The sequence below is a fragment of the Lygodium microphyllum genome, chromosome 3 (genome assembly GCF_053477565.2).
Source record: "Lygodium microphyllum isolate KBCC chromosome 3, Lygodium_microphyllum_v1.1.10, whole genome shotgun sequence".
In the NCBI taxonomy this organism is placed as follows: domain Eukaryota; kingdom Viridiplantae; phylum Streptophyta; class Polypodiopsida; order Schizaeales; family Lygodiaceae; genus Lygodium; species Lygodium microphyllum.
The window spans coordinates 127,686,535-127,830,713 of NC_141137.1; the positions used below are offsets into that span (position 1 = coordinate 127,686,535).

The window sequence follows — 144,179 nt, forward strand, 5'->3', positions numbered from 1 at the left end:
AAGCATGCTTCAATCATGGAATTGAAGTCTTGAGCTTGGCATTGACATTTAGGTCTGATATACTTCAATCTAGGGTTGTCATAATAGTCCACAAGCAGCCCCAAATAGTGCTACATTAACGTTTGATGTTTATGCTTGCTTGGTACTAGCTATTGATGCCACATTTGGTACCTGAATCATGCCCTGATGTTATGGGAAGCTATGCATATGATATGCCATTGATTTCATGCGGATTTTGGCCTTGTTTATGCTCAGTTTGATAGTGAATTTATTGCTATAATAGTGCAAGGCTGAAGCTATTTAACTTAGTTTATGTTATGCCTATTGGTCTCAGGTGCTTCCGGGATGCTTGTTATGACTATTTGGAAGCAAATGGAGGTTGGCAAATGTCTTGGATGGTTTTAGAATGTATTTTGAGCCTCATTTGAGCTCCGTATTGGTTGGCACTTACTTAACATTGGTCTACACTGGCATGCTTTGTGACAGAGTCTATACCTATGGTCTATGTATGCCCCGTTGGTACATGCTTTCAAGCATATATCTGTGATGCATGCTACCTACATTGTTTGAGCTTCTTTGCCACTTGGAGCTTCAGTTGCACTTGGACTTGGATACTTTGGAACCTCTTGGATATTTCTTGGCTTGTTAGAGATTGACTTGGGTTCGTACATGATGTACTTGGATACTATCAAATGCTTGACCACTTACATGCTCTTGGTGCTCTCATGATGTATGGTCTTGGCTATGAGATGTCTTATGCATTTACATGCTATCTCTAAGATTGGTTGCTCGTTTGACATCAACTTTTGTGCCAATGGGAGCTTTATGCTTATGGTCTTGGATTTACCCAAAGCTTGCGGGTTATGCATTTGAGCTATTACTTGAGATTTGAGACTAGGATCTCTTACACATCCTTGACTATGATACTTGCTTGGTAGATGCTTCCGTGTCTGCTCTTGGATGATTATGATTTGATTTGATCCGTCTTCATTGAGCATACACCGACCTTTGTTAGGTCTTGCCAGTGGCGTGTACATCTTGCTTATTACTCAAGGGATGTATCGGTTGTACTGATGGACTCTCTTGACACATTTGGGTGTTTGGCTCATTCATTGGCTGTCATAGTGCCTTTGTTATGCCTGCTTGATGTAGGATTGGACTTGGCAGTCACTACTATCATTGGATCTATATTAGCTCACTGTTTGCTCTCATTTATTCACAACTGTCATTTATTACAACAAGCTGTTTTATATAGACTATTATGTATTTATTGGGCTAAATCATGTCATTTTGATGTATTATTGATAGTACTTGGTGGGCAACATCATTGATCACTTGTACTTTGCCATTTTGTCTTGGTTTGCTCGTGGTTTTGGGCTATTTACAATAGTATACAACAGGCTGTTTAATTGTTTGCACTATTTCCAACTTGCATTATGGCTAGTTCTTCCACTGATAATGCTATATTTAACATTAGTAAGTTGGATGGTATGAACTATGGCTATTGGAAAGCCAAATATGGCAAGTGTTGGTGTAGAAATCGCAAGTTAAACCACTGAGATTGAGTGGGTAGTAGCCCGCAATGATACCTAATGATCAATGACTTGAGCTTGATGAATTGTGCAAGTCCACTATCATATTGTCCCTCACAGAATAGGTACACTACCATGTAGTTGAGGAATCACAGAGTGCATGGGATCTTTGGGAGAAAAGTAAGAACTTGTATGACAAGAAAAGTCATGCTTCCTAGATGTACTGGTTAAAATAGCTTATGGATTTCCGCATGAAGGAGAATGTGACTATGTTTGCTCATTTGAGCCAGTTCTATGCTATCTTGAGACATTTGGTTTCGTAGGGCATTAATGTTAAGGAGGATGTGACTCCCTTGTTCTTGCTGCTTAGCACTCTTAATGACCCTTGGGATATCTTTCGTACTACTTTGTGTGCCTCGGCTACTACACTTAAGCTATCTGATGTTGAGAGTGCTATTCTTTAGAAAGAGATAAACATAAAGAATTTGGATGCCTCATGTGTCTCTCATGCATTGATAGTTAGAGGCAGGAATGATGTAAATGGAAAGAATGGCAGTGATAGTGGCTGTGGATGGGATTCTCAAAGATCCTACTCCAAGTCTCATAAAATCACGTAGCAAATCCCATGGCTAAAATGCAAATGTTACATGCCATCATTCTGGGAAAAAGGGCAACATTAGGCCACAATGTCATGAATTGCACTATGAAAGGCATAAGGAAAAGGGGAAAGAGAAAGTGCAGGAGAAGTCCTTTGATCGCATAATTGTACCATCAAAGTCTAGTGTTAAGATTGAGGAAATTAATGTTATGCAGCCCGAGGACTTTGATGGAGATTATATTCTTGCAGCTTCTTCATGTGATGCCTCACAAATGACTGACACTCACTCTATGTATGCCCAGTGTTGGCTTTTGGATTTGGGTGCATCCTTTCATGTGACACCTTGTAGAGACTGGTTTCATATATACTACACTATTTTTGGTTCTATGCATCTTGGTGATGACAGGTCTCTTGATATTGTGGGCATAGGTGATGTTATGCTACTCCTCTAGCAACACTTTTCTTATGCATGATGTACGCCATGTACATGCATTGATCCACAGTCTTATGTCAGCTAGATAGCTTGATGATGCAGGATATCATGTGTCTTTTGGGGACTCTGCATGGAAAATTACTTATGGCAGGCTTGTACTTGTAAGAGGTATCAAGTCTAGCGACCTCTATCCCTGGGTTGTATTTGGTTCTACTCTTTATCATGTTTTGGCAGTGGGTTCTATCCCACATGTATCTCTTTGGCATGATCGTTTGGGGCATATGCCTCTTAAAGGAATGAAAATACTTTGTGCTTTGCAGTATATCCCATCTTTTGACTCTTTTGACTTTGCATCATGTGATCATTATTTATATAGTAGGCAGACTAGGAACTCACATAAGAAGTTTGGTATGTCATGCATGGATGAGCCATTGGCTCTTGTGCATTTTTTGATGTTTATGGACCCATGCCCTATAAGTCACTAGGGGATGCGAAGTACTTCGTTACATTTATTGATGACCTTTCATATAAGGTTTGGGCTTATCTCTTAAAGCAGAAGTGTGATGTCTTGGTGGCAGTATTTCAGCATTGGCTTGCTTTAGCCAAGAACTAGTTTGGGCATAGGAAAATGACTAAGGATAGATAATGGGGGTGAGTATGTCTCACGTTCTTTTGAGCAATTTTGTGATGAGTGGGGTATTTAGTGTTAGTTGACTGCCCCTTATACCCCTCCCTAGAATGGTATGACTGAGTGTATGAATAGGAATATCCAAGAGAGGGTACACAATATGCTTAACCATGCATGCTTACCATAGCATTTCTAGGCTAAGGCAATTACGACTGTAATGTATATCATTAATAGATTGCCTTGCAGTGGCATTGACTTCTAGGTTGTAGAGGAGGTATGGACAGGAAAGGCTCCCTCTTATACTCATTTGTATGTATTTGGATGTGAGGTATTTTTGTCACGTGCCCAAGGACAAGCACAGTAAGTTGGATCCTAAAAGTGTGAAATGCATAATCCTTGGCTATGGAGATGCAGGTGAGATGGGATATCATCTCTGGGATCCGCAGGCGTAGAAAGTCATTCATAGCCACATGATGTTGTATTCCATGAGGACAAAATGCATAGACAACTTGAAAAGGTAGTAGAGATACACATGGTTATCTTTAAGGAGGAGGAGCTGCTTGCTCCCGTACAACTAGTTGGATAGCTTGCAGCAGTAGTAGGTACTCATGGCCAGGATGTTAGACATGATGTTTTCATGATGTTGGATAGGCAGCACAGCCTGTAGTGAGTCTTTCTACTAGAGATAGATGCTCTCATGACTGTTTTGAGTCCTCTATGCAATATGTATTGGTTGCAAATGCAGGAGAGCCTCTCACATATGATGAGGCTACGTGCAAGGGTGAAAACCACTCCTGGGAGAGGACTATTCAGTTTGAGATAGACTCATTACATAAGAATCATACTTGGGATTTGGTTTCCTTGCCTAGCGGCAAGAAGGCTCTACCATGCAAGTGGGTGTACAAGTTGAAAAGTACCCCTGGACACCCGAACCGAGCATACAAGGCCAGATTGGTAGCAAAGGGTTTTAAGAAAAAACACGATGTTGACTTTGATGAGGTCTTCTCTCTTGTGGTTAAGATGACCACCCTGTGCTTCGTTTTGGCTTTGGTCGCGTAGCTTGACTTGGACTTATATTAGATAGATGTCAAGATGACATTCTTACATGGGGACTTGTATGGTGAGATTTACATGGAGCAGCCTAAGGGCTTTGTAGAGCCTGGCAAGGAACACCTAGTGTGTAGATTGAGGAAAAGTCTTTATGGCTTGAAGTAGCCACCTAGGGAATGATATCATAAGTTCGATGCATTTATGGAATTACAGGGAACACCTAGTGTGTAGATTGAGGAAAAGTCTTTATGGCTTGAAGTAGCCACCTAGGGAATGATATCATAAGTTTAATGCATTTATGCAATTACAGGGCTATAGCTGTAGTGTTATGGATCCATGCTTGTACATGAAGAAAGCTCATGATGGATCTTTATTGATTTTGGTACTCTATGTGGATGACATGCTTTTGGTAGAGAAAGCTCGTGGTGAGCTAGATACTCTTAAAGCTCAGCTGAAGAAGAGCTTTGAGATGAAATATATGGGACCTACCTCTCATATTCATGGTATGCGCATTATGTGTGATAAGCATCAAGGACTACTCTATCTATCACAGAGAGAGTACATTCATATAAAGTCCCTGAGTGCTTCCATATGTAGGGATGTGAAGCCTATTGGATGTCCATTGCCTTCTCATGTGAAGGTATCATAGGCCGATTGTCCACAGATAGATGAGCAAAGGGTCAAGATGGCCAAGGTTCCCTATGCATCCACAATGGGTAGTCTTATGTATGCCATAATAGCCACGTGTCCAGATATTGCTTTTGCAATTAGTGTTGTGGCACGTTATATGGCTACATCTAGCTAAGGTATTGGGATGCCATGAAGGGTATCATGAGGTACCTAAAGTGCACTATTGATATGTGTATATGTTATGGTAGCCAGGATATAGGAGTCATGGGATACACTGATTATGACTATGTAGGACATGCAGATAATAAGAAGTCCACCTCTGTCTATGTGTTCATTTTTGATGGAGGTGTTGTTTCAAGGATATCCAGGGTGCAAAAATACACAACCCTTTATAATACAAAGGCCGAGTATGTTGCAGCCATAGTGAGGCTTGCAAAGGAGGCCGGTTATTTGGTTGTTGACCTTGGTATTGCATATATTATCCCGACACTGCATTCAGATTCTATGAGTGCTATCTAGTTAGCCAAGAAACATGTCTTCCATGCAAACACATAACTCATTGAGGTGAGGTATCACTTCATTCGTGGGGTCGTTGAGGACAAGTCTGTTGACCTTGTCAAGATCTCAACTAACCAGAATCCTACAGACTTGCTCATGAAAAGCTTGTATACAGAATGCTCTACCTTCCTTATGAAGTTGATGGGTGTTGGATGAGATGACGTTTTTCCTCATCCCCTTGTACTGCCTTTTTCCTTTTTCTTTTGTTCTTCTCACTCCTCTCACTAAGGTAGATTCACCTTCAAGTGGGAGGTTGTTCGGGGTAAAGGTGTCTCCGCCTAGCCTCTCGTATATTACTATAGTGATAGTACCCGCATCTACACATTGCACACTGTAGGTGGTGGCTTACTAACAAGGTTTTTTACACCCAAATTGTGATTTTGTGGAGTTAGTGCACAAGTCCTACTAGTGCATGTGCATGCATTCATTTATGGATGCTAAAATCTACACGAGAAGAATTAGAACATGATCTATTGCTTGTAAATTAACCTAGGTACAATGATCGTGAGCCTATATGTGGATGTAGGGGTGATGTGTGAGGGCTAGTATACTAGGGTCATGTGCATGGGAACATATTCTAGGTTACGTGTGTGAGGATTGTAGTACACTGGGATAGTCCATTATGTTGGGGGTAAAGGCGACTCTGCCTAGCCACCCGTGTATTACTACACTAACAGTCACTGCCACTGCACACTGCAGGTGGCGGGCACCCGTCACCATCATTTTATTCTTTATTCTTTTAGTGACAGTTTGAATAAAGGAAGGCCCGGTCACACATTGTGACTGTTGGAGTTCCCATTTCTTGTCTCTCTCTTTCTTGCTCTTGCTCTCCGGCCATAGCTCTCGAGTCCAAGCTTCGATCCGTCTCTCCCTTTCAACTGGTATTAGAGCTCGGCTTCCCGACTCTTGAGCTTGATTCGTGGCATTCTCAACTTCCCATCGACTTCCCACTCACATTGGGTCTCCTTCTTGGCAGCCATATCTGACTCCTTTGAGCTCCCATCACTCCCTAGCTTCCCGAGCACCTTCCCAACATTGTTGGGCACCTTCAAGGCATTACATAAGAGGTATTTGATTATTTTGTTCAGGGTTTACTTCAATTCTCAGGTCACACAGGCTGTGAATAGTTTGGGGCAGCCACCATTGAAGCTCCATTGCCTCATATCTTCATTGCCCCTGCTCAAGAACCCTTGAGGCTTTGGTGTGTGCCCCCTTAGGCACCTACTTGAGCCCCTACTCCACCCCAACTATGACACATGGGTTGCCGGCCCCCCAGGACAGCAACACATTATTTGCGCCTGTTTCAAGCTGATCCACATCTGCTCCACATCGGTCCTCCACAAGCTCCAAGCCATTGGGTACTTTCACAGGCTTCATTTGAGGCATTTGCACATGCTTTGATGCTTGGTATTGAAGGCTGAGCATTGACATTGCTTCTGGGCTGATTTAGCACTATTTTGGAATTGTCATAACAATCCATAGATAGTTTATAACAGTGCTACAGTAACATTTGATGCTTATGCTTGCTCGGCATTGTCATTTGATGCCCGATTGGTCCTGTATGATGTCTACATGTTGAGGGAATGTATGCCTATTGTTTGGAAACCATTTGGTGCTGATTTGGGACTGAAATTTCTCAATTTTTGATAGTCATTTCATGCTGTAATAAAAGTGGGTTGAAGCTACTTTACATGCTTTGGGCTATGCTTATTGGTTCCGTCCTATGTCTTGAATATATGCCATGAAGTATTGATCTTTAAGGTACGACTTCGAGCTTGGATTTCATTCCGGATGCTTTTGGAAGAGCTTTGACATTACTCACTCATTGACATGGTTTGTGCTTGAGTGTGGTATATGCTTTGACAGTGATGCTCCTTGGGTTTATGCATACCTGTTGCCTATGGCTTGATGCTCATGTCACGGTTGATTACCCTATGCATACGTTGAGCTTGAGTGCTCATTGAAGCTCCACCTTGGATGCATTTTGGATTATGTAGTCTTGGATGTTACTTGGCTTGTCATAATTTGGATTGGGATGTATTTGATGTGTTACATGCTTATGGATGCTACATACGGATGCTCTACCGCCTACATGTTCGGGACATACTATTGATGTATTGTCTTGGACTTATGTCATTGGCACTGTGTCTTGCCTTGGCTTGAGCTCTTGAGCTCGTACATACGACTTTCGTGCCAGTGGGAGCATTCTTGAATGCTTATTAGACATTGAGCAGGTGGTACTTTTATGCATTGAGCCGTTACATGCTATTGAGCAGTTACAGACACTTGAGACTTTGGGATTTCTTACCCTTTGGGATGATACATTATATGTCTTGGTTCACTGTATGCTTATGAGCCGAGTCTCAGTTTTGGATCCGTATCTTTGTGAACTGACACCTACTTGTGTCAAGTTTTGGATCCGTATCTTTGTGAACTGACACCTACTTGTGTCAAGTTTTGGTAGTGGTAGGAACACTTTGCCCTGTTGACTAGGGGGTGTGCCTACTCACTGGCAGATGGTATGACATACTTGGGTGTTGGATTCATGCTTATCGACCATCATATGCTTATGCTATGCCCGCATGATGCTGGCTTTGGTCTTGGTAGTATCTGATTGCCTTGGGATCCGATTTTGGCACTGTTAGCTCTCTTTTACTGAAATCTAAAATTTATTACAACAAGCATATATGTATGGACTGACATGGATTTTTCATGCTAAAACACTCTGAAATGATATACTTTCAATAGTACTTGGTGGGCAGTAGCTCTGGTTCCACCTTCCTCGCCATTTTCCCTTGATTTTGGTGATTTTATTGTCATTTTTTGCAGTAAACAGCAAGCAGTTTTGAACTGTCTACAGCCTTCCAGCCTGCATTATGGCGAGTTCGTTTGATCATGCTATTTTCAACATCACTAAGCTTGATGGTACAAATTACTCTTATTGGAAGAGCCAGATTTGGCAGGTGTTGGTGCAGAAATCGCAGATCAAACTTTTGAGGTTGAGCGGGCATCCGCCTGCAACTATGCCATATGAGGAATGGCTTGAGCTTGATGAGTTATGCAAGTCCACTATTGTATTGTCTCTCACAGAACATGTTCATTATAATGTCTTTGATGAAGAACAAAGTGCATGGCAGTTGTGGGATAACATCAAGAATCTCTATGACAAGAAAAGTCCGGCGAGTCAGATGTATTGGCTGAAGCAGCTTATGGATCTGCGCATGAAGGAGAATGTGACTATGTCTACTCACTTGAGCCAATTCCATGCTATACTCAAGAACTTGACTTCGCAAGACATCACTTTTGTAGAGGATGCCACTCCTCTTTTCTTGCTTGGTACTCTTAATGAGTCATGGGATGTATTCCGCACTGCATTATGTGCCTCTACTGCTACCTTGAAATTATCTGATGTTGAGAGTGCTCTTCTGCAGGAAGAGGTTAACCGTAAGAATTTGGATGCCTCTCGTGTGTCGCATGCTATGACAGTTAGAGGCAGGAATGATGGATATGGAAAGCATGGCAGTGGTAGTGGCCGTGGACGGGATTCTCAGAAATCTCGGTCCAAGTCTTGTGGGAAGTCACGTAGCAAATCCTGTGGCAGGAATGCAGATGTTACTTGTCAGCATTGTGGGAAAAAGGGCCATATTAGGCCACAATGCCATGAACTGTGCAATGAAAGGCATAAAGATAAGGGGAAAGACAAAGTGCAGGATAAGTTTTCTGATCACAGCATAGTGCCTGCAAAGTCCAGTGCTAAAATTGAAGAGATCAATGTTATGCAGCCTGAGGATGTTGATGATGATGATTATATCCTTGCAGCTTCCTCTAGTGCTTCGTAGATGACAGAGATACACTCTATGTATGCACAGTGTTGGCTCTTGGACTCAGGTGCGTCCTTTCATGTGACACCTTGCCGAGAGTGGTTTCATTCATACCGTACTGTTTCAGGTTCTGTACACTTGGGTGATGATAACTCTCTTGATATTGTGGGCATTGGTGATGTTAGACTGTAGTTTCCTTCTAGCAGTAGTTTTGTTATGCAAGATGTATGTGATGTACCTGATTTGACATGCAGTCTCATGTCAGCTGGACAGCTTGATGACGTTGGATATCATGTATGTTTTGGAGACTCTGCATGGAAGATCACTCATGGCAGACTTGTGATTGCGAGAGGTGCCAAGGCTGGTAGCCTCTATCCCTTGATTGTATCAGCTTCTTTCCTTGATCATGTTTTGTCTGTGGGTTCTATCCCACATGTATCTCTTTGGCATGCCCATTTGGGCCATATGTCTTTGAAGGGAATGGAAATGCTTTCTAGATTGTAGTACTTACCGCCCCTTGATTATGCATGTTTTGATTCATGTGAGCATTGTCTTTATGGTAGGCAGACTAGGTCTATGTATAAGAAGTCTGGTAGGCCACGCATGAGTGAGCCCTTGGCATTACTACATTCGGATGTCTGTGGGCCCATGCCTTGTTAGTCTATGGGTGGTGCAAAGTATTTTGTTACGTTCATAGATGATTTTTCTCGGGCTTATCCCATTAAGCTGAAATTTGATGTCTTGGCTGTGTTTCAGAGATGGCTTGCATTGGTTGAGAACTAGTTTGGGTATAGGCTAAAATGCCTAAGGACAGATAATGGGGTGAGTATGTCTCACGTTCTTTTGAGTAGTTATGTGATGAGAGGGGTATTAAGCATCAGTTGACCGCACCCTACCCCCCCCAGAATGGTTTGGCTGAGTGGATGAATCGCACCATCTAGGAGCGTGTACGCAGTATGCTTAGCCATGCAGCCCTACCACAGAGCTTTTGGGCTGAGGCAGTTAGTACAGCTGTGCATGTCATAAATAGATCACCTTCTAGTGGTTTGGATTTTCAGGTTGCAGAGGAGGTACGGACTGGAAAACCTCCCTCTTATGCCCATCTTCGTGTCTTTGGATGTGAGGCATTTTGCCATGTGCCCAGGGACAAGAGGAGTAAGCTAGATCCTAAGAGTGTCAAATGCATTTTCCTTGGTTATGGGGATGCAGACGAGATGGGTTACCGTCTCTGGGATCTGCAGGCGCGGAAAGTCATCCGCAGTCATGATGTAGTCTTCCATGAAGACAAAATGCATAGGCAGCCTGAGAGAGTTGTTGAGATCCACAGGGTCATATTTCAGGAGGAGCCGAGAGCTCCCACACAGCCAGTTGGACAGCCTACAACTGCAATAGATGCTCATGGTTAGGGTATTGGACATGCAGCTAGGCAGGCAGCAGAGCCTGTCGTGAGACGGTCTACTAGAGACAGACATTCACTTGATAGATTTCAACCCTCGATGCATTATGTCTTGGTTACAGATGTAGGAGAGCCTTTCACTTATGATGAGGTTATGCGTAGGGGTGACAGTCACTCCTGGGAGAGGGCTATGCAGTCTGAGACAGACTCCTTGCATAAGAATGAGACTTGGGATTTGGTTCCCTGGCCTACGGGCAAGAAAGATTTGCCATGCAAGTGGGTGTACAAGCTGAAAAGTACCCGTGGATACCCCAAGCCGGCATACAAGGCTAGATTGGTAGCAAAGGGTTTTAAGCAGGAGCATGGTGTGGACTTTGATGAGGTCTTTTCTCCTGTGGTTAAGATGACCACCCTGTGCTTAGTCTTGGCTTTGGTTGCTCATCTTGACTTGGATTTATACCAGATGGATATCAAGATGGCTTTCTTACATGGAGACTTGCATGATGAGATTTATATGGAGCAGCCTTAGGGCTTTGCAGAACCTAGCAGGGAGCACCTAGTGTGCAAATTGAAGAAAAGCCTTTATGGCTTGAAACATGCACCTAGGGAGTGGTATCATAAGTTTGATGCCTTTATGCAGTCACATGTCTATAGCAGGAGTGCTATGGATCCACGTCTTTACACCAAGAAAGCCCGTGATGGTTCTTTATTTATTTTGGTACTCTATGTGGATGATATGCTGATAGTAGGAAAAGCTCATGATGAGCTAGATGCTCTTAAGGATCAGCTCCAGAAGAGCTTTGAGATGAAAAATCTCGGACAGGCCACTCACATACTTGGTATGCGCATTAGACACGGCAGGCATCACGGACTCCTCTACTTGTCACAGAGGGAGTACATTCATAAAGTCCTTGAGTGCTTCCGCATGCAGGATGTAAAGCCTATTGGCTGTCCATTGCCTTCTTATGTGAAGGTATCACAGGCTGATTGTCCGCAGACAGATGAGCAGAGGGCCGAAATGGCCAAGATTCCCTATGCATCTGCAGTGGGCAGTCTTATGTATGCCATGATAGCCACTCGTCCAGATATTGCCTTTGCAGTTGGTGTTGTGGCACGCTATATGGCTACACCTGGCAAGAGACATTGGGATGCCGTGAAGGGTATCATGAGGTACCTGAAGGGCACTGCAGATATATGCATATGCTATGGCAGCCAGGATACAGGAGTCGACTCTGATTATGCAAGACATGTAGATAATAGGAAGTCCACTTCCGGCTACGTATTCACATATGTTGGAGGTGCTGTTTCTTGGATGTCCAAGGTGCCGAAATGCACAGCCCTTTCTACTATAGAGGCCGAGTATGTTGCAGCCCATTGAGGCTTGCAAGGAGGCCATTTGGTTGGGTCATTTGGTTGCTGGCCTCGGTATTGATGCTATCCCTACACTGCATTCATATTCTATGAGTGCTATTCAGTTAGCCAAGAATCCGGTCTTCCATGCGAAGATGAAACACATTGAGGTGAGGTATCATTTCATACGTGGGGTCGTTGAGGACAAGTCTGTTGATCTTGTCAAGATCTAGACTAATATCATAAAACTTTTAAGAGAATTCACTGACGTGTTTGCATGGTCCTTAAGCGAGCTAAAAGAAATAGATCCAAGTGACTCATAATATTCCCATGACCCCTGACGTAGTACCAATAAAGCAATGATCATACAAAATGAATCCTAAGCGTGCACATGCATTGAAGAAAGAGATTGATAAGCTACTAAATGCATGATCAATTTATGAGACCAAGCATATGGACTAGATATCATCTATAGTGGTAGTCATGAAAAATAATGGAAAGATTTGAGTGTGCGTGAACAATAAAAAGATCAACACAGTTACAAAGAGAGATAACTATCATTACCATACACTGAGCACATGCTAGAGAGAGCGGCATGAAAGGAAGCCTACAATTTTCTCGATGGCTTCTCAAGCTATAACCAAGTGCAAGTCCATCCGAAGGACAGGCACAAGATGGCATTCACCACTTAATGGGGGTGTTTGCCTACATAGTCATACCATTTGGACTAACTAGTGCCTCTACTACCTTCCAACGCCTCATGTGTGCCATCTTTAAGGACTTTTATATCCACACCAGCCAGGAAGAGCATTTAGAAAAGCTACAAATAGTCTTTGAATGGTGCAAGCAATATAATCTCTCATTGAATCTCTTAAAGTGCTAATTTTGGGTGAAGCATGATTGTATTTTAGGGCATGTTATATCGAGGAATAGGATAGCCACAAAATCCTCGAAAGTTAGGGTAATTGTAGAGCATCCTTCTTTGACCAACTTCAAGGGAGTTTAATGCTTCTTAGGCCACACTAGGTACTACTGATGGTTTGTGCTAAAATATGCATTGATTGCTAGACCTTTGTACAAGCTATTGATAGTATTCGAGTGGACCAAAGAATGTCAGTAAGCCTATGAAAGGCTTAAACAAGCTCTAACTTTGGCTCCTCTCTTAAGAGCCCTAGAATGGTCCATTACCTTCCATGTGCACATTGTCGCATCAAAGTTTGTTGTGGGACAGTGTTGTGCCAACCTAGTGAGCATAATCTTGATTATCCAGTGAGTGAGCTTTGCTAGCAGACAACTCACTGATATGGAAATGAACTATTCCACAACAAAGAGGGAAGGGTTAGCCATGGTGTTTGTTGTTGTAAAGAAGTTTATCTTGTGAATAAACCTTTCACAACAGGATCTATTGCTTGATGGTTACTTGTGCTTTTGAAATTTGACTTCTTTGTGGTACTATGCAAAGGCAAAGAACATTATATGGCAGATCATATCTCCCGCATACCCACAAGTGAAGTGGCTAGAGAGGGCATCATTGATGACCTACTAGATATACATCTTTTTAGAATGTCCAACAAACGAGACTTAATTAGAGTAGATCTCACATTATATTTTGACAGATGATATAGTCCACATCCTACAGAATGGATTACCTAAATGACCCATAGAAAAAGCTAGGTTAAAGAGACTAATTTGAAAGATCCAATCCTATCACAATTGATTATCATTCAATTATATTAGTTTAGGATAGGATGGATTTTTAAAGAGATGTGTCCACAAATACAAAATGCACAATGTGCTTACGGAAGCACATGGTAGGATTGCTGGAGGACATCTCAGTGGAGACACCATAGCACGCAAGGTGCTCCAGTCTCAACTATGGTGGCCTATGCTATTCTACGATGCAGCTAAGTTTGTAAACCACTATGATGAGAACCAATGGACCAAAGTCCCTATTTGTAAGGACAAAATAGAGTTGGCCCTAGTGATCGCATGCCAATAATTTGAGAAATGGAAAGTTGACTTCATTGGTCCAATCAGCCCTGTGGCATAGTACTCACAAGCCAAGTACATCATTATTGCCATAGACTATCTTACCAAGTGGGTGGAAGCTTGAGAAACTCGCAAAAATGATGCTAGGACCATGACTGCTTCCTTTGGGAGTAAGTAATCTCATAGTTCAGTTTTCCTATAGAGTTGGTTAGCGACCAAGGCACAAACTTCATCAGTGAAGTGATTGCTCACTTGTTCTTCCATAGAAAATCCTCATCATATTGTTCTCAAGCTAACAATCAAGTTGAATCCATGAACAAGATCTTAGTTAATGTCCTAACAAAGGTAGTCCCCTGCTTCATGCAATGACTAGAATAACAAGGTCATGGCAGCTTTATTGGCATATAAGACGGCCTACAAAACCGCCATAGGACAAATCCCATTCAAATTGACCTATGGAATTGAAGTGATTTTACCAATGGAATTCTTTGTTCTAAGCTTGAGAATAGCAGTCCAGGAGAGATGGGAGGATAAAGAAGCATGGACAAATTATTTGATAGATTTAAAATGCCTATCCAAGTCTCTTCTCATTGCCAGCCATGCCCTAATCTATGAGAATGTGTGATGCAAGAGTTGGTTTGACAAGCACATCAAACAACAAGACTTTGAGCAAGGAGACATAGTCTTTTTGTACTCTGTTTAAGGGACACAAGCAGAAGATGAAATTTAGGGGATTGGGACCTTTCAAGGTTTGCAATATCTGTAGAAAAAGAAATGTAGAACTCAAAACCTTAGAGGGGGAGGGCATAGGCTTTTTCAATGGAATTAGAATAAAAAAGTATTATCCTCCATCATATGCACTCCATAAACCTCCAATGATAGAACCACCAATAAATGTGAGAATTGCAACTATCACTAAAATAAAAGATGAGGATGAAGAAGTAGTAGCACCAGTCTATCTACATATAACAGTGACTACTCAAAAGGCATACACCTTTTGATGTGCTAATTGATGAGGGAGCTAACTATAATATCTTAACATATGATCACTAGACCACTATTGGTCAACCCCAATCATAACCTACTAAATCCAAAACTCAACCCATTTGGGGGATAGTCCTATTCACTATTGGGAAAGTGAAAACTAATGGTTTCTATGAGACTAAGAGCCTATCCATCATCTTTTATGTGTGATCTAACAACCAAAATGGAGATGAGCATCTTCAACTAGTTGAAATGCCACAATATCCATCTTGGAACAATTGGTGATATTGAAAGAGGCAGTCAGACAGATAATAGAACAGTGTAATCTTGCTAAGTACCTAGAGAAGGTGGGCCAGGATATAGATAATAGCAAATGTAATAAAATTTTGAAAATTTTTTATGTCCAGAAGAACAATAGTACGGTGACAATCAGACAAGGAGATGTCACTAGGAGAGTGGAAGTCAAACTTAACCCGAAGATCGTGGAGAAGGCCTTAGGGTTAATACATAAGTCAGAGAAGAGGTCAAATAGAGATGTCTATGGGATTTTAGGCATAGATAAGAATAAAATTTACATGAAGGTTGGAATCAACTTGGTTGATATTCTTGAGCCCACCATTAGGGTGCAAGTGAAGATGATCCATACTCTCTTCTTGAGTCAAAGATATAATGCCCCTATGAATAGAATAGGAGTGCCCCTACTTGAAAGCCTTGCAACAAATGCACTAGATAAGGTGAGCTAGAATACTCATGTCCAAAAATAATACAAGCATTGGCAAAGGTGCTAGCAACAGCTCCATGGGCAAGAGGAGGAGAGTCTTTAGCTACAACAACAAAATCACTAAGGGAAAAACATGTATCCAAGGCGTCAACTATAGGATTAGGAGGGGTGCTGACAACCATAATACAAGAAGCTGTGGGGGAGGTGGAAAGAGAAGAACTAGTAGAGGAGATCCTTGAACGATCAACACTGACCCAAGAAGATCATCCCTCTCCCACTCTAGTGAATCCTCCCGCTTCATTCTCAATAGGAAATTTGGGGGAGGAAGAATTCAATAGAGTTCATTGGTAGTAGGAGGAGGTAAAACAAGCCGCTAAGAAGAGAGAAGCCGACCATCCAACTCAGCAGCCAAGACACCTCAAGCAAGAGGACACTCAGTGAATAGGGGGGCTCAATTCCATCAAGCCAAGGAGAAAGAAGAAGAATCATATTGAAGATTCCTATCAGGAGAATCAAATCCACCATCGAAGAAAGTAGAGAATGCATGGGTTGAAGAAGAATCCAAGAAGTTCAAAGAGAAGTGTAAAAAGAGACAAGAGGAAGAGGAAATAAGGCTAAGATGAGAGGAGGAGGAGGAGTTGGCCATTGCTATTAGAAAATCAATGAAACCCCTCTCAATCTCAAGAGTTAGCAATGTAGAGCTTGAAGCATGAAGATGTGCCTAGCACAAGTGCTATTGTAGAAGAGGTCGGACAAAGACCAGTGGTGGAAGGCAAGGGAAAGGCTCCCTTGCACCCACCCCCACAAGTCATGGTCCCCACAACCACTTCAATGCAAGGAACCATAAAAGGGGCAATCAATGAGAGTAGAGTCATGACTTGAGTGCAGTATCTCGTAAGCAAAGTGCAAGAGCTTGCACTTGCACTAAGCAAAGGTGCTTCACTCATAGGACTAAGAGGCCAACAACACAGCTGATGTGGAATCACATCAAGGGCCAAAGGTACCGTGCCTTGAAGTATCTACTACTTGGGTACCCTCAACAATGCACAACACAAAAGAGTACAATGAGCTGGTGAAAGAACTTCAAAGCCAACATGACGAGATGAATGAAGAAAGAAAGGCTGCACTTGCTGAGCTAGACGAAGAAAGGAATGTCTTTGCAACCTATCAGCTAGAAAAAATGAGGCAGATGACCATAATAACCAGGGAAGTGATGGCATTAAAAGAGGCCTTAAAGATAAGGTAGGGTGAAGAAAGTTTTAAAGACCTATATGATGAAGAAAGGATCCACATTGCTCTAGAGGCACAATGCACTCTTGCATCTCAAGACATGCAATGCCTTGAAGAAGAGGTTTGTAGCTTGAAGCAACAAAGAGAACATCTATCCAAAGAACTACATGAGGCAAAGACACAAGGTGAGAAAGAAGCAGGGAGAAAGCTGACGGAGTTGCATAACCAACTTCATGCAGCTCTCCATGAGCATGCCATCCTAAGGTAATAGGCAGAGCACTAGAACAATAGAGAGAAGGAACAAATAAGTTCATTGTGGCGAGAGCAAGAGCAAGTAATCATTATTTTTGCGTAATTCTAAAATCCAAGGATTGGAGCAAATGAAAGGGAAGATAGAAGAATGGGTAGTTAAAAATGATGTCATGATTAAATAATTAGCTTACTGCCTGGCACATTCAGAGAGTGAATGCATTATGGCAAAAGGAAAAGCTAAAGCTATGGAGATAGGGATGCTTAAGTAGCAAAAAGCCTTCTTGAACACGGTACTAAATGTCACCCAGACAAGAGAGGAAGAGACGCTTGATGAACTCAAAAGGAAATTAGAGCTGACAAGAAGAGCACTTAAACATGGACTCCCTGCTAAGGCATCCAAATCTAGCACCAACTTAGGTGTGGAGGTACAAAGAGCCCATTTGATGTCGACTGGATTATCCATGCAGGAACTTGAATTGCTAGGGTTTGGGGAGAAAGAGCAGCAAAGCACAACCTCCCCTTGACGAGTTGAGAAAGCCAATACATAAAGAGGGGTTGGATGTTGAGCATGATGCTATTGAGGAAGAGCAGTAGCTTGAAGCAAGCTCCCCATGACAAACAATACAAATAGAAGAGCAAGTTGTGGGAGCTTCTCACTCGACCACCAAGACCCACAAATTGCTTATCATTTCAAGCATTTCAAGCCAAGTGCAATGGCTACCTCTCACATAGCCATACGTACTCCCACTCCTACAAGTGTAGTGAGCTTACCTCCATGCTCAATCGAGTTGCTTCCTTCCTTGAGCACTCCGATAGCTCCACGATCCAAGGTGTAAGCTCAAGCAAGCTCGATCCTCAAGCTCCAAGCTCCATGCTCCATTGCCATGTGTGAGACAAAAGAAGAGAAGAGAAGAGAAGAAGAAGAGAGGAGAAGATGGAGAGCTTCTCCACCACGATTCCTCACCCTCACACACTCACTCCCCCACACTCCCTCTCTCAAGCACAAGCTCAAGCAAGCAAGAACAATAACAATAACAAGAACAAGAGAGCTACTGCACATCAATCACTACATGTTGACACCCTAATTCATCTAACTGCACCATACTCACTTTGATGCATAGTGCACATGCACTAGCACACAGATGCACATGCACAATGCACTAGTGCCTCACACAATCATACATTATCTCTTCGTATCCCTCTTGCACACAACCCCTAGTGCAAACTTATTGTTCACTAGTGTACCAAGCCACCACACCTCACCCATATCATCACACCATAGTGCACATGCATTGATACATTAGCACAGTAGTACACGACCCTAATCTAATGCGAAAGGGAGAGATGAATCAAAGCTTGGACTCGAAAGCTATGGCGGGAGAGCAAGAGCAAGAAAGAGAGAGACAAGAAAAGGGAGAGCAAGAGCAAGAGTAAGAAAGAGAGAGACAAGAAATGGGAACTCCAACAGTCAGAATGTGTGACTGTGCCTTCCTTTATTCAAACTATCACTAAAAGAATAAAGAATAAAGTGATGGTGACGGGCGCCCGCCACCTGCAGTGTGTAGTGGCAGTGACTGTCAGTGTAGTAATACACTGCCGAGTAGGCAGAGGCGCCTTTACCTCTTGCACCTTAGGTGGACTGGGAGGTCCCCCTTGGCACGTTTGGTCCTAGGTGGTCGAGGCATTTTTGGATCACTATTAGAGCTTACCTCTGAATTAGAGTTGTAATCACAATTTTGATTAGAAGAGCATGTCTCCCCTAGTGGTCATAGGTCTTTGAGGCTGACTCCACTCCAAATAACAATGTGATACCATGCTAGACTAATCTTGCTTGCTCACAATCCACTACCTCTAGGTATTCTAGCCAAGTTTGATCACAATCTACCTTGACAACTCCCTTGTTCACTCTAAAAGAATTGATCTCTCGAGGTTTAGAGTCTGCTCTGATTTGCTTAATCACTCTTCCATCCATGTCATATTCTATGGTCTCCACTTCCTCTTTGGTTTTCTAACTCACGAAACAATAGTCTTCATACTCATCATTGAAATCCTCATACTCAAATTGTGCATTGTTTTTAGGGTTCCTGTTCTCAAAAATTTTCTCACTTGTAATGGGCGTCCAATTGTATAGTAGGTTTAAGTCATGCACCTTAGTCCACCACTCCTTACTCTCCATGAGATCCTTGAGGGGCTTTAGGTTTGTAGCTAGGTTTTTAGCTACAAGTACTCAGAGGATTCTATGGAGTTCCAATTTGTTAGTTGGGACATGATAAGTGATTGGTGTTGGTGGTCGAATGATGGAGCTCCTGGCCATTATGCATAGGGGCACCATAGGTAGGTTAGAAGTTGTGGCTTTGTTATGCTTGCTAGATGAGTCTATTGGTTGCCTATATTCATGCTCATCATCCAAGAATGGCATATTAATGGTTGCCAACACATGCATCCAGCCGCCTCATCCTCAGAACAAGGAATGTACTTAGTTAGAGGTCCATAATCACCTTTGACCTTTGAGTCACCTTCACCATTGCAGAGATGGCATCTAGGTCCACTCATGAGGTTTTCCAAGTGTCCAATTCTACTCAGACTACTTCTAATCTATTGCCTAAGCATTTTAGGCCATTACCCCAATCCTTTATCACTCAGGCATTCCTCATCCAATAGTAGGATATCATAATCCACTCCCTTCATGACTATGAAGTTTACATAGAATTGAATTTCTACTATCTTAAAAGGCCAATCCTTCAATACTTTGAAGGGTCTAACCTTCATTCCATTAGTTAGAGTGACATTTAACTGTGAAGTTTCTACCGGTGGGTTTCTCCAGACTTACACGACTGCTTGGCTAAGTACATTAACTCTTGCTCCTGTGTCTCATATCCCCTTTCGCACTGTATCTCCTAGGGCAACAACAAGTAAGACTGCATACATCATAGTGCATTTCCAAAAGGCATTCACTTGTGGGGACTTAAACATTGGGTTCAACATTAGGCTTGGTATGTGCATCACAGTGCCATGGTTGAGAAAGTCTTGCGGTTCATGTCTATCGATTCATTCTACCCATTGCTTTAACACTTGCCATAGTGCAAGATTTTGCCTAAGCAATTCTCACAGTGGCAATGTTACAGGAGTTGATATAAGTATGGTAAGAAAATTGCCAACTAGATTTCCCTCCTCTACTTCATGAACTTCCTACCAATGTTCTTGGGAAATTCATCTATTGATGGCATCCATGTTTTGCCTATGCAGCTGTGCATGTGGTGATGTTGCCTCTCTTGCTCTCAAGTACATGGGAGAGACTGGTGGGCTCATGGTTGAGAGTTTGTTGATCGTGTCCTCAATGATAGGCTCAACATCTTACAAGTGATCTCATGCTTCTTTTATCTATTCTTTGACCTTATCCAGAGCCTTTAGTTGCTGGTTGGGGTTAGGGTACTCTCCAACCTTAGCAGTTCCCTTCTCCCTTGTCTTAGGAGTGGATGTTTTTGCTTCTACATCAGTAACCTCCTTTTCCTTCATTAAATGGATGCGCTCTCTATTTTGAGTGTTATTTTTGTATTAGTCCTATTTCTTCTTCTTCGTCGGCTCTTCTTCAGCATCTAGGTTGCTAGGTCTAGGTAATGAAATACCAACCTGCTTCATTTGGGCTCATGTCATGACATTTATAGAGATGGGCGTGGCATTCTTATCAGATCACTCAACACAAAAGAGTCTGAGTAGTATAGATGGCATGATTGCTGAACTAGTGGAGGATTTTTGCCTAGGACAATCGATAAATAGGTGTGTGACTCTACATTTGGGACACCTCAAGTTGGCCTTCTCTCTATTTGCTTGCTCCTTTTTAGGGTAATAGGATGAGATATGCCCTAGATGGCCACACTTGACCTCCTCTTAGGCCTCTACCTCTTCCTTTGCAATGAATCTTGTAGTGTTGTCAACTTTGACTTTAGATCAGCTATCGCTTGGGTTTGGTTGACATTCTTTCCTTTACCTTGCTCGCTAGGGGTTGATCATTTTCTAAGAGTTGCGGTTCTCTTGGCATTTCTAAACATGTTGTTCCCTTACTGCATAGCCCTAAAGCTTCTCTTTTTGAGCAAGTTATCCACTCATATAGCCTCCTTGAAGACTCTTGCCGACACTTTCCTTTGCAGGTTTGAGTTGCTTACTAAGGCCTTATAGGGTTCTTCATCGTGCATCTCATTGGTGAATATGGTGGAGATTGCTCTCCCATTGGGTCGCTTAGTTATGCTAGCAGATATCCTCTTGTAGACTCCTCACGTAAGTGACATAGTCTTGTATGTCCTCTTTGTCTTTTTGGCTTACATTCATAAGCTTAACAATGAGGTTGTTAGAGTATCCTACCTCCAAGAATCTCTTGATGAAGAGATCCTTTATATCATTGAAATCATTGCATTTGACATTATCTAGATTGGTAAACCAATTCTGTCCCTTCTTTAATAAGCAAAGATTGAATGCTTGTGCCCATTGAGCGAGTCCATTATGTTGTTAGCCTCACACACCTACTCAAACTGCTTGATGAAGCTGTAGGGGTCATTGGCTACTTGACATTTGTTGAGTTGCTTAGCAACTATGGGTATTTTTATTTGGCTCCTAGTATTTGGGGTGACTTATAGCCCAACTACTAGCAATGATGCTACCAAGACTGCCCCACTTTGCTCAGTGCTAGTATTGTCTAGCAATCGCTTCCTAAGTAGCTCATTGATTGTAAGATCTGCTTCTACAGCTCTCTCCTTGTTGACTTTTTTCTCCCACTCTGTTTCTACCTGAGATGGTTAGGATCTTGTGAACCTCATTGAGCTCTCTTTTGAAAGTAGATGATAGATTCAATATAGATGCACAACGAAAGGTGATTGAGACATGGATATGGAGGCTCAAGCTTTCTTCATTATCTTCTTCTTCATTCTTCTCATTCTCTCTTCCCTGCCGTCCACTTTTCCAAGTACATTACAAAGTGATAGACACTTTGACCTTTAGGGCACTTTACACAACCTCTCACACACTTACTTAATACAACCATAGGATAAGGCTTAGGCTATGCCTTATTTCTCAACACTCCCCCTCAAGCTTAGAACAAGCTTGCAAAGGTAATACTCCAAGGGCATGCCTAAAATACTCAAACTTATCTTTACCTAATGCTTTGGTAAAGATATCAACAACTTGGTCATTTGTTAAGTCAACCTCTCCACCAATCACCTTCTCTCTAATGAAGTGATAGTGCACTTCTATGTGTTTTGTCTTGGCATGGTAGACCGGGTTCTTTGCTAACATAATACTACTAATGTTGTCACAATACATAATGAATTCACCATCAATTTCAGTCCCCATGCCACATAAAATCAATCTCAGCCATGTCTACTCACATGATGCCAAAGCAATACCTCGATACTTAACTTTTGTACTTGTTAAAGCAACTGTAGGTTGCTTTTTGCTACTCCAACTTACCATGGCTGATCCAAATGAAAATGCATAGCCACTGGTGGATCTCCTATCCATAAGATTACGTGCCTAGTTTGCACATCAGTATACCCAAACAAGGTAGGCTTTATTCCCTTCTCATAGAATAAGCCATATCCAGCTATTTTCTTCACATATCTTAGAGCTCTCCTCACTACATCCAAATGTGATTTACATGGTATTTGCATAAATTGGCTTATCATTCCAACAACATAACTCAAATCTGACCTTGTAATGCTTAAGTAGATGAGACTACCAAAACATCTTTCTAAACATAGTCACGTCTTCCACACATTGCCCATCGCCAATCATTTTGATATTCTCATCCAAGGAAGTATCCACTGGCTTACATCTTGTCATGCCATACTTTTCCAACATCTCCAAAGAATATTGTCTTTGTACCAAAGTAGATACCATAAGGTGTATCAATGACTTCAATGCCCAAAAACTATCTCAACAAATCAAGATCCTTTATGTCAAACTCTTTATGTAGACTATGCTTAACTTCAGCAATCTCTTTCTCAAGTGTACGTGTAATAATGAGGTCATCAACATAGATGACAACCACAACCATACCATCCTTTATATGTTTCACATAGAGTGAGTAATCAACCATACTTTGTTGAAATCCCATGCTGCACAAGAATCTGCTAATCCTCTCACACCAAGCTCTTGGTGCTTGCTTCAGTCCATACAATGCCTTGTTCAACTTGCATACATAATGCACATATTTAGGATTCACATACCCTTCAAGCTAATCCATGTACACTTCCTCTTCTAAATTCCCATTCAAGAATGCATTTTTCACATCCATTTGATACAATTTCTAGCCATATATAGAAGCCAAAGCAATCATTGATCTCACTATATTCATATTCGCCATTAGACTAAATGTCTCCTCATAATCCAACCCATATGTTTGTGCATAACCCTTTGCAAACAACCTTGCTTTATACATTTCTAGAGAACCATCTGATTTTCACTTGAATTTGTACACCCATTTGCAACCAATCAATTTCTTTCCATGAGGTAACTACACTAAATCCCAAGTGTTGTTTTTCTTCAATGCATCCATCTCCTCGTCCATAGCTTGTCTCCATTCTTTGCTTTCCACTGCTTCCTCAAAGAAAGTAGGTTCCACATGTTGTACATAAGAAACCATATAAGCATAATGCATTTTCATGAACCCATTATATGCCAATCTATCAACCAAATATCTAGCCCTTTCTGATCTCCTCAACTTCTAGCACATATTTTCCTACACTTCTAGTATCTAGTGTTTTTACATGAGGAATGCCATACTCATCATCGATAGATTCATGCTCTGAACTTTCAACCATAGGCCTCTTGCCTTTTGCAATTTCCGTACTCTTTTGTGAACTCCTCAACCTGACACTCCATGGACTATAGCTGCCACTGCTTTCTACATTCTCCTGAGGTCTAGACATATCTTCTAAGTGCTAATTTCCAAGCTTACCATTTGTTGAACTTCTCTTCCCATGAGTATCATCATCACTACTCTCATAGGAATCCAAGTCCACTGGAATCTTGGGCTTATACCATGATTCATACTCACTGAATCTAACATCCATGCTAATGTAAACTTCCTTAGTCATTGGATCATAGCATTTGTAGCCCTTCTTCTCATCAAGATATCTAAGAAAGATGCATTTTATAGCCTTTGGCTCCATCTTCTTCCTCAAATCATTAGGAACATGAACATAATAAACACATCGAAAAACCATGAAGTAAGCAACAGTGGGTGTCCTGCCATACATCTTTTCATATGGTGATACATGATGAGTCAATGATGGAGGTGTCGTATTCATGATATGTACTGCAATATGCACAGCCTCTGCCCAATATGTCAATGAAATATTCATTTGGTTCATCATTGCCCTAGTAATCTCTACGATGATATGGTTCTTCCTTTTTGCCACACCATTCTACTGAGGTGTGTACCTGCATGTCACTTGTATTTTGATTCCATGATCTCTCAAAAAATTTGAAAATTCATGTGACATGTACTCTCCTCCATTATCAAACCTCAAACATTTCATGTGACAACCAAACTATTTTTCAGCCATAGCTTTAAACCCCAAAAATCTTTCAACGGGTTCACTTTTATGCTGCATGAGATACACCCAAGTCATTCTGCTAAAATCATCAAGAAAAGTGATATAAAACATGTATCTTCCACTTAATGAGACATTTTGACATGGACCCCAAATATTAGAACGCACTATTTCCAAAGGATAACTGTTGATTCTCCCGCTCTTTGGAAATTGCAATCTAGTTTGCTTGCCAAATTGACAAGCCTCACATACATGATCATAATTAACATAACCAAAATGGGGCAAACCATGAGCCACCTGTCTATTTTGCATTTGTTTCAATCTTTGCAGGTTTATATGTCTAATTCTCCTATGCCATAATTCAACATCCTTATCTTGACCATGCCCACTTTCAACTTACATAGAATTCTGAATGACGAGAGTACTTGCATCCAAGGCAAATAACTTGCCTTACTTTTTCCCTTTGGCAATCAATCTGCCAGGCCTTCCATTTCAAATTTCCTAAATGAAACATCCATGTATATTGAATCTTACCTACAATCCTTGGTTTGCCATTTTTCCATTGCTATTTGTCCAACTGATGCTAAGTTCTTAGTGAGTGTAGGTACATAAAGTGCATCCCTAAGCTTATTTTCCACTCCATCTCTAGTGACAAGTGGCACACTACCAATATGAGTAATTTTATGCAAAGTGTCATCCCCAGTAGCCACATATTCTTTACTTTGCATTTGTTGCTTTGTGTCAAACCACTCATCATGATGAGTCATGTGGTTTGTAGCCCTGAGCCGAGAAACTGATTATGTTCAATGGGAGGGTGTGTCATGCTCCCTAGTACATGTTCCATGGCAAATAAATGGCCTCTAGCAGAGCCACCTCTAGGTCCATAACTTGCACCTCCATAGCCACCTACATATTGGTTATATTGGGTCGTTCCTCGACCCCTAGGCATAACATTTTGTTTGTGATAACATTCCCTTTCAAAATGTCCATATTAGCCACAATAATTACATGCACTAGCTCTATGTGGAGGAGTAGACCATCCTCTACCTCTAAAATAAGGTCTCCGCTGCCTCTAGGCATGAAATCACCACGACAAAAGATACCTCAACCACATGCAAAGTTATCACCACCATGGCCATAAGATGAGTCTCTAGCTCTAGATGGGCTGCCATGCCCTCTCTGATGATAGAAGACACTATCTCCACTTGCATTCTTGCTACTGCTAGATGCATTCAAATCCAACTTTATTTCTTCTATGTGAGTAGCAAAGTAATCAATTCTTCAAAGTTTGGCATAGAGCCTCCTCTAACTGAAATAGAGGTATCCAAAGATTTATATGATGGGCCAAGTCCATTAAGGGTGATTGAAACCAAGTCATCATCATCCACTGGTGTATATATCGATGCAAGATCTTTTGAAACTTGTTTGATCTCTATAACATAGTCACTAATAGTGTGGTTTCCTCTCCATGCTCCATGCAATCTTTGCTTAAGTTGTATATTCCTTGCCTTCGTACATGTCCCATACATCTTCTAAATAATATCCCATGTTTCCTTACAAGTACTTGCCTTCTTGATATGAGGAATCAAAGTCTCTTTTATGCATATAGAAATCCAATGCAAAACCTTCCTATTCTTTCTAGTCCAATCCTTGTATGTCTTCTTTTTCTCTTCAGTGGGATCATCAAATAGCTCTAGACATGCATCATCACTTGTAATGAGGTCCCAAAGACCTCTCCCCATCAAAAAGTTCTCCATCCTGTATAACCAAACACTATAGTTGTCCTTGGTCAGTTTATCTCCAACAATCTGAGTAATTTGAGCTGTGTCTGACATTTTGATAGTTGCAATTTCAAAAAAACCAGTAGTATGTGTGCTTCCCCAATCAAGCATTCAGCAACATGAACCTACCCTGCCTCAAATGGTCAACCCGAGATAAAAAATGCACCAAAAATAGGTTTAAAAACATGTAAATTCCCTTTTGAGAGAATGGCTGATGCACATGAGCTCAAGTGTTGTCACATACATTCATACATGATGCGCATACATCATACATTGGATGTCCAACAAGAAACATCCAAAACAGAGCTCAAACGATGCTTATATAACCCAAAAAGCATCAAAATGTGGGCTTAAAATTGACCAATTTCGTTGCCATATTTCTACAGTTTTTTGTGCTAGGAATGAGGTCCCAATCAAGTTGAAGCTACACAAAATTTTCCAGATTTTTTTTGCAATTTTTTGGCCTCCAAAATGGCACCTATAAGTCACATAGAAACTTGCCTTTTTCGACCTTCAAATAACCAGTTCAACTCTGCAAGCAGTAGTGTGAAATCTCTAACTGTGAACTAGTTCAAAGAATAACCAGTTCATGAAAGCAACTCCTCAAGATAACTAGTTTTTCAAATGCTAATGTGAACATAGCTTAGTTGAAAGGGTTTTAAGCCTTAGTGATAAGTCTTAATAAGCCTTTCTTCTTAAAAAGGGAAATCACATGAGCTACCGATAGCCAATCATGGCACCAATTTCCTACATCACCCCATGGTAATCACTAATCTTGTTGCGGTCCCTGTTGCGGTATCAGTCTTTGTCTCTCCATGGCTCCTCATCATCATCTCGATCTAGGTCACACTCATGGTGATTTCCTTGTCTTTTCTATGGTCTTCCTTCCATTGCAAGGCATCAATTTGGCATATTAGAAAAGCATTTTTCCATTCCTTGGTAGACCTTTACAGAGATTGCCTCCTTCATCACAGCAAGGTCTTCGGTCAGCATGACTCAAATTGTAGAAGATTGGTACAAACAGATGCCTGTCATCACCATATCTTATCTGGCTTTGTCAGTAATCAACTCAATTGGATGTGCACTTGATGTGATCTCCCCTTACCAAATTTATCTCAGCTCTGATAACAACTGAAAGTAGATGATAGATTCAATATAGATGCACAATGGAAGGTGATTGAGACATGGATATGGAGGCTCAAGCTTTCTTCATTCTCTTCTTCTTCATTCTTCTCATTGTCTCTTCCCTACCATCCACTTTTCCAAGTATCTTACAAAGTGATAGACACTTTGACCTTTAAGACACTTTACACAACCTCTCACACACTTACTTAATACAACCATAGGATAAGGCTTAGGCTATGCCTTATTTCTCAACATCTTTGCTGGCATGACCTTTGACCCCATTTCTCTTGAATATAGCTTGCTATGCACTACATTGTGATCCTTCCTAACCTCCTCTCCTCCTCAAGATTGGCTATGATATCGGCTACAAGTCTTCCATGATGTGTTATCCTTGTCTGTTGGTCATACTGTGTGATAAGTCATCAGATGTCATCTGGATACCCTACTAGGTTAAGGTCAAGGTCATGATCAAGGTCATTCTCGTTTGAACTGGTGCATGCCATGGTGGTTGTCTCTTGACACACTAATATTTCAATGAGGTTGACTAGACTGGCTAAAGATGTGTCTCTAATATCGATTAGTCCTTCCTTCCCTCAACAATCTGATGAGTCTGTCTTCCCTTGAACTTTGTCTTTGGTGCCTAGTATCTTGTCCAATTTCCAAGGTTGCATTCCCATTGGTGGGTTCGTTTCTTAGCTTAATCCCCTTTAGTGTGTTCCTTGTTAATCCAATCAATCTATAAGTGTACACACACTTACACACTTGAGTTGTGTGACTTGATGTGAGCTATGAGAAATGAAGCTTTCTAGTTTTCACATACACTTAAGTGTCTACGATACAAGGTGCAATCTTCGATTGATCACATCCATACTTTCACTCATCAGTTTCATACTGTTGCAGCTCTTTCACATGAGTCATAATCACTCCTAATAGTCCATTTTGGTTCCCTCTTGGGTTTTGATAGGTGGTTTGATTGGGTGATTAGCCCAAGAAATCAAATAAAGTATCTATTAAGGTTAATAAGTGATCGATGGTCAGTAATTTCAGTCACTCTAATTGTTAGGTTCAAGTTCTAGTGACAACCAACTCTAAGGTCTCATCTGTAGGTTGGAGTTCCAATTGGGATTGCTGGGAAGCTAGATGTTGGTCTTAGCAAGTCCTGGAGTGCTGAAAATGGTAAAAAATTGTGTTCTAGACAACCTGATCAAGTCCCAGACTTGGCCATTCAAGTGGGCTTTGTGACCATCCAAGTGGTCAACTCGGACTCAAACGAGGGATGCCTATCCAAGTGTCCAAGTCTACCGTCTCAGGCCGAGTATTCGAGTGATGTTTGAGGTCAAGTGTTCGAGTGGACTGTTCGAGTCCAAGTGCTTGACTAGACTTGTTCAAGTCCGAGTGTCCAAGTGGACTTAAGTTACTCAGACGTCTGAGTGCCATGGATGATTCAACCATCCAAGTCTTGGGGACACCATTCAAGTGGCGGACAAAACATGGAATGACACAAAATTGATTGAAAGAATTACATGTACCACTTATTACTGCACCTAGGGTTTCGACTTCATTCAATAAACATAAGGGAAGACTAAGAGTATACATGGAATACACGAATGCAATGACACCATGAATTGTTGTTGCTACTATCCTCTTGACCTATGGCTCTCTCTCTTCTCTCAATAGCCCTCTCTCTCAATCTCTCAGTGTCCAAATGAACTCTCTCTTTCTCTTTTCTCACCTTTTTTTTCTCTCTTTCTTCCCTTACTATCTATTTTCCTTCCCATGTATTCAAAATCTTTTTTCCTTTCTTTCTATGTTCCCTTGTTTTCTAGTTAGTATAGAGCCTTATATTTTCCTTCTTTTTTTCTTATTCTCTGACCTTAATGTCTTAAACTTGATCAAAATATACTTCTCCTACTCTAACCAATGCACACAAGGCTTCCTAAAGCTAGAGTAATCCACAAGACAGATCGAATGGCCTCCTACTTCGTTAATTCATACTTACATAGAGCATTGTTTTGGAGATGAAGTCCTACTCCATTGCCCGATTTAGAGTGCAAAAACACTCAAGATTGAATCTATTGGTCCTCACAATGGAATGAAAATGTCAGTGCTCTCGCGAGCACATTGCTAAGACACTTGGACCTCTTATTGCTTCAAGGGTTTCAAGCTAAGAGCCATGGCTACCTCTCACATAGTTGTGCACACTCTCACACACATACGTGTAGTGAGCTTACCTTTGAATCTGACTGAGTTGCCTCCTCCCATGAACTTTTGACGTTGGTAGTTCCACGATCTAAGATGTGCTTTCAAGCAAGCTCCATCTCCAAGCTCTAATCTTCGAGAGAAAAGAGAAGAGAACAAGGAGAAGACAAAGAGAGGAGAAGAAGAGCTTCTCCACCGTCCCTCATTCTCTCACAGACATACTCTCCCTCTCTCACATTCACTCTCTCATACACAAGAATGAAGCAAGAAGCAAGAAATAAGAAGAGAGCAAGTTTGGCCACACACCAAGAACGAGCTTATTCATTCACTTTTTGACTTTTATACATACCCTATCTCCTCCTTGGGCGGCCATCCCCTTTTTGGTCTAGCCTTTATACATTCCTCCGCTCTTTATCCTCCTCCTTTCCTATTAGCATGGCCTTAAACTATGCCTCTCATTCTTTACAACTCGCATGGGAGAAAGCCTGATGCTCTTTTTGTAAAAATATTAAGGTGTGCTTATTCTTGTGCGCCTCTTGCTTACATTTAAGTTTTTTTCTTGTTCTTTGGGACTTTAAATTTTCCTTCGTGTGCCTTCGTCATCCATCTTCCTCTTGCCTTGGAACTCTCTTCCGCTTCCAATTTTCCAGATTTTTCGTCTTGGTCTCTTGAGGGTTAACATCCATCAATTTTGAGCTCATAATATTAACAAAGGATTATTTATCCACAATGGCACAATCCACCAATATACCATCAAGATAAGCTGCAACCCTTGGGCAATGTTTTTCGATATGCTCAAACTAGTCATTGCCAACACGGGCTATACCCAAGGGTTTGATAATATATCTAATACGAAGACTCTTCTTATACTCCTTGCACACTCTAAGGATAGTTTAATTAGCTACATGAGGTTAATGTCATGCTTGACCTCACAAAGAAAACTTACAAGATCAAATTTCTGATAGTTAGTGATAGCTCTCTTCTCTTGCCAAACCATAGGCTCTCTTGGTTGCTTCATAGGCTTAGGTGCCTCTTTCTTAGCCTTCACTTTCTCTTTGTCAGCTTCTTATTTAGGTTTGCTTTACCATCAGCAACCTTCAAAGAATCGCCTTGTACGTTCGAGCTAAGAATTTTCCTGTGCTTATCATCTTGCTTAGGGGTTGCCTCAACAAGTTTTGCATTATCTTTCTCCCCATCTTTGGTCTTTCGACGTCTCATAATGGCTCATAAATTAGAAGCATCACTGACCCTAGCATGCATCGCTTCAATCAAACTTATGCCACTATCACTAGGAAATCTAATTTGTTTCCTCATCTTGGTGAATATTATTTCCTTGTTCTCGGTGATTAATTAAAGCTACATGTCTACTTTCTTACTAAAGGGAACTAATCTTGCTCCAACAAGTGTTGGCCAAGTGGTTGGACTTCTCGTATATGTCACATTTAACATTATGATAGTTTAAAGGGAAAGTATTGACCACCACACCGCTTACAACTAAATCTTGATGGACTTGCATCATCAAGATTCCTCATACCCATCAAATTTAGTTGACGCTTAAGGAAATTGGCATCCATAGCAATCTGCCAATATTATTCAATAATCACGTTGATGTAGTATTTTATTATATCCTTAACTTCATCAACAATATTTGATGCAAAAGATTCATAAACAGTGGAATTTGGAGCCCCCTCCACATTAGGTTTTATTATCTATAAAGGGGTTGGTGGCTACACGGACCCTTGGTTTATGGTGAGACCTTGGCTGTTGCTCATAGACATCATGGGTCTTTACTGGCATTATTTGACCCTCTAGGTGTGGGTAATTGAAGTAACCCTTGATTTAAAGTTGCTTGACTTTGACCCATGATATTATTGGGTGGTATAGATATTGAGCTATATCTTATTAGTACCACATTCGACACCATCCCAGTCATTGAGAGGGCTTGTTATCTTACCACTTAGGAATCATAAATTCTTGACTCAATTCCCTCTACTTGGTATAGCCGCATCTGAATCATTTAGTATCGTGTTGCTCAAATGTGGTTGGATCTTGAAATCCAACCCTCTTTTTAAGAAGAATTGCAACTGAGAAGCAAGTGGTAATTAAATAGTATTGTCCAAACACCAAAAGGCTTCATGTAGCTTTAAGCATGCACTTTTACACTCTCATTGAATTCTTACAGAGTCTCATTTAGGACACCTAGCCAGTATTGGCTCCCCTTTTCACAAGAGCTCTCTATAAAACACAATGTATAATGCTTGCATAGTGGCAATGAAATGTGCTGCAAGTAGGTAGTACCACTAGGTTGTATTTCTCTTCAAAGTCATGCTAAAAAACATCAAGTGATATGCTTCCTCATTGACTTAACAATTAAATATAAACTTTTGGAAGTCTTTGATATGTACTTTTCATCTTCATTTGGACTACCACAAAAAATAGGCAACAGATATCCTAAAGCGGTTAGAGCTAGCATGGCTGCTAAGATTCGTAGTACTTGAGGGGGTATTAAGGGTGGTTGTGCCATCCCTATGGATATAGAAATAGGCTTAAGAGACAACTATAGTGTTGCTACTAGTGCAACTAGATGGTGGTGTTGATCCACCACTCCGATTGTTCTAAGAAGGAGTTGACCACCCAGCTTTAGGTGTTAAGGATAAGCTACCACTTTTGCATGTACTAGGATTGCTCTTACTATGAGGGGATGTAAGACCCCTAACTTTAAGGAATACTAGACTAGTATAGTCCAAGGAGTATTTGCAAAAATTTCTATGTGTTTCTTGACATTTCTCTTGTTAAATTCAAGATATCTCTAGCTTGTGCTCACATTCTTGCCTTGATAGCTCTTTTTTCGCTTCTGAGGAGTGAAGAGTCATACACTCGAGAACCAAGGCCCTTATGAGAATCTTAAAGTCTCTTGGTAGATGCACCACCTATTGGGATCTAAAATAGTCTGACACTTACTCTAAGGGCTCTAGCTGAGCTTCTAAATATGCCAAACAATCTCACGCAACCTTACAATCACGAGCGTTCGCGCAGTATAAATAATTCTTTTAATTGATGTGTTTGTAGATGAAATTTTGGGTTGTAGTTCAACTAATTGCCCTTCTCGACTCTAAGCAAAGGAGTTTCCACCATGTAGGTGACTATCTCACCTCAAATAACATACACAAAGGGCATCCCTAAGCTAATTGCTATAGCCCCTATGGCTCTCCTACAGTAAAAGGATTAGCCCCAAGATAATGTCCTCTAAAATGTACAAAACATCATAACATACTCCTCTCTTGATATTTATCCTTCCAAGAGACTTTTCATAACCTCACATAATCTTTTCCCGAAAGAATAAATGTGCTAACCTACAACTAGGAATCCTCTTCCACTCCATGTGGGTCAACAAGTTTTTTCAATCAATTGCTATGCATCGAGGAGGTTTTTTCTGATCAAAATACACTTCTCCTACTCTAACCAACGCACACAAGGCTTCCTAAAGCTAAACTAATCCACAAGACAGATCGAATGGCCTCCTACTTCGTTAATTCATACTTACATAGAGCATTGTTTTGGAGATGAACTCCTACTCCATTGCCCAATTTAGAGTGCAAAAGCACTCAAGATTGAATTTGTTGGTCCTCACAATGGAACGAAAATGTTAGTGCTCTTGCGAGCACATTGCTAAGACACTTGGACCTCTTATTGCTTCAAGGGTTTCAAGCTAAGAGCCATGGCTACCTCTCACATAGTTGTGCACACTCTCACACACATAAGTGTAGTGAGCTTACCTTTGAATCTGACTGAGTTGCCTCCTCCCATGAACTTTTGATGTTGGTAGCTCCACGATCTAAGATGTGCTTTCAAGCAAGCTCTATCTCCAAGCTCTATGCTTCAAGCTCCATACGCAGGCACGGGAGGAAAGAGAAGAGAACAAGGAGAAGACAAAGAGAGGAGAAGAAGAGCTTCTCTACAGTCCCTCATTCTCTCACAGACATACTCTCCCTCTCTCACATTCCCTCTCTCATACACAAGAATGAAGCAAGAAGCAAGAAATAAGAAGAGAGAAAGTTTGGCCACACACCAAGAATGAGCTTCTTCATTCACTTTTTGACTTTTATACATACCCTATCTCCTCCTTGGGCGGCCATCCCCTTTTTGGTCTAGCCTTTATACATTCCTCCGCTCTTTATCCTCCTCCTTTCCTATTAGCATGGCCTTAAACTATGCCTCTCATTCTTTACAATACACATGGGAGAAAGCCCGATGCCCTTTTTGTAAAAATATTAAGGTGCCCTTATTCTTGTGTGCCTCTCGCTTACATTTAAGTTTTTTTCTTGTTCTTTGGGTCTTTAAATTTTTCTTTGTGTGCCTTCATCATCCATCTTCCTCTTGCCTTGGAACTCTCTTCCGCTTCCAATTTTCCAGATTTTTCGTCTTGGTCTCTTGAGGGTTAACATCCATCAATTTTGAGCTCATAATATTAACAAAGGATCATGTATCCACAATGGCACAATCCACCAATATACCATCAAGATAAGCTACAACCCTTGGGCAATGTTTTTCGATATGCTCAAACTAGTCATTGCCAACACGGGCTATACCCAAGGGTTTGATGATATATCCAATGCAAAGAATCTTCTTATACTCCTTGCACACTCTAAGGATAGTTTAATTAGCTACATGAGGTTAATGTCATGCTTGACCTCACAAAGAGAACTTACAAGATCAAATTTCTGATAATTAGTGATAGCTCTCTTCTCTTGCCAAACCATCAGCTCTCTTGGTTGCTTCATAGGCTTAGGTGCCTCTTTCTTAGCCTTCACTTTCTCTTTGTCAGCTTCTTATTTAGGTTTTCTTTACCATCAGCAACCTTCAAAGAATCACCTTGTACGTTAGAGCTAAGAATTTTCATGTGCTTATCATCTTGCTTAGGGGTTGCCTCAACAAGTTTTGCATTATCTTTCTCCCCCTCTTTGGTCTTCTGACCTCTCATAATGGCTCATAAATTAGAAGCATCACTGATGCTAACATGCACTGCTTCAATCAAACTTATGCCACTATCACTAGGAAATCTAATTTGTTTCCTCAACTTGGTGAATATTATTTCCTTGTTCTTGGTGATTAATTAAAGCTACGTGTCTACTTTCTTATTAAAGGGAACTAATCTTGCTCCAACAAGTGTTGGCTAAGTGGCTGGACTTCTCACATATGTCACATTTAACATTATGATAGTTTAAAGGGAAAGTATTGACCACCACACCGCTTACAACTAAATCTTGATGGACTTGCATCATCAAGATTCCTCATGCCCATCAAATTTAGTTGATGCTTAAGGAAATTGGCATCCATAGCAATCTGCCAGTATTATTCAATAATCACGTTGATGTAATGTTTTATCATATCCTTAACTTCATCAACAATATTTGATGCAAAGGATTCATAAACAGTGGAATTTGGAGCCCCCTCCACATTAGGTTTTATTATCTATAAAGGGGTTGGTGGCTACACGGACCCTTGGTTTATGGTGAGACCTTGGCTGTTGCTCATAGACATCATGGGTCTTTGTTGGCATTATTTGACCCTATAGGTGTGGGTAATTGAAGTAACCCTTGATTTAAAGTTGCTTGACTTTGACCCATGATATTACTGGGTGGTATAGATATTGAGTTATATCTTATTAGTACCACATTCGACACCATCCCAGTCATTGAGATGGCTTGTTCTCTTACCACCTAGGAATCATAAATTCTTGACTCAATTCCCTCTACTTGGTATAGCCGCATCTAAATCATTTAGTATCGTGTTGCTCAAATGTAGTTGGATCCTGAAATCCAACCCTCTTTTTAAGAAGAATTGCAACTGAGAAGCAAGGGGTAATTAAATAGTATTGTCCAAACACCAAAAGGCTTCATGTAGCTTTAAGCATGCACTTTCCATGAGGGGCTATAAGACCCCAATGTTTAAGGAATACTAGACTATTATAGTCCAAGGAGTATTTGCAAAAATTTTTATGTGTTTCTTGACATTTCTCTTGTTGAATTCAAGATATCTCTAGCTTGTGCTCACATTCTTGCCTTGATAGCTCTTTTTTCGCTTCTGAGGAGTGAAGAGTCATACACTCGAGAACCAAGTCTTAGGCCCTTACGAGAATCTTAAAGACTCATGGTAGATGCACCACGTATTGGGATCTAAAACAGCCTGACACTTACTCTGAGGGCTCTAGCTGAGCTTCTAAATATGCCAAATAATCCCACACAACCTTACAGTCATGAGAGTTTAGGCAGTATAAATAATTCTTTTAATTGATGTGTTTGTAGATGAAATTTTGGGTTGTAGTCCAACTAATTGCCCTTCTCGACTCTAAGCAAAGGAGTTTCCACCATGTAGGTGACTATCTCACCTCAAATAACATACACAAAGGGCATCCCTCAGCAAATTGCTATAGCCCCTATGGCTCTCCTACAGTAAAAGGATTAGCCCCAAATCTTTTCCTACAAGAATAAATGCGCTAACCTACAACTAGGGATCCTCTTCCAATCCATGTGGGTCAACAAGTTTTTTCAATCAATTGCTATGCATTGAGGAGGTTTATTCCGATACTATGATTTTATGCTCTTTCCATGCAAGGTGGAATTCTCTAAAGTGCACAAAAAAAGAAAAATAGCATCATGTTTTCATGTGCACAATCATATATTCTCATGTTTTTCACCATATGTATTGTAGCAATGTAGAAGGTAGCATTGAGAAAACCCATGCTACTATCTTACTTACACTAAAATTTTGACCTATATGCATATGACAAATATTTAAAATTTAGCATATTTAATTTCATTTTTTCCTTGTCATCACCCGCTACTGAACAAATATTGCAAGCGCGGTCATATTCTTAGGTATATAGTGAAATCACAAAACCCACATAGGAATACACTTTTACACACAATATGAGGCTATGCTATAGTAATCTCCATGCTGTGGAACCCATACAAACATTAGACAAACATATATTTATCATTTCACAACATCGGGATCCATGTAATCATTCAATTCCCCTCAAAATTCCCATTTCTCACAATTTTACTTATATGAAAGCATTTTATAAACCAATTATTATTATTATAGAAAGAATGTTGATCAAGTATTTAGACAATATATTTTTTATTTTGACTCAAAAAGAACACTTTATAAGCATATATACCATTCTTTTTTTTCATTTTCAAATAAAATGAAACTTATTATAAGATATTCTATAAAATTGATTTATTTTTTATCGTTTCGGAATTGCTTAGTCAGCCCATTGATGCTCCACATATGCATTGACAGCCACCTTTATGTTCTCTTGCTCCATTTCTTGCATCATATGACATTCCAACATCCATTTTCCCTCTCCCTCCCAACCCACATGAACAGCCATTAGAGAGAGAGAGAGAGAGAGAGAGAGAGAGAGAGAGAGAGAGAGAGAGAGAGAGAGAGAGAGAGAGAGAGAGAGAGAGAGAGAGAGAGAGAGAGAATGTGTGTGTGTGTGTAAAAATTGATCTTTTGATAGGACACAACATTTTGTGCAATATTTGCTGCGATGAAGAGTGAAGCAATTCAAAAACTCACGGTGGGCAACATTTCTACTAAATCAAACAATTGGAAAATGAAAAATTCATGGGGATTCTATAGGTGCCAAAACAAATGCACCCCCTCTCTCCCCGGCTCGTTCATTGAGTTTTTGCTTATTTCAAGCTTCTTAAGCTTAATTACTAATTATCTGATTCATCCACTTTGCATCTGCACTATCAATGAGTGGTTCCACTAAAGTCGGAGGGTAGATTAGCTCAGATTCGAGATCTAAAAGCACAATCACATTCGTTGCATTGTTTTCTACCTAGTTGGCTCTAGACACTGTTTTCTACCTTCGAATTAGCTAGTTGCTTTGTAATGCCAAAGTTACACCTCTTTAAATGGGCCATCTAACGAAGTCTGATTTGCAAACAAACACTTTCAACGCATTCTTGGGCACCCTCTTTGCTTAACAAAATTTGGAACCTCTTCATTTTTAATGTAAATGCTTCATTTTTTGCTTGAATTTTGGCACCTACTCGCACCTCTCATGCACATATGCACAGTGCACTATGATACAATGATGTATGTATTAGGAGTACACTAGAATGCTATGTAGACTATGCACATAGATGTGCACTAGGATATGTGGCCTAGGATAGGGCAAGGTGAGCACCCTAGTATATATGTGCACTCGTGGTGGATACATAAGTGCTCTAGGAGTGGGCTAGTGTGCATTAGGATATAATAGTGTGCACTATATGCGAGGTGGTATGTGTAATGATCTTGTTAGTGTGCACTATATGCGAGGTGTTATGTGTAACGATCTTGTTAGTGTGCACTATATAAGAGTATACAAGGATGAGTATACTAAGATGGTTTAAGGTGGGTGCACAATGCACTAGTGCATTACTACATAGGTGTGCAATGTGCAAGCAAGGTGCACACAAGATGTGCATAAGAGCTCATGCATGCAGGATGGCATTCGTGCAAGAGGGAGAGTTCTAGCATGTGAATACACTAGGATGGCCTAAGGGTACACTAGTACACATGCACGCGTGCACGGTATACTAGTATATAGGCACTGAGGTCATTAGGACCAATTTTAAGGGAAAATGGGTCTTTTTATTAGTATTCACCAATGACCAGATTAGTCAATAGGCTAATGGAACATTGCATTGTGTGGTCCAATGTAACATTTGAGTCTCTACTAATTTAGCAAAACTTCTTCTAACACTAGTAAAAAGGTGAAACGAAACTCCAAACTTATCCTTGTGAGGCAACTCCAACCAAAGGACCTATCCTTCATAATAACATTTTGTCAAACACTAGGGCTAGCACTCTTTGGATCTCTCGTATTTCTAAGCTCTGGAGTAAGTTTCTAGTTTGTTGATCCTGGTTGTATGCAGCTAAGCCTTGCAAAGCCCTACAGGCCAGCTTCCTTTCCTCTTCAAGGTCTACTGTAATATCCTCTATTGGTCTATTGCGGTGTACTAGCCGGGTTTGAGCATCGTATTTGTTCACTAACTGCTAGACACCCTTAGGAAAATCTCCTAGGTTAAGCTCCTCGTTGCTTATATGGCTTGAGCTACCCTCTTTCATGTCTAGGACTTCCTGTTCTGCCAAGTTGTTGATCAGTTTGATAAGGCCAGGTAGATCCACTTCCCCAATAGTGCACGTCTAGTTTTTCAATTGTGTTCCTCACTTGGTCCTACTTTTGGGGATTCGATCACCCATCTATGTCTTTGGATCTTCTCTTTTACTGGTGGGTTCCTTCAAGTTCTTAAGTCTGGGGGAGTTCCTTGTTAATTACAACTAGTCCTCAACTTACCCTCACTGTGTGGGTGTGCGCGCGTGTGCTCGTTTTCATGCACTATGTTAAATTAGGCTTTTAGCTCTTTTCAAGTGTGCTTTGAGTGTTGAAAATTTGAGTGAGTGAGAAAACAAAGTGTGTGTAGCTCCGATGCTCTTGTCTATGGGTTGGCTTGATAGGGGAGTGTTTGGTTCCTAGCTATTCTCGCCGGCTTCTTGGGTTAGTTTGTTGCGCTATCCCATTTGGCTCATTCAAGGTCGAGTTGGGGTCTTGCAACCAGCTCAAAACACCAGACACACTTTCAGACTGTTTGGCCACAATCTCTAGGTTTGTAATAACTACTTGGGAGACGTTCAGTGGGTTCTTCCAGCGCAAGTCATGTTTCTCGTTAGCCGGGATTCATCGAATTTCTAGATTTTCCTTCTCAAGCTATGTCTGATTTACCAGTGTCCGATTATCACAATCAAACAGGCGTGTCCAATTAGACAACTCGAGTTGGTTAGATTGGGATGTGCCCGATTCTCGGAATCGAAAGGGGTGATTGGTCTGATTCGAAGGTATGTCTGATTGGACATGTTTGTTGGTCTGATTCTGTGGTCAGATTGTTGCAATTGGATGAGTTGAGCGTCCAATTGGACGAAGTGGTGTCCGGTTTCTTCTCGTCCGATTCTTGGAATCGGACGAAAGTGGTATGTCCAATTGTTGCAATCGGATAGGTTGAGCATCCGATCGGACGGGTTGTGTGTCTGATTTGGAATTGGTCTGATTTTCAAAATCAGTCAAGGGTGTCCGATCAGATCAAGTGGGTTTGTTTGAGTCCAATTTTGGGAATCGGACGGTTCTATTGGTCCAATTCTGGGAATTGGACAGGTTGCTCGGTTTGATTTTGGGAATCAGATGCTGTGAAGAGCATCTAATTCTGCCGATTGAAACGTGTGTCGATCACGTTTTTGCCAAGAATCTAAGCTTTGATGTTGCCTCTACCCACAACAATAGCCAGGAATCAAGAAGAAGTGTGGGCCAAGGGCATTCTATACCTGAATCTCGCAAAAAGTCCCGATATGCTTTGATCAATCTGACCTAGACCTGGACCTGTAATCTCTCTCTCTCTCTCTCTATATATATATATATATATATATCTCTATCTATCTATCTCTCTCTCTCTCTCTCTCTCTCAAAACCAAGAGTGCAAATGAGGTTTTCCCTAGTCACCTAGGACCGTAAACCCTAGTTGGTTAGCACCTCGGTCCTTCCAATCACTCACCTACGACTCCGAGACAGCTAAGCCCTCTTATTTTCCCATTTTTTCCTATTATTACCCTATTCAAGACTGTTTTACAGCAATGGACTTCAAGCTTCCCACTCTGACTTCTCCTTCCTATCCTACTCTAAATGTGACAAAAATCAAAAGCAAAGTACTAAATCGATTTCTCTTGCTCAACTAATCATCAAAAACTAGAAATACTTGTAGCATGGATTAAAACCCAAAACCTCCTATCTATCTCAAGCTCCAGTTCAGGGATGAAACCCTTACTTTGATGCTCAATTTGAAGCACACAAGCACTCAAACTTGAATCCATTTGTCCCGGCAACGACACCAAAATGTAGAGGCAAGCACAAGCTCAACCGGCAAGACCCACGGACTACTTATTGTTCAAGCGTTTCAAGCGATCACTAATGGCTACCTCTCACATAGCTGACGTGCCATACCTCTCTATGATTGTAGTGAGCTTACCTTGATGCCCGATTGAGTTGCTTCCTTTCTCAAGCACTCTTATAGCTCCACGATTATTGATGCAAGCTCAAGCATCCTCAAACCTCCACCTCCAAGCTCCATCCTCCATAGCCATGTGTGAGACGAGGGAAGAGAAGAAAAGAAGAAGAGAGGAGATGAAGGAGTGCTTCACCTCCAAAATCCCTCACCCTCACTCACTCACACTCCCTCCCCCAAGCACTCACAAGCAAGCAAGAGAAGAGAAGAGAAGAAGAATAGTCCACTTTGCCACACACCAAAGAATGAGCTCTCATTCACTTTTGAAATTTATATACAAAACCCTCTTTCCTTTGGGTGGTCATCCCCTTTTTACATGGCTAACCATAGCCTAGGCCCTTTTTCCATTGTTCTCATGTCTTCCTAGCTTTCTTCCTATCGCCCATCTACCTTCACAATTTTCACAGGTCAGAGCAGCCTGACGCTCTTAAAATAAATCATGGTGCGCCTTGCACTCTTTTACAAAATTTTTGACGTGCTTTTTCTTGCGCGCCTCTCCTTGATTTAAGACTTTTTCACACTTATTGTGTTTCCTAATTTTTCTTGGATGCCTTCGTCCTCCATTTCACTTTTGCCTTGGCCTTGTCTTCTACTTTAGATTTTTCAAAATTTTCACCTTGTTCGTTTGAGGGTTAACAATACTCGTTCTCCCATTGCTCTCACTGGTTTAATTCCACTTCCCAATTAATAGGCAATTGTTCCTCGGTTTTTGCAACATCTAGACATTGGGCATGTCTTATGGTCTGGCATTAAACTTTCTCCTCATGAAGTTAGCCAACTCTCTATGTTTCCTTTTGGCCTCAAGGATTCTTTCTATGGTGGCAAGATCTTTTTTTTCTTGGCCTTTTTCTTTCGTTGTTGGAGGTGGGGAAGGGCTTTGTTCACTAGGCTGTGTGTCTGTGTCGGCAAGTTGGTCAAAATCGAGCTCTTTGTCCCTTGGTGGTTCTACCTAGATTGTTGTAGTTAGCTGCTCTTAGTGCTCCTGTTCTCCAATTCTGAGATGCTCTATCTCCTCTATCGAGAGCCTTGCTTTGGAGCAAAAGTTGCCTTTGTTGCCCTAGTCTTGGGCTAGTGCTCGTCCTTGGGGTGTGCTCTTGGAGCCCATATTTTATGGCTCTCCTTGAGACCTCCAGCTTCCTCTTTAGCCCTTCCATTGGGTCATCATCCCCAGCCTAAGTTACATGAAGTACTATATTAAGAAAGGCATGTTGCTGGACCTCTAGCCCTTCCTTCACTGCTTCGATCCTTGCTTTTGTCATGATTCTCTTGCTTCCTGCTAGGGCAAGACATTTGAGTAGGTCCCTAACTTTTCCAAGGTTCCTCTCTTTCCAGGCCTCGGCCTTCTCCTCCATCTTGCCTTGACTCAGTTGTGCCGTAGCTTGTGACAGTGTTGTCACCACCTCTTCTTATTCTTTCCATATTGATAGCATCTTTTTCTTGTTGCGTTTATGGTGACTCAACTCTTTTTAGCCGTTCCTGCTCTTGCATGGTCCAAAGGAGTTGGTTCTTTGTCTCCAATAGCTTTTTAGTTGAATCCATGTCCCTCTGGGCCTTAACCTCTTGAAGTTCCTTCAGTAGTTGTTCCTTTTGCCTCCTCTCTTCTAGACCTCTACAAGGGGCTTGCGTCTTTACCCTCTTTAGCTCCTCGGTAAGCTCCTCTCCTTCCCAAGTTCTTTAGTTGTTCAAATTGCTCCTCCATATCCTTTTTCCCTTGTATAAGGCTTGAGAAATCTATTTCTAGCCCCATTTCTCCCTCTATCTTTTCCACTTGTAGCTCTTTTACACTTTCTTCTTCCTTCTCTACCCCCATTTTCTTCCTTGCTTCTAATACTTCTAATTCCTTCTTTAGTTCATTCACCTGCCTCTAATAGATGATTATCTGCTTTGTCTTCTCCAATTGGTAGGCAATGAACGCATCCTTTTCCACGTCCAATTCTACCATGGCAGCCTTCTTGTCTTCCTTCATCTTTTCAAGTTGGCCTAAGAGCCCCTACACGTAATCATCATAGTTGGTCGTTGCTGGCATGGCCAAAGACATAGATGTTGCAGATATATCAACATTGGACTTATTTGGGTCCTTTCTAGATTATAGGCCCACAAGAGTAGGTCTCTTTGTCCCTATTATTTGGGCTCCACCATTGGTTGCTCAATCAGGTTGCTTCACCAAGTTTAGCAGGTATTGCAACCACACCACCACGTTACTTTGGTCTAGTCCCCCTTCTAAGGTCTCTTGGGTGGTGACTGGCATGGCAATTAGGGCCAATGGTGATGGGCTCATTGGGGCCTTTCCCTTGCCTGAAACAATGGAATCTTAAGCTCTTTCTTATGTTTTGCAGTGTTGGAGATTGGCTCATCACTTGGGCTTCTGCTTGTGAGCTCTTCAATTTGGGAGGCTTGCTCTACCGACAACCGCAATGCTAGGAACATTTGTTTGTCTTCTTCTCTTTTCAGCCTATCCTTGTTTTCTATTTGATTCCTTCTTTGTTCCTCTGCCTCCCTTCTTGACTCCTCTTTTCCCTTTCTTACTTGTTCCTCTTCCACTTCTTGCTTCTTTCTTCATTCATCTTCTAATTCTCTAGATTCCTTTTGTGTGGCTTCTACTTCCTTGTCTTCTTGTGCCGCGGTTTTCTTCCTCTTCCCTAGGATTCTCAGCTTGATTTGTCTTTTTGCACCTTGACTTGATGGGACTGAGCCCTCCTTCCCTTCCTCACTAATGGTTCTCTTGCTTGAGGCCTCTTGTTGCTACTGGACTTGGGTGGAGCTTCCCTCTTTCCAGGTGATTGCATGGGCGATCTATGGGCAAGTGACCACTCAAGGGTTTCTTCTACCACTTCTTGTCTTTTGAGGTTCCCCATGGCCTCCTGGAGATGATGGCGATGAGCACATCTCCAAAACCTATGTTAGAGGCCCTAGCTATTGGCTTTTTCCTTGCCATCTCTGTTGTGGAAGCTGAAGACTCCATGTCTACTGCTTTGGCTCCTGTGACTAGCACTTTGACTAAGATTTCCATAAGCTTGTGCATGTAGCCATTCCAATTGATTTCATCTAGAGACTTGGCCGCAAGGCTCTCGACCAATGGCACTCCAATATTACTCATCGAGGCATTGTACCTTTGACTAGAGAATAGAGCATGGATTGACTTTTCTTGTAGTCTCATGTTGGGGTCGGGGATGTTGGCTAGGATAATTCCATCATTTGTGTACACTTGGGCCTTGTCCATCCCTAGCATACCGTAGACATCTTTTTGGGGCCACCTCTTGGGCTAGTAGACTGGCCTTAGAGCTCTTTCCACCATTTCAAGACTCAAATCCACTTCTACTCTGTGAGTCTCTCCTCCTTGTCTCACTGTCATGGTGCCACAGTTCATGATTACATCGAAAGTTTGCAGGAATTCTGCACACTTGCTATAGTCAATGGCTTGGCTGACCTTCTCCATATATTTACGAAGGTTACCCTAGTCAACCATCTATTTTACCACTTGCTCTTTCATCACCACACTTTCTAAGTTCTCAATGCTTCTAAATTTAAGCTGATTGAAGGCTCTTGTTTCTGTTGTTAGACCACATTTGTCTTGCTCTTCTTTCGTAAATGGGAGCTTGCAACCTTTCTCGTGCCCGTAGTCATCTCAAGTTCCTGTCATGATGCAACAGCCCACTATTAGTTTACTTGAAATGACTTTTTACGATAGCTCACTATTAGTTTACTTGAAACTAATTTTTTGCAAAAAGATGAGGGGGTTATGAATATGTGCTATGGAAAGATAAACTGCACAAGTACATAATGGAAATTTTTGCTTCAATCAATCCACATAGTTCCACCCAAAATTTCACTAAAATTTTCCTTAAGTACGAATTGACTTTTATGAGTCATTCTTACATTTTTAAAGTTCGGTTTGAGATTGAAGTCATGTCTTCTTTTTCGCCTTACTCACTCCCCCCAAGAGTGATAAAAATCCTTTCGAGGATTGGGGGAGGAAGGGTTAAGACTATGAAGTGCATGTGTGCTATGGTTTACTTCATCATCAGCCAACCATAGAATGTTGGGCTATACCCCAAGTGGGTGTGGCAGTCCATGTCATGAGGTCTAATGCCTATGTGTGTAATGTAGGTCAAGACATCAGTGAGGAAGTCGTGAGAGTTCATCCCGCTAGCAATATGCAATACCTTCTCGATTAGGATTCAATCAAAATAGGGATGGTCAATTGCGATCAATCGATGGCCAGTACTCTGAAAGAGGTAGGGGCTACATAGGTTGGTTCATACTTGGAGGTTTTGATTGCCCATCTCTGCTCTGCATTGGTCATAATTTGGCAACCCTCTTATTTCCATTGGAGATGAAGAGCATACCATTTACACAAAAAAGAAGAGTTAGAGCTGGCTAATTTTTTCATCCGTTGTAGCTCCTAACTTGTTGTAGAGACTTTTGATTCTGCTATAGGATGTGATCAGTCATTGTGTACAAGCTTGGTCTCAAGGGATTTCAGTAGTGATAAATTCCTTGGCTACCATGGGAATTTTGACAAACATGAATTTGGACTCTTCTCATGTGCATGGCAAGGAACATACATCTGCTGCTAAAATGGCTCGCAAGCCCTAAGTCTAGCCGTTCACAGCTCCTGACTAGCATGGTGAAGGTAGCATCCAAGTCATCCCCCATATTAGTGGCTAGATCCGAGGCCAATGTAAGGATAGATTTGTGCTCATAGGAGGGTATAAGTCCTACAAGAGATTGGGGTTTGGTTGAGTTGGATAACTCCACTACTGATGCGTGCCTCTTGGGCTATTTAGTGGGGTGTTTGTCAGCCACTCTTGTGAAATGGATTGGTCAGTGGCTCAGATGATGCACTGCCTTCAGCTCGTGGAGCAATTGGGATACTGGGAGTGTTAGGTTGAGTTGGTCTAGGGGTAGCTAGTTTTGGTTTTGGTAGATAAATACATTGAGATTCTATGGATTTGGTGCAAGTCAATTGATTTTTCATTTCTTGCTGGCTTACGTTTTGTGGAGATGGGTTGGAGGGCCTGGATTGAGGGACATGCATGCTGCTCATAGTCTTGGGCAACTAAATCTAGTTGTTTCCTTCGTAGTAACCTTGAACGCACAATAGATCTTTGGGCACCCATCACAGGTTGACCGTTCGTCTACTTCAATAGTGCCAACTTTGCATCCTAGGCCTAGAGCTTGAGGTTCTGTGGCTATGGGTTCGTGTGATTTGGCTTGTAGGCAAGTGTAGTGGCCATTTGGGCACCCATTTGATATGTTGCTTAGTGGTCTTGGGTGCGACTCCCTTGGGTTACGGCCTTTTTGTTTTGGCAAGGTGGGACAAGTCTTGACTCCCTCCTTAGGCTTTGCACTTGGTTCCTCTGCAAGTGGCATTGCAGACTACGATGGAGCCATGCTGCCCTTGCTGAATGAAGGGATGGAATGGCAGTGGAGAAGGAGAAGAGGAAGATGCGGGAGAGAAGAGCACACACAATGTAGATGTTGTCAAGAATGATATATATGACAGCCTTATTGCACTATCTCATATATATATATGAATAAAGAATATTGGTGGTCATTATACACAGGCAGGCCCAAGGGCCTTTTACCCCAAGAACCTCCCACTAAAAGGCCAATGGACCAAGGAGTGTAAAAAAAAAAGAAAAAGGAAAAGAGGAAAGGTGAGAAATCATGACATCTCACCCAATGCCCAATCAAAAAGTGAGCTATGCAATAAGCATTGGGAACCTCTGTAGAAGAGTGAAGCATCCCCAAGTCCACGACTTCTAGGAGACAAGCAATCCCATAGCTCCATACAATGGAGCAGTGCAAGAATGCTTCTCATGAAGCAAGCACAACTCATGAGTGCAAGGCTATAATGCATAAGCATTAGAGTAGTACATAGCATCACCATGGCGCATAGGAGACAGTTGAGAGCACATAGACTCTCCAAAGTCAATCATAGAATATGGGGTCTCAAGTTAATATATGGCCTCAACGAAGCAGAAGACTGACATACAGCTATAGCATCAACCATAAAGCGCATTGAACGTGCATCAATAGGCTTAAGAGATGTCTATGTCTCATAAAACAGAGCATGATGGCTACGTATAACCTGTTGGGCATCCAAATCATATAACTTGTAAGCCTAAAAGTCCCACCTCCATAATTGAGGATACATTTGCGTGATATAGGTATCTCTGGCATACATACAAATGCCTGGTAGCCAAACATCCTCAAGTAATCATAGGAGGGTCTCATGCCACTCCATGCCTCGTGTGGTGTAATACCATCCTAAGTCAGACATGGCATCCTATTAAGCAAGTAGATTGCCATCATAAGGGCCTCATCCCAAAAGCCATAAGATAACCTAGCTGTGGTAAGCATAGAAGCAACCTTTGCCTGTAGCGTCAGGCACATGCCATGAGCAATCCCGTAATACCATGGGCATGGGAAATCAATTCCAAACTGCTGACAATAGGACTAAAATCTAGGAGAGGTAGCATGACTCTCATAATCCATCTGCAAGCACCTAGGCCTGCAACCAGCAGAATCCATAAACTTGTCAAGCATAATTGAGGTATCCTCAATCCATACCAAGGGAAAAGCCCAAAAAACACAATGGGTAGCATGATCCATGAAGGTCACAAAATGCGAAGCTCCACTAAGTGACTAGGTAAGCATAGGTCCATAAACTGCACAATGGACAAGATCTAGAGAATCATGCCTCTCACGATCACCATGAGCCAAAGGGGCTCTACAAGTACCATAAGAATAATCAGGGCAAGCATCAAGATCTGCATGTGACATAGGAGGTAACAATGAGTTTGAACGAGACAAGATCTCCATCTCTCTGTGGTGCATATGGCCTAGGCAATAATGCCATAACAATGCATGTGGTATTCAAATAACTGCAACCATAGAATCTCCCACATGAGAGACATGCACTAGGTAATGAAAGCCAACTCTAGAACCTCTGGCAAAAACCAAGCAACCACAACAGATCTTCCATGACCTATCCTGAAGAGAAACAAAGTAGCCTGAATCATGGAACTGACGGATAGGCATCAATCTCTTACTAATCATAGGAACATATAATACATCATGGAGCACAAGAGAAGTCCCATTAGGCAAAACTAGGTGTATGTCCCCTCTACCAACAATAGAATAAGTTTGCTCAATGCCCAAATCAATACATCTGTCAGCCTCCCTGTAAGAAGAGAAACATGCTCTATGAGGGGTAACATGACAAGAGGCTGAAGAATCCTATAGCCAATCAAAGGCATAGGCCTGATCACTGAGCAAGTAAGTTTTAGAGAAACAAGATGACAAGAGTACATGCTCTACTACATCATCATGGGTAACCACATGTAGCTCACACTAGTAAGAGTGGTAACACATGTTGCATCTGTTGTATCTCTAACTCTCTACTCATGTCAAGTCTATCTCTGTTTGTGCTACTCTCTAATCCATCTAAAGCATTTTCTTTTAACATGCCCAAGCTTTCCACAATGGAAGCATATAACATCTATAACTAAAGAACCTGAAGAAGATGACAAGGAATCCAAGTCATCATGAATAGGGTTGTCCATAGCATCCACGGAGCTCAAGGAGTCAAGGGCTGTCCCAACAAAGGGAACTTGCTCATAAAGACAATCATCTGCAAGTACATTAGTGGTAAAAGCATGCTGCAAAGGCTCATAAAACCTCAATAGAGGGGAAGCCATAAAGGCTCATAAAACCTCAATGGAGGGGAAGCCATAAAGGCATCAACCAAGGATGCAAGAGCTCCCACATGAAGAAGAGTCGTAGCCAAGTGCATGACATAACCAACCACAGTATGGTAAAGCATAAGACATCTATCATAAGAGCATACTCTATTCAGCCATGAAATCAACCCATAACCATAATGGCAAACATGACTCTACAGTACATCAAACCACATAGTAGCATCCAAGTCAAAGCAAGACCGGTAAGTGGCATAAGATCTTGCAATGGTCAAGCTCCAGGAGAAGCCCAAATACCTGTACAAAATCATCCATACAAGTGGCTATGTAAGGTATACAACAGTAGACCATGTGCATAGACGGGTGAGCATACATAGCATCTGCTCTCTAACATGGATGGGCAACAGTAGCCTAACTAGCATAGAAGCTAGACAATAGAGGAGCAAGAAAGCTATAACTACAACCTAAGCACTGTAAAGTCCACTAATCAACCAAGTATCCCGCAACAAATCCAAACAGCAACAAGCAATCAAAGCTCAATATCCAACTGCCAAAGAAGAATGGAGCAATCACTGCTCAACATGTATCTGCATCCACCAAACATCCAAGATCCAAGAAACTCATCGAAGCATCAAAAGGCCAAGTAGCATCCAAGATCGTAACGGAAAAATCCAAATCAATGTCCAACTGCTCCACAAAAGTCCTCAAATGCAAGTCTTGTCAAGCCCAAACATCTGCCATACTACAACCGAACCCAAAATCATCCACCAAGACATAAACCCACATGGGTAGCCTAGGAACAAGTAGTCATAAGTGGAATGCCAGCTGCAAATAAAAAATGAAAGTGAAGCATAAAATTGAGCTCTACTTCTTGGTGCAAAAAAAAAGAACCATGTGGCATCGTCCAAATACATAACCATATCATCCCGAATAGTCCGGAGCACCCCATAGACCATAGGCATGGCCAAGCAAAGCATTAAATACCTTCAGCCCTTGTAATTCCCAACATGTAAAAGACTATCCAATCTGAGCAAATCAGTCATATAGCATCAATAGGCACCCAGTAGGCATCAGATACCCATGAGTCTTAAGCATTACACACTCAAGAACTCTGTGTTGCCCCGTTTCTAGCATGTAAAAAACCTATTAAACTGAGAAAAATGGTCCTCAATCCAATATCAAATTGATTTCTAACCAAGAAGCATATATCCCCATATGTATAGGCAACCACTGAGCACAAAATGAGCATCATCTGACCACCTCTACTAATCCAGACAGGAGGAGCAGGGGGCTGCCCTATATGGCAGCATGTGTGCTGTAGGTATAGTCAATAATTTGAAGTGGGGAGTGCTTAAGTTGGTGGTAATTCCAAGAGTCAATGCTTAGGACACAATAGAGACATCCAAGTCCATTGCTAATGGAATAAGAGAGCTACCTAAGGAGTATAAAGGGGGCTGGAAAACTTGTGACCTATTATTGTAAAAATAGGTGCAGATTTTGCACAAACCTACCTAGGGTTATTTAGCACATGGTTGATCATCAAGGAGCCCAAGGGGGGCACCAATAGGGGCCAAAGATGGCCTACACAAGCCTCAACCAAGCCATGGTAGGCACCAAGTGAAATAAGAGGGGAGGAGCTGCTAATGGAGTCTGAGATCAAGCTGAAATATACCTACAAGCCATCGTGTGATGAGGCCTAATATAGATCCTTGTCTTGGGGTTGCTGTAGGTGTTTTCCAAGGTTGAGGGTGTTGCCAAGGAGCCAAAGAAGGCTCCAAATCAAGCTAGGTAAGCAACCGAGCTCTCCAATGGCTGCCACAAGCTCAAACCCTGCTATGAACTTGTGAGCTAAAAAATAAGTGAGAGAAGAATTCCCATACCTCGTGTCGATGCATAGAAGAGGCCGAGAAGTGCTCGCGAAGGACCCGCTTTGATACCAGTTGAAGGGGATGCAATGGCAGTGAAGAAGGAGAAGATGAAGATGTGGGAGAGAAGAGCACACACAATGTATATATGCTGTCAAGAATCATATAAATGAAAGCCTTATTGCACAATCTCACATATATATGAATAAAGAATATGGGTGGTCACTATACCTAGGCAAGCCCAAGGGCTTTTTACCCCAACACTGAAAGCTTCCACTATCCAAACATTCCCATGGCGAGGTGAATGCCCTACAAGTCATACTTGACATTGCATTGTGCTTATTTTTTGAATATGTGTCCTAGCAGTGATTCCTTACCAGTGGCCTTAGTGTTAGGCATCACATAGAAGATCATAGATAGCCTTTCAGTCTTGATAAAGAAGGCTATTTTGCACTTTCCTAGAGCATGAGTAGGATTGTCCCCCAAATGGGTTGGGTTTAGTGTTAGTAGGCTATAGTTGGGGCTGACCAATGAGGATCCAATGATTGTGTGTAAGGATATTAAGATCAGCTCCCTCATCAATAAGTGTGTCAAAGGCATGTATCTTTTGGGTAGTCACTGATGTGCGTTGGTAGGCAGGTTCTACCATTTCCTCATCCTCATCCTCTATCTCATTGATGGTGGCTCTTACATTTATAGGGTGTTTTAGAATTTGACGCTTGTGTAGTGGGTGCGTTTTGGAGGATAGTACTTCTTGAGCGACTACCATTGAAGAAGCCTACGCCCTCCACTTGTAGGGTCTTGAGATCTACGTTGCTAGTTCGACTAATGTTGTGGACCCTAAAATGCCTCAATCATCTAAACTTCATCTTATACATATGGTCCTTTATTGAGTAAAATAGCATTAGGTCGCCTTGCAAAGTCACGTTGTTTGACATGTTTGTCAAAAAACCTCTTGCGTCTTGCCTTTTGTAGATTATGCATGGGTAGTCTCATAAAGGCACTCTAGCTCTACCAAGCATTCCATCCATGCCTCCTTTCCATCCCATCTTTCTTGCATTGCCACTCTCAATCTTGGAATAAAAAACTCCATGGGCAGGATCGCTTTGATCTCGTAGGTAAGGTTGAATGATGTTTGCCCTATGGCTATCTTGTAGACTATTCTATAAGCCCATAGCACTGCCACCATGAGTTTATTGGCCAAATCACTGCATGAGGGAAAGACTACCTTAGTCAGTACATTCACTAGGATTTTGTTCATGGATTCTGCCCGACCATTAGCTTGAGGGTAGTATGGTGATGATTTTCTATCGATGATAAAAAAAATGAAGATAGTAAACGGGCAATCACTTCATTAATGAAGTGCGTGTCTTGATCACTAACTAGCTCAACTGGGCAGCCAAATCGAGAGATCACCTACTCCCAAAGAAACTTAGTTGTGGTCCTAGTGTCATTCTTCCTAATGGCCCGAGCTTTGACCCATTTCGTGAGATAATCCATCTCACTACAATGATGTACTTTGCTTGTGAGTACTACACTGTAGGGATGTTTGGCCCAATAAAGTCGATCCCCACTTTTAAAGGGTTGTCATGCTATTATTGGGATCAAACCCATCTTGTTCTTATGGATGGTTACTTTGGTGATTTGGCATTCGTCGTAGTGCTTCACGAACTTAGCAGCATCACAGAATAAGGTGGGCCACCACAACTAAGATTGCAGCACCTTGCATACTATAGTGTCTCCGTTGAAGTGTCTCCAACAATTTCACCATGTGCTTTAAAAAGCACCTCATGCATTTCGTGCTCACACACATGCATCTTCATAATAACCCATCCTATCATAGCCTATAAAGTTGGTCAGCAATTAACTGATAGGGTTGAATCTTATGGATAAGAAGCTTTAGCTTGGCCTTCTCTATAGGTCTCTAGGAAATCCATGCTCTAGGACTTGGACTATGTCACCTAGCCAATATGACATTAGATTGACCTTGAAAACATCTCTCCCACTAAACACGCTAAACATGTGCATATAAGGTAAGTCATGTACAATGCCCTATTCACGGCTTTTATTGTGGTTATACTAGACATATGGTCGGACATGTAATGCTACTTAGCCTTGCATACACGCACGAAAGTCAAATTCTAGAAGCAAGAGTAACCACCTAGCTATGCGCCCTGTAGTGCACGGTTTATTCATTATTTAAAGCAAGGCTTGATGGTCAATGAAGAAGAAAAAAGGTGTAGCCAAAAGGTAATGATGAAACTTTTTTATAACAAATAGTATGGCTAGGCCTTCCCTCTCCGTTGTGGAGTATTTCATCTCTGTATCTATGAGTTGTCTGCTAGCAAATCTCATAGGATAATCGAGATTATGTTCACCATAGTAAGGCTAATTGTATGGCTGTAAGTATAGTAATCACCTTAGTAATCAGCAATGCATTGCATCATGGCCAAACCTACCATAATTGGCACAAGATTTGGATCTAGGATCCGGGCACTCAGTCGGAAGGTGGTTTGTTCCACAATGCATGCATTGCACGTGAGGTCATGTGGGCCTTCTCATTATCTCTTGTAGCCTGGCCAACTCTAGCTTCACATCTACCAACTCTTTCCCTTATCTTCGGTGCTCTGGCTAGATCTTTCACTAATGGTTCTAGCTCTTGCTGAAATTCTAGAGGTAATGCTATCTTAGGTTGTGGGTCTTAAGCTCCTCTCCTTAAGTAGGTCATCCACTCATATGGCTTCTTCGAAGACCCTAGCTAGCACATCCCTTTGTAGGGTTGAGTTACTCACCAAGGCCTTATAAAGCTCTTTGCTTTAGATTCCCCTTATGAACATAGTGGAGACTGCTTGTTTGCTAGGTCCTTCTGCCGGTTGGGATTCTCTTAAAGAGACTTCACATGTGGTTGATATAGTCTCGAATATCCTCCTTGTCCTTTTAATTGGCGTTCATCAACCTAACGATGAGGTTGTCAAAGTATATGACCTCAGAGAATCTCTTGATGATTGAAGAGACTCTTGAGGTTATTGAAATCATTGCATTCAACATTATCTAGACTAGTCTGACCTCAGAGAATCTCTTGATGATTGAAGAGACTCTTGAGGTTATTGAAATCATTGCATTCAACATTATCTAGACTAGTGTACCACATCCATCCTTTGTCTCCTATGCAAAGTTTGAAAGCTTGTGTACATTGAGCAAGGTCCGAGAGGCTATTAGCCTCACATACTTGCTCGAACTACTCCACAAATCTATATGGATCATTGTTGAGCTATTACTTGCCCAGTTGCTTAGCAACCACAAGCATCTTGGTTTGGCTCCTAGAATTTGGGGTGATTCCTAGTCTTGCTACCTAGTAACGAAGTTATGAGGGCAACTACTATGCTTTGCTATGTAGCCGTGTTGTCTAAGAGTCACTTTGTAAGAAGCTCGCTTAGTGTAAGATCGGCCTCTAGTGCTATCTTTCTCTATGCATTTGGTCCGTGTCCTATTTCGGTTAAGATGCATTAGACCTCACACATTTCTATGTCTTGCCTCATCTTTTGAGCCCGTTGCTCTTGATTGTAGGCAGCCATGCCTTGTAGCGCTCTCCTTGCCAACTTCTGCTCTTCCTCAAGATTGATTATTATGACTTAGGTTGGTCTACTATGATGCTTCATTTTAGTTTGCAAGTCATACTACTAAGTTATCATTTACTGGATATTGACTAGGAATTCTCCCAAGTCAAGCTCTTTATTTTCTGGGTTAGCATTGGTTCCTGACATATTGCTGATTTCTTTGGCAACTAGGGTATGAATCAGATTGATCAAGTCCAGGTGGTAGACATGTGTCCCTAATTGTGCCTATCATTGTTGTTGCTCCCTAGCGGCCTAATGATTCGAGTTTCTCAATGTTTAGTGATTGTGCCCCTTGCCCATTTTTCGATATCTGGGGTCTCCTCCTACTAGTGGGTTCATTTAGCATATATTATTTTACATGGATTCCTTGTTATTTAAAACAATTTCTCAATGTTATAGGTACTCAAATGCTAGTGGTGTGCTCCTCAAAATGCGCTGTGTGAAATCAACTTTTAGCTTTTCTAGTGCACGTCAAATGCTCAATTGATGCAGTGTGCAAATTCAATGAAAACAACACGATGCAGAATATACTTTTCTTAATCCTTTCATGCGTTTAACGGCCACTCTAGCTGGTTTGTTCTGGTCTCTACAACATTTTAGTCATGCGATTTGAGGGGTAGCAGGTTTGGTTATTAGTCTAGGTCTCTACTAGGAGACATGACTAAGGGTTAGTGTCACAATGGTTTCTTGGGCTATTAGATCGCGATTTGTGAGTTTGTAGCCCTATGAGACATTCTACACGTTTGGAGGCCTACAAGGGTGTCTTCTAGCTTGGGTGCCTTGGGGCGGGTCCAATTTTCCAGAATCTAGATTTTGCATAGCTCATCCGTGTGATAGTGTTCAAGTTGCAACATCCGATTTGCAAACTTGAATGTCCAAGTCAGGCAAGTATGACTTGTCCGAGTCTGAGTGGTCTAGCACTCGATTGTTCGAGTCCATGTGGATGGCCATTAGAGATTGAATTAGGTCCAAGGTCCGAGTCCAAGTCTTGGACTCAAACAATTTTTTGATTGTCCAAGTGGACTTAATTCGAACTATCTGAGTCGGTCAAGGTCATCCAAGGTTGTAGACGACATCCAAGTGCGGCGGCTGAGTTACAGACCTCGGGTTACAAACCAACAAAAAATCCCTCAAATACTCCCAACACCTATCCTAATAATGCAACTAGGATCCTAACATCAACAAGCATGAGTTGACACTCATAGCATATTTGTAGGGCTCGGGGATACAAGAATGCGAATCGATGAATGAATTTGTGCTCCTATTGCCCTGTAGCTCTCTCTCTCTCTCTCTCTCTTAACTGAATGCATACAAATGAGCTCTCTCTCTCTCTCTCTCTCTCTCTCTTTCTCTCTCTCTCTCTCTCTCTCTCTCTCTCTCTCTCTCTCTCTCTCTCTCTCTCTCTCTCTCTCTCTCTCTCTCTCTCTCTCTCTCTCTCTCTCTCTCTCTCTCTCTCTCTCTCTCTCTCCCTCTCCCTCTCCCTCTCCCTCTCCCTCTCCCTCTCCCTCTCCCTCTCCCTCTCCCTCTCCCTCTCCCTCTCCCTCTCGCTCTCTCTCTCGCTCTCCCTCTCCCTCTCTCGCTCTCCCTCTCCCTCTCCCTCTCCCTCTCTCTCTCTCTCTCTCTCTCTCTCTCTCTCTCTCTCTCTCTCTCTCTCTCTCTCTCCCTCTCCCTCTCCCTCTCCCTCTCCCTCTCCCTCTCCCTCTCCCTCTCCCTCTCCCTCTCCCTCTCGCTCTCCCTCTCGCTCTCCCTCTCTCCCTCTCTCCCTCTCTCCCTCTCCCTCTCCCTCTCCCTCTCCCTCTCCCTCTCCCTCTCCCTCTCCCTCTCCCTCTCCCTCTCCCTCTCTCTCTCTCTCTCTCTCTCTCTCTCTCTCTCTCTCTCTCTCTCTCTCTCTCTCTCTCTCTCTCTCTCTCTCTCTCTCTCTCTCTCTCTCTGCCCTCTTGGCTTCTTAAACCCTTTCTCTCTTGCCTTATTACTTCCCCCTTCTCTCTCTTTGCTGTCCTAATGCCTTAAAGTTCTCTTTTCCATATTTTTTTCCTATTTTGGGCCTGCTATTATAACAGAAACCCTATTGTATGTTTCACTATTTTCCTTGTTTTTCTCTCATCTAAATGCATTCAAATCACAAGCAACTACTTATTACCTAAATCCAAAAAACAGAAAAACTTACTTGCAAAGGAGACTGAATACCTCTTCCTTCAACTCCCTCACTTTCTACCTATCTCAAGCACTAGTTCAAGGTAAACCCTACCTTAATGCTCAATTCAGAGCATGCAAGCACTCAAAGCTTGAATCCTGGTCTCAGCAATGAAACCAAAATGTGGAAGCTTCTCGCTCACGACCGCCCCAAGATCCAAGACCGCTTATTATTTCAAGCCTTTCAAGCCAAGTGCAATGGCTACCTCTCACATTGGCATACACGCTCTCATGCCTATGAGTATTGTGAGATTGCCTCCATGCTTGATCGAGTTACCTCCTCCCTCAAGCACTCACATAGCTCCATAATCCAAGGTGCAAGCTCAAGCAAGCTTGATCCTCAAGCTCCAAGCTCCATGCTCCATTTTTGCGCATGAGATAAGATAAGAGAAGAAGAAAAGAGGAGAAGATGGAGAGCTTCTCCACCACAGTCTCTCACCCTCACACACTCACTCCCTCACACTCCCTCTCTCAAGCACAAGCTTAAGCAAGCAAGCAAGAAGAAGAAGAGAGCTAGTTTTGGCCACACACAAGAATGAGCTTCTTCATTCACTTTTTGTCTTTTATAGAAGCCCTAATCTCTTTTGGGCATCCATTCCCTTTTTACATGATCGACCATGTTAGCCTAGGTCATGTTTCTCCATTTCCTTCCTATTTACATTATTTCTTCATCTATGGTTGTCTACATTTACAAATTGCACAGGAGGGAGCCTAGTGCTCTTCTACAAAGGTTTAGAGTGTGCTTTTATATTTAAAATGTGTCTTTCATCTTTTGTGCTTGCCCTGAACTTTTAAGGTTGCCCTTGTGCTTGGCCCTTTTTTCCTCCCATTTCTTTGGTCATGCTATCTTTTTCTACTTTGCCTTGTATGTTTTATTTTTATTTTTGCTTTCTTTATCTAGGGGTTAACATTAGCATGCATTCATGTAGGAGCTTGTCATAGTGCTCGTCAATATATTCTTGCTCTTCCCAGGATACAGGAAATGGCAAGTATTCCTCAAGTTGCTCCTTAGGGAATGCACCCATGTCTGCAAGGACGTAGATACATGTGAATACTTTGAGTTTAGCATCCAACTCAGTTAAGCATTCTGCGACACTTTTATGTTCAATGAGGGCTTGCTCAGTTGCTATCTCCTACAAGGTTCTGGGAGTTTTTCTAGGCTTAAGCATAGCTGGGGGGTCAAGCCTAGATGAATAAGATTGGTCAACACTAGGATTGCTCATGTCCTCAAGGTTTCTGTGTTTCTCCTAAGGCCATGTTGCTATTGTGCCATGGTTTTCCTTGGATGTGACCGGTACAATCTTGTCACCCTGTTGTGATAGTGTTGTATCCACTCTTGATTGGTCAATGCGAGTTCTGTTGTTGGTGGATTGAGTGTTGCAAGCAATCATTGATGGTAATGGTTGCTCTGACTTATTAGAACACATGGATGTGTCTGAGGTTTCACCACTGTTAGGAGAGATGGAAATGGGCTCATTGGTAGATGGATGTGTCTGACTTATTAGAACACATGGATGTGTCTGAGGTTTCACTACTGTTAGGAGAGATGGAAATGGGCTCATTGGTAGATGGACTCCACGCTTTATTCCTTAGCTCATTTGCGCTCTTGGTCTCAATCTTCTTGTTGTCTACAGCCACTAGCAACTGCCATTGTTTTCTCCTCTTTTTCTTGGGCAATTGCGATGCATCCTTTAAGGACATAGGACCCTGAACCAAGTCAACCGTTGATGTGTTTGGTTCGGCCTCAGCATTCTCTTTCTCCAGTGTGTTCTCATGGGGCATGGCTGCGGCCTACTAAATAGCCTTGCTAGGTTGATTGGTCAGATGCACCCTCTCCTTGGCCACCTCTTTGAGAGATCTCTCCTCAAACCTAGGCTTCACGTGCTTTGGCAGTGCCAGGGGTGTCAAAGATGTTGGTTGCAACACCTCTTTCACAGGTGAATAGCCAAGGATGCCTTCCACTAGAGGTATCATCACGGTTCGAGACTGTGACTGCCATGACTCCTGATTGGAAGTAGTAGCGGTTCGTTCAATGGCCATGCTACTATTAATCAACTGAGATGTCGAGTCTTTAGGCGGATTGGAAGTGGCCGTGTCTTTTGTTGCCCTTTGTGCATTCACTTGCGTGGATCGAACATCAATTGAGCTAGTCACAATAGATTGCACATGCATATTGTTGAGTCGAGAGCTACGGGGGGTGTCATGTCCCACCTCTTGGACATTTGGAAGCTTAGATGGAGATAGAGATTGGGATTGAGCAGCTGCACTTGGTGACGACTGTTATTGTGCTTCCTGTGTCCGTTTAGGAAAAGAGGGTGTAGGAGATATGGGACTCGTAGGTGGACTTGGCATTGGCTGAAAGATTTACTCGTGGCTATTAGACGATTGTACCATTCACTTTGTTGAGCAATCAACCTTCTTATGAGAAACATTGTGCCTGTGGTGCTCATTATCCTCTTGGGAAGTCAAAATCTCGTTGAGCACTAGTGGTCTTTGTGCACGCTCAACGGTTACATCTGACATCTTCTTATTAAGCATGCTAAGCTAAGGCTCTTCCTTTTGAATACTCATGTTTGGTTTCTTGCCACAAGACCTAGAGTTTCTCTTAGATTTCCTCCTGTGCTTCTTTGCTTTTGATGTAAACTAGCCTTCAGCTGATAGAGGTGGTTTAGCAGGGGGTTTTGGTACCCAAATCCATCGGTTACCTGCATAATAACCTTGAGCACATAGCAAAACACTTTGGATATCCATCGCGGTGTTGTGCTGGCTCTCCATTGATACCTTCATCTACAAGGCTTGGGCTTCTTTTGTAGTCTTCTACGATATTTGTAAGTCCAAAGCCTGTCCTTGGCATTGCCTCTTGACCTCCTTGTTTCAAGCATGGCCTTGCTCACTAGTTCTCTTTGTTCAACATACGCTTCTATAAACTCTTTCACCAAGTCCTTACTCTCATTACTAGGCCTACCTGGTAAGTTAAAATATTCATTATCTTTTCCTCGAGGTTTAATGAGGTCACCCTTACTAAAGGTTGTGATTATCCTCACACCCGATACTGTCAAGTGTATCCTTTGTGCTACGTAATCGGCCTTGCACTTCATTGCCCTTTTGAAGGATCATCCTAGGAGGGTTTCCTTTCCGCAATTAGCACTATTTGGAGGGACATGGAATAGGATAGGCAAGTTTTCAATTTCAATGGTTACAAGGATTTTGCACTTCCCCATACGTGCTTGTGGGTGTCCCCCATAAGGATTAAGAGTTGCATCAGTTGGTGCGAGCTATGGTTGGCCTAGTAGGGTCCATGCTTCATAGGTCAAGATATTAAAATCAGCTCCTTCCTCCATGAGAGCGTCAACACAATGCTCCCTTTTTGCGATGAGTTTGACCCTAAGATAAGTAGGTGATACTATGTCTTCATCTTCCGAGTCTTGGCTTATAAATTTAAGCCTTCTAATACATGCCCTTGAGTCCCTAACTGCACAACCAAATGTGGATTATCCACTGATGTCTTGGATCATATGTGCAGTGCTATTCAAGGAGCATCTATCATCATGACTGTCATGTCTAGTCATCCTTGCAGTTGTAGCTTGATGTTGTTGCCTTGCTCTTTGACTAGATGCAGTCCGAATGCATCCGATACATGTTTTTGTGGTATGGCATTTGTGCCCTTGTTGTCTAGATTGGCCCCGGGTCTCTGTTTGTCTTTCTTCGGGTATGGGCTTTTGGTTGTAGTTTTGCAAGTGAGAATCTATGCTTGTGTAGAGCCATTACTATACTAGGTTCTAATTTAGAGGACTATCACGGCGCGCGTTTTCTCTCCAACCTACCTGGGGGAGGTGTCGACATTATGCTGAACACCATGTGCAATTGGAAGGACCGTTCGTAGCTAAGTTTTGAACTATTTGCTCTAGATTTCAATCTAGTAATAGATCTATGATGTGCTTTTGGCAATATGTAGTCTCCAGTCGGTTTCAGAATCTACAAGTTAGAATCTTGAAAAAATCCAAATTCGGCCCAACAGGTCCAAATTGCAGGAGCCGAATTCCCAATTCGGCCTGTCTGAATAGTCGACGACCGAATGAGAAAGGGCCAAATGTCAAATTTGGCCAGTCCGAGTGTGGGTGTCCGAGGGCCAAGTGGCCAAGTGGACCGAGGGTTGAGTCAGATTGGGCCGAGGGCCGAATGGTGAATTCGGCCGAGCCAAATGGCAACTTTTCTGAGTTGGGGTTGGGCCGAGTTGGTAGGGCCGAGGGCCAAATGGTTGATTCGACCATCGAGGGCCGAGTGGTCTGAGGGCCGAGTGTGTTGAGGGCCGAGTGGTCCAAGGGCCAAGGGCCAAGTGCCAAGTTGGGCTGAATATTAAGTTCGTCCAAGTGGTCGATTTGGACGGGCCCAGAGGTGGGTGTCTAATTCGAGTGGTCTGAGTCCCGTGGGCCGAGGGCTGATTCTGGGACACGGCCTAGAATTGCCGTCACTCAAATGGGCTGAACGCGGCGCGATTTTGGTCGACACAATAATAAATCACTCAAATCACACGATTCAGGTCACGGCCTATTGCACACACCTCCAAATCAAAGCTATGGATGTAGGGGAAGAGTTGTATATACCTAGAATAGCCAATAAATTCCAAAATGCAAATCGACAAATAAATCAAACCCTCATGCCCTTTTATGATAACACAAACCTTGATGCTTCATTTTCTTCATTTTCTTTGTTTTTTCCTACCCTAATGCATCCGAATCACAAAGCAAATATCTACACCACTCGAATATGCTTTTCCAAATCCAAAAAACCAAAAACCTACTTGCTAAGGAGATCGAATACCTCTTCAAACTCCCTCATTCCTACCTATCTACCTCAAGCACTGGTTTGAGGAAAGCCCTACTTCAATGCTCAATTCGAAGCATGCAAGCGCTCACGGCTTGAATCCGTTGGTCCCGGCACGGAACCAAAATGTGGGAGCTCTCGCTCAACCTCTAAGACCCACAGACCGCTTATTGCTTCAAGCACTCCAAGCCGCTTATTGCTTCAAGTACTCCAATCCGAGCACTAATGGCTACCTTGCACATAACCGACGCGCTGCCTATCCATGAGTATAGTGAACTTACCTCCATGTCAATCGAGTTACCTCCTCTCCTATGCACTTCGGTAGCTCCACGATCCAAGTGCAAGCTTCATCCTCAAGCTCCAAGCTTCATCCAAGTGCAAGCTTCATCCTCAAGCTCCACGCTCCAAGCTCCATTGCCACGAGCAAGACAAGACAAGAGAAGAGAAAAGAAGAAAAGAGGAGAAGATGGAGAGCTTCTCCTCCCTGGTCCCTCACCCTCACACACTCACTCCCTCACTCAAGCACAAGCTCAAGCTAGTAAGAACAAGAAGAAGTAGAAGAAGAAGAGAGCTACTTTTTGCCACAGACAAGAATGAGGTTCTCATTCACTTTTCAACTTTATATATAAAACCCTAAATCCCTTTTTGGGTGGTCATCCCCTTATCCCCTTTTTTACATGGCCATCCTTGGCCTAGGCCGTTTTTCCCATTGCCCTCCTATCTTCCTAGCTTCCTTCCTACCGCTCATCTACCTTTACAATTTGCACGGGTGAGAGCCTGGCGCTCTTTAAAATAAATTGTGGTGTGCCTTGAGCTCTTTTACATGAGTATTAACTTGCACTTTTTCTCATGCGCCTTTTTCCTTGATTTAGGACTTTTCTGCACTTCTTCTGTTTCCAAATTCTTCTTGGTGCCCCTTCGTCTTCCGTTTCACTTTTGCCTTGGCCTTGTCTTCTACTTTAGATTTTCTAGCTTTTCCACCTTGTTTGTTTGAGGGTTAACACTTAGCCATAAAGTGAGGTTCACTAAGACATGTGAAGAAATTCTTGACAAGTGATGGCAAACTTGTTGGCAAAGAAGAAAGAATGAATAACATGTAAGAGCTAAGTTCTTTTATAGCCACTGCTAGTGTGGGCACAAGTAAACTTTGGCATAAAAGATTTGGTCACATTGGATTTGCAATGTTAAAGGAGTTGCATAAGCAAGGTATAGTTGTCCACATACTTACAATACCTAATTGAAATGAAGAAAATATGAAAGCTTATATGTGGGCACACAATAGAGAAATGTATTTCCATAAGAAAGTGAGAATAGAGCAAAGGATCCTCTAGAGTTGGTGCATGTTGACTTGTATAGTAAAATACCTACACAAACCTTGGGAGGATCTTCTTATTTTATGTTGACCATGGACAACTACAGTAGAAAGACATGGGTGTAATTCCTTCATGATAAGGCTCAACCTCTGGTAATCCAAAGGAGTTTGAATAAAGTGGCATTGTTGAATCCCAAAATCTCGAGATACCCAATCTGAAGCAAATCCATACTGCACTTGGTTCAAAGAGAATGGATAACGAGAGGGATGTGCCACTCAACCTCTCTACCCGTAGGGCATAGTCCCATTTTGGTCCCCTAAAATGGAATGAATCGGGTTCTAACTTAACAATACCTAAAGTCAAATGGCGATAAATTCTTGTGAGAAGCCTCCCAGTTCTCTGGGACCACCCTGCCGTAGGACGGACCAGTTGGAAATTCCGTCCATCCGCTTTCCTTGATAGCTTTAGTTTTCTAATTAGGTCCTACCACATTTATGTGCGACATTTAAAATCAGCTTCATTAATTAAGCCTTTTAGGGCACAAGTTTTGTTCGCGTAATTTACAGCACAGACACGAAAACAAAACAAGCAGTCCTTTTGACAAACAAGTTCCTTAACTTATCTTCAAGTTAATCTTTATCTCTTATCCATACAGGAGAATTGTGTATCCCTTCTGTCCAACAGAAGTACCCGGTCCAAATCACATGGCACCATAATTTCCATCCTTTATCTAGAATACGATCTTCCAATGCCCTAGATGTTGGGCTCTTGGCAGTCTACAACTCCGTTCCGAACTCGGCAAGGGTTGTCCATAGCTCCACTGACCCCAAGTGACCTAGGAGTGAGACACACTTTCCATTGCTGGCCCTTTTACCACTCGACCTTCGGCCAATGAATCGAGTAATGCCCTCTCGGGTTGAAATGTGGCGTGACCTTGGAGATGATCCATTCGTGCAAAATATCCCTCCTTAATTATTCCAATTAAGAATCAAGCATAATCAAGGCAATCACCCTAATATCAACTTCCATTAAGAACGTTCATTTATTTCCATGGCCTTGTCATTACAAACCCCTACCATGCGTTTACCATCAAACATAAGCACTTGGAATATTTATCCAAATTGCAATGTAACAATCAATTGATTAAAAGAAAAAATTTAGGGTGTTGCTCAATCAACCAACAAAACTAATTGTTATTTTCCCAAACAATACAAGAATAGACACGATAATATTTCCATCGCATATTTACTCTCCCCCTTAGGATCAAAGAGCAATTTCTATGCAAAATTTTCTTAATACTTATATGCACAATTCTTAATGTCATTCTTTTTACGATTATGCTATTCATAACCCCTGACCAATTGCTCTATCAAAAAATAAGCTATACACAACTAAGTAAGCTTTCAAATCACTCCTTCTTTCTCTCCCTATTCGAAGTGCTATCTACTGCCTATAGACTGTGATCGCGGCGCGCACGATTTTGCCCATCACTCTATTTATCTTTTTTCTTTTTATAAAATCTTCAAAACTAACTAAAACATCACTTGTCTTTTCTTTTAAATGACATCCAGTTATATCTTCTTAGGATAATATCTAAAATATGCTAGTTTTTTTTTGCCCAAAAATCTAATACTTTTTTGACCATCCATACTATACATATTAACACTAGTGATTAATGTGGCTCATAACTTTCGTTCACGTTGTAACTTCCATGAAGGGTAGTTATGGTCCTTGTTAATCCGAGAAAAATATCAGATTACGACTCTCAATTTTTTTTAATATATATTTTTAATTAAATAATTTTAAGCTATTAACATTAGTTGGTTTTTACCTTACTTAGTTTTTAGTTAGTAATTTAACTAACTTATAATTGACTAACTAACTTTCGAACTAACCAACTAACTTTTATTGCATGGAAATATTGCATCCTCCTCCCCTTAGAGAAATCGAGATATCCTCATCTTGAGAGAAACTAGGGAAGACAAGCATTAATGGGGGTAGGGCCTGTGGGCTAGGACCCACTATGCATTCGCTACGCTACTCTTAATGTTTCAAGTAGTGCACTCATATTATTCAAACTAACCATAGGTACAAGAGTAGGATTTATTCTCAATTGTGTTACATGTCGATTAAGCTCCTAGGATTTTTTTAGTCATCTTGATAAGGCATAGTGGGTTCTAGGTCTTCTTCTTCATCTGATTTGCCTATATATCCAAAGACTGCACCTATGTAGCTCTATGTAGCTTCATTTTCTTGGAGGCTCAATGTCTTCTGGATTCAGATCAGGGCAGTCTACTTGGATGTGTCCTAGCTCATTACAATGGAACCATTGACCGTAGGGACATCTCCTACGGATGTGCCCTATCTCTCCGCACATATGGCATCTTTTACCCTGATCTCAGGAGTCATCTTTGCTACAAATTGCCCGATTTAAGTTCTTGGACAATTGGATTTGCTCAAAGTAATGCATCTTGCAAGTCCATTGGATGCATTGCTTCAAGACGGTGGTTCAAAGGAGTGTTCAAGCCATGGCAAAACTTGGATACTTGCTACACAATATCCATAGGCAGTGCGCATTTTAGTAGGGTTCCAAACTTTGAATAGTAAGCTTCTAGGGTTAATTCCAGCTGCTTGAGATTGAAGAATTCATTCATCTTCAAAGTCTGGTAGGTTGGCGGAGGGTATCGTCCGCGTAAAGCATCTTTCAGCTGAGCCCAGGTGACCAGCGACTTCAGAAATGCATTGATCTTTGCACCATTGCTTCAACCATAATCGAGCCTGGTCAACTAGCTTAAGTTTGGCTATCATTGCTTGATTCATAGAGGCAGTTCTCGAAGCAGAGAAATAGTCACCCATCGACTCAATCCATATCTCTGCCTCTGCTGCGACGTCTAACCCTTCTCCATCAAACTCGGGTGCCTTAATTTGCTTGAGAATGAATTTCTTCTCTTGCATGTCAGCATTTGTGGGTGCAGAAGGTGCCTGACAATCAAGCCATACCACTCAGGTTATTTTTATTTAGAATATGTCTATGAACCAAATATTAATCAATCACGCATCATCATGAAGTTTCACTCTGATACAAACTGTAACGTGCCCAGTCTAAGCACATTTTAGCGGTCCATTGAGAAACGAATCTAAGTGTCGCCGCACCGCACTCCCAACAAATGTTCCGGGGTTTGTCGCCTAGGGTTTCCCAAGTCTGCCTCGCAACAGAACATTCACGGCCAAACCCACTACAATCAACCTGAAATCGAGATTCCTAGGGCCAAGGTCTTCTAACAGTATTCTAGCATCGGGTTTTAGACATCCTACTTTACGCAGAGATACCCAATTCAAAGCAAACCCATACCGCACTTGGTTCAAAGAGAATGGAAAACGAGAGGGATGCGCCACTCAACCTCTCTACCCGTAGGGCATAGTCCCACTCCGCTCCCCTAAAACAGTAAGAATCAGGTTCTAACTTAACAATACCTAAAGTCAAATGGTGATAAATCCTTATGAGAAGCCTCCTAGTTCTCTGGGACGACCCTGCCATAGGACAGACCCGTCAAGGATTCTGTCCACCTGCTTTCCTTGATAGCTTTAGTTTTCTAATTAGGTCCTACCACATTTATGTGCAACATTTAAAAATCAACTTCATTAATTAAGCCTTTTAGGGCACAGGGTTCGTTCGCGTAATTTACAACACATATACGAAAACAAAACAAGCAGTCCTTTTGACAAACAAGTTCCTTAACTTATCTTCAAGTTAATCTTTGTCTCCTATCCATACAGGAGAATTATGTATCCCTTCTATCCAACAGAAGTACCCGATCCAAATCACATGGCACCATAATTTCCATCTGTTATCTAAAATAGGATCTTCCAATGCCCTAGACGTTGGGCTCACAACAGTCTACAACTCCGTTCCGGACTCGGCAAGGGGTTTTTAGAGCTCCATTGACCCAAGCAACCTGGGAGTGAGACACACTTTCTGTGGTTGGCCTTGTCACCACTCAACGTTCAGCTTGTGAATCGAGCAATGCCCTCTCGGGTTGAAATGCGACATGACCTTGGAGATGATCCATCCACGCAAAATATCCTTATGTAATTATTCCAATTAAGAATCAAGCATAATCAAGGCAATCAACCTAATATCATCTTCCAAGAATAACATTCCTTTATTTTCATGGCCTTGTCATTACAAACCCCTACCATGTGTTTACCATCAAACACAAGCTCTTGGAATATTTATCCAAATTACAATGCAACAATCAATTGATTGAAATAAAACATTTAGGGTGTTGTTCAATCAACCAACAAAACTAATTTTATTTTTCCCAAACAATACAAGAATAGACGTAATAATAATTCCATCGTATATTTACTCTCCCCCTTGGGATCAAAGAGCGATTTCTATGCAAAATTTTCTTAATACTTGTATGCACAATTCTTAATGTCATTCTTTTTATGATTATGCTATTCATAACCCCTGACCAATTGCTCTATCAACAAATAAGCCATACGCAACTAAGTGTAATTAACTTCCCTTAATACATGCATTTTGCAAACTCCATCTTTCGAATATGTGAAAAGAGGCTTATCCCTTCCTATGACCTATTCTCGTACGTCATAGCATGGGCCTAATGTATCTCATGCGGGAAGCAAAGCAAGCATCTATCAATTCAGAAATACATTACTTACGATCGGTACCGCAGTTGGATTGACAGTGATGCCTTCACCCGAAGCTTCATTGCTGGTTGTAGGATTGCCATCCGCACGCGACATTCTTCGCTTGGAGGCCATCATCCCCACAGGTAGACTCAAGAGATTATGAAGGTGAAATAGATTCGAGATGGGAGAGGGTAAGAGAAGATGGCTAAGTCAATGATCAAGATAGAGGGAAGAATTGAGCTAACTCTCTCCCTTGCAGCCTCTCGGGGTCTCTCTCTCTCTCTCTCTCTCTCTCTCTCTCTCTCTCTCTCTCTCTCTCTCTCTCTCTCTCTCTCTCTCTCTCTCTCTCTCTCTCTCTCTCTCTCTCTCTCTCTCTCTCTGTGAAGCTCTCTCTCTCAATCTCTTGGAGGGTTATCCTTCTCTCTACCTCTCTCTCGTAGCCTCTTGGGGTCTCCTAATGCTCCCTTGTGTCTCCCCATGCCTCATATTTATAATGAATTAGAGAAGAGGGGATGAGGCTAAAAACAAAAGTAGAGGGTCTCTTGGAAGAATCAGTGATCTAATGCTCAGATCATAAATCGTATGGTTCCGTTGGCTCCAAAAGGGGGGTAAAACTCCAAGACACTTGATTGAAAAGCTTTCAGATCACTCCTTCTTTCTCTCCCTGTTCAAAGTGCTGTCTATTGCTTGTAGACTGCGATCGCGGCGCGCGTGATTTCGCCAATCACTTTCTTTATCTTTTTTCTTTTTATAAAATCTCCAAAACTAACTAAAACATCACTTGTCTTTTCTTTTAAATGATATCTAGTTCTATTTTTTTAGGATAATATCTAAAATATGCTATTTTTTTTCCAAAAATCCAATACTTTTTTGACCATCCATACTATATATATTAACACTAGTGATTAATATGGCTCATTACTCTCGTTCACGTTGTAACTTCCGTGAAGGGTGGTTATGGTCATTGTTAATCCGAGAAAAATATTGGACTACAACTCTCGATTTTTCTTTAAATATATATTTTTAATTAAATAAATTTTTTTAGCTATTAACGTTAGTTGGTTTTTACCTTAGTTAGTCTTTAGTTAGTAATCTTACTAACTTATTAATTGGCTAACTAATTTTCAAACTAACCAACTAACTTTTATTGCGTGAAAATATTACAGTAATAAAGTAGATAGAATTGGAAGATACACTAATCAATCTAGCATGGGGAGCACCTATATAAGTTAAGTATGATAGCATAATGAAGAATGACACTTGGGAGCCAGTGGATCAGCCAGAAAAGAGAAAGATCATCGATAGTAAGCTGGTTTGGAAGATAAAGTACAAGGCTAATGGCAGCTTAGAAAAATACAAAGCCATACTAGTTGCACACAAGGATTTTACACATTGAAAGGTTTGATTTTCAAAGATCATCCGCTCCAACTACCAAAATGACCACTATACACATAATACTTGCAATGACTACTCACAAGAAGTGGCTAGTTTATCAAATGGATGTTCAATCAACGTTCTTGAATGGTGACCTCAAGGGGAGGTGTACGTGGGTTAGCCAATAGGGTTTGAGGCACCCCATTCCAAGAATAAAGTTTGTCAGCCAAAAAAGGAATTGTATGGGTTGAATTAAGCCCTTAGAATATGGTATCAACATATAAATAAGTCATTTTTAAGCTTAAACATCTCATATGTAAACTTGTATATTTATAGGGATGGTGAAAATTCTATAGTGATTGTCCTATATGTGGATGGCCTTCTCACACATGATTATGAAGATATGATCCATTAGAATTGAAAGGCTTTGAGCTTCGAGTTTGAAATGACAGTCTTGGGCTTGCTACACTATTTGAGGAACCATGACTCAAATTAGGCAAGTGATAGTAAATCCAAAAGTCAATTTCTAGATATTTTTCTCATTAGGTTCAAAAACCTTCTCTTGGATTGGTAAAAGAGGCAACCAACAATGGCATTGTCTTCTATTGAAGCAGAGTACAAGGTAGCTTGTGTCGCTACATGTGAAGCAGTATTGTTAAGGAAGATCCTATGGCATATGGGAGTCTAGGATGAAGATCCAATAGTGCTAAGATTGACTATCAGGGATGTATCCATTGCCCAAAATCCATTGTTTCAAACATGCATCAAACACATTGAAATCCCTAGTTTCACTATATGCATGATTTGATCAAGGATGGGATAGGAGAATGGAACATATTTTGTGGGAGCGAGCCAAGCTCCCATTATGGTGGCTTGGTGTGCTTAGACCTTCAAAAAGAAAAGCATATGTAGATGTTTGAATTTCCTTCATGTATACCTACTATCCAAGGTACTTCTTTGTAGAATTTTACTATTGGGCAAAGTCTTGAATTGGCTAGATCAAGAAATAATTCAAACAATTCAAGAACATCAAACTATTCCAATGCGCCACTTGAGGACCACAATGGTATTCAAACTAGGATGCAAGAGATGCAAGTGAATGCGTTTGGAGTCATTCATCTCAATGCATAGAATGAAATATACATGAACTTTGACTTGTAGTTAGGTTTTTTGAGTGTGATGCATGACAAGGTGCAGTGCATTGCATTGCTAGTATGCAAGGTGCACAAGTAACTAGGACTAGTCTTTCAGAAACCATGTTTTGGGTGTTGCAAGAATTCCAAATGCTGGTATGGTGCCATATGGGGCACAAAGAAAATTGCAACATGTAATAAGTTGAGAGAAAACCTTTTCTTGCCTACTATGAATCATGATGCATGTCAAAACAATTTCCTTCTATTACAAGATGGACAATGGTGACATAAATGAGTACAGCTATGCATGCATCTTTGAACAACTATTTAAACACTAGGAACTTGTGCACCATAATTTTCAAGATGAGTTCCCTTTTATGCATGGTTATCTTTGGTGTTATAAAGGAGCTGAGCATAGAGTTCAAGGAATAAACATATTAATGATATAATGAAAGTAATTAAGACTTTCTTTGGCAAACTTTAGACAAAAGATGGATTCCTTTGGAAGAGATTTGTATCATATGTCAAAAGGTACCAAGTTTGTTGTGCCCCTTTGCCTATTGAGGGTAGACAATGAGTAAGCATAGCTAGTAAGTGGTTTGCCTTACATATGTTCAATAAGTCGATCCATTTGATTATATTTCTCCTTATGAACATCTTTCAGTCTAATAGCATGCTTTTGTCTATCATTTATGATATAGATCCACAAGGATGATTCAAGTTTGGAAAGGAAGGTTAGGACTCCAAAAACATAGGGCAACCATAAAGAATACTTGGATGTCAAGCCATGCTCCATATCTTTGTGCTCTACTAGCCTAAAGGATCCTTGACAAAAGTTGGATCTAACTAAGGAGTCTCTAGGTAAAGTTGTAATAAGTGAGGTGAATTTGCTAAGTCACACTCCTCCATCCACTTCACATTCATTGGTGAATAATTCTAAAATGTCACGAATAACAAAAAGAAACTTAACCTCTTATCCTCCTTTCCTTATGTGTCAAATTTTCTTTTTGTAATAATTTCTCATCTAATTCTTCAACTTCAAGCTAAACCTCATCAATCAAAACCTCTAGCATATATCCTTGAAAGGGTGTAAGAAGATTCACATGAAAATCAATATGAATCATCAATAGTCTAGTAGTTGAAGTCTATAAGCTACTTCATTGGTCATCTACAAAACCTCTTCATCACATAGAAGAGAATCCAACCACCCTATACAAACTCTAAAGCACTACAATATGACCAGTCACTTTTGGTAAAGTTCTTGTGTATACATAAAGGTGATGTGGCACATGTGTATAAGCAAAGGTTACAAGAGACAAGTTGTAACCCTTAATTTATGTAGCTATTATAACTATGTTCCTTGATGCAAAGCTTTGACAAGGCCTATTTTCTTTGCCTCTATCTTTTAAGTTGACAAATCTTCAAAAGAGGATAGCTTTTCATTTAGCTAATGACTCATGTACATATTACCTAGATGGAAGAATATTGTGAATCACAACTAAATGGGTGCCTACTATATAAAATCATCTAGGAGAACTTGTTGCTTATAGCTATTCAAAAGTTCCTCTTTCTTACACCATTTATTGGTTGTATGTTTTAGTATATTGGTAGCTATAGTCTAAATACATGTATGGGCACATCTAGCAACAATGGTGTGCAATGTTGTAAATATCATTTGCTTCCATGTACTTTAGTTTCAGATGCCTTTTGGTCATCACACTCTCATGCAATCAAGGACACTTGCTTTTTTCAAGAGAAGGGTATGTCAGAGGGATGTGTTTTTCCAAGCTCAAGATTAACATGTGATTAACTTCTAGCTCTTTGGGCAAGCAATGCATTGCATAATTTGTACAATACATGGGGAGATCCATTAGTTGAACCAAAGATTAATTGATTATTTTAGGTGCAAGGGAAAATTGCACATTTAAATAATCAGGGTGTTTTGAAGATTAGTGAAAAACTTTGAGTTTAAATATTAAATATGGATAATAAGGGCAAGGTTTAGACTTGGGACTAGAATTTTATACTTCTACATTAGAATTTGATTTTTTATGCAAGAACATCAAGGAAAAAGCTTTAAAAACAAAGGTCAAGTTATTGTGCAGACTTTTGGCAAATGGAGACAATATTTGATATAATATTGTTGCATGCAAGGGAGGGGTCATTGTGTTGATTTTATAAGAAGCATGCATGCTTAAAAACAAGTTGTTTTCTCATCTCCAAACATGGTAAAGGGGCAACATCTATGTGCAAATTTGGGAAAGGCCACACTATGGTAGTAGTAGTTGTGAGTTGTTTTGAATATCATATAGACTTGCTCTCTAGGGTTTCGTGTGAGTTGTGTACATCTTTCTCTCCCCTTAATGGTTGGCAATATTTATGTTGCCAATTGTCTTAGATTGCATTGGAATTCGCTAGCTAGGGTGGCACGTCCATTCTTTGAGTTAGATTGCTGCAAGAAAGTTTTGAGGTGGAAAGCACAACTAAGGAGGCTTCCCTCTCTCCCAAAGCCTCCTAAGAAAATTAAGGTTACAATGTAAGGGAAATTAGACAAGGCATGTGAGGAGGAAGAAGCAGGAAAGGCTTCAAGTTGATCATGATTGTGCTTACTTAGGCACATATGTTGGACCACATTTTTAATCACATTTACAACATGTAAAAACTTTTTTTGGTACATGTTACCTTGGTGTTGCAAAAGTTGTTTGTGGTCAATTGCATCTCTCTCTCTCTCTCTCTCTCTCTCTCTCTCTCTCTCTCTCTCTCTCTCTCTCTCTCTCTCTCTCTCTCTCTCTCTCTCTCTCTCTCTCTCTCTCTCTCTCTCCTTATTACTTACGTTGTCATCACTCTTTATTCCTTCTCACTTTTGGTTTGAGAATTTTTGTTTGTATTTATCTTTAAGGCTTGCAATGTATCAAACTAATGTGAAAACTTGATAAATTGATCCCCTCTTTTTTTTCTTCCTTGTGTGGGACCTTTTTGGTTAATACTCTCTCACTCCTTCTCTTAAAACCAATTTAAAGATTAATCTTAAAACCAATTTAAAACACCTCTTAAAACCAACATGTGGAAAACACCTCCTCTTAAAACCAATTTAAAGATTAATCTTCATTAACAAAACCCCATATATCACAGAAGAACATATTCTCATAATTAATGATATCATTGTTAATCTTCATCAACAAAACCACATCGATTAAAGAAGAGGAGTTACAAAAGCATTCATGCTCCATCAATTATAGAAGGAAATAGACTGTACTCCCATGATTGTAGATATAAAATTACAGAACAAATGAGAGACTTCTACATACTAATATGAGACTTGTATGATGCTTTTGGGACATGGCAAACAAAATGCTAAACTAAAAGAAGCTTTACATGTCAAAAAATCTTGTACTCATGTATTTCCTTGAGTTGGTTAGATCAATATACATCAATTTGGGCCAACAACCCTAGTCCTTGTGCTCTCTCAGTCTCTTCTTATATATGTGTATAGATTTTATCACTATCATTGCCACATGTGACAATTGGTTAAACTTGATATCAAAGCCTCATGTAATTACATCTATGCCTCATCCTACACTTGGGTGCTCCAGTAATTACATGTCTTAAAATGACAGCATCAAGTTCTATTCATGTAATTAATCTATGCCTCATCCTATAACTTGGGTGCTCTAGTAATTACATGTCTTAATGTAATTACGTTTATGTCTCATCACACATTTGTATGTGGTAGTAAGCTCAAATGTGGTACCTTTGTCCTTGTCTTTCTATGATAATGTTAGCATTTATGTCCTCTTTGAATGATAATTACCATATGGATGAAAGAAGCCCAATGCCAAAAATGATTTATCTCCACATCCTCCATCAATATGTCTCTGATTATGCTCCATGAAATGTGCCCAAGGAATTCCTTGCCAATGTCTTTACCCAAGCATATGTTTATAGTAGTCGTAGTACCAATAACATGTCTTAGCAAAGTTATCTCTCTCTCTCTCTCTCTCTCTCTCTCTCTCTCTCTCTCTCTCTCTCTCTCTCTCTCTCTCTCTCTCTCTCTATATATATATATATATATATATATATATATATATATATATATATATATATATATATATATATATATATATATATATATATATATATATATATATATAGACCTTTTGCGCATAAAGCTTATCTATTCGTGCAATGCAGTGCAACGGATAGTCATTAAATATAAGCCCCTTAAAGCTCCGGCCCTTACCCCAACCAATTTGCCTTGGAAATAAGGCAATATATATATATATATATATATATATATATATATATATATATATAAGGTCTTTGTGTAATTACATATATGCCTTTATGTAATTACATTCATATCTCATCATACACTTTGGTTCTCAAGTCACACCATCGCTTTATGTAATTGAATTTCTAAGTATTCATGTAATTACACCTATGCCTCAACATATGCTCTTTCAGCATGCACTCTTCATGCAAATTAGATGCGGCATACAAGGGTGAAGTAGTAAGAAAGGCTTCAAGTTGATTAACAAATTGCTTAGTATGGCACATATGATGGAATTTTTATGACATTTGCTTCATTTTGATAGAAGATAAGCATTTTCATGGTTTACATCATACTTGAGTCGAACATGGAAAATAAATGATTTCATATCCAATGGAATAGAAAACTTGGCCACATACATAAAACATATATTACTTTAGGATTGGAACACATAACTCAACCACTTATAAACAAATATACTACCTTGGCTAAGCATCCCTCATGCAAGGACAATGCAATAACCTAGAGAATGGAGGGTTTCGCATACATTGAGAGCCCAAAGATAAAAGAAAGAATATTGCTACAATACATTTGTGCTTCAAAATGGAAGAAGTACATTTTCATTGAGTTTTGTTTTTACAAATAAGAAAAGTACAAAAACACTTCCTTGTTCTATAGTCTTTCGACTTGGACAAATCTATATGAGAGGCAAAGAAAGTAAATTTCTACATCAAAGATGTGATATTTAATCATCTTCTATTCCTACATCAAAGCCTAATCGCAAAGCAACACTCAGGCCCATCACAATGTGCAAGGTCGATGTGAGTTAGCATCAACTTTGCTCATTCGTGAAGCCAATTCGCATTCGCAAGTCCCATACTTTGCCTTTGCTATACGAAGAGTCAAAACCTGAAGCTTCTTATATCTCAAACACTTACATGGAAGCAACAAAAGCTTTCTAAGATCTAATATAGAAAAATACATCTACATTATACATAGTTCAACACAAAGCCAATACCTACATCCAATCTCCCTCTTGCCTGTTTTAAGCACATTGCAATGGTAGATCGCCTCCTTAAGCTCTCCTTCTCCCCTACAAAGTATAGCAGGGTCCATGAGTTTTGAAGGTGCAAAATAGAAAGTGCACCATGAGAGAGAGAGAGAGAGAGAGAAGAGAGGAGATTACTTGTTGTAGGGATCCCATTCTCGTGCTACTTTTTGGAAGATTATGTATTAGGGTGAGCAAACATGGAGAGAGAGAGAGAGAGAGAGAGAGAGAGAGAGAGAGAGAGAGAGAGAGTTACTTGCTTCATAAACAAGCCTCCATGGTGGAGTCATGGAAGTCTTGTTGCCATGGGGTGGAGGAGAGAGAGAGAGAGAGAGAGAGAGAGAGAGAGAGCATGTTTGAGAAAGAGGCTAGGATCCCAAGCCATGTATGTATGGATGTCTATCTACCATGGAGAGAGGGAGATAGAGAGGTTACCCGTTTAAGGAGGTGGCTAGCACAAGCTGCCATGGATACTCTCTCAGCACACAATGAAATGAGAGAGAGAGAGAGAGAGAGAGAGAGGATGCTTCCAAAAAGAAATTTTGGGGACCCACAACTCCTATGGCCATCAATATACATGGTATACATGGTCCTCTTCTTGTTCCCATCAACCAAAATTTTAACCCCTTATGAATGGCCATGTTGGCCCTCTTGCTATCGACGTGTACATCCATCCAAAAAAACCCACTTGAAATGTATCCCAAGGTGTACACCAACACAATAGTGCAATTGCATTGCACAACAATATGCCAGCATAGTAGTGTGCTAGTGTAGTAGGCACAGGAATTGTGTAGTTATCATGCGAGAGAGAGAGAGAGAAAGAGAGTACTTTGCTCATGTCGAACTCTACCAATCTCGTCATCAATTTCCTGTAGTTTGAGTTTAGCCTACCGCAACCACCACCATGAGGGCCAAGTAGAAGAAGAAGAGAAAGCATCATAATAACAAAATGTGGACCATGTAATCCAAATAGAGACCAAAACAAGCACCTAGTGAACACTATTGCCAAACTATACAAAAAGGATTTTACTGATGTACCGTTAGAACTACAACTTCCAAGCATCGTTGATTTGTCAATCTGAATCTCCAAAACAACGACAATCATAAACAAGACATTGGATCGACGATCGATTCACAACAATCCTTTAATATCTTGGAGTGATCCACCAATTGCTCATCCATTGACCAAACTTGATATCTACCACGGCTGATGTGTTTGCTTTTACACTACTCCATACCATTCAAAAACAAGCACATGGCTACACATGTTAACCTAGTTGCTCACTAAGGCATGCTTATATATTATATCCATGTATATTTATGTATGTATGTGTGTATGCATGTAAATGTTGCGCTATGTTAAATATATACAAAAGCTAACAAAAATTAGAAACATATTTCATTTATAACAAAACTCTCTCTCTCTCTCTCTCTCTCTCTCTCTCTCTCTCTCTCTCTCTCTCATTGTTTCAACTTTTGACTAAGATCATCATGTCAACTAGGTCATCCACTAGACAGTCAGTCTACATAGGCTATCTACAAATTTCAACCACCACACAATTCAAGGATCCACCAGTACAATCTGCTAAATATAGCCAAGTCATCTACACAATCTGCTCTCTCTCTCTCTCTCTCTCTCTCATCCAATCAAACCTTTGCCTGCGCAATTCTGTGCATAAAATGCAACTGTCCAATGGTTAGCAATATGAATGAAGATCAAATATTTTGCTCTTGGGACATTTCATAATTTAAACTGGTCTACTTGGTTCCAATAACTCATAAAGCTCAATTTAAACTGGCCCCAAAAGGACTACGGTACAGCATGATCACTAGGCTGGCTAGTGAAACTCAAGAAGCATGTGCATCAAGGCATATGGGGTGATTGCTGTTGATATCTACATGGTTGTACTGGGGACCTACGTCTGTTTCGTGATGCTTGCACGCTCATGCTCTCTCTCTCTCTCTCTCTCTGATAAACTGTTAAGCTCATGTGCTTCATCACACTAAGAAGAGGAATGAGAAGAATCTTGCAGTTTTCCCTTCCTGATATGCCAAAGTCAGTACTTGGAAACCATTCCAACTTGAAATAAGTGTCATAAAAACTGTGGAACTCATGCTCTTTATCATACTAGGTAAGTTTTCCCCTCCTGAAACAATAAAATGAATTGTAAATTTGTCGACACTCAAACCCTGCCAAAGTCGCTTCCCAGATCCATCAAGAATATCCAACCATCTAGTTGCATAATCTAACCACATCATAATCCATATAATTAAACAACAATATGTTTGAATGGGCCTGTCCATAAGATAGACTCTTGTGTGTACAGCAACCATATTTTAATGGCTATTGCATGCTAAACATACTTGATACACTACCAACAAAAGAGGTGAGATACATCCACCATCCAAGTCGTTTAGGAAAGAGAAAAAATGCTACCACCATGATATTAACAGAGTAAAAAGTTTCAATTCCATCATCCATGAGATCAATGTGGCCAAAAAACAATCCACCCAGAAAATACGGAAGGCATTGTAGTCTCTTATGATAGTAACATTGCTTCAATTAAGTACAAGCCGAGAATTCCATGCATCCTGAACTGGACGAGTGGACAGCTGAAGGTCCAAAACTCGGTTCTGTTGTAACTGCTGTAAACATTGTGTAAACTTCTTCAACTTAAGCATCTGTAGAAAGACTTTGAGCTCCTGATAATTTCATAAATGATTCACCGATCAGCCACTTCACGATACCCATATGGTGTCAAGATCATAGGCTGCTTCTAAGTCTTTGTACTATCTGGAAGAACAAAGGGTGTCTCTAGCTTTCCTAACAAGCCTGAGTATTTCTGGAAGCATGAGGAGAACTTACGATCCCCTTCCCTAAAGTTTGTCTGCAATCTTGCATAGTGCTTCAGTGAGTTTTTCTAGCACCTGTACAGTACTTTCATTGTGTTCCTTTCTCTGACTTCTGTCAAGATGACTGTTGAAGTTTCGTGAATCCACATGAGTGGCTAAAAGCTTACTGTTACATTCCAGCATTCCTAAAAGCTCCCTGTGGAAATCAACATCTTCTCCAACAGGTGGACGCTTCCTTCTTTTTCGACCAGGCAGCACATCAGCCTTATCCTCGCAAGTGTCCACACTGATATTTCCGTCTATAAACTTCTTCTCGTAGTTTCCTGTTCAGGTTAAAAAACATTACGTCGTGTAGAAACAAATTCACAAGGCATAATACTCCAAAAAAACTCAGAAGTTGCTGCCCTTTCACAAAGCCACACAAATGATCGAAACAACATATACCTATGCTCTAGACATCATAACAGATGCATAACTAAAAGCTTCCACTAGAGGGAATTGTAGAGTGCTGCAAAGTGTGGCCCTTTACATGTGGGCTGTGATGTGGGGCTGGGTGGTGGTGGTTTTGGGTTAGGTTGGGTTTTTTTTTTTTAAAGCATCAAATTCACAAATCTGAAATAAACACACTACCACTTAGATTGGAGACAACCGACATTGGCCCGAAAATTAGCACCCCTTACGGTATTTCTTTAGCTTGTATTCCTTCAAATCTTTAGTACACAGAAATGTAGGCTAATCTCTCTACAAATTTGAGCATTTTGGACTGTCACTAATGACAACAACATCAAGACTCAATTTACCCCTTGATTCAAGTGCAAATGGGAACAAATTGGGCCAAGAACACCCGCATGCAAGCCAATCAAACTGTAGATGAGAATTCCTTTCAGATCTGCTGTAATTCCTTGAATTCCAGCAGCTGCACTAATCACTAGGTTCCCAATTTGTGGGCACACGTCCCAAAAAACTGAGAAACCATAAATTCAGTAGAAATTAGGGTTTATGGTACCAAATTCAATGCTGTCCTCTTTAATTCTGCTGAGAAGAACCGAGAGCTTGACAAAGGAGAGAGAAATTTGTCAATCAAAGGCTGGAATGAAGCCCCAACTGCTGCACTAAGCTTTTTGAACTTGAAAGTCTTTTAAGCTTAGTTTAAGCATTAACTGAAAGTTTTTAACATTAATCTAAGCATTCAATGTCTACTTTATTGTAGCCCGAATGACACCACAAGTCATTTCTAAGGACCCCTTTAATGCCTAGAGCAAAGATTGTCCATAGGCACCCACTAGCACTTGTCCAGCATAGCTTGCAACAACTTTTGCCAATGTTCCCCACTTCCCAACTTCGGTTTTGGACTGTCATCGTGCCCAAAATAACTTGCACTTTACATGTGCTTCTCACATGTGCACAACTTAAATTATGCTGAAGCATCAATTTAAAAATACACGTCCCCATGGCATATTCTCTCTAAAACCCCCTACTCATCTTCTCTGTATATCATCTATCAATGGCTCCTCCATTTTGCAGCACTAATGACAAGCTTAAAAGCCCCGACTATCTAACATGGACTGCAGTGATGAAAGCCTTTGTTCAAAAGCAACTCTCTACCTTGCATTCCTAGAAACCCTCACCTATTCCATCTAATCGGGACAAAGACAATCATGAGGAAGCAATTTTCGATTGGAACAACAACAATGCCAATACATACTCGACACATCTTCGATGCATCTCAAAGGAAGTCATTCAAATGGTCATTTCTTGTAGGACATCTCTTAAAGTGTGGGAGAAGCTCCAACTTATGTATGAGGCTTTGTTGACCATGAGAGAAGTTGCCTTCTACACTCAACTGCACAATATCTGGCATTGATTCCACTTGAGCATGAGTCTGCATTACCCTTATAGAGGGGGTTTCCATCTTGATCTAGAGACTTGGAGACCGTCATTCATGTGTCTAGGGTGCTTCAAAGAGGGGTGACCCATAGAAGAATAATAAGAGTCAATGCTACAATTGTGGCAAAAAGGGGCAACTCCATGATGATTGTAAAAAACTAGCAACATTGTAGAAAGAGAAAGAGAAGAAGAAGAAGAAGAAGAAGAAGAAGGGCAAGAACTCCTTGCACTCTTCATCATCCTCGCATTCTGAGTATGATCTTAATCATATGGCAAAGATCACAACAGCCCCAAAATCATTCTTCTAGCCCTAGTGGTGCCATCATCCCTTGCAACTCTCTAGTGCTAGAGAGGGAGTGTGACTGAGCATGGTTTTCTACATGCACCGCTAAAGTCTAGCAAATTCAAATACTTAAGCTAGTTTGCCTTTCAAGCTGACACTAGGAGGTGAGACAAAGAATGGCATTTGCTCCAACTGTGTTTCCACATGAGGGGACACTTTGGCGATCTAGCCAAAGGCAAGGAATGCGAGTCATGATAGTGCACTCCATGGAGCTAGTTCACGATAAGCATCCAAATTCAACTTTTTTTGCTCTTTATGGTCAAAGGACCGATACAATCGCCATCAACATTAGTCTTTCCAAGGCATCTTGGTGGTGGCTTAATCACCTACTACTTCGGTATCCATGGTCCTATCCGATTTTCATCATTGTATCTACTATGGCGAGTCTTTCATCATTGTAATTTTATTGTACTTATCACCCAAGATTTGATAGAGGGTGTTACCAACATACATATCATGGCTATACAAACTCAATTAAGAGTACATTTCACTTTTTATGTGGTGCACATTTAATGCTAGCTTACCTATATTTCTAACATTTGATGATGCTAGTCAACCTACTTATTTGGATGTATTATTTCAGTCTATTTTTTAACTCTCTTCTCTCTATCTTACAATCATCTAGCATGAACACACTGTCAGAATTGGATACAGCGATGAAGCATGTAAATATGTTGTAATAGACTACATGACTCAAGAGAGAAAAGAAAAACTGCAAAGAAAAGAGAAGAACGCTACAAAAGAGAACTCAAAAGAATGCTCGGGATATGGAATCCATATGCCAAGACAAGAGACAATATAAAAACAATACGAGTCACTAGTTGTGTAGGCAATGGCACCAACTCCATCTCTCCACTAAAATCAGCATATAGAACGTCTCCTCTGTAAGTAAACACATAACCATCCTCTCACTAATGTCGCAATGCATAAATGACCATGGATTCCTCTCCTTTGGTCAAATCTCCAAAGTGTCCTACCATGAGAACTTGGACTAGAAGCCAATTCCACTCTCTATCAAAGAGCTCATCATAAGCCTCAATGACAATCCCAACTCCCAAATTTCAAACTGCCACCATGCGTCAAGGAGAACCCTCTCTAGATCCTATGCCCCTACATAGAAGAATATATGAGACTAATCATCCTACCATCACTACTCTCTCACACTCCTCTGGCTGTAGAGAGTTGTGAGGGATGACCTACATCATCTATATTGACACACTTAAAAAGGGACCCCTACAGCCATCGCCTAGGACTGCATGGCTAGAGCCTAAACCTAGACCTGTAGCTAATGATTACTCATCAACAGAGTCGTTGTTAGATTAATTTATCCCTACATGAACACCTTTTACACCACTTAGCATTTAATAAGAATCAAAGGTGTAGGTGGATATCTCAACCTATATATTTAGGCCCTATCACTTATACTTTCATCATAAAGTATCACATCAATCTATTCAACTTGTTGTGTACTTGCACAAATTCTCTCTCTCTCTCTCTCTCCATCCATCATGGAAATTCATCCTCCATAGCCTCCTAGACATAAATCAACTCCATATCCAAAAATGGTATCAAAGCGAAAGAAGATTTGCTCTATCCATGTACATCAAAGGTTGAAGAAGCACCTCAAGCAACCAATTGAAGAGTACAAAAAGGAGGTCTCAACCCAAGACTACAACAAGAGAAGAAGATGCACAAAGGATGAAGAAAAAGTTTTTAAAATTAAAAGGGGGAAAAAAAAGGAAGAGCACGGTGCTGAAGCTTGACCTCACTATCTGACGACTGTTTTGCTTGGGTGTCGCCCAACTCAACACTACTCGCTGCAATCTGCCCTGTTGCGTACTCTCAGCTTGCCATGCATCACATAGCAACTATCCTACCATGTGATCATCTATCCTACCCGTTGAACTCCACCTTCCCTGCAGCCTAGCCTACTATCGACAGTCACTCCAGTGTGGCACAAACCTATGGAGGCCAATCTTGTTGCCCCGACAATAGTCATCCATCACCTCCTACTCACGTGTCACTATCACCTTGCTGCACACCACGTCTTCAATCTGCACCGATCGGATTCCAGCCAACTATATTTGCCATCAACCCACGGCTACATCTTCAGCCCCATGACCAAATTATGGGCAGCAATAAGGTTTTTCTTAAACCTTAATCCTTTTTTTAATTCAAGGGATTGTTTACATGAAATTTGAGATTTCAAAATTTCACAAATATTGGCAATCAAATTTGGGGCTTTTTACATCAGCCATCAAATCTCACTTCAAATCATTCGAATTTACCCAAATCTTATCCCTATTTTTCCTTTCCCCTTAAAATTTCTCAAAAATTTTATCACAAAATTTGGGGCTTCTTCAATTCAATCTCTTCTCATGGCATCTGCCATCAAGATGTCGAGAGATGGCATCACGATTGAAAATTTCTTGAGCATTGGCTTTCCATCCGGAACACAAAGATCCAATTCATACTCATGCAACAAGGCACATGGAAAGTCGTCTCCACTAATGAGACAAGGCAACGCACAACTTCATCAAGAGTGGCTAGAGAAGAATGAAAGTGCACTTGCCATCATCGAGCTCGGCCTCTCTGACAAGCCAAAGCATGTTCGGGGCAACGCACAACTTCATCAAGAGCAGCTCGAGAAGAATGAAAGTGTACTTGCTATCATCGATCTTGGCCTCTCTAACAACCTTCTTCATCACCTTGATCTTACAAAAAAGGCAAAAGAGATATGAAATGGCCTTCAAACCACATTTGGGAGACATTAATAATTCCAAATTATTTGTAAATATGCAATTGTTTAGTATCTCCTACAATCCTTCAAAGATTCTTGAGCAACATCTTGACCATTTAAGCCTTCTTTGCTAACAATTGACCACTCTCAAAAGCCATATGGATGATGATGATAAAAAGGCTATACTTCTTAATAGCTTGATGAAAGAAATATAATTCCATGAAACCATGACAACTCTCAAGGTGGCTCGAGAGATGAAATATAAAGAAATTGTTGTCATCCTTTTGGATGACGAGAGGCACAACAAACATGTTGACATTGCACCAACAGCCTTCTACACCAAGAAAGAACCGCCCAATGCTGATACTGCAAGTATATTGGTCACACTGTTGATCAATGCTACAAAAAGAAAAATAAGCAACAAGGCAAGCAATGGATCAGTGCGCAATGGGAGTGTGAGTCAAGTGTGGAGCAACAATGTTGAGTGTGAGAGTGAGAGAATCCCAAGATGATTGTACCAGATTATACCGATACACAATGAATAAAATGTATTTATATGTTAGGGTACAAATAAGAGTTTGTTCACACCTATATAACTTTATATATGGAGATGAAGGAACTTTACACCCGAAGGTACTTTACACCCAATAACCTCCCACTTAAAGGCCCGAAGTGGTACTTTAAGCTAACCAACTCCCACTAATCGAATATAATGCTCATGTTAAGCCTTTGCAAGACTCTTACTGAGAGCATCTACAAGGTTATCTTGGGTTTTGACCTTAGTCAATGTGACAAGACCATCATCCAAGACCTGTCAAATGAAGTGGTACCGAAAATCTGTGTTTGGTGCGTGCAAGAAACATGGCATTCTTAGCCAAACGTACTACACTCCAACTATCGCAACCAAGCACTGAAGTACATGAAGAAAGACCAAAATCCTTGATCAAACGACCAGGCCAAATAGCTTCCTTAAAAGCTTTTGTGGCTGAAATATATCCAACCTCTATAGTACTCAGTGCCACAATTTTCTACAACCTTGAACACCAAGAGAGAGCCCCACCAGCTAAAGTAAAGGCATACCCACTGGTAGATTTCTTAGTGTCAAGATCTCTTGCAATGTCCGAATCACAAAATCCCTGCAACTCTATTGTATCTTTTCCATAGCATATCCACTTCTCTTGTGTACCTTTTAAGTATCTGAAGATACATTTCACTCCTTCCCCACGTGGCTTACCAAGGTTAGACATGAATCTACTAACAACTCCCACAAATGAACAATGTCAAGGCAAGTTGCAACCATGGTATACATCAAAGTTCCACAAGCTAATACATAAGATATGCCCTTCATAGCACTAGCAATTGCATCATCCTTTGGCTAATCAGTTTTGCTAAGCTTTGTATGTGGCGGTAAAGACACACCAAGAGGCTTAGCATCAGCCATATTAAACCTATAAAGTGCTTTGCTAATGTATTTGTCCCATGAGAGAAACAACAAGTGATGCTCTCTATCTCTTTTAATGCGCATGCACAAAACGTGTTCAGCTACCCCCAAATCTTTCATTGAGAAGGTTGAACTCATCTACCTTTTAAAAATGCTTTGCTGCAATCAACATTGTTGGAAAATGGCAACCAGCTATGGAGAGAGAAAAGAAACAATGATAGCAAGAGAGTGAGCTAAAGCAAAGAGATAAAGAGTGTACTTGCTAGAATGAAAGATAGAGTGAAAGTATAACTTATATTTAGGTCAAGGGTTACCAACCTTCCACCAACTAACTAGAGTTAGGTTTATTTTACTCTAGAGTCTAGCATCACTACTTTTAAGTTTCTAAGACACTAGGTGTACACGCCTCACATTAACACTTCAATAAGTGTCCACACCACACAAATTACATTGGGCTCTGAACATAGAATTGGCAAATTCTAACACCCCCCTACAGTGCCAATGTGATGAAGTATAAGGATGATCAATCACCAAAGGGTAACAAATTTAAGGACTTTCGAAAAGCCTCAAACTTCTCATGTGGTAATGCCTTGGTGAAAACGTCTGCAACATTTTTCTATGTAGATACATACATCAAGCTGATCTCTCCTAGATAGCATCTCTCTTTGACATAATGATAATGCACCTCTATGTGTTTCGTGCGAGTATGAAACATAGGATTTCGTGCTACTGCAATAGCACTTCGACTATCAAAAAGAATGGGTGTAGAACCCTCCAATGGTAAATGTAGATCAGCCAACAATCTACGCAACCATACACATTCCACTGTTGCCGTGAAGGCTGCCCTATACTCAGCCTCACAAGACGAGGTAGCCACTGTAGGTTGTTTCTTGCTTAGCCATGAAATGCATGAACGGCCTAGAAAGAAACAGTGTCCACTAGTAGACTGCCTAGTATCTACATCACCAATCCAATCTGAATCACTGTAATCCTGTAAGTGAAAGTCTTCCCCCCTAGGAAATAATAATGCATGTGACTAAGTACCTTACAAATATCTAAAGATCTGCTTAACAACTTGTCAATGTATGGTCAGTGGGCTATGCATATACCTACTCATCTGAGATACTACATACTGAATGTCAAGGAGTGTGTTGTAAAGATAAATAAGACAACCAATAGCCTGGCTGTAAATTGCAAAATCAAACATCTCTTCACCATCATGCTAGACAGCTTTAAGCCTGGCTCCATAGGAGTGCACATAGGTTTGCAATCTTGAATACTAAACCTATGTAACAACATATCCACATATTGTGACTATGACATGATGATACCATGCTGATTTTGAGTGAATTGAATCCCTAAATAATAGTGTAGACAGCCCATATCTAACATAGCAAATGCATGTTTTAATTCAGCCTTAAAATCTGCAATTTTTTCTTCTATAGGTCCAGTAAGCAGCATGTCATTTACATAAAGAATGATAATTAGCAAGTTCTCTCCCTCATTCTTAATGTATAGAGTGGGAGCAGTTGGACTATTTTTGAACCCTTTGCTAGCCAAATAAGCATCAATTGTGAAGTGCCATGCACGAGGAGCCTGTTTGAGACCATAAAGAGCTTTATGCAACTTGCATACCATGTGCTCTTTCCCCCTAATCGCAAACCCTGGAGGTTGTGACACATAAACATCCTCATGCAAATCCCCATTCAAGAATGCTGTCTTAATATCCAACTGATGTACTTTCCAGCCATAATTTGCAGCCATAGCAATCACACATCTCACTTTACTCATACGGGATGTAGGAGCAAAAGTTTCTTCATAATCTATACCCTTCTTTTGTGCATAGCCTTTTGCTACCAACTGTGCTTTGTACATGTCAATTGTACCATCAGCCTTGCGTTTGAGTTTAAAAACCCATTTTGTGCCAATGGCCTTCTTGCCAGGTGGTAAATCCACAAGATCCCATGTAGAGTTAGTGGCAATAGAGTCTAACTCATCTTGCATGGCCTGCATCCAATGTACATCTTGCTAAGCTTCGTCCAAGGAAGTAGGCTCATCATCATCCAATAGTGAGCTCATAAACACATGCTCATCACAAACATCTACTTCCGTAAAATCATTCAAATGTGCCCCCTGCATCATTTGCTACATTTCTGGCAACCCTTCTAGTGCACTGAGGTATAGGAGCATCCATTTTACTCTCCTAGAGAGTCTGTAACAGCCATCTTGGGACTGTTTTGGCTGTATTTACAGCAGCCCTTTCATGTTGTACTACTTCTTCCACAGCATGTGGCAAACCATCATCGATACCCTACTGTTCAAGAGTATATGGTGCAGCAACAGCTTGTTGTATTAAGTCTGTCCTGCCATTTACAGCAGGCACAGACTCCAAAGTAAGTGGCAAAAGACCCTCAAACACATCATCAATGTCATGGGTGGCTGGTATTTGAAACTGGTCATGTGAAAATGCAGCATTTTCAGCAAATAGGACATCCCTACTGACAAAGACTTTCTTCGTGTGTGGGTCATACAAGCCATAGCCCTTGCTCTCCGAACTGTAGCCAATAAATATGCATTTTACAACCTTGTCAATCAAGCTTCCCACGAAGCTCTTTCAGAACATGTGCATAGGCTATGCAACCAAACACCCGAAAGTAGTCTACTTTGGATTTCTTGCCATGCCAAGCTTCGAACGGTGCGATCATCTTCAGTGCCTTAGTGGAAGCACGATTCAACACATGATTTTGTAAAGAAGCTAATTCCCACAGGAAGCCATTAAACTGAAAATACAAGAAATAGACATAAAATGCCAAGAAACCATAGCCAAGGTAGCTAGGCATGAAATGGTATTACCAAGGTTGTTTGAGAATCAAATGATAAGTGGTTGCAGCATGGTATGCACCCCAAGCTATGGTGACCAAGAGCATTAACCCTCTTAGTTGGTGGGAGGTTGAGACCTCAAACATGTAATGTTTGTAAAATGGCAAAAAGATCCTTCACATGTTACATCTACACCATTTACACTTAACCCTAGCCTACCCTAGACTGAGGCATTTATGCTTTATTATAAGCCATCCCGGCCTAAAAGAGCTTTCTCCTCAAATCTGGAATTGGGACAATTTACAAGGATGAGTACAAGAATAGCTTGAAATAGATGGAATCATGCTGAACTAAGACTCCATACTGGAATAAAAGTCTTCATGCCACAAATAAGAGTCCTTCAAAATATGAAAATAACCAAGAGAGGACTGTGGATTGCTGTAATTTGTATAACATGGCAGCCAATAAGAGTTGCCCATAACTCATGATAGAAGATTCCAAATGGCACAAATAAAGTCTTGTTGGATAGAAAAGACCATAAGGAATCTGTCCAGCACATAGAATTCAATCATGTTGCCAAAAGGACCATGTAATTCATGACAGAAAATTCACACAGCAAGCTGTCCACTGTCCTGTAACTGCAATTAGCCCACTATTTTGAAGGAATCATGAAGCCTTAGAGAGGATGATTGAATATGTTGAAGAATCAATATTGCAAGCATTATTTATAACCCACCAACAATGGAAATTCACTGAAGTCCCATATGCCTCCGAGCGCAGGTCACTGCTGCTCAAGAATGGTGCAGCTCGCAGCAAGAATGGTGCAGGTCACTGCTGCTCAAGAATGGTGCAGGTCACTGCTGCTGTAAGCGCTTGTTGAAGTTCTTCTTCATCCACCTATCTTCCTTCAAACTCGCATTGTTCCAATTATGACAGCTCGTATTATCGAAGTGCAACCTCAAGAAATTTCCGTTTCATATCCAAAATACGAGCATAGCAAACCTTGTATTGAAGAATCAAGCCCTCATCTTTGTTGTTGTTTACTAGGAATGAAGCTTTCTTGATGGAAGTTTCTGTATTGACTGCATCATCATCCTCAAGGTACAGCAAGGCAATCTTCACAAATTTGGAGAGCTTGTATGTATCATCCAACATCCTTATGTCAGATTCCAAATCGATTCCACTTAGCATCTATTTTGTTTTTGACCACTGTTCTTCAGTAACATAAAGCTAAGCAAGACCTTCGCGAATAGGGAAAGAAGAAAAGCTTGCAAAGGAGGTAAAGATGCAAACAAGAAGACTGCATTGATTTCGTCCGATGGAGGAGCACCATCTATTCAAGCAAAGTGCTGGCAGGAATCAATAAGAATGCCAAAGTATTTCCTATTCTAAGTATAACAACTACTTCTGCAAATCCTGATGTCCCCATGGTGCCTGCATCTCAAGTTGATGCTCTTTACGAGCAAGTAATAGAGCTCAAGCTCTCTGTTGACAACCTGGAGCACATGCCGATAGTCATGGCTATTCAACATATTATGTATGCAGCTGATGATAGTCCAGCTGTCATGGATGAAGCTCAGGCCGCCACTACTGCTCCTCCAATGTTGGCTAAGATGAGATCCATTCAGCATTCCAGATTTCCCCCCCTTCCTTTCAAAAGAAACTCCAAAAGATCTTGTGCATGTGATCAAGTGCAATTAACGCCACTGTATCCATGAAATGAGGAAGAAGAAATAGGCTAAGTAGGTCAAAATCACTACTCTACAGGCAGTTCAAGATGTCAAGAACAAGATTATGGAGTCCATTTGAATGATAGAATTCATGGGAAGAAGATTTGGCCATGGATTCTTAAAGGAAGGTTGAAAAGGAAGAGAAAGAATACTTGTTCTTGAAAAGTAACTCAAGCTTAAACCACACTAAGTCATGTAACCCTCGTTTTGTCCATCTCTCTTCATTTTTGGGCCAAAATTGAGCCACGACCTGCTAAAATGGACTAGAGCCCGCCATTATCCACTGGTTCATGCCAAGAACCTCCATCTTAGTCACGGTTTGTGACAGATCTCCATCCAAACCACAGTTATGGAAAAACTAATTGCTGTGACTAATTTTTGGCCTCCCAATTACAAGAAGCCATTAAACTAAAAATACGAGAAATAGACATAAAATGCCAAGAAACCATAGCTAAGGTGGCTAAACATGAAATGGTATTACCAAGGTTGGTTGAGAATCAAATTATAAGTGGCTGCAGCATGGTATGCACCCCAAGCTATGGTGGCCAAGAGTATTCACCCTCTTAGATGGTGGGAGGTTGAGACCTCAAACATGTAATGTTTGTAAAATGACAAAAAGATCCTTCACATGTTACATCTCCACCTTTTATACTTAACCCTAACCTACCCTAGACTAAGGCATTTATGCTTTCTTATAGATTTGCACACTGAAGGCCTTCTAGCCAAAATTTATGAGGTAGCCCCTTGCTTTTTAGCATACAACAAGTCATCTCCATAAGAGTCCAATTCTTCCTTTCAGCAACACCATTTTGCTGAGGAGTCATTCTAACAGTGGCTTGATGCGTAATGCCATGATCAAGCAAATATGTCTCAAAAGCACGAGACATGTACTCCCCCCTCTCTATCTATGTGAAGTGTCTGCACTTTTAAGTTAGTTTTAACTTCAAGCTTTGCAACAAGATGTTTGAAATGCATAAACACATCGGATTTTGCCTTCAGCCCATACATCCATGTATACCGAGAGTAATCATCAATAAATGTAACAAAGTATTGATGACCTCCAAGAGCACGTGTCCGCATGGGACCACAAACATCAGAGTGAATAAGCTGCATTTTTTGGACAACGCGCATTGCACCATCCTTTTTGAAGGCAAACCTATGCATCTAGCCTAAAATACATCCCTCATATGCATGAGGAGGTGGAGTCTCCACTGGAGGCAATGCATCTACCATATGACACCTTTGAAGGGTCATCAAACTCCCAAAGCTCATATGTCCATAGCGAGCATGCCATAGCCTAAGTGCATAATCCATCTCTCATATGAATCCAACAAAAATAGATCCTTATACAAGGTGCCGAACAGCCTAAGTGCATAATCCATCTCTTTGTCTCTAACAATACATTTGTCATCCCCAAAGATGACCTAAAAGCCATGCTTATTAAAAGCAAAGATAGACAACAAGTTCTTTGTAATGCCAAGTACAAACAAGACATCTAGAAGCATGAAATCACAACCATCTGCAGCAGTAATAGTGACTGTCCCAATGCCACATACATCAGAATTGCTGTTGTTCGCACTTGTAGCACACTTCCCAGCAAGAGCTGAATGCAAAAAGGTAAACATACGATTCTTGGAACTGATGTGCTTTGACGCCCCACTATCAAAATACCACGTTTGCTGCGTTTCAATAGCATTAAATGCTAAATCAACCATTGAAGAATCATAACTGCATGTGAGAAATGCATAGTCCTCCTCTACAAAGTTGGTTGAAGTATCATCATCAGTAGATATGTTGGTTGATGTTTCTTGGATAGCCAAATCAGAGTTCTTTTTCTTCTCTTTGGCCAATCTCTTTCTGCATTCATCGATATAGTGACCAAGCTTCTTGCAATAATGGCTTTTTTTTTTTAGTCTTTTTTGTGTCTTGAACAACCTTATTTGATGGCTGTCAAGCATCACCCTTTTGCTGATTTTTTACATTTTGCTTGACTTTTCCTTTGCCTCAAAAATATAAAAAGCATAGCCACATCACCTGAACGCAATGCCACATTCTTCCCAATCTGTTCCTCTTGCAGCAAGAGACCTTCCAACTCCACAAATGTAAGGGGCTATTGCCCCCTCCCAAAGACAACATCAAAGAGATGTGGAAACTAAGATATAACTCTGAAAGAGAGTTTAGTGTGATGTTTACCAATTCAGTATCCTAAATGACCTCCTCATCAACATTAAGTAGCTGCTCACGCAAATCCTGTATGTGAGTAAGGTGCTCTGTCATGCTATCACCTTCATCCACGGTCACATTGGCCAACTCTCTATGGAAATAGAATATCCTTGCCTCATTCCGTGTTGCAAACATACGCTCAAGTACATCCCATGCTGATTTTGAGATCTTACGAGACCAAATGTGCGGAATAATTGCCCTTTTTACTGACAAGGCAATCAAAGAAAGTGCATGTGCATCTTTTGAGTCCCATTCCCTCTAATCCTTGATAGAGAGGGGCAACAACAGTAGCAACACCAATACCACCACCACCAACACCAACAACCTACTCTCGAGTGTTACGCTAAGGTGTCTGAGATGCAAGACCTCCTAGTCGCTATAAATCACCTGTAACATAGTCCCACAAGTCCTTCGTAACAAAAAGGTTACGAACCATAAAACTCCACAGTGGATAGTTTGAGCCATTAAGTTTGTCCTCCTGAGTGAGGACACCAAGGATATTGCTTTGATCATTATTTTCTTGATGTGCCATGCTATCAATGATAGACAAAAATTTGCAGCCAAATACTTCAATGTTGAAGTATAGAGTATACTCCTCAGAGTACCAAAATCCCCCACATGATTAAGAAACAAGTACCAAACTGTCACTCAAATGCCAAAGTGTGCACAATGCCATCCAAATCAGCACTCAGCCAATAAATTACAGCACTATGCAGCTGTACCACACCCGCCTCGAAATGTGTGCCCACAAAAGTACAAGATATAGCAACTTAAAGTTTATTCTTACTTAAATTTATTGAATTTTTTCAAAATTCTTTGTTCAATTTGACTGTAACAGCAATTAAATGATGTTGTACTACTTGTTGATTGCCTTGGAGTACATGTCAAGCAAAAGCCCTAAATTTCTTTCTAAAATTTCTAATAAATTGAAGAAATTTGAAACTTACAACTTGAATTTCTACAAAAATGTCGCATCGGGATGCGTGTCAACAATGAACAACAACTAAAATCTGCCTTGTGATGCGTGCTAGTTCAAAAGACTGAAAAGCCCGAAATTCTCTTGAGCCAATGTGAAAGAAATTGCGCAATGTCTATAAGTTTGGTAACAATTTGTGCAAAGGGCCTCCAACCGGGCAAAAGCCCCAAATTGTTTGTGGGAATGTCCAAGAAATTGAGAAATTTCTTCGAATTGGTTATCAATTCAAACTCCAAGAGAAAAAATTAGTAAAAGCCCCAAATTTTTGGGCAGCACAAGCTGAGATTCGAGAAGAGATGGCTGAAATAGACTGAAAATTCCAGAAATTTCGAGAAAACCCCAAATCTGAAAATAATTGTTTCTGCACTTTTTAGGGTTTGCAGAAATTGGCGAGCAGGACTGGAAAAATGGCAAGTAGAGCTAAGAAAATGGCGGGCAGAGCTGAAACCAGCAGCAACTCTTCCAAAACAGCACCTCCTTGGGCTGTGTGCAAGGCTGTGTGTGGAACTATGCACAGGCTAAAAACAACAAATCTAGAGCAGATGACTAAGCTGGACAGATCTGGAGCAACTGGACAGATTTGGAGCTTATGGCTGAACTGGACAGATTTGGAGCACATGGACAGATATGGAGTAGACAAGAGACGGCTCAGCTACAGCTCCTCCTCCACTTCAGCAACACCTCACAGCAGCTAAAAACTCTTCCTCGAGCTGAGAACCAAGCTGGCAACAGTAGGACCTTGGGCAAGATGGCACCGGCTGACGTTGGCTGAATAGAATCCGTGCGTATGAGCTGCTCTGATACCAAATGTTGAAATATGGCAGCCAGCTATGGAGAGAGAGAGGAGAGACAATGACAGCAAGAGAGTGAGCTGAAGCAAAGAGAGAAGAGTATACTTGCTAGAATGAAAGATAGAGTGAAAGTACAACTTATGTTTAGGTCAAGGGTTGACCTAACCAGCCTTCCACTAACTAACTCGAGTTAGGTTTATTTTACTCTAGAGCCTAGTGTCACTACTTCTAGGTTTCTAAGACACTAGGTATACACACCTTACATTGACACTTCAATAAGTGTCCACACCACACAAATTACATTGGGCGCCACCCATAGAATTGGCAAATTCTAACAAACATGTCATCCACATATAAGACCAGCACAATAAGACTTCCATCGTCAACCTTTTTAGTGTATAAGCAATGATCTACATGACTTCATTTAAATCCATGGCTGAGTATAAAGGTATCAAACTTTTTGTACCACTATCTAGGGGCTTGTTTCAACCCATATAAGATGCGTTTCAACTTACAAACCAAATGATCTTTCCTTGGAATAGTAAAACCTTCAGCCTATTTCATGTAGAGCTCTTCATCCATGTCACCATGAAGAAAAGTAATCTTCACATCCATCTAATCCAACTCAAAATCCAAGTATGTAGTGAGAGCAAATAATACATGGAGCGTAGTCATCTTCACCACTGGTAAAAAGACCTCTTGGAAGTCTTGTGTCTTTCTTCTGTGTATAGCCTTTAGCAACCAACAATGCCTTGTACTTGGGCTTCCCATCAATACATTTCATCTTGTAAACCCATTTATTAAGGATAGCTTTCCTACCCTTGGGCAAAGGTACAAGCTCCCATGTGTTATTTGCATACAAAGATTTCATCTCTTCTTGCATAGCAAGCTCTCAGTTTCTCTTGTTTTCACATGATTGTACCTCTCTAAATGTCAATGGTTCACCTTCATCAGTCAACAAAATGCAATCCAAAGATTACTAAAACATCTGTGGCTGCCTTCTAACACATGTAGACCTTCTTACCCAATGATCTGTATTGTCAAGCAATGGGCCTACATCCTCAAGTATGTACACACCATCACCTAGTGGCTGATTTTCACCATTTCCTTACTGTTGTAACCTATTTTCAGCATGTTCTTCTTGCTGTTCTATTCCATCCTATGCTTCTATTTGCTGCCGATTATCTTCTAGTTGTAGCACAATAGGTTGCTACTCATTTTCAGCATCAAAAGAAATAGAACCTTCAACAAATATGGCTGCTGAATGACTGGCTTTTCATGCTGAAATTTAACCTTCTTTTTGTCAAGGTCATCCTATGTAATATGTTTCAGCAACTTTGCCTCATTAAATACTACATCTCAGCTGCGTATTACCTTCCTGCCTTGAGGGAGCCAAACTCTATAACCCATCTCTCCCTCATCTCCATATCCCATGAAGATGCCCTTGATGAATTTTGTGTCTAGTTTAGTCCTTTAATCTACAGGAACATGCAGAAAATCATCACAACCAAAGACACGCAAATGGTCATATGAATCAAGTTTGCCATACCAAACCTCTTCAAGAATGCCATTTTCCAATGCATGATTGGGAGAGCGATTGCATACATGAATTGTAGTTTTAAGAGCCTCTCCCCAAAACTGTTGCATGAGATTAGCTGCGGACAGCATGCATCTGACTCTCTCACAAAGTGTACGATTATATCTTTCAACCACACCATTTGATGCAGGATTATAAGGAGCTATCAACTCTATCTTAATGCCATGCATCTCACAAAACTTTTTGAACTCATTAGAAACACACTTGCCCCCATTATCCGTTCTTATAGCTTTTGACTTAAGCCCTTTCTCTGTGGTAACAAAAGCATGAAACCTTTTAAAGGCATCCAACACTTCCTTTTTGCTCTTTAACACATACACCCATGACTTTCTACTGAAATCATCAATAGAAGTAACAAAGTATCGTGCATCCCATATGAAATAATGAGCATAGTACACACATCAAAGTGTACTAAATCAAGAGCATTGAACTTCTTAATGACACCAAAGTAATAAGGAGACTTCACATGTTTTCCATATATGCAATCATTACAAAAGTCGAGACCAGAGCCTTTTACATCAAATCTCCCTAAAAAGAGGAGTGAACATGAAGACCTTTCTAGCCCATATGGCCAAGTCTTTTGTGCTAAAGTTCCGTCTATGAATGAACTTCAACCACAACCAATAACTTACCAACAAGTAATGCTTTACAATGCAAATAGTACAAGGTCCCCTTTTTGCTGCCCTTCACAATCAACATAGAATCCTTGTGGACCTTCCAAGATCCACCACCAAAGGTAGTAAAATATCCTCTTGCATCAAACTACCCAACTGACAGTAGACTTTTCTTTATGCCGAGTACATATCAAACGTTCTATAAAATCAGCTCTTGGTTCTTTTCAAGGGGCAAGTGAATAGTACCTACACCCTCTATCTCACATGCATAGTTATTGCCCAAGTAAACCTTGCCTAGGCAACCTATAGTGTATTCAAAAAATGACTAAAATATCCTCTTCCATTAGACTGCCCAACTGACAGTAGACTTTTCTTTATGCGAAGTACATATCTGACATTCTGTAAAATCAGCTCTTGGCCGTTTTCAAGGGGCAAGTGAATAGTTATTACCCAAGTAAACCTTGCCTAGGCAACCTGCAATGTATTCAAAAAGTGACTCCAAAGAGGGAGTAACATGAAAAGAGGCACCATTGTCCACTATCCATGATTGGGACAACCTATCATGAGTTGAAAGTAAGGCATCAATTACCTCCTTTTTGGTGATGGGCATATCATCTGCTGCTACCATAATATCTATATCATTGCTTGAGGTTGCAACAAGTATCTCTTCAGTGTTAGAGAGCTCTTCAATGACCGCACTAGATACAACATTTGCCCTTGCAACTTCTTTTGAGGAAGAGCTGTCATCCTTCTTTTTCTTTCCTTGCTATTTCTTTCTTTCTTGCTCTTTCTTATAGTAGCGACAATCAGGCTTTTTATATCCTTTATGCCCACATTGATAGCAAGTAACATCCTATTGTTTGCCCTTGCTTTTACTCCTACTTTTGCCTTTATTTGCTACATTACCCCTCTTCTCTGACCTGCCTCTAAGATGATAGGCTGAACCACTGCTTTCTCCACTAGACTTTCTTTTAATCTCCTCATTGAGGATAGAGCCCCTAACACCATCAAAAGTTAAAGTGCGGTTGTTGCTAAGTGAAACAACCAAAGACTCCCAACTATCAACTAGGTCATTAACAAGAAAATAGCCTTCAGTTTATCATTGAAGGGCTGCAAACCAAAGTCTTGCAACTGACTCGAAATCCTTATGAAAACACTCAAATGCTCAAATACTAGCTTAGACTCATCCAACTCCATGTTCACAAGCTTAAGCATGAGATGCACTTGATTTACTGAAGCTGTATTCTCATAAGTATCCATTAACTTTTTTCATATAGCATAAGCTATATCAACACACTTAATGTCTGTAAGTACATCATCAGATACGACCATTTTAATGTATGCAATGGCCTTCTTGTTGAATCTAACCCACTCCTCATCTATCATAGCTGCATGCTTGGTTTCCAAGAGAGCATCATCACAGTCCTTGAGAGTATCATCACTGCTAGAGGCATTAGTGGCCATTTTTCAATAAAGTGCCAAGTACCAATGATGTATTTTATGACAGCAAATAACACGCTGAATATTCAACTAATTTCAAACCAAATTTTCAAGAAATAAAAGCAAGATTTGGTCCAAATACACATACAACAATAGAAAGAATGACTTTCATCAATAGAACTGAAATTTCAGCATACATTCCATGCATACATCACTGCAAGGTAACTCCCACTTCAGCAATATCACCAAAAATACATCTGCAACAATCACAGATCTGCAATGATCACTAAGACTGCTACACCATGAATATTCAGTAATACATCAACTCAATAGGAGCTCCCTAACATGTGTATTGCATACATATGTACCCAAAAGCACTTCTCTAATACACAAAAACCACCAAAATTCTTTGCAATTTCTCCAAAATCTCATAAGTGGGAGATAATAAACTCGAATTACACTACTTACAACACCAAGATTGCTTCAGTAATGTCCCCAAAGTGCATCTGATGCATCAATTTTGTCAAAATTCACAAATTTCAGCAAAAGCCCCAAATTTTCACTAATCAATCAGCCCCAATTGCATTAATACATGTTCCTAATAGCATAAAACACGCAAATTTGGTAAAATTCCACAAAATTTTGCAACAGCTCCAACTTTCTGGAGTCCAAATGTACACAATGTCAATAAATTTGATTCAATTGAGCAAAATTTTATTGACATCAAAATTTTTCAAAGCCAATGTTCACAATGTTTGCAATTTCCGGGTCAAATGTCACTATTGTGCATGAACAACATCAAATCTGAGCAAAGCCCCAAATTTCTGCCATCAAATTGCTGAAAAAGCTTAATTGTGCTTGCATGTGTAAACTGGGACTTGTATTAGTGTGCCAAGTCACAAAAAAATGGCGTACTGACTGTCGATAGCTATTATGTGCTACTGCCTAGATCCCGTTGACTATAGGGTGTTGCCGCCTGCTTGCCACACTATCGCCTGGTCATGATTGACCACCACCTACTATCCCTGCCTACCACGCTGTTGCCTGGATGCAACTGATTGCTGCCTCTTATTGCCTGCTTGCAAACTGCCAAGACAACTACGCCTACACAAGCTTAGCACATGCTAACCTACAAAAGTGACGACCAGCTGCTATTTTCGCACACACGAGCTGAAACTGATCCACACAGACCTCGAGAAGCGCACACACCTTAGCCATAGCTCTGATACCAGTTTGAAGGGATGAGTACACAATGGGAGTGTGGGTCAAGAAGTGGAGCAGCAATCTTAAGTGTGAGTGAGAGAATCCCAAGATGAGTGTACCAAATTGTACCAATACACAATGTATAAAATGTATTTATATGTTAGGATACAAATAAGGATTAGTTCACACCCGTATAACTTTACGCACAGAGATGAAGGAACTTTACACCCAACAAGCCACACATTCAATATGTTGCTACTAATACCTTATCTAATGGTAACTCTAACAAGCCACCTACCACCTCTGATAAGGCCCTTAATGTATCTGTTCAATCATTGTCTCTGGACAATGTTGAATCTTATCAAGATGCCTATTAAATCAAATCCTAAATAATGCATTTTGGAGTTAGACACTGACCATGCCCATACACGTATTTAGACCTTTCCAAACATTTACTATGTGGGATACTCTGCCCAAACTTTTATCAACATCAGCATGCATGTTGACAACAATTAACAACTTCAAGGCACCTCGGGATGCATGCTAGATGCAAGAATCACAAAAAGCCTCGAGTTTCTTATGCAAATCTCAAGGAAATTGCACAATATTGGCACTTTGGGTAAAGATGCATGCGTAGCACTTCGGTTCTGGCTAAAGCCTTAAATTTTTACCAACTTGGTGGCCTCAAGGAGCCTGCAAGCTGACCAATGGGCAAAATGAGGATAGCGCTAGACAGTAGAAGGACCGAACACAGGTGGCACAATTTGTGGCTGGCATTGTTTATAACCGGGCTAGACACAAGGAAGCAACGCAACGGCTATACAACTAAACAGGTCGGCGATTCTGGCGAATAGGCCATTGTAATAAGTTATGTCTAACAAGTACTAGGTGGTGTCGGGTGTCGAATTTTGACCTAGACAAATTTATTGGCCACTAATATCAATAGTGACATTAGAGACTAGGCATTCATTAATTAATTAATGCCGATCTAAGGAGCTCATAACTACTCAAAGATACTTGAAAGACAAATTGGTCTAGCCAATTTAATTATTAGCTGGCGAAACTAATTTTTTAAACACTAGAATAATTATTAGCTATATAATGTTGGAAAATGGAATTAGTAGGCTACCACTTGGCAAGACTTGCCCATGTAAGGCTAGGTTCAGACGGAGGCGGCAGCACTGCAAAATATGGCTAACCTTTTGCCTCCTTTGTGTAAACAGTGAAGCTGAAGGCACACTGTGCTACAAGAAGATAAAGAGGCTTTTTCTTAGTGCCAAGACTCTTCCGAGGGGGGAGGGGTCGGTAGAAAGAGAGTGGGTTTGGCGGAAAGAGGAGGGAAGTCTCAACCATTTGTGGGATGTCATGTCAAAAGTATGCCCCTTTGAGATATCTCTGCCACCGCTCATCTGAACCCCGCCTAAGTGCAAAAAACGTTTCTAGGGGCTAATGGAAGTCTAATCCAGCCATTGTGAGTGAGAAGGTTGTTAGAGAGCAAGGCAATGCTGCTGATATGATTTACAACCACCAAGAATCAGTCCTACAATAAGCAGCAGCAATTTGGAACCCGCTACGTATAGATGACAGCAGCCCAAGGTCTTTCTAGTACAAATGACAACATACAAGAGGAGACAACCACCTTTCTAGTGGTCTTAAGCTATAGGTGACAACTTCCATGGTTGTTTGAGCAGAGCAATACAGTTTTTCAGCCTTTCTCTTAGTGATGAAACTTTGAAATTTCTCTCTATAGCATTCTCTCATCTATAGTCATTTCTTAAGTTATCTCAACAAAATCTAGCCGTTTGAGTCATCATTGGTGAAGACATTGAAAATATTTACTGTAAACCCTAATTTACAGATAAAACTAGGGCTTGACAACCACCTTGAGATACATACTCAAAATTAAGGGCCTGGGACTTGAATCCCAAAAGCTCAAATTAAAGAATTTCAAGGAGATTCAAAAGGCCAACTAGTCCCTATCAAATTTGGACTTAATTTATCTCGCAAGGAGCAAGGTGAAAGCCAATCCCTAAGTAAACCAAGGGGCAATTTGGTTTGAAGGCTTACTCATCATTTATGACAGCAAGAGGCACTTGGATTAGCATAGGAGATTAGTGAATCTTAGTTGTACTCCATCCACTTGCAATACAAGCTAAAGAAATACCATATTACAAGGGGCGCCAATTTTGGGATCAACAAGCTGTCCAATGTCCAAGATTAAGTGACAACATTTGCATTTTCAGTTTAGGTGAATCTTATGCTTGTTGCAACTAGTGTTAAATCAAATTACTTACCACCCTCTCCAAGAAGGAAGGTTGGTTTCACCTTGACTCCACCGGACAGTAGATATGTTACTCTTCCTTGATCTGAGAAGCTAGTGGCCAAGACCTCAAGGGAGCAACACCAGCTGATCGTGGCTGAACCAAAACTCACATGCGTACGGCTCTAATACCAAAGGTTGTAAATTGAACCAACTATGGAGGAGAGGGAAATGAGAAAGTAAGAGTAGAGAGTGTAAGCTGATAACAATAGTGTACTTGTTGAACTAAAAGTGATATACAGTGAAAGTACAACCTTAGGTTTGAGATAGAGTAAAACCCTAACTCAACTGAAGTTAGCTAACTCTAGATCTAACTCTAAATGTAGTGACACAACTTATTAACTTAGTTATATTCACACTGCAAAACTGATTGACTAAAATATGGGATACTAATCATAGAATTGGAAAATTCTAAAAGTTATAGATTCCATTCCCAGTTCATTCATTGACTAAGTTCCCAGGTTCTCTCTTTCACTATTCATTCTTCTCAATGTTCAATAGTTGTGATTCTTTTGCTTTTGTTTCCCATTCTCACTCAATGCATTATGCTTTACACTCTTGTGCAAAATAAGTTGGTCAGTTCAAGAAATGGCCAAATGTACATCGAAGAGCGAAAATTTTTCCAATAAGTCTCTAGTTGGATGCAATTATGAATACTAATTACATGTTAAATAGATACACAACCAAGGCATTGCCGACTATCACTACTAATAACTGGACAAATCATAAGCCTAAATTTCCTAATATGAAGACATTGAAATGCTTGGATTACACACATCTACTATCACAAAAGAGACATATGTTACATGATAAAGCTATTAAATCCATTTCATTGGATGCAAGTCAAAAGCAAAGGCTTCAAAGCCTTGAAAATGCAAAAAGGTAAAGTAATTGTGAGTAGAGATGTTGAAACTATTAGCAAATTTGTCAATTCGTGTAAGTTCATGCATCTAGTTGTGGGTTGTGCCCTATCTTACTAGACATGATGTGGACTGCCACATTTTAGGATGCCTGATTTATGGCTGACTGCACATTACATGTGGCTAACTTCTATTTGCTTGGTTCATGATTGCTAGCCAACCTAATAATATTTATGACCTATTTATTGGCCAGGCGCTCTCTCCTCCAATGACTTCAAAACACCACTACACGCAAGTCCTATTGGAGAGAGAAAGTTGCTAGTGCCCACACAGCCATTGACTCATTGTTGGTTTTGTATTCTCTTATCTTGGTATATGGACTCCATTTCCTGAGCATCTATCTTCTGAGTTCTTTTGCAACATACTTCTTTTTTAGCAATGTTTCTCCTCTCTCGTGTTTGTGCATCTGTTACAGTAGATTCTCATGCTTCCATCGCTGCACCCTATTCGAACATGGGATCCTAGTGCTGTTTTCTGCTGCTGCAGATTTGTGTTTCAGACTTTCTGCTGTTGATCTGTTGCAATTGCTTCTACAGCCCAAGCAACCACCTGTTGATCAATTTTGCCTTGTTTTCTGTTCTAATTTCTGTATTTTTGTATATAGCAGTCTGTGTTTGTGTTTCTGCTCTGTTTGAGGGCTGAGGCGACTTTCCCAACTGCTGTATGACTGTACTTAATGCTTGAACAGTCTGTGTTTTCCTAACCAGCATCTGTGTTTTCCTACAGGTTTTTTGACCCTCCAATCTAGGCGACAGTAAATTCAATCTGAATTCTTGATTTGGTGGCTGCAGACTCTGCATGCAATCCTTCCCTGCTTGCATTTTATTTGATCTCTTTTCAGCAGTCGGTTTGTTGCCAGCTGCTGTAGACACTATGTGTCAACTCTTAACAAGTACACTTGGGTCATACTCAAATCTCTGTATTGTTGAGAATTTGGCAATCACACCCATTTGTATGCCTCTTTGTATGGAACAGTAGGCAAGGAAAATGCAAGCAGTCTAGGTAGAGGTGCCTGAATCCCATAGGCAAAGTGAGGCAGAGTGCAACTATCCTGCAACTATAAAGCATTGTACTTGCCTATCATTTCAAAAAAATGTCATACTATAAAGCATTGTACTCGCCTATCATTTCAAAAAAATGTCATATTACTTTTGTCCTTTCAGTCAAGTGTCATTGTCCACATACACAAGATTGTGTTTATGAGCCCAAGCTTCAAGCTTGGAACCTAATTCACTTGTGTAACCGTCAATCTCTCTAAGTCTATGTCTTCATGAGTCTTATCTTTGTGTTTCATCCTCCATAACCATGCTCTAGATCCATGTTTCTCAACATGGTATCAAAGCCATGGTGAGCGTGGCTCAGCTCTACAAATCACTCTCTCGACTCCCCTTCACCTCTGATCAGCTCACTGCCAACTCATGATCTCATTCCTCACTCCAACTCCACTCTTCCTTTCATAGCAGCCATAGCCAACTTGCTTTTGAGCTCTTGGATCTCTTCAACCAAGCCATGTCTTGGCTGGATTTCTTATGTGGGCCTCTTGCTCTACTCAAGGGGCAACTTCCTATTACTTTACACCTCAACATTGAGCACCCTATAGCTTGGCATTGTCAAAATTTAAGGTTGTTGCCATATTTGTGCATGTCTATGATCGTACAGCCCAATCTCTCTGTACACGATGCAATTGACCCTATGGCCTTGGGGAAATTAAAGCTTGCCTTATAAACTTCCTTCCCTAAAATATTTTGCCAAATGATCTACTCTACGAGCTGTTGCGTCAAAAAAACCGGTCGACTATCCTCCTAACCCTAATCCACCTTAGCTCCTTCAACTTCAACCTCAAAAACCCCATCATATTCTCACTCTTGCAAACCTACTGGAGTTCCTGTCACTCTGATCTAAGTTCCTACTCAGTTCCCAGCAAACATTTGGGCATCGAACCAGCAACGAGAGGAAGATTTGTGAATATTGGAAGACTCAAGCAACAACAACAAACTAGAATCTCTTGATACTACATTGCCATTGCTTGTGTCTCTTGACACAAACAAAGTCAACTCATTTCTGATAATTTGGTGTTGATTTGCTACTGTCACTCTAGCATGGGCAAAGACTCTCCAACATGTCACTTCAAAGGAGTCAAGCTTCACACCTAGCAAACACGGATAAAACTTATCCTGATGAAGAAGGGCTTATGGGCGATCACTAGTGATCAAGAGAAGAAGCCCCGAGATACTGCTCTTGCAACAACAGCTTGGCAGAAAAGTGATGACAAAGCTTAAGCCATCATAAAGCTTGAGTTGGATGACAGCTATATCCACCATGTGGATACTTGTGACACGTCCCATGACACTTGGACAAGATTGGATACTTTGTTTGGTGCACAATCAAAGTCTTCAAAGTATGGTTTATTAATTGAAGTTTTCAAACTGGACATGAAACCTAACACATCTCTTGCAACACATTTGAATTACATGGAAAGTCTCTTAACCCAGCTTGTAAGGATCAACATTAAAATGGATAAAGATGTATGCATTGGTGTTTTGTTAAAAAGCTTGCCTCTAGACTATGATAATGTCTCCACTACTTTAATCAACATGCCAAATCCTAAACTTGTTGACATTCAAGCCTCTCTATTAGAAAAAAAAAGATAAAAAATAAAGAAGAGCTAAGTATTTTTAAGGATGAACAAATGTTGTATGTCAATAACGAGTACAACGGCAAAAAAAAACCAACTAGTTTGTGACTTTTGCAAAAGGACCACACATATTGAAAAGTTATGTCATGCCAAGAAGAGATCTCAAAAGGCCTACCTTACAACTGTGAAAGAAAAAGAAGATAATGAAGATGAAGCAAAAAAATAAGAAGAAGACCATCAGGAGCAGAAGGACAAGCCTCACCAATCCTTCTATTCACACTACTCTGATAGACTTTTTTGAAGCCTTGTATAGCCTTGTCCTAATGTTCCTTTCATAAGCTTTGTAAAACTCCTCATGTGACTTTTAGCACTACAACCTCTGTACGCTTTGTGAAGCCCCTATTACAGTCTCTAGATGTTCAGTATGTTTTTAGTATCCACACTTAGCATTGTTTGCAACAATTTCCGATTGATCACCATGTTTGTGGTGTGCCCACACTTTGCACGTGGTTATTTACTAAAGCCTCTACACACCTTGTGCCCTCTTTGTTGTGATTGAGGAGGAGTGTTGAGAATTTAGCAATCACACCCATTTGTATGCCTTTTTGTATAGATAGTTGGCAAGGGAAATGAAGCACTCTAGGAAGGGGTGTCTGAATCCCATAGACACAGTGAGAGAGTGCAACTATAAAGCATTGTACTTGCCTATCATTTCAAAAAAATATAATAGTATTTTTGTCCTTTCAATCAAGTGTCATTGTTCACATACACAAGATAGTGTTTATGAGTCCAAGCTTTAATCTTGGAACCTAATTCACTTGTGTAACAATCAGTCTCTTTAAGTCTATGTCTTCATGAGTCTTACCTTTGTGTTTCATCCTTCATAGCCATGCTCTAGATCCATGCTTCTCAACATGTATCTCTTCTTTTCTTCGTCTTCTCTTCCTATCCTCTACAATGGCACCTCCCTATTGTTCAACTAATGACAAGCTTGAAGATTCTAACTATCTCACCTAGAGTGCCGGAATAAAAGCATAGTTTGTGCAAAAGCACCTATGGTATGTTGTTTTAGCAACTATCTTGCATCCTCAAATGCCAAATCTTATTCCATCAAATTGAAACCATGACAAATATGAGGAGGCAATTCTTACTTACGAGACAAATAATGCACGTGCTTATTGTACTCTTATAGAAACATCTCTAAAGGTATCTTTCCGACAGTTACCTCCTACATGGAGGCTCCAAAAGTGCAGGACAAGTTCTAGATGTTGTATGAGGCTTCATTATGTGAGCTACAACCCTCTATGGTCAACTACATACTATAAAGTTCAAGCCTAGTGATACAATCCAATCTTTTTTGCTTCAAGTAACACAAACACAGGAACAATCTCAATACATGCTTTCCAAAGGCTCATCTAGGATGGAGTGGCCAATGCTTTACATGCTCAGTGCACCGTCCTAGAGAGTTTTTGGGTCCCATAAGCAAAACCTTAATTTGGGAGGATGCTTCTACATCTATAAATATGCAGGCTACCCACCATTCAACCTATCCTTGTCTTGCAAGTTTCTACCATCAACCCTCTTTCACTAGCTATCCAACTCCCACCAACCGCTACTACATGTTCTATAGTTGTCGCCCAACCTCCCACTACTATCGATGATCAGCTACCATCATCTTCAGGTGGTTATATTGCTGCATTTACCAACTTCAGCCCCAAAGGCTGCTACATTATGGTTTTCAGCCTGCCTGCTGCCCTTCCATTGCCAGCGTTGCCTTGATTTGCGTTTGCATCTACAACCCATTATTTTTGTGTTTTCAACACTTTTCTTCATCAATCTCTCCTCCAATTGTGTTAGAGTCATTCCTTGGACTAGCAGGCAGTGCCACGCAAGCAGGCTGCCATGTGGCAGCAGTCGACAGACTGCAGCATCAGTCGGCTGCATTCAATCCAACCGACCTGATCATTTATGGGCATTATTTTCAGGGAAAACCTTAATTTGGGAGTATGCTTCTACATCTATAAATACGCACGCTACCCACCATTCAACCTATCCTTGTCTTGCAAGTTTCTACCATCAACCCTCTTTCACTAGCTATCCAACTCCCAACAACCGCTACTACATGTTCTATAGTTGTCACCCAACCTCCCACTACTATCAATGATCAGCTACCATCATCTTCAGGTGGTTATATTGCTGCATTTACCAACTTCAGCCCCAAAGGCTGCTACATTATGGTTTTCAGCTGGCCTGCTGCCCTTCCATTTCCAGCGTTGCCTTGATTTGCGTTTGCATCTACAACACATTATTTTTGTGTTTTCAACACTTTTCTTCATCAGTCTCTCCTCCAATTGTGTTAGTCATTCCTTGAACTAGCAGGCAGTGCCACGCAAGCAGGCTGCCATGTGGCAGCAGTCGGCAGACTGCAGCATCAGTCAGCTGCATTTAATGCAACCGACCTGATCATTTATCGGCATTATTTTCAACCTATAAATAGGCTGTATTTCCAGCAGTCTGAGGCAATTGTGTCTCACAAATTTCAGCCTACAAACTGCGGAGATTGATCTCGGGGCTGATGGAGATTGAGATCCTCGAGGTGGAGACATACGCAAATATTCTCTCTACACCCATGTATAATTCTACATCCTTATACAGCAATCTTCACTACAGATTTTCTATGCTTCACTGTCTCTTTCTCTCTCTCTCTCTTCTCTCTCTGTTCACTCTTTATCACGGTCATTGGCTTCCGCATTGCTTTGTTGAGCTAAAATATGCATTACTTGCTGATTAGCCTCTTAAACAACCCCAAAACACACTAAAAAATGCTCTTTTAGAGTAAAACCCTAAAATGGGGAGCGATTCAAGAGAGTTCAAGGGAAACCCTAATTTTTGGGGCACCCTTCCACATCTATAAATAGACAGGCTGCCCCCATTCAGCCTTATTCCGTCTATGCAGGTTTCTCACTCACCGTGAAGATATCAGCCATCAACCTCCTCCCACGTGGCTGTCTAGCCCTCGAGACTGCTACCACTCCATCCATGTTTGCTCCTACTACTGGTGCCTTCATCCATGCTGACATTAGCTATTGGCAACATCATCATCTGCTGCGATCTCGTCATCCAATCATCGCCAGCCACATCAAACACTATTTCAACCTGCTGTTTACAACAGACTGTGCACACTTTCCAACCTCTGATCGGCAATACACTGCTGCGTTTACCAGTTTCCAGCCTCCAGACTGCTGCATTTTGGTGACCAGCCTGCTGCCATTCACTATTCAGCACTCCTTCACTCCGACTAGTGATCACAAACTTGGGATCCGTCTCCGGTGGACGTCACTCTGAAATTGCTCTACCCTTGAGCACATTGTACACTCTTACATTCTTTTACAGCATTCATTCACTTCAGAGTTGTGTTCTCTCTCTCCCTTCTTCTATTTGTGTTTGAGTTTCCGTGTTTGAGTTTTGAGTTTTGCGTTTAGGGTTTGAGTTTTGCCCTCTGTGTCTATGTCTGTGTTTGTCTCTTTGTGTTTCTGTCGTGGTCGTACACTTTGGGTGTCCTCAATGCAAACCCTAGTAGCTTTCTTCACATGCTTCACTCTGACATGGTATAAGAGCATTGAAAGACTGACCTAGGGTGACCCATCTGAAGAGGAGTTTTCAGCGCGGCACAAGGCTGCGTTTTCAGCGTTCAAATGCGAGCAGGTGGGCTGTGCATCAGAACAAGGCTGAGGCGAGAGTGGGCGTGTGAAAAAAGAGAAGATTTGCTAAAGCTGCTGCTGTTTTTGCTGTTAGAGAAGGAAGAAGGCTGCATTTTTTGCCTTCAAGTGCAGATTTTACCTTTTCATTGCCTTCGACAAGTAAAGGGGCAGGATGAGCGAACCACTTGCCCTCGCAAGCTGTATTTTCAATCATTGTAGGTGAAGACGTCTTCTGAGGCCAAGACAGAGTTTCAAGCGATCATGGACCGGAAAGTGCCTGTCCTACTAGCTCTTCCTTCAAATCAAAGGCTCGATGGTGAGAACTACTGCATTTGGCAGGTCATGATGCTTACTATATTGGAGTCTTATGATTTGGCGCAGCTTGTTACGAAGGCTATTAATCGTCCTTCTTCGTGAGACAAGTCCAAACTCTCTTCCAATGAGAAGGCGGAGTTGGCAAAGGCTCAAGCACATTGGGATAAACTCAATGCTTGCATTCGCTCGTTTTTATTTCTCTCATGTACTACAGTTGTTATCTCTCATATAGAGCATTTAACGGTGGCTAGGGAGATATGGTTGGAGTTGGATCAGATGTATAATCGAATGACCGTCATAAAGCGAGTTTCTTTAGAAGTGCAAATGAGGACTATGAGTGTCAACAAGTCATCATCGATACGGAATCATATCAACAAGCTAAGGCAACACCAAATGCAAGTTTAAAACACAAGGAAGGTGCTCACTTCTAAAGGCATGGCGATAACTCTCCTTTCACAGTCACTGCCTCGCTTCAGTGGTTTTTATTCCGCCTTGATCGCTTTGAGGCGGTCTAAGACTCTTTAGTGGGAAGAGTTGGTTCCTATGGTCTTGGACCAAGAGGAGCAACTGAAAGGAACCAATGCTTCGAAATCTGAGGCTTTGGTTGGTCAATCCTCTCAAAACAAGGGGAAGGATCAAAAGAAGAAGAAGGAAGACAAATCTAAAAAGGACAAAGACAAGGAGTCTACTTGTCACATTTGTGGCCAAACAAATCACTGGAAGAAGGATTGCCCTGATAAGGAGAAGAAGAAGAAAGAGAAGGAGAAGAATGAGAAATCTTCAAAGGATTCCGAAGTAGTGGCTGCTCCCTCACCAGCTGCTTTCCTCCATTTGGAGGTGATAGAGGATTCGACCTTGCCGGCTTCTAATGCTGCGTTGACGGCCCCATTTACTCGGGAGTGGATTGTTGACAGTGGTGCCTCTCATATGCGAACAGCCCTTAAATGGTTTAAAACTTAGGGTTTTTAAGGTGGAACTACTTTAGCTCTTTTTTCATTGTTTCATTTCACACATTCTCTCTTCATCTCTTTACATACACCACATCCCTTCTCCTTGGTGCAATGGATACTCACATACACTTTGATGCATGGATCCATGAGACTCTCTTTGCTAGCCATGGTGATAAGATCTTTGAGATCTTCTCAAAGAACATTCAGATGTATGTCGAATGCCAAGATTATCTTTAGGGGGAAAGAAATATTTTGTCACCTTTGTCGATGATGCTACACCGAAAGTATAGGTTTACCCTATTCGTAGCAAGAATGAAGTGCTTGAGAAGTTTAAAAAATTCTTGGCATTGGCTGAAAATCAAACAAATAAGACACTTAAGTGTCTTCGCTCTGACAATGGTGGGGAATATGTGTCTAAGGCCTTTCAAGCATTTTGTGACAGCAAAGGGATAACGAGGGAGCTCACTGCCCCTCATAATCCAGCCCAAAATGGAGTTGCAGAGCGTATGAATCGGACCATACAGGATAAGGTCCGTACGATGCTGTCTCATGCTGCATTACCCCATGGTTTTTGAGCAAAGGTTGTTATGACAGCCGTTCACTTGATTAATCGGTCACCAAAGGTCTTTTTTTTTTTGGGGGGGGGGGGGGGGGGGGGCGGCCAAGAAGCATAGTCGGGCAAGCCACCTTCATATGCTCATCTGAAAGTGTTTGGCTGCGATGCATTTGTGCACATTCATAAAGATAAACGCAGCAAACTTGAGCCAAAGTCCTGTAAATGCATTTTCCTAGGATATGGTGATGAGGATGAAATGGGGTATAAATTGTGGGATCCCGAGAAAAGGAAAGTAGTACGCAACAATGACGTTATCTTCCAAGAAGATCGCATGCACAAGCAGCCCGAAAAGACTGAGGATGTCCGTAGGATTGTATTCCGAGAAGAAATACCTTTTGGACAGCAAAATGTACCCGCTCCACAACAGTAAATACCTGTTGTAAATGAACCTGTAATTGCAAGAAATGATGCTAGAAATGATCAGCCAGCTATTGCCCATGAAAATGAGCCATTACATATGCAGGAACAGCCAGGACAGCAAGCTGTTAATGCTGATTTGCAAGCTGAAATGCCAGGACAGCATACTGAAAATGGAAATTTGCAGGAACAGCCAGCAAACAATGATCATTGGGTTAGGAGATCGTCTAGGGCTACTAGACAACCTAATAGATTCATTCCTGGTACAAATAATGTGGCTGATTATTATGTCATGTTGACAGACTGTGGTGAACCGTCTTGCTTCAAGGAAGCAATGGACAGACAGGACAGCAAGAAATGGTATAAAGCCATGCTGTCAGAGATGGAATCTCTTGAAAAAAATGGCACTTGGGACTTGGTGCAATTGCCTATAGGGCAGAAAACCCTTCCATGCAAATGGGTTTACAAGATGAAGGTCACTTTTGATTCTTCACCCAAGTACAAAGCAAGATTGGTTGCAAAGGGGTACAAGCAGGAGCATGGAATTGACTTTGATGAGATTTTCTCTCCTGTAGTCAAGATGACTACATTGAGAACCATTTTGGGCTTGGTTACAGTTGAAGATATGGAGCTCAAACAGATGGATGTAAAGACTGTGTTTTTACATGGTGATTTGCATGAAGACATATATATGTAGCAGCCTAAAGGGTTTGTTGAACAAGGGAAAGAAAAAATAGTATGTAAACTCAAAAGAAGTTTGTATGGACTGAAACAAGCACCAAGAGAATGGTATCATAAGTTTGATACATTCATGCAGTCCCAAGGCTTTCATAGAAGTCAAGTGGATCACTGCTTGTACACCAAGAAGGCAGCAGATGGCAGCCTGATTATCTTGGTTTTGTATGTTGATGACATACTGATTGCTGGTAGGGATACTCATGCCTTGAATTCATTGAAGCAAAGTCTTCATGGCAGCTTTGACATGAAGGATTTGGGTGATGCAAATCACATTCTTGGAATGCTCAACGATAGATCTAAAGGCTTACTCTATCTATCTCAGCAGGAGTATATCTCCAAATTTTTGCAGCGTTTCAATATGGAGGGGGAAAAACAATTGGGGTTCCATTGCCTCCATATGTGAAACTTGGTGCAGAGGACAACCCTACATCTGATGATGAAAAGGCTGAAATGGCAAAGATACCATATGCTTCAGCTGTTGGCAGTTTGATGTATGCTATGGTTGCTGTCACAAGACTGTGACAACTAGTACCTTTTTGTTGATTTCTTTATTACATGTTTTATTTGGTTTTTCTTTTTGGAAGAATCCCTCTTGAAATCTAAACGCCTGAGTTGCATGGCCAAAAAGTGAAACAGATAGGAATGTCTAGTGAGTCAAGACTGGACAGTTAAGGTCCAGTATAAGTTTGGAAGAGACTGATGGCACTGTAGATTGACAAGCCTGGAAGAGACTTGTGAAAGTGTATATGGACAAGTGTGTTGAAGAACTAGCCTGGAAGAGACTAGTTCAAAGTGAAGATGAACAAATCTGCAAGAGATTAGTCCATGTGGGGTCATCAGTGGAAATTCACTTTCAGTTGAGCTACATTACACATTTAGATGTAGCCATAGTCTACAAAGATGGTTAGAAGACTAGTGGGGATGCAATGGAAGCAACTCCTAAAATTTAGGGAGTTACTATTTTTGGACCCAGAATCTGTTCACGTCATTATCTTCGTTTTTGTACGAGGATTAATCCTCTGGTCTGTGCCGAGGTCAAATTTTGAACCGAGGATGGAGAATTTTAGACCGAAAGGTTTAAACAGGAAAATTGTTACATGTATGCCATGTGTCACAATTTGGGCATAAATTCCCAAAAGAGAGAGAGAGAGAGGGTAGCACAAAAACGAGTTTCAATGCATGGGGGGCTCATTTTGTGAATGGGAGATGAATTGCTGTAGATGGAGAGCTCGAGAGCTGTCTACCCTGTCTATGATGCACAGAGGGCTGAGCTTGCTTCCTACTCTCTCTTTTTCTCTCCCTGACAGTATGGTTATGTTGCAGAATCAAGGGTTTTTCTTTTGATTCAGGTACAGCTGTGTGGAATATGTTGTTTTTGCATGAGGCAAGAGCCTCCTTTCTCCAGGAACAGGAGCAGTTGTTTGCAGTTCCCAGCAGGGACATGTGAGGGTGGTAACCTCACCCAGCAAGTGCCTGAAACAGCACTAAACCAGAACTGATTCTGGACTGTTCAGAGGGTATTTCAGAGCCCAATTGATGTCAAAATCAAGGGGCACTTGGCCCAGATGATTCAGGACAGTGCAGGGATCAATATGAGCTGAAAACAGGTTTCAGAACAGGTCTGAACCAGTAATTACAGTGGGCTGAACAGTACAGGGAACGGTATGAGTTGTAAACAGGTCTCAGAACAGGTCTGAACCAGTAATTACAGCAGACTGAAATGGTCAATTCTGCACTCCAACCAGAAGTTTCAGACTTGGGCAGAGTTTTCCCCTCCTGGTCAACTTGATTTGGGTCAGTAATTGTACTGTTATGCTGCCAAATTTCACCCAGAATAGGTGAAAGACAGCCCATTGTATTTTCCCTCTTTTTAAAAATAAAGAAATACCGGAAGGGGGCGCCTGACTTAGGGACCAACAGGGTGTCTGTGTGGCAACAAGAGCATTCTAGCTTCCTGCATTTCTTCTTATTTCTGTGTCTTTAAGTTCAGGTAAAGTGGGCGACTGTTAATTGGGTGAAAGCATTTTTATATTTTGGTTGTACACTACCGCCCTTCCCAGTGAACAGGCAGGTTTCAGTTGCTACACATCCTAACATTGCCTTTGCAGTGGGAATGGTTAGCAGATACATGGCAATCCCTGGCAAGAAGCATTGGGATGCAATGAAAGGTATTATGAGATACTTCAAAGGCACAAAGGAGTTGTGCATCTGCTTTGGAAAGCATAAGGCATTTGTTGTTGGCTTTACGGATGCAGACTATGCTGGTCATGCGGATTGCAAGAAGTCCACTTCTTGGTATGTGTTTACTTTCACAGGAAGAGCAGTCTCTTGGATCTCCACGCTACAAAAGTATATTGCATTGTCTACTACAGAGGCAGAGTATGTGGCTGCTACTGAGGCATGCAAGGAGGCTTTATGGCTTTCACGTCTGGTGGGAGAGCTTGGCATCTCAAAATTACATGTTCTCCATTGTGATAGACAGAGTGCTATCATGCTAGCACGGAATACTGTCTTTCATGCAAAGACAAAGCACATACAAGTGAAGTACCACTTCGTTAGAGATGTACTTGATAGCAAGAACATTGAGCTTGTCAAAGTGCATATAGATGATAACCCTGCAGACCTTCTCACGAAGGGTCTTCCAGCAAAGCGGTTTGCTCATTGCCGACAAATGATGGGAGTTGGATAGATATATTTATTTCAGCTTTGTACATACCTAGACTTAGCTGATTCTTTTCTCCTCTTAAGGCACATTGCCTTTAGCTGGGAGGTTGTTGGGAATAAAGGGCCATCGTGCCTTTTATATATGCACGGGTGTGAACACATCCTTAGCACATTGTACTTTCATATATATATATATATATATATATATATATATATATATATATATATATATATATATATATATATATATATAAAAACCTAAAGTGGTACACTCATCATTGTACCAAAAAAAAAAAACATGCTCACTCTCTACTCTGCTTTTTCGCGCACTCTGTCTCTCACTATGCATACGACAGTCTACCTTGATCTTCGTGCTTAATCGGTCCCTACACGTTCAATCCATTTTTGTACGAGTTTGATTTTGTCTATATTGCTCCTTCAATTATGCAAGAACCCACTGTAAGTCACCATGGAGACCCAAATTCGCATCGATATTTTGGTGCCTCCCATTCACCTTTCATTTCGCACCCTTCCCTCCCACTTTCACTTCACATTTAGATTCCTCTTCTTTCAATCCAAACCCTTACTTTAGACCTACAATAGGTTATCTTGCCTTGTCTTTGATGCACATCAAGGTTTTTGGCCATCACTAGACACTCAAAGATATACCACTCTACACTTTTTATAAGTCACCATGGAGACCCAAATTTGCATCGATATTTTAGTGCATCCCATTCACCTTTCATTTCCCACGCTTCCCTCCCACTTTCACTTCACATCTAGATTTCTCTTCTTTCAATCCGAACCCTTACTTTAGACCTATAATAGGTTATCTTGTCTTGTGTTTGATGCACATCAAGGTTTTTGGCCGTCACTAGATACTCAGAGGTATACCACTAAAAGTTAGACTTGCAAAGCCAAAGGTTGGATTAGCAACACTAAAAGTTGGACTTGCAAAGCCAAAGTAAGCTATGGCTTATAAATAACTTTGGTAGATCGTTAGCAAAAATATCACCCTTTAACACTATGTCTCTCACACACCCACAAGTGCGTTAGTCCTCTAGTCCGGTTGTGTGGAAAATCCCCCTCTCCTGCACACTAGTACCACCCTCAATGTCTAAGACCCATACCCAAAATCACCTCATCCCCATCTAAGGGCCTTCTAACCACATCAAAGCTAAATCCAAAACCCATTCCTAAACCATCATCAACCCCTTCCGACAGAGATAGTGCCACTCCAAGGATGTTGAGAGGACTTTCCTGGCCACCAATTCACGCTTAGCCACACTTTTTCAAGTCTACCATTGCACACTTCCTTCTTTCATTTACTTCTATTGCATCTCACACTCAGGACTGACATTGCAAATCCTACCTAGTCTAAAGATTTGTTTTTCCGTTCTTGCCTTGGTGAGTTTTCTTTCCTTTCAGTTGAGGTATTTTTATCATTTTACCATCATTTTCTACACTTCCAGTTTATTCTTTGATGGGCAGATGGACTACTACCTTGGTGATTGTGCCTTCGTGCTCTTGACTAGCATAGGAGTCATCTCTCAAGGTTGAGTTTCAAGCATGCCTACAACACTTGGTCAACATTGGAGCCATCTCCCAAGATCGAGTACAAGCACATCCCAACTACCTTGGTGGTTGACATTTCTCTGCTCTTCGAATTGGAGAGGGTCAAGTCTTCCTTCTTTATCCATTCAATCCATTTGCATAGTGGACTACTATCTTGGCGTTTTTTCGATTAGCATAGAACCGTCTCCCAAGATTGAGATTCGAGCTTGCCTACACCACTTGAACAACATTGGAGCCCTGTCCCAAGATTGAGTACAAGCATATTCCTTGTACTCAAAAGACCAATTCTCCTTTGGCTATTTCAGTTAAGGGGTGTCAAGTCTACCTTCATCGTCAAATCCATTATGGTTCTTGGCACCACACAAAGACCAACACTAGGTTCCTCTTCAACATCCATGGTTGAGAGGGGGTTCCTACCCTTCCTTGGTATTCTACAAGTTTCAGCATTTGTCCTTGACATCGATCTCTCTTCCTTGTTGTACCTCCCATTTGCATTGCGTAATCATCATCATCTTTGTAAAAGGGTACTTTGGCAAGTGAACAATTTTTCCTTGAGGAACATTGTTCAAGTGACACCTACTACATGCACATTTTCATTATGTAGCATTACTATCACGGGGACGTGAATTTTAAAAATGCTTTAAACTTGCCAATAACATTTGATTAACTTATTAATCAAATGTACAATGTTGTTTAGCACATGACCATTTAGTTAGTTTTACAGCCTGGGAGAGAGGGCGAGGAAGCTAATGACCCATTTTTTTATCAGAGAATAGCAATTCGCTGCAAAAGACAACCATCTAGGGCCTTCAACTAGTAGACAACAGCAAGTAGATACCTTCCAAGGGCTGGCAACATTACTGTCGATCAAGTGAGAGCATTTTGGAGGCACTTAGCATTAGGTGATAGCAAGCAACAGGCACCCATCCTCGAGATCTCACCGTTTCTCTGCCATTTTGAGCAAATCTTAGCCAAATTTGATGGACAATAGAGAAATCTCTAAATTTCTGCAAAAATTAGGGTTTAGCAACCACATTACTCGTCAATCATCTTCGGAGTTAAATACAAAAAAGAATAGTAAGTTCAAACTTGCAACAAGGATTGCTCAAAGGGTCATTGCTTTGCTTACCATTAGAGAGTCTTTCACGATGATCGAAAGTGCCTCAGAATAAAAAGGCAAAGTCTACCTACCTCTAAGACTCCAATAAAAGGACCTTGTTGTCGATCGTTGGAATCAAGTGGTACCAAATTTGAATCTTTCAATCCAATACTATCATTTGCTTTTGGATTTCTAACCCATGAGCCTTGACCATGTCAATGTCATTCTAGGCATACCTTGGTTCTCTAATAAATACTACTACTTGTATATTGACTATAAAAATCATCGACTTACTCTTGAGCTTGATGGTCTTTTTCATGTAATCAAGGATTGTTTACCCTCCGGAATCATAGAAAATAATGTACATATGATTTCAACAATGGAGTTTACTCAAATGTTTTTTCAATTCCAAGTGTTATTACTTATATTTGTTTTATTGAACAACTTTAATCATCTAATTCTCAATGTAATTAAATTTCTTTCAATAATAATCTTAATTTAAATTTAAATGTAACTTGTAAGTGAATATTTGAACTCAATATTACATGAGTATACTGACATCTTTCTATCCAAGCTACTCGACGGATTTCCACCGTCTTGCAAAACCTTGGACCATAGAATTGAGACGTTGTCTGAAAGCCATCCCTTCTCTTGATAACCTTATAAGTTTAGTCCAAAAGAAAAGGACGAGATAGCTAGGCAACTTCCACACTATTTATCAAAGGAATTTATTGAGCTAACTCTCAAGTTAGTCTCCATAAGACGCTAAGTTTTACTAGCGATTTTAAAAAATTTATAAAGGTCTATACTCATATTGTTGCAACCCTTAACAAGTTTGCTTAAGGATACACTGCACACCAATGTAGTAGACCATTGATCCAAATGAGCCTTTTGAGGTTCATACAAATGCAAGTGACTATGCATTAGGTTAGCCAATCTATCACATTCAAGAGCCGTAAGCTCACCAACACCCAAACATGTTATACCACCCAAGAGAAGAAATTATTGACAATCATCCATGCACTTAAAGTATAGCATCATTATTTGTACAATGCCCAATTTATTATTTGGACCGACGACCATTCATTGAAATATCTTTGTGATTAGCTCAATCACCATGGCCGCAAGGCAAGATGGATGGAGCTTATACAAGAGTTCGACTTCAAAATTTGCTATAGAAAGGGTGCAACTAATATGATTATCGATGCTCTCAGTCGAATATATCATTGATTCTACAACTCAGGAGCCGGTTTGGCTCCATTGCTTTTTGTTGGCACAAATTGCTTTCCATAAGCAAGACCCATACAGTTACACATAGATAATCAAAGTGCCTTAGCTTTGGTGAATAACCCTATGTTTCATACTCGCACAAAGCACATAGAGACCCACCACCAAAGCGAATTGTGGATTTTGAGTTAGTGATGGCCTACTATCCCATAAAGGACAATGTAGCGGATCTCTTCATGAAGCCTCTTCTACAAGCCTCTATACTTCATCATATGAGATTATTGGGCCTTCAGATATTCCTAAGATCTGAGAGAAACATGCCACTTTATTATATCAATCCGTCATCTCCTGGTTGTGACTCTATTAGAGTCTGACGGAGATATTGAAGTTTCGATTATCATTTCTAACTCTATCACCTCCTAGTTGTAACTCTAATAGAGACATTGAAACTTAGATTGTCATTTCCACTCAAAATTATATGCATTTATTTCTCAATCATATCAAGTATATTCAAACTACATAAGGAACCACTTTTCTTTGCCAAGATTATGTAGCCCTTAATGATTGTGACTACTTTAGGAGTAGCATGTTAGCAATTTTCTCCCTAGTTTAGGAACAATCGATCAAATTTAGCTGATGAATTGCATTTGTTACACTTCCCTACAGCTGATCAATTAGATTTGGAGGTATTTGGCTATATATAACCCCACATTTGACTCACATAGATCATCCTCTTCCATCTTTCGTAGGCTGCATACACCGTCTCTGGTGCTGCCATCATCTTCAACCTAATCCAATGCCCTCACTAGCACCTTGGCCTGCACGCAAGGATTGATTAATCCATCATTGTATTCAGCTTTTTTGCCAAATTCAATGCATATTTCTCTTCCATTCTTGCCATCTTTCACTTCTCCTTTTCTCTCTGTGTTTGTATTCCTCTTTCATTGAGCACTCTCACAATCACACATCACATGTGCTATTTTAGCCTTATGCTCTCTTTTTCTCACTTGTGCTCTCACTCTAGCACTAGCCATCCCTCATATATTCCTTCAAATAACGGAATTTTCAGCATTTTCATTTGCATGTCTCTACATGTTGATCTACCCTCTTGTTGTTTCTTCAAATACTATTTTTAATAGATCTCCTATTGAGATGTAGATCTCACTCTAGCATAGGATCTTTCTTTCCCTAATATATTCCTTCAAAAAGTGGGACTTTCAGCATTTGCATTTGCATTTCCCTAAGTTGTTAACCTACCTTTTGATTGTTTCTTAAAGAAAAATGTTTGAATAGATTCACGGTTTAAATTTATATTGAAGGATCAACGTAAGAAAAGTTTGAGCACACCGAGCAAATACTCATGAATGCTAAGTTTCTCTTAAGTCTTCATACACTCAGCTACAACTACCACTACCATGCTAGCACTGAATATCCAGCACCATTGTAAAATTACTCTTTTTTAAGTCATCGTACTTTAAGTAGAGAATTGCGAGATCAAACCACATTGTTGTAGAGTGGACAACTACAAGTGAGTACTAGTCTAATCATGTGGACTCTCCTAGCTTATTAAAATTGGGCAACCACATTACTACTTTAGCATATATTTCCAGCACTAACCAAATAGTAAAATTACCTTTTTTTTCATCTACATTTTCTCTCTCCATACTTGAAGTAGAAAATAATCGGAAACAGAAAACTAGAAATAGAGGTCTCTGCTCTAGGACAACCCCCGACCCCCACCCCTGGGAGGGGGAGAAGGGGGGGTGGGGTGTCCCAAAAAAGAAAAGACCACCACCACCAGCACCACCAACAAACAAACAGGAAAAAAGAGCCTAGAATCGAGAACGCAAACAGATGACCCAAATCCAAATCTCAATGAGAACTCTAAAGACAGCCATAAAAGCTATAAAATTAAGGACTTTAAAAGCAAGCCATTGAATCAAATACTTAAAAGACCCTGAAAGAAGCTACATGGATCCTCTTGAAATAGTTGTTAAGTACCTTGTGCTGGAGTCATACTCTCTACAGGAGGACTCTCCATCTCCTTGGCAACACTTACTGATACATCCTCTTCAACAAATGGATGCTCTATGTCAGAGAACAGCCCATCATCAGCAGAATGCCTACCACTATCAAATATTACCTCTGCAATGGCACAGGGGTCTTTGGCAAATGCACTTTCAAGAGACTCAAAGACCTCGCGGTCGAAGCATCCGGGTAGCTTGTTGTCCTTCCTAACATCACTACTCATAAGCCAAAAAGACTGCTTTCCACGGAGGCTATGCCAGTCACGGATGCGGCGATAGTCAGCCGAGAGATTGCACCACCGCTTGCGGCATTGTGCAGGCGAGCGAGCAACTCCGATACTGTGGCAGAATTCGGAGATGGCGATCCATTTGGAATCTCCGTTGCCTCTGGTGGTCTCGATGCCCTTCTCTCGTTCCTCCTTGGCCTTGCACCATTTGGCCTCCTCTGATCGTTTAGCTTCTATGAGGATTAGGGTTTCGTGGCGGGACCAGCGAGGGTGTCTACCTACTTTGATCTTCTCCTCCATCGACGGGACACCGAGGGAGAAGGCATCTGCGCCTTCGTCGAGGGGAATGAGATGCAGCGACTCGTCGCCAGCAGGCAAGTCATGCGCCTCGCAGCCCATCATCATCATAGTTGTGTGCCAAGGCGATCGGTTAGCTGCGGGACAAAAAATTTCTATTCTGTACGACAGACGATCATAAACATGTCAGAAGACGGAGCAGCAGTGCCCCCTGCTGCATGCACGAGGGTAAGTTGCAAGGGTTTCCGATTCCAAAAAGTAAACAAATTTGGATTTGAATGAAAAGGGGGAACTCAAAATAACGAATGTCAAAATCCTAAGTACCTACACCCCTCTAAATCTTCACACACACACACACACACTCCCTCTCCCCTTGTTTGAATCCACCACGTTTCAAGACCTTAGAATGCAAGGTATACCTTAAGGCATCATGGCCACCACTTAATGGACGCAAAAAGACGCAATGTGTCTTGAAGTTTCTACACACGCGTAGAGATACTCTTAATGTTGATGTTTGAATACATGGGACTTCATGGGCTGGCACCCTCACACCCCTTTTCCTCTCACTTATTCAATCATTTTGCCTATTTACAGTACGCTTAGGCCTTTGCAAATCATCCATAATAGTTTCATGACTTCTACTAGACTTGGTTGGCTTGCCTATAACTTCAAAGATCTATGCAAGGCTTTCCAATGTATAAACACATTTTAAATTATCATATGTAGCTTCAATACAAGTTGCACACGAGTGAGCCTAACTCTCAAATTTAATAAGAATGATCTCTATGTGCTATATAATTCAAAGAAAAAACAAAAGCATCATACTTAAAGACTATGTAGCCTAGGAGTATTCTAAAAATTATTTTGTCATTTCTTGGCATCCGAGTAGTGACCTTCTTTACCTTCTCACCTTTAAGATTACTTCCTTCTTTGACAATTGGATTCATTTCACTTTACTTGGCCTACCTTTGGCCAGCCTCACACTGCTTTGTCTTTTTGTGTCTTGGAGTAGTTCTCATATTCGGTTAACATTACCCCTCTTGTTACATGAGTGGGAGTCCCACGGTACATGTTTTCAAAGGTAGAATTCGAAAACATGCACCAAAATGAGGACTACAAGAGACTGGTGTTGATGGAGAGGTAATGGATAGAAAGAGTAGTTGCAATCAAGAGAGAAAAGCTATGCCTACAATTAAAAAGGGCTCTATCTAAGGTTGTGCATGATTGATTGTAGAGGATGGTGGATGGGTGTGCGATTGGGAGATGGATCAAACATTAGGAAAGCTAAGATTTTCTAGGTATGTCCCACACTTGAGAATCCAATTGGTGCAAGAGGTTGTTATGGTGTGATGGAATCCAAGGTAATAGGTCTACCAAGGAAATTTAGGGTGTCCTACCCTTTTTCTGCCCTAGGGTGTGAAATCGAGAAGGGGCTAGAGGGGTAGAGTTGGATTCAATCAATCAAAGCCATCAAGCATTGTAATGCTAGAACAAGAGAAGAACCAACAAGCTATCAAGCAAAACAAAAACCTCAATGGCAATGGTAGAGATGATAATATTGTAGTTAGTTATATACACATTAAACTATACAAAATACTAGACCAGCTCATTGCTACAAGACTTACTAAGAGCACCATAAAATTTAATGACTAAGACATGTACACACAGTATATATGTACATGTCTACTATGCAAACTATTCCTTCAATAATTTCATTGCCATGACACCATGAGGATACTTGAGAGGGATAGACAAAGCATTAAGTGTGATCGATACAGAGATACTCTCATCCACAAACATAATGACTCCTTCATACTCAAAGTCTTTAGCCACAAAGAAAGAACTATCAACCCAATGTTTCCAAATAACTAAAATTTGTATACTTTTGCACACAATAAAACTTTACCATAACTATGTGAAAGGGAGCCGACTCTTGACTACCACCTACTTACAGTCCTCCACAAATACGCCAACTCACCAAGAAACACATTCACATGTATCAAGCAACCTTGCACCCATAGTTACAACCTATCCTTCCAAAACCAACTCGCCTCCTTACTCGCAATAAGGTCTTCAAAGCCCCACAAATGACCAAAATGAACACTTGAGAGTGGCAACGCCTCCTCTTCAATCCAACATGTACTTGTCACCTTCTACATTTTCAAGTCCTTCATAAGCTTCATATGCTCCACGTACTTGATCCTTACAATAATGACATCTTCTTCAAGTCATCTCCACATTAACACTTCCACATCTTTCCATGTGTGTGTCAAATCAGCACCTTTACTCCTTAGATAGGCATTGCAAGCCTTGCTTTCTTATTGTCTCCAAAATAGCATATTGTCTATTTATGGCTCTATAAATGCCATCACAAGGGTCGAATGAAACTACCATGATAAGACAACCCTCATGAGTTCAAATTAAGATGACATGTGAGTAACTTACTCACCATTTTCACCTCAACCCCAATGTCCCTAACATTAGGGAAGTTGCTTAAGCAAAGCCTAGCACTGTGGGGAGCTCTTAAAAGATGGATTAAAGGACCTAATCAACCAAAGACAACCACCTTGCCAAGCTAGGACACAGACACACACATACCAAGCCTAACTCTAAACCTAGTGTCAAGGACTCTACAAGTGAATGCCTTTTGGGACAAAACAAAAATGCACATAGCCCTGCACATCTTTAGGATCATGGTTATTGACTATTTCTACACGCAAACCATAACACTTATAGAGATGTTTGACAAAGAGATTAGCCAACTCATGGCTTTTAACTACCATCTTCATTAGAATGAATCAAACCATCTTCATCAATCAGTCAACCATGATCCAAATTTTGCCATGACCTCAATTTGTATAGGGCAATCCCACTACAAAATTCATGGAGATATTACCTCATTTTTAATCAAAAATTTGTAAAGAATGTAATACCTACGCATATTTAAGTTCCATCCAACTTTATGAAGCTCACACTATAGGCATTGGTGCACATAAGATTTAACCAAAGTTTTCATGTGTAGCTAATAAAAATACAAGCTAACCAAGGCTAGCATCACAAAAAGCAATTACTAGTGGGCTTATTAGCATGTGTGGACGGCCATCTGTAAAAATAGAGCAGCATTATCATAGCACCTTATTGAGTTGGCTAGTGGAGGAGGCCTATACTTGCTCATCTGATAAGGGGAGAGTTTGGCAAGGATCTCTTCCTTTGACGGTAAATGGTCATTGCTTGGGTATGGGGTGAGGTATGAGGAATGGCTAGTGGACTTATCAAAAATGGGGTGAGAAGGTGAGATGGAGATGATAGAAAGAAAGGAGTTCTAAGAAGATCCTTGATCTTGATCATGAGTTTGGCGCATAGGCTTGACACACAGCTCATTGAACATTTAGCTATTGTGGATGCAATCAGAGTTGCTAGTTTGTGGGAGATTGGGTAGTTTGGGTAGCCAAAGTTGGTGGGAACCTTCATAACACCCTTGTGCTCTCTTAGTAGTGTTTTCACAATCCAATGTGATGTGACATGTGGGGGCTGCGAGATGAGGCTATTGGTATGGTTGTCTTTGCTTAGTGTTTGTGGCACATGTTGTGGAGCAGCATGGAAGGAGGCTTTAGGTTTTCACTATATTTGGGTTGGAAGATTAACAAGGGGCCTCTTGTGGGCTTGGTTTATATCACAAGTTGGGCCAACTGGGGTAGGGTTGTCAGTGGTGACCTAGGTTGAGAGGTAGGGCAAGGCTGATTGAGGTAGACTGTCCTCCTTTAGGGGAGAAGATAGTAATTGTTATTGTGTCTATCTACTATAAGCAAATGTGTTTGTCAAAATAATTGATAATACAGTTGGTCCAGAATTTGAAAGTATGCTCCAAACGAATTTCAGAATCAACTCCTTTAGTGTTTTTTTAGGAGAACATAGAATAGGAGTGGGATGCTCTCAATCTCAGTGGTGATTGTCAATTGAGAGTAGCCCAACAAGGAATAAGGAAATCCTTCATACGGGTTCAACTTTGTAGCAATTGTGGTTGCCCTAGATTATACTAGTAGTAGCAGTAAGGAAAGGTGTTGAATTTTGATCCTTCATCTAGAAGAGCATATGTGAGCACTAACCTAGTAGCGGTGAGGCAAACATGGAGGTGCGTGGCTAGGATTAGAGGCTCATTTTTTAGTTCGATGTCACTAATGGTAATAGTTATAAAATTGATGCATGATGAGGTATAGAGAGTGGTAGTGTAGAGTGTTGATGATGTTGCTCAAACTTTTTGTAGAAGGTTTGTTTTACACGCAATAAGGGGATGTCTATTTTTACCATAGGAGGGTCATGCAAGGGATGCCCAAGTGGGTAGTACTTCTTAATCTTACTGCCATTGAAGTGGCCAATGGGTTGTCCATCTAAGTTCTCCAACTCCACATTCCCTATTTTGCTAATTACATGAACACAGGAAGGTCTGAGGCCTTGGAGTTTCAACTTCTATTTGTGGCCTTTTATAGAATAGAGTAGAATAAGATCTCCCTTATTAAAGGACCTTTGTTTGACATGTTTGTCAAACTAGGCCTTTCCTCGAGCCTTTTCAGCAAAAGTAGGGCATGGGTGGCTAGTAATCGAGCTTCTGTTAGGCATTCAAGCTTGATTAAGTGAATTTGTCATGCTTTAGTGCATTACTAGTATTCTTGGATAGTGATGTGTCGACTTGGAATCAAGAATTCTACTGATATAATGGCATTAGTGCCATGTATAAGTTTGAAAGGGATTTGGTTTGTGGTAGCTTTGTAGGCATACGATAGGGCCAGAGTGATACCATAAGTTTATGATCCCAATCAGAGCATGATGTTGATATGTCAGGACATTAACAACAATATTATACATAGATTTGGCTTTTGGCCATTTGCTTGCGATTAGTAAGGGTTGGACTTCCTATGGATGACCAAGAATGTGAATAGTAATGCTCAATTACTTCATTCAAGAAGTGTGTTCCTTGATCATCAACAATTTCAATGGGACAACCAAAGCATGAGATGATTTGCTTCCAAAGGAATTGAGCATTAGTTCATGCATTATACCTTGTGAGATATGGCAGTTGCATCAAAGTGTCCATAGGTAATGCCACCATGAGCTTCTTGCAACACATCTTCAATTTCATGCTCATAGACACATCTCTTAAGTAGACCGTCCTACCCTAAGTGATATACTTGACCTATGATCAATTGGTAAGATATGGTCTTAATCAATTGAGGTGTGAGGCAAGCTTTCTCAATTGATCGCTCTAGTAGGCCTTGCTCTAAGATATGAACAATGCCCTTAGCCTAGCATGAGGTGAGATCGGCTTTGAAGAGCCAAGCTTCTTATGTGATGTGGAATAGATGAGTATCGTGGAGCTGGTCATAAATCCTTGTAGTCTTTTTGCCATTGATCACTATAGGCAAGTGATCAACAATGAAATGTTGTTTATCCCTTGTGCACTACAACAAAAAATTCAAATTCAAGCAACAATACAAAAAATGTGAATGGAGTGGCAAGGAGATAGTGTCTAAACTTTTTAACAATGTAAAACATTGCTAGTTCTTCTCTTTCTGTTGTAGTCAAGTAATTCATCTCAACCTCCATGAGTTGTCGACTAGCAAAACTTATTGGAAAATCCATATTATATTCACTAGGTTGGCATGGTATGCCTCTAATTGTAATCACAAAAGTGTTGATGGATGCATGCAATGTGATTGTCTAGTCTAGAGATCTTAAGATAGGTGCAGCATTAGAGACTTTTTCAAAGCTTTGTAGGAGGTTTGGCATTCCTTGGTGATTAGTACGTGTAGAGTGGTTGAGCAATACCTGCACAGCTAAGCATAAAGCGATGATAGTACCCACTATGGCCAAGGAAGCACTACACTCTCTTTGGATTGGTGGGTGGAGAGAATTTCATTATAATTGTGATCTTAACCATGTTGGTTGTGATTCCATCCTTGGATACAACATAGCCTAGGATGATACCATATGCTTTACCCAAAATTGGCATTTAAAGGAATTCAGGGACAGGTTATACTATCGATATCCCTAGAAGACGAGTTGAAGTTTTCCAATGTGTTCTTCCCAACTTGAATGGACACAAAGGTCATCAACAAACACCTCAATCCACTTCTGTAGCATGTGCTTAAAGATAGTGCACATGAGTCTTTGGAAGGTTACGTGAGCATTAGTATTGGCATAACAATGTATAAGAAAACTCCCCATTTAGTGGCAAAGGTAGTTTTTGGTCTATTGTCTAGATGGACTTGTACCTGATTGTACCCTAAGAATCTGTCCAAGAAGTTGTAAGCTTCCTTTCCTCCTACTCATTCAATCATATGATTAATGATCTCTCTTAGTAGTAGCAGCATTCAATTTCTTGTAGTTGATGCAAACTCAATTTTCGCTATTCTTCTTGAGCACCACGACAATAGGTGATACCTAGTTGGTGTGCTCAATTTCATATACGAATTGTGTTCTCTGTAACTTTTTGATTGACATGGTGAGCATAATGCGGATTCGTGGGATATGGTCTTTACTTTACAAGGTACCCCTTGAAGCTATGCTTCATTCTCTTCACTGAGGTCTTCGAAAATGTATACAAGCTTAGGGGCTTCCTGATGCTTTGCAATATTCACCTTGTTGACCTTTGCAAGCCCCTTAATGGTTTCATTGGATGTGCCTTTGCACTTTGCCCCAAGTAGTATGACTATCCAATTGCTCTTCTTGAACTATGTGAAGCGTGGGATTAAGTCATGTGGGTTTTTCTAACTTCGACATTTCTACTCAAAATTGCACATGTTTTTCTTTGCAAATGGATAGGGAATTTGGTTTTAGTTTTTACATATTGGGATGGTTGGGGAACTTTTGGGTCGGAATCACTATCTCCATCTATATCGAAGCCAAACTTCGTTTTGATATCCTCCTAAACTTTGTCTTGGTTATTCTTAGCTAGAAGTATCTCAAGATCTGGATATAGATCATTGGTCAAATACCTCCTTTGTTTGTAATTAAGAATCTTGAGATAATCAAGCCATTCTAAATTTGAGGTCACTTTGACAATTCTAGCATCAATGAGTTCTTTTAGTGTCGGATAGCCTTGGAACTTTATGGTGGCTAAGTTAGGGCCCATCATGAAGAGAGGCATTGAAATGGATTCAATAGGAGGTTTGAGGATGAGAGCTATAGTATTCATTGGTACATTTGATTGCTAACTCGTGCATTCATGGATTGAACAATACTCCAACTCCTCAGTGAATGGTAATTCTAAGGTAACAAGAATATGCATCTAGTCTTGCTCATCTTTAGGGGAGGGAATATATCTAGCCAGATGTTGGGTGGTTGGAGGGTCATTAGTGTCTCCTTTTGATAGTGTAGAGATAACATCTAGGTCAATGGGGGATGTTTTCCAAGACTCCATCTCAATGCACACTACCTTCTTCCAATTATCAAGACTAGACCATTGCCCCAGTCATCAATCAGGTGTGCAATTGTGCTTGTAAGGGTCGACCAAGCAGTAGGTCGTAGTTAACTCCTCTCACGATGACAAAGTTTACCTTGAACTGGACTCCCATAATCTTGACTAGCCAATCTCTTAAGACTCCTAGAGGTCTCTTTGAGTCCGTCAACTACGGTCAGATTAGAGTGTATTGGCTCAATCAATGGATTTCCCCATGCTTGAAGTACATTTTGGTTCTCCACTACAATCCACACACTACATGTTTTAGTGATACAGTTGTGAGATTTTCAATGACTCAGCCATCTTGAGCAACTTTTGATGTTGCTTCTTGACATCAATAATCAATTCTAGTATCTCTTTCTCTTTGTGTGAGATTGTCCTACACGATTCTCTTGGTGGGGTTCCATTATATGTTTGTCCCTACTTTGTGCTCTATGGAGATCATTCATGTGGATAGCCTTGTTAATGACATCATTGATGATTGAATATCCTTTCATTGCAATGCCTTTGATTGCTTTGGGTTAAAAATATTTCAGTGAGAGGGATACACATTCTAGCTATTCTATCTATTCTTTATGTTAGAATATCCTTTCAGAAATATCCTTTCATTGCTTTGGGTTAAAAATCTTAGCCTATGAGATCGTAGCCTATGAGCACATATCAATCGTGGTCTAGATATTATCTGTGTCACCACTTGGATTTTGAGTTTGCCAATATTGCTAGTTGAGGTTCCCATGGTTTCTTGGTTGACTAAGTGGATTACTTGATTCATAAGGTCCCAAAGGGTGTATTCTCAAGGTCAAATGTTTGGTCAAGACTAGCATCTCTACTAATGGTCTAAGGTTGAAGCTCACCTCCACTCCATAAAGGCATGCACTTCTAGGCTATGCTCCAGGTTTTGTCCTTGGCTAATAGTTCTTAGGATCTTCTCATGTCCCATCCTCCCTAGGGTGAGTTTCTTTTGTTCACAATTCAAGTAGTGATGTGTCCTTATTTTGATCTCTTGCTCTATGCATTGGTTGAGGATTTCTCATGGTCGATGTTTGTTTTTGTCTTTATTTGTAATTTGGTTTTTATTTTGGTCATAATGAACACAAAGCAAGCAAAATAAATGCATTTATGCAATGATATACTAGGTGTAGTGTGAGCATGCATGTGTGCAATAGTGGTTAATGTGCTTTACTTTGCAAGATGAGTGAGTGTGTGTGGATGGATGCACGATGTGTAATGCAAAGATTATGTGTTTATGTGGATGCACAATGTGTGTACATGAATGCATTATGCATGGTTTGTGGGCACACTATGTGTGTATACGTGAGATAGGTGTGCAAATGGGTGCTTATGCATGTGTGTAATGTGGGTGTGTGTGCGATGAAGACTACATGCATAAATGTGAGGGTGGTGCTCTAGGGGATTACCTACATGTGCATGATTATATGCTCACATGCGTGTGACTACTTAATGTGTGATGGTATGCTAACGTGGTTTAGAATGGCTTGGGGATGTGTGCCATGGAGTTTAACCCCAAGGACCACACTAACGAGCAAGGATGGTGCCTTGGGAATTAAGATTGTATACTAGAGGAAATGGGGTTGTGTGCTCTGGAGTTTAACTCCAAGAACCACACTAATGAGCAAGGATGGTGCCTTGGGAATTAAGATTGTATGCTAGAGGAAATGGTGATGTTATGCACCTACATGTATTATACTAACGCAATGTACCTATGTGTGTAACCTATGATCCATGGTAAGTGCAAACTATACATGATAATTGTGGTGTATGGTGGGCCAATGGCTCTTCTTGCTCTAGGTGTAAGTGCATGGATAGTGCACAAGTGCACTATGTACACTGGAGGTGCACTAGTGCTCTTAGGTACATGAATGTATGTGCGCTTATGTGCACAACACTTTAGGTGCAATGTGTTCTAAAGAAGGTGTTTGCTCATTAAGGTGCAAGGGTTAGGGTGTGTTTAGTGCGTATGTGTAATAGGTACTCTAAAATATGCCTAACTATTAGTGCACTTGGGTTTGTGCCTAACCCTCATGTGCTAATGTGTGATGTGATTATGTACACATGGTCAAGGTTATGAATGCCTATGTGCAACACTAAGGGGGTGGTAGCACATATGTGTACTAGGGGAGGCCAATGGTTTTGTGCTTAAGTGTGACCATTTAAATGCAAGAGGTGCACAAGGTGTGCCTAGGTGGAGCCTAGTTGCTATGTGTGTGGGTGTGTGTTCTAGTGGTGTGTTAAGCTAAGTACACTAGGGTGTGTGTTCATGAAAAGGCCGCTATGTGCAAGGTGGTGCACTAGCATACTATGATACATGGATAGACTGATGAGGTACAAACTAAGCTACATGCAAATGCATGGTGTATTAATGTGGGTGGTGGAGTAGGTGTACTAACTAGATATGTGCCACAATGTGGGTGGAGTGTATTAGGTGTGAAATTAGGTACAATGAGGTGATTTTTGTGGTTAGGGGGGCGGGGGTGTATCCAAGAGTTGCAATGTGTTAGATGAGTTGTATGTGTAGGTTGTGTGTGTGGCAATGAAGGGGAGCTACAAGCTCTATCCCGAGACCTACGGACCGCTTATTGATCAAGCATTTCAAGCCGAGTGGCCATGGCTACCTCTCACATAGCCGACGCGCCATGCCTACCTTACGAGTGTAGTGAGCTTACCTTGATGCTCAATCGAGTACCCTCTTCTCTCTTGCACACCGGTAGCTCCACGATCCTTGTGGCAAGCTCAAGCAACCTCAATCCCTCTCCCATGAGCTCCATCCTCCATGGCCACGCGCAAGACAAGGGAAGAGAAGAGAAGAGAAGAAGATGGAGAGCTTCTTCTCCACGATCCCTCACTCTCACACACTCACTCCCTCACCCTCTCACACTCCCTCACCCCCTTTCTCAAGCACAAGCAAGAATGTAAGAAACAAGAGAAGAAGAAGAAGAAGCTTTAGCCACACATAAGAATGAGCTTCTTATTCACTTTTGAACTTTGTATACATGCCCTCCCTTCTTTGGGCAGTCATCCTCTTTTTTACATGGCCGGCCATTGGCCTAAGCCCATTTCTCGTTTCCCACCATTCTAATTTATCCTATTCTCAACTAATGCATACAATTTGCACAGGAGCGATCCTGGCACTCTTTTACAAGGATTCGGGAGCGCTTCCACATTTAATGGTGCGCTTTTTTACTCTTTTGCTTTCTCGAAGAGACATTAAGACTTTCTGGGGGTCGTGCCCGAGACGAGGTTCCAAAATCTATGCAATGGCAGATCTATTATTGAGTACTTCTTTTGCTTGATTTGGTTCAGTCATGGTAGCCATCAGCAGGCAGATGGTTGGTGACATGAAGCATGTTGGTCCGTCCAATCCAATGCAGAAAAGCTCTTGAAACAGCAGCAATGGTGTCATGTCCGACACATGGAAAAAGTTTTGGTCATTAAAGGATGCCGTGGATGATCTTCTTTAGCTGAGTAGCCAGTTCTTGAAACACGAACATAACCTGCAAGAAAAGTTGTGCACTCCCTAAGGGGTGTGTCTGCCTCACCGTGTAGTGCATGGTGCTCGTGGCAATGGAACTAGGAGATGGGTCTAACCTTGGGCAAGCCCTTGGTAATGTCCCACACTTGAGGACCCGGTTCGTGTGTCATTGGAGGTGCGGTGCAAATCTTAGGGTGATAGGTCTTAAAGTCCTGCCCTTGATGTGCCCTAAGTGTGAAGTGGGAAAGGGGCTAGGGAGAACCCTAGATGTAGTGACTGCGGTGCACAACAAGGCGAAGGGAAGCTGCAAGCTCATCATGTGAAGTCTTCTCTCTCTTATCTTTGCTTGGTAGTAGATTCATCCCTTGGCTTTGCTATTCTTTGCTGTTGTCTCTTCTTTCCAGTCAACCTTTTCTTTTGTTGCCTTGTGGCTTCCCCCCCCCCCCCTCCTTTTTTTTTTTGAAGAGGTTATACATAGATACATGTGATACAAGGACATGATGGGAGTTTAATCCTCGTTATCCGAATGGCAGGTAGGGGATGGTGGAGGGCGAGGGGCTTTGTTAAGGAATCTACGGCTCAGCATATAGCCCTTGAGATTGAGGCGGGTCTCGAGAGTGGTGGTGGAAAGGAAAGGGTGGTTGCACTGTGTGAATTTACTATCGCTCATATCCTCAAGCAGTGCAATACAGAAGGATGGCAAAAGAGTAGCGTGCATCATGAGGCGAGTCATGGTGCTGCTATCTATGGCATTGGGGTCGAAGTAAAGGGGTGGAAGGTGGCGCTATTGAGGTGCAGGCTCTTGGTAGATTAGGACCCTAATTAGTCTAAGATAATTATAGGTTGTTATGAAGGCGGGGTCAGGACAGGATGTGAACTCACTAAGGAATCTATCTATGGAACTGTACAAATTAGGGAGGGTAAATACAAGGGCATCTTTATAGGAGGTGCTATTGGTGTTATAGATGATAGGGAAGTCAAACCTGCCGTGGATGGACGGATTAAAATCCACGCCTACCCTTCAAGGATACGGCATGAATGTGGGGTCGTTTCTCTTAGAAGAAAGGGTGTTACAAAACGCCATCCAAGCGTCAAGGTTGACATTAAAAATGCGTCTTCTCCAGGTGGGTTGGCAATTGTAGCCCTCCACCGATCTAGGCACCTGGAAGGCTTTATCATGCTAAAACTCGCGGTCCTCGGTTCCCCAAGCAGTTGGGTTGGCCTCTTGCTCCACTAGCCACTTGTCCTTGAACCTTGCACCCATAGCGATTACATCGTTTACAACTTCAATGGGCATTACTCTATTTAGTTTAGTGGGAAGCTCGAAGCTCAAGTCGAAGGGGTTGTGGGCACATTCTTGCCGTTCCCAGATGATTAGCTCTGCATGGAATCCAGCGGGGAGGTCCTCAGGGTGCGGTGGAAGAGGAGCAAGTTGCCTTGGGACATGTCTAATGTTCAGCTTTTTCCTTGCCTTCTCTACCATTTCTCTTCTGCGCTTAGCCAGGGCTGCTTTCCTCTCAACGGATGTGTTGGTGGATTGCACTTCATCTTGTCGTCGAGGAGAGGGTGGTGGGACGTAGTCCTCCTCCTGATGTCCCATATCAAACTCTGGTCCACCCCCTTCTGCTTGCACTTCTTCTTGCACCTTGTCTTCTGTGAAACCAAGTTTGTCAATTTCTTGCACCATCAGGCCTACCTGTATAAGGTATTTTCTTTGCTCCTCCAGGCTCTGCGGCGGGCCTCCTAGTTGCAGTGTTACGTGCACGCCTGTTGTTAGGGCTCTGCATGCAATGGCTAGCTTCTTCTGCATAGCTGATCATTGGCCTCATTTTCTTCTGTTTTGGTGGAGTGAAGCAGCGTGTTGAGGAAAGTGTGCCGCTAGGCCATCATAGAGAGCTGGGCAGCCTCTGCCTGATTTTCAGCCAACACTCTATCTCCTTCTGCTTTGGCCGATCGGTGTGCCAGGTCTCGTACCCTCCTTTCGTTGTGGTCAGCCCATTCCTTCGCTCTCTTCTCCATATCTTCCAGGCTCTCCCCCTGATGGAGGGTCATAGCCATGAGTCATTGCTCTTGGTCTTCGAGCTCGCGGTGTAGGCGGGACTGCTCCTGGTCTTCATTGGTGATCTGCGCACTGAGTTGATACAGCTGCACCTGCATTCTTTGCACCTGCTTTTCTCTTAGCTTTTCTAGCTCTGCAGTCTTCTGTTTGATCTTCTCAAGCTGGTTTTGTGCCTCCTGGTTGACTGCAGTGAGCTAGTCATTCTTGCGCCGCAAGTGAGCAGTGGCCTCCCTCTCTCTATTGAGGCGATCCATTAGGATTTTTCTTCTTCCCTCCCAGGCAGCATCATGTTCCTTTAGGGTTTTTGCTTCTTCTACATCTCTATTGCTGGCTTCCTCCTTTAGCACAGCAATCTTCTTTGGGTACTCTGCTATCTGTTTAGTTTTCTCCAGCTGGAGAGTGGTTCTTGATTCTCGCTCTGTTGCCAACTCTTCCATGGCAGTTCTCTTTCCTTCCTTGGCCTTTTCTAGCTGTGAGAGCAGCTCTTTAACGTACTCATCGTACTGGCCTGCTGGAGGTGGGGGATGGGACATGGTGGCGGGAGTGGTAGTAGCTTCTGTTTTCTGTCTTTTAAGCTCTGGGCTTGGCTCCACATCAGCCGTGGCTGCCCTCTTCACTCTTGACACTGGGGTGGCTACGCCAGCTTCTCTTACTAACTCCCTTTCCACCAGGAACTGCAGCCATGTGACCATATTGCTCTCATCGACCTTTGGCGAAGTTCCTAGGGCGGGGATGGTTATTACGGAAGCAGCAGGGCTAGTCGTGATGGCCTCCTTGCCCTTGCCCTCTGCGCGGCGGCGGGATGGGATTTGGCACATTCAAGCTCGTGTCTGGGTTCTCATCCTCCTGGGGCAGGGTTTGCTGTTTTTGTCGTTGATGTTGTTCCACAGATAGGCGAGTTGCAAGTTCTATATCTTCTTGTTCCTTCTTCCTCAAGGCTTCTTCCTCCTCCTCAGCCCTTCTTTTCCTCTCCTCTTCTGCCTTTATAGACTCCTCTTTCACTCTCTGTGCATCCTCTTTTTCTTTCCTTTTCCTCTCTGTTTCCTGGGCTCTTGACACTCTTTGCACTTTTTGTAGTTCTTCTTTCTCTTTCTTCCTCCTTTCTTCTTCCCTTTGTTGTTGGAAGCGCTTAGTGCGCTACTCTCTTTGCTGCTACTGGCGCTGTTCTTCTTGCTTTTCTTCCTCATCAATACTCTCGTCAGTTTCTGTTTCCTCGTCAGAGCCAGAGGATTCTTCATTGTGTGGTGAGGGTGGTGGTCTCTCCTGCTCCTCCTCTGCTGCTCCTGCCTCCTTTACTGCTTCTTCAATTAGGGTGGTTAGTACACCTCCATATCCAATGAATGATGCTTTAGAGGCGGCCTTCTTCCTGTCTTTTGCTACTGGGGATTCACCTCCAGTAGGTTGGCTTCCTAGATCAAGCGCTACGGCAGCCTTCTCGATTGTGTGTCTTACATAATCATTCCAGTCGATCTCTTCTGGTGCATTGGCCGTGAGGCTTTCGAGCACAGGCACATTTATTCTACCCATATAGGCAGTGTATCGATGGCTGGAGAAGAGCGTGTGCATGACTTTAGCACGCATGCGGATTTCGTCATCAGGGATGTCCTGGATATTGACTCCGTCGTTGGACTGCACCTGGCCCCTGTCCATTTTTAGCATGGCGAAGACATCCCTTTTTGGTCTCTTTACGGCCCTTGATTCCAGGCTCAGTGCCTTTTCTACTAATTCCTTGCTTAAGGGTACCATGACTTGCCTGGCAGCATCCCCCCTTCCCACAGTCACCGTGGCACTCTTGGAGGCAAAGTCGAAAGTTCATAAGAACTCAACACACCTTGCATGATCCACATTTTGCTCCACCTTCTCCACATACTTGGTCATATTGCACTTTTCTATGACCTGCTTGGCTGCTTCCTCCATTTCCACGACCTTGGATACGTTGTGGACAGTTCGAAAATTCAGCCGTCCGTAAGCTTGAATTTGCAGACTCAACATATATTTTTGCTTTTCTTCTTCCGTGAAGGGAAGCTTATGAGCGCGATCTTGATGAGCCATCTTGGGTTCCTGCCCAGCAAAAATACTTTTCATTAATCACAAGTGGAAAAGGAAAACATGGCTAAATGAAGCTAAGCATGAAAAATACGCAAAACAGGAATGCAAAGAACTTGAAAAATTTTGCTAACTAATTTTTATTTATTTTTTATTTTTGATCACTGAGTTCAACCTTTCAACAATTATTTATGCCTTCTTAGCCTTATTCCTCCCCCTCGGAAAGATGAAAATCCTTCCTAGGATTGAACGAAGTGGTGAGGATATCAAAGGTGATTGTGATGGGGTGTTCCAGCCAACAGCCACTCATAAAATGTAGGGTTGTACTCAAGTTGAGCGTGACGATCGAGTTCACAGGGTTGTACAGAAACTTGGGAGATATAGGTCAAGACATCGTGAAAAATATCTCCAGTATTAAGGCGACTTGCAACGTGTAGTTCTTCTTCCGTAAGGAATTGGTCAATGTAAGGATGGGCTAGGACCTAGTCATCTAAGTGTTGGTTCTGGGTAATGGCCAAAACTCTAAATGAAAGAGGTGCCACATAAGTAGGATCATACTCAATGGTCTTGATTGCCCTCCTTTGTTCAGCATTTGTCATGATACGACAGCCTTTCTTTTCCCATTGGGTTCGCAAAGTGAACCATTGATGTAAGAACGAGGAAGTTGAGCTTGCAAGTTGCGTGAGCTCATGTAATTCTTGTTTGGGAGCAGAACGAGGAGGCTTACGGTATGAGGTGATTAGTTGCCTGAGAACAGCTTGCTCCTTTGAGATTTCTTCATTTGCTATTAGTTCAGCAGCAATCTTGGGGAATTTGACGGTCATAAACTCGTATTCCTCCCAAGTGCATGGTAATGCATGAACATCGAAAGCAAGGGGTTCATCAAGAAGACCTAGGTCCAACAACCGCTCATAACTCCTAGCAAATGTGGTGAAAGTGTGGTCTAACACCTTAATGTAGGTCACAAGGTCATCTCCCGAAGTTTCAGCAAGGTCTTTAGCCAAGGAAAGGAAAGATCGTACCGCATAGGAAGGCCTAAGACCTGCTGGTGGTGATGATGCAATTGAGCTGGACAGCAATGACTCCATTGCTGGTGTCACGGGTGTGGCTTTGCACTCCGAAGCACTTTGAAGTGCTGTAGGAAACTCTGGTGGCATGGAAGTTGTGCTGGGTTCTGAGTGCATAGTCACGGAAGTATTCAACTCTTTTGAGTGAGGTAAGCTTGAGGCTTTTAGCGATTGCTTTGGTTGATAAATTAGCTGGGACTTATTAGTCACAGCCGGCAGTGGTTTGCTAACTACGGCCCGGGCGCTATGTTTGCAAGCCTCTCTCACTGGAGTGAGGTTGCTTGGAGATGAGCCTTTAGACTTGCCATTCTTAGGCACCCAAAACCAGGGGTTGCCCTCATAGTAGCCTTGCATTCGCAAGAGATCTTTGGGGATCCATTGCGGCGTGGTTGTGTGCCTCACAAATCAGCGCATGGATGGCCAAGAGCCAGGTTTCTGTGAGACATTCTAGCTCTACCAAAGCGATTTGTCCAAGCATCTCTTTCCTCCTAGCGCTCCTGCATTGCTATCCTTAAGCTAGGGACAAAAAACTCTAAGGGCAGAATGGCCTCCGTTCCATAAGTCAGCCTAAAGGGCGTCTGGCCTATAGCCGTTTTATAAGCCTTACGATAGGCCCACAAGGCCGCCATTAACTTGTTGTCCCAGTCACTCCGAGATGTAGATACCACTTTTGTGAGTACATTGACTAGGATTTTATTGGTGGATTCTGCTTGTCTGTTAGCCTGAGGGTAATAGGGCGAGGATTTTCTGTGAATGATTAGAAAAGTAGAGAGCAGATGCGATATCACCTCATTAATGAAGTGTGTGCCTTGATCACTGACTAATTCTATTGGACACCCAAACCGTGAAATGACCTGCTCCCACAAGAACTTTGTAGTGGTTCTAGCATCATTCTTCCTTGTAGCTCTTGGCTCTGCCCACTTTGTTAGGTAATCAGTTGCCACTATGATGTAGCGAGCCTGAGAGTACTATGCCGCGAGACTAATAGGTCCAATGAAGTCGATGCCCCATTTTTCAAAGGGTTGTCAACAGGGGTCAACTCCATTTTATCTTTGCGCAAGCGCACCTTGGTTCTTTGGCATTCGTCGCAGTGCTTCACAAATTTAGCAGCATCACGAAATAGGGTGGGCCACCATAGTTGGGATTGTAGCACCTTTCGGGCTATTGTATCCCCGCTAAAGTGTCATCCAACGATTCCGCCACGTGCTTCTTTCAATGCATCGTGCGTCTCGTGCTCACACACATATCTATGCAACAAACCGTCTTGTCCTAACCTATAGAGTTGGCCGGCTATCAATTGGTATGGTTGGATTTTCAAAATAAGTCTCCTCAGCCTGGCCTTCTCAATTGGTCTCTCAGGTAATCCGTTCTCCAGCACCTAAACTATATCATCGGCCCAATATGGCGTCAGATCAGCTTTAAACAATTCTCTCTCACTAGACAGGTTTAAAAGATGAGCATCCGGTAAATCGTCAAGTATGCCTTGTCCAGCGGCTTCTCCTGTGGGTATGCAGGACATATGGTCAGCCATGTAATGTTGCTTTCCTTTGCGTACAACCACAGAGAAGTCAAATTCCAATAGGAGAAGTAACCATCTAGCTATGCGTCCTGTAGCGCAAGGCTTGTTCACAAGATAGAGCAAGGCTTGATAGTCAACAAAGAAGACAAAGGGAGTGGCCAACAGATAATGTCTAAATTTCTTTATAGCAAATACCATGGCCAACCCCTCCCTTTCTGTGGTGGAATAATTCATCTCGGTCTCTGTGAGCTGCCTGCTGGCAAAACTCACCGGATAGCCTAAGTTATGTTCACCAGGCTAGCATAGCACAAAGGCAGTCTTGTGCTTGTCATCGGGGTGCACTTGCACTTAATTGTAGCCCGAGAAGCCGTCCAAAAAACTGTAGGCCTCTTTACCTACTACCCTCTCAAGCATGTGCTCGGTGTATGGTAAAGGGTAGTTATCCCTCTTCGTAGCGGCATTAACTTTCTTGTAATTAACGCACACTCGGATTTTTCTGTTCTTCTTCATCACGATCACAATCGGTGATACCCAGTCCGTGTGCTCAATCTCATATATGAATCCCGCCTTAATGAGCTTATCAATCTCCTCTTTTACTGCATGGGCGTGTTTGGGATTCATGGGGTAAGGTCGTTGCTTTGTTGGCACTGCATCAGGGACCATTGGAATATTATGAGTCACAACCCTAGGGTCGACCCCTTTAAGTTCTTCCAATGTCTAGGCAAATACATCAATATACTCTTGCAAGACTTTGGCCTCCTCATCCTCGGTCAAATCGTCTGCAATGAATACAGGTCTTGGCTATTTGCCCTCCCCAGCCAAGTTGACTTCCTTGACTTTGGCAGGTCCTTCGATCAGTTCACTAGTTTGGCCCTGCCTCTTCGCACCTAGCAGAATCACTACTCTGTCACCCTTTTTAAATTTTGTAAACCGTTTGGGTAGATCCTGCGGTTTCTTTTGCCTCTCTACTTTTGAGTCCTTCGCTTGTGTCCTGGCCTCCTCCTTTAATCTCCTGCGCCTTAGGTGGACTGGCAAGTCCCCTTTTGTACGTTTGACCTTAGAGGGTCGGGGTATCTCAGAATCACTCTCAGTGCTGACTTCCGACTCCGAGTTAAACTCGCATCCCTCGCTCAAGGAAGGATTTTCCCCAAGGGGTTGTAGTTCAGTAGGTGCATCCATCTTGAGCATTGGGATTACCCATGGTCGTGCTACTCTGGCTTGCTCATAATCCACAGCTCCTATGTGTTCTAGCCAGGATCTATCGCACTCCATCCGCATGACTCCTTTTTCACTCCAATTCGTCTTTTCCTTCCTAGGTCTCGAGTCTGCCTTGATTTGTTCTATCATTCTCCCTTCTGTGCCATACTCTATTGTATCTATCTCTTCCTCACTTTCATCTCCTGTAGAGCAGCAATCCTCATATTCCTCATCGTCAGAGTCTTGCTCTTCAGACCGTTCATCATCACCTAAGCTTTCCTCTTCAGTCTCCTTGTCATCAGTAACTAAAGCCCAATTGTATAACAAATTTAGATCGTGGACTTTGGTCCATTTCCATTTTGGCTTAGTCAACAGATCACATAGAGGTTTTAGGTTGGCAGCCAAGTTGCCCTTCAGTGTGTCTGTCAGATACTCTACGATTTCCTGAAGCTCTAGCTTATTGCTGGGGATATGGAATGAGATAGGTTTCCTTGGGTTGAGTGAGCTTCCTGCCATCATGCAGAGTGGCACAATTGGCTCCTCTATTGGCATGGTTGCGGCTTTAGCAGCCTGTCAATATAGTTCTTCCTCATCTGAGAATGGTAGGTCAATGGTTGCCAAGACGTGCATCCAATCCCGCTCATCCTCAGGGCATGGAATATATTTAGTGAGTGATCCATAGGGTTTGATCGTTTGAGTATCGCCTTTCAACATGGCTGAGATGGCATTTAGGTCAACAGGGGTTGTTTTCCAAGTGTTCATCTCTACCCTTACTGCTTCAGTTCTGCTCCCTAGGAAGATCAAACCATTCCCCCAATCTTCAATGACACGAGCGTTTCTCATCTAAGGTCGGCCTAGCAGTATGTTGTAGTCCACTCCCTTCATGACAATGAAGTTCACGAAAAACTGCACACCTGCAATCTTTACTGGCCAGTTCTTTAAGACTTCGAATGGCCTTACCTTCATTCCATTTGCTAACGTGACATTGAACGTGGCAGTCTCTACAGGAGGGTTTCCCCATGCCTCTAAAACTGCATGGCTCAATACGCTAATACCGGCGCTTGTGTCTACAATTCCTTTCCGCGTCATATCTCCTAAGGCTAGAACAGGTAGGACTGCATGCATTTCAGTGCCTTCCCAGAAAGCATTGATGTGCAATGACTTAGGAGTTGAGTGTAGAGTTAGACTTGGGATTTGCGTAACTGCATCATGATCTTGCTGATCAGAACCCGTAAGTCCTGTGTGTCCCTCCACCAAATCTTTTAACTCCTGCCATAAAGAAGGATTCTGCCTAAGCACGTCTTCTACGCTTAGAGTTACTGGGGTGGACAGCAAGGTTGCAAGGAGACTGCTGGGCTCTTGTCTTCCCCTAAGGCTAGCACTCCTGGGCCATGCATTCTGTCTGCCCTGGTAAGTCCCCCTTTGGCCTTGCTGTGCTGAGTTGCCCCCTGTGGCAAGGATACACTTTTAGTTTGTGGTTTTGTGGGTGAGACTGGTGTGCTCACGCTGGAAAAATTGTCCATTGGATTTTCTAGTATGGGTTCAACATCCTTGAGGTGCTCTTGGGCATCCTTGACCCACTCCTTGACTTTGGCTATAGCTTCGAGTTGTCGTTTGGGATGGGGATATTCCCCTACCTTGGCACTCCCTAGCTCAGCTGTGTTTGGGGCTAAGGTCTCTGCCTCTGTATCCATGACTTTCTTTCCTGTCACTAACGTCGTGGCTTCCTCGGTTTTAAGGGTTATCTTCGTGTCTGTTCTCTTTTTCCTTCTCCTTTGGCTTTTCTTTCCTATTGAGGCTGCGTCAAGGTTACTTGGTCTAGGCAAGGAGATACATGCATGCCTTGTTTGAGCTCTCATCATAACCTGTAGTGGGATAGGTGTGTCCTCACTATCAAAGGTTTCCACTTCAAATAGCCCCAGAGGTACTAACGGTATGTTGGCAAAGCTAGTTGATGGTTTCCGCCTAGGACAATCAGGAAACAGGTGAGTGATCCCACATTTTGTGCATCGAAGATCCGCTTTGTCCTTGTTAGCCTGTTCCTTCTCTGGGCAACGTGATGAAATGTGGCCTGGATGGCCGCAGGTCCAGCATGTGATAGGATCTTCTCTTGGCCCTCCAAAGCCTCTGCCTCTTCCTCTATCTAATGCCATCACCGGCATCGGCCGATAGTCCATGAGGACTGGGTTGCCCTCCTCGTCATAGGATATGTACGGGTTGACATATGTCTCCTCTTCATTAGGCTCTTCCACATAGTGAACTGGAGTATCACTCAGTGGGTGGGTTACAAAAGGCCCTGGTGGTCTTGGTACACCTGTTGGGTTCATCTCCAGCCTAGGTACGGCAAATCTTGAGTCATTTGGTGCAGCGAGTGCCAATTGGGCTCCCCTTCCAAAGAAATTGGGTGGTCTATTACCTAAGTACGGAGGATTGTACTGCTGTGCCTATGGGAATCTCCTCGGCATCCTGCAATGCAATGCATCGTGCCCGAATCTACCACAATTTGAGCATGGCCTAGATCTAGGATCTTGGCATTCAACTGGGAGGTGATTGTTGCCACAGTATCTATACTGTACATGCGATCGCGCATGCTTCCTTATCAGTTCTTGCAGTCGTGCAATCTCCATTCTCATCTCCGCCATCTCCTGGCCTTGGTCCATACTCTTTCCCTTTTCCTGCACACTAGCAGTTGCTTTTTCTCCCGAAATAGTTGATCTCTCTAGATCCCTCTGATTTGCACTTTCTCGGCTGGTAGTTCTCATGCTTTGTTCCCTAAGCTGATCATCTACATGTATTGCCTCTTCGAAAACTCTAGATAGCTAGCACGTCTCGTTGCAAGGTAGAGTTACTGGCCAAAGCCTTGTAGAGCTCCTCGCTCCGGATTCCGTTCATGAATACTGTAGACACTATCCTCTCAGTAGGTCGTTCATTGGCAGGGATCCTTTTGAAGAGGCTGCACACATGAGTGACGGAGTCCCTGACGTCTTCCTTCTCCCTTTGGCTGATATTCATCAATCGGGACAATGAAGTTGTCAGAATACCCTGCCTCTAAGAATCTCTTGATGAAGAGGATCTTAAGGTGAGTAAAGTTTGTATGTTCTGCGTCATCAAGGCTAGAATACCAGATTCTCCCCTTATCGCCTAAGCCAGGCCAAAAGCTTGAGAGCGTTGCACAAGGTCAGTAAGACCGTTTGCTTCGCATACTTGCTCGAACTGCTCCATGAAGTTGTATGGGTCACTGCTAGGCTCATACTTTGCTAGCTGTTTTGCTATGATAGGGATTCTAGCCTGCCCTTTAGCCCCTTGCGTGACTCCCAATCCCGAGAGTAGTGCGGTGGCTAGGGCTGTAGCACTCTGCTCAATGGACGTATTGTCCCCATGAGTCGCTTGGCTACAAGTTCTCTCAATGTCATGTCAGCCTCTGCTGCCCGTTCCCTCTCTTCATTCGGTCCATATTTGGCTGTCCCAGCTAGGTCTAGCACCCTTCTAGCCTCGTACATATCTACGTCTTGATATAGCTTTCTAGCCCTTTGCTCTTGGTTGTAGGCAATTATGCCTTCTAGCACTCTCCTGATTGCTCTTCTCTCTTCTTCGAGGCTTGCTACCACTTCTTCTATAGGTCTGCCCTAGATCACGGTCCTAGTAAGTAAATCGTAGTCATGGACTAGTTCCTGTACTGAGACTGGGAATTCTCCTAGGTCTAGCTGGTCCTCTCCTTAGTCGCCTCTTGATCCTGACATTGTTTTTGCCTCCAATTTCACAAGGCCGTCAATTAGTTCGAGTAGTTCTGGCAGCGCCCGATCCTCTATGTTGTCATCTTCTGGATCCTCGCGTCCACTTAACATCCTCCTAGGTCCTAACCCTGTTTGTCTGTTAAGTCTTGGGGTTCACTCCTATTGGTGGGTTCCTTGAATGATTATGTTGGAGTGTATTCCTTGTTATTACAACCAATCCTCAAATTATGTACACTCAGTGTGGTGTCTGTTTGTTCGATGCAAAATCAGGCTTTCTGCTCTTTTAGTGCACAACCAATGTGGTCTACTATGTGCAAGATTACGGCACTCAAGTGCGATGTCAATGCTACCTTTAGCTCTTGGCCACTGGATATGAGGTCAGCACACGGCTTCCTGGTTAAAATTTGGGTCTCTGCTACGTCTCTCAGGTATGTGGGGGTCTGATGTCTGGTCTGCTGTTGCGACTAGGCTGCGACAACACACTCTGCTAGGTTTCCTAGCCACACGGCTAAGTTTTCTATGATTTTCTCGCACCTACAGGGTCACATTAGTGTCGGCAACGCGGGTCTAGGCTTAAATTATTAAAATAATGTCAAAAATGCATTCGGCCAAAATTGGCCCGAATGGCAGGGTCCGAATCCCAAAATCGGCGTCCGAACCGCCGAAGTTCGAATGTCTCATTCAGCCGGGCCGAAGCTCGAATGGCTGAGTTTGAGGGGCCGAAGCCCGAGTTGGGCCGAATGGCCGTGTTTGAGCCCTTATTGCAACCAGATTTACAGTAGCAAAAACCCTACCATTTCAGTTTCGAATCTTAATCCTATCCTACCTAATGCTAACAAAAAATCGCAAAACCAAGCATGGATTGTATTTACCTACTCAAGCACTCATCAAAAAACTCAAAATACTTACTTGTTTCAACGATTAAACCTCCTAAATCTCCTATCTATCTCAAGCACCATTTCGGGCAAAGGCCCTACTCCTATGCTCGATTTGATGCGTGTGGCACTCAAGGCTCGATTCCGTCGGTCCTGGCAATGGAACCAAAATGAAGGGGAGCTACAAGCTCTACCCCGAGACCTACGGACCGCTTATTGATCAAGCGTTTTAAGCGAGCAGCCATGGCTACCTCTCACATAGCCGATGCGCCATGCCTACCTTACGAGTGTAGTGAGCTTATCTTGATGCTCAATCGAGTACCCTCTTCTCTCTTACACACCAGTAGCTCCATGATCCTTGTGGCAAGCTCAAGCAACCTCAATCCCTCTCCCATGAGCTCCATCCTCCGTAGCCACACGCGAGACAAGGGAAGAGAAGAGAAGAGAAGAAGATGGAGAGAGGAGATGGAGAGATTCTTCTCCACGATCCCTCACTCTCACAGACTCACTCCCTCACCCTCTCACACTCCCTCACCCCCTTTCTCAAGCACAAGCAAGAAGGCAAGAAACAAGAGAAGAAGAAGAAGAAGCTTTAGCCACACACAAGAATGAGCTTCTCATTCACTTTTGAACTTTATATACATGCCCTCCCTTCTTTGGGTGGTCATCCCCTTTTTTACATGGCCGGCCATTGGCCTAAGCCCATTTCTCATTTCCCACCATTCTAATTTATCCTATTCCCAACTAATGCATACAATTTGCACAGGAGCGAGCCTGGCACTCTTTTACAAGGATTCGGGAGCGTTTCCACATTTAATGGTGCACTTTTTTACTATTTTGCTTTCTCAGGGCGACACTGAGACTTTCTGGGGGTCATGCCCGAACATTTAAAATTTTCAGGGTCTGGTTATCGGTCAAGGCGCCTTTTTCTTCTTTTATCCTGCACCTTTTTGCTATTTCTTTTTTCCATTTTCCCGCTCCTCTGCTCCATTTTCCCGCTCCTCTATGCTGCGGTAAACAGGCAAGTGCAGTAAGATGAGATGTGTGAGAGTTGTTAGTGCATGGGGTCATTGGATTAGATCAAGATGCACACATGAGTGCACGAGTGTTTACCTCGGTGCATAAGAGTACCTAGGTGTACACAAGGGTCACCAAGGGGTGTGTGTATGGGAGGCTACATGATGTCACACAATGGATGCATGGTGTGTGTATATGGATGCAAACATGAGCCTCAGGAAGACATCTTCTGCTTCTTACACTTTTCTACGATCCCCCTTCCTACTAGTAGGGAGGATGTTGATTGTGGAGATGGAGGAGGGGTCTTTGTGTACATATGTGTACTTATAGTTATGTGCAATTGGCTATACATGCATAGTTCATGCACACATGAGGGTATGGATGTGTGGTGTGTGTCTATGGAAGCATTGTGTGACCATGGATGCATGATGTGTGTGTTGATGAATGCATGGT

General features: G+C 41.5%; 1 protein-coding gene across 1 annotated transcript; it reads right to left on the minus strand.

Annotated features, from left to right (window-relative positions):
• Positions 1-77,103: 77,103 nt before the first annotated feature.
• On the minus strand, positions 77,104-119,548 carry LOC148038877 (trihelix transcription factor ASR3-like). The gene is made up of 2 exons (XM_087674768.1): positions 118,717-119,548; positions 77,104-78,116 (listed from the first exon to the last, which is right to left on the minus strand). Exons 1-2 carry the CDS (start codon positions 119,375-119,377, stop codon positions 77,818-77,820), a joined length of 960 nt encoding a protein of 319 aa, XP_087530894.1. The 5' UTR covers positions 119,378-119,548; the 3' UTR covers positions 77,104-77,817.
• Positions 119,549-144,179: the final 24,631 nt, after the last annotated feature.

Excerpts from the sequence above, each read along its gene's own strand:
- LOC148038877 (XM_087674768.1), bottom strand. The coding sequence starts at position 119,377 with ATGATGATGATGGGCTGCGAGGCGCATGACTTGCCTGCTGGCGACGAG. Across the intron at positions 78,117-118,716 it reads GAGTATGACTCCAGCACAAG|GAAACTACGAGAAGAAGTTT; the intron begins GTACTTAACAAC and ends TAACCTGAACAG.